Source organism: Oncorhynchus tshawytscha, linkage group LG09 (genome assembly GCF_018296145.1).
Source record: "Oncorhynchus tshawytscha isolate Ot180627B linkage group LG09, Otsh_v2.0, whole genome shotgun sequence".
NCBI lineage: Eukaryota > Metazoa > Chordata > Actinopteri > Salmoniformes > Salmonidae > Oncorhynchus > Oncorhynchus tshawytscha.
Window position 1 is genome coordinate 72669516 of NC_056437.1, and position 144179 is coordinate 72813694.

At 44.4% G+C, this 144179-nt stretch overlaps 6 protein-coding genes across 7 annotated transcripts in view; 1 reads left to right on the top strand and 5 right to left on the bottom strand.

Annotated features, from left to right (window-relative positions):
- Positions 1-9767: 9767 nt before the first annotated feature.
- On the bottom strand, positions 9768-12407 carry LOC112258631 (telethonin). Its single transcript, XM_024433143.2, has 2 exons — positions 11982-12407; positions 9768-11639 (listed from the first exon to the last, which is right to left on the bottom strand). The coding sequence occupies exons 1-2, from the start codon at positions 12128-12130 to the stop codon at positions 11249-11251; spliced, it is 540 nt and encodes a 179-aa protein (XP_024288911.1). The 5' UTR covers positions 12131-12407; the 3' UTR covers positions 9768-11248.
- Positions 12408-21022: 8615 nt separating this feature from the next.
- LOC112258627 (melanoregulin-like) lies at positions 21023-27067 on the bottom strand. The gene is made up of 6 exons (XM_024433137.2): positions 24556-27067; positions 24334-24430; positions 23524-23686; positions 22910-23000; positions 22625-22788; positions 21023-22391 (listed from the first exon to the last, which is right to left on the bottom strand). The coding sequence occupies exons 2-6, from the start codon at positions 24426-24428 to the stop codon at positions 22170-22172; spliced, it is 735 nt and encodes a 244-aa protein (XP_024288905.1). The 5' UTR covers positions 24429-24430; positions 24556-27067; the 3' UTR covers positions 21023-22169.
- Positions 27068-27216: 149 nt separating this feature from the next.
- On the bottom strand, positions 27217-40430 carry LOC112258614 (stAR-related lipid transfer protein 3). Of its 2 annotated transcripts, XM_024433111.2 has the most exons (14): positions 40287-40430; positions 37068-37312; positions 35445-35522; positions 35204-35281; positions 35026-35079; positions 34355-34472; positions 33794-33895; positions 33496-33644; positions 33116-33178; positions 32210-32305; positions 29132-29211; positions 28855-28959; positions 28585-28678; positions 27217-28476 (listed from the first exon to the last, which is right to left on the bottom strand). In XM_024433111.2, exons 2-14 carry the CDS (start codon positions 37284-37286, stop codon positions 28372-28374), a joined length of 1341 nt encoding a protein of 446 aa, XP_024288879.1. In that variant the 5' UTR covers positions 37287-37312; positions 40287-40430; the 3' UTR covers positions 27217-28371. The 2 variants fall into 2 exon arrangements, with proteins under 2 accessions (XP_024288879.1, XP_024288880.1); XM_024433112.2 differs by lacking the exon at positions 35026-35079.
- A 415-nt stretch (positions 40431-40845) lies between these two features.
- Positions 40846-76265, bottom strand: LOC112258630 (protein phosphatase 1 regulatory subunit 1B). The gene is made up of 7 exons (XM_024433142.2): positions 76121-76265; positions 75708-75887; positions 46203-46286; positions 46011-46086; positions 43928-44065; positions 42850-42962; positions 40846-41339 (listed from the first exon to the last, which is right to left on the bottom strand). The coding sequence occupies exons 2-7, from the start codon at positions 75819-75821 to the stop codon at positions 41253-41255; spliced, it is 612 nt and encodes a 203-aa protein (XP_024288910.2). The 5' UTR covers positions 75822-75887; positions 76121-76265; the 3' UTR covers positions 40846-41252.
- Positions 76266-88538: 12273 nt separating this feature from the next.
- On the top strand, positions 88539-95314 carry LOC112258619 (neurogenic differentiation factor 2-like). Its single transcript, XM_024433118.2, has 2 exons — positions 88539-88800; positions 90991-95314. The coding sequence occupies exon 2, from the start codon at positions 90998-91000 to the stop codon at positions 92075-92077; it is 1080 nt and encodes a 359-aa protein (XP_024288886.1). The 5' UTR covers positions 88539-88800; positions 90991-90997; the 3' UTR covers positions 92078-95314.
- Positions 95315-136519: 41205 nt separating this feature from the next.
- The window catches only part of LOC112258598 (cyclin-dependent kinase 12), a 16485-nt gene continuing 8825 nt past the window's right edge, over positions 136520-144179 (bottom strand). The window contains exons 7-14 of the mRNA XM_024433075.2: positions 143640-143696; positions 142961-143062; positions 142552-142629; positions 141668-141784; positions 141402-141533; positions 140921-141144; positions 140282-140725; positions 136520-138437 (exon numbers count right to left, since the gene is read on the bottom strand). Coding sequence (XP_024288843.2) covers positions 138133-138437; positions 140282-140725; positions 140921-141144; positions 141402-141533; positions 141668-141784; positions 142552-142629; positions 142961-143062; positions 143640-143696 — 1459 coding nt within the window. The 3' untranslated portion in view covers positions 136520-138132. The remainder of the gene's footprint in view (positions 138438-140281; positions 140726-140920; positions 141145-141401; positions 141534-141667; positions 141785-142551; positions 142630-142960; positions 143063-143639; positions 143697-144179) is intronic.

Genomic DNA, 144179 nt, shown 5'->3' on the forward strand with positions numbered 1-144179 from the left:
TTTGGCTATTCCCAGCCCCAGCTCCACCCTCCGTTTACCTCTGAGGTTCAGTCATTTGGCTATTCCCAGCCCCAACCCCACCCTCCACCCCTGAAGTACATTTACTGTTAGTCACATGTGCCAACTTATCATCCAGCCTGTCCGTGTGCAGCACACTCATCTTCCATTATTCATCTGAAAACATGTGTTTCAGTAGGTAGAGACATACTTAATCTGATATGACAATCTGGAAAATTAAACAGACCGAGGTCAGAGTGGCTCCTCACATTAGCTAATGCACCTAAAAGTTATTTTTGGAGTCTGTTTTGGGTCACACTGCTCCTAGTCAGTTTAGTGGTTGTGTTGAGGCTCCATAAGCAGTACGTCATCCAACCCATTGCAGTGGAGAGTGAGGATGAGCCCCAAATGGCACCCTATTCACTATATAGTGCACTACTAGGGAATATGGTGCTATTTGACACATGCTGTCTCCGAATAGGCTGTTTTTATCCTACCCTCCAGGCCAGCTGTCCCCAAGGGATTTTACAGCTCCCGAGTGGTGCAGCGCTCTAAGGCACAGCATCTCAGTGCTAGATGCGTCAAACCCTTGTTTGATCCCGGGCTGTGTCACAACCGACCATGATCAGAAGTCCCATAGGGCGGCGCACAATTGGCTCAGCGTCGTCCAGGTTAGGGGAGGGTTTGGCTGGGGTAGGCCGTGATTGTAAATAAGAATTTGTTCTTAACTGACTTGCCTAGTTAAATAAGGGTTACATACTGCAGGAGGAGGAGGATCCAGAGGTGTACCATTACCAGACTACCCCGGCCTACCTGGCCTACCCAACCTGGTTGCCTCCACCCCAGCCTCACCCTAGCCTGGTCTACCACAACACTGCTGAACCCCTAGAGCTAGCACCCTACCCACACAGAGACACCATCAGGTGAATCCCAACACAACTCCATTCATAACCCCTACTGTACCCACACTTACATAGACTGATGTTGTGAAACAATGTGGGCCAGAGATAACAATGATATGCATATGTGATGTCATCCAGGAGGGCGGTCCCACCTCCTCCCCCACCCAGTGCTACCAGGACTGTGGGGGCTGACGTCCCTCCAGCAACAGGTACACAACTGGAACACTCTGTACATCTCTGCTGTATGTCTGTATAACACATATCGCAGCACTAACGTTAACACATGGGTGTCCATAGCAGAACACCAGATAAAACAATGGGAGGGAGTTACCATAGAAATAGAATGACTCAATAATCTGTGGTACTTATACATACAGAACATTGTTCTGGGGGATGGAAAGTCTCAAAGCCCTTATTGGGCATGTAATGGGCCGCGTAACATTCTTCTAACATGTAGGATCTAACCATAGATGTCTTATTAAATTACTACTACTACTAATTCCTAATTCTATGGATCTAACATCCCATTAGCACCCTCCGTTAGATGATGTGAGAGTTCTGTGATGCTGGTTGGTGGAGGATCATAATGATGCTGATGAGGGTGCTGACAGTGCTGGTGATTGCGATACTGTGAGTTATAATGAGGCTGATAATACTAAACACTTGTGAAGAACGTGTTCATCAGATGCTTTCCATGTCTCTCTTCGTCTCATGAATGTGTAGATTACTATGAGGCTACGGAGAGAAGACAGTGACATCAAGAGCAGAAATCTACAGCATCCACTCATCATTAGCCTTATTATTATAAGATAGAGTCCTTCTAAACTCGTAGTAAACAGAAATACATTTCAGAGGCACGGCAGTTTTGTTCTTCATAGTAGATATTCATGATATCATGTTTGTGTATCTTGCAGAAGTCGTAGAATGCTCACTGCATTTCTGTTGTTTTTTACACCTTTTAACGTGGGTCTTTTTAGATTGTTGTTCCTTTACATGTTATTTCAAGTAAAGAAAAGGCCAAGATCATCGTTCAGCATTGTTCAATGTTTTTAAGCTCACTTCCAGACTCGTACTGTAGCTCTGTTGGTAGAGCATGGCACTTTTAACACTAGGGCTGTGGGTTTGGATCCTGACACCATCCATACATAAAGGGTATGACTGTAAGTCAGTTTGGATATATGTCTGCTAAATGGCATATTTTATCCAATATTATAGCAGTTTTGGGCCTTATTCCTACATCCATTACATAAAACACCCAGCAGGAGGCAGCATCATCTTTGTCATGACAAAGTCAGAGGGTGCTTTTCCATGAGCGTGTGAGTTGGTTCGCAGCAGGTTGGAATTTATTGTCATGAATCTTGACCTGGAGGCAGCGCTGCAGAGAGGTCACTAACTAACACAGCCACAAAGCCATAAAATCAGATTTGAACCCTAACCTTAACATTAACCACACTGCTGACCCTAATGCCTAACCCTAACCTTAAAATAAGACCAAAAAACAAATTTTTGTATTCACATGTTTATGATATTGCCAATTTTTACTTTGCAACTGGCTCATCTAGCGGAAATCGCTCAGTTTTGCCTCCAGGGCAAGATTAATGACAATAAATGTCAAGCCGCTCATTTATATCCATGTCTACTGGCATGTCTATCAGCATGTCACTTGTTGTTTCAGTGAGTATCTGACAAGTTCATATATACACTACATGACTAAAAGTATGTGGACATCTGCTCGTTGAACATCTCATTCCAAAATCATGAGCATTAATATGACGTTGGTCCCCCCTTTGCTTCTATATCAGCCTCCACTCTTCTGGGAAGGCTTTCTACTGGATGTTGGAACATTGCTGCAGGGACTTGCTTCCATTCAGCCACAAGAGCATTAGTGAGGTCGGACACTGATGTTGGGTGATTAGGCCTGTCTCGCAGTCAGCATTCCAATTCATTCCAAAGGTGTTCAGTGGGGTTGAGGTCAGGGCTCTGTGCATGCCAGTCAAATTCTTCCACACCGATCTCGACAAACCATTTCTGTACGGACCTCGCTTTGTGCACAGGGGCATTGTCATGCTGAAACAGGAATGGCGGCGAGCTTTACACCACTCCAGCAAACGCTTGGCATTGCGTATGGTGATCTTAGGCTTGTGTGCGGCTGCTCGGCCATGGAAACCCATTTCGTGAAGCTCTCAATGAACAGTTCTTCTGGTGCTGACGTTGCTTCCAGAGGCAGTTTGGAACTCTGTAGTGAGTGTTGCAACTGAGGACAGACAATTTCTACGCTCTGCACGCTTCAGTACCATGGCCTTGTCAGCTCTTAGCTCATTTGGCTATTCCCAGCCCCAGCTCCATCCTCCAGCCTCAGTGGTCCCGTTCTGTGACTGAGCTGTTGTTGCTCCTAGATATTTCCACTTCACAATACCAGCAATTACAAATGACCGGGGTAGCTCTAGCAGGGCTGAAATTTGCATACTGACTTGTTGGAAAGGTGGCATTCTACTGCCAATGTTTGTATATGGAGATTGCAATGGGTGTGGCTGAAATAGCAGAATCCACTAATTTGAAGGGGTGTCCACATACTTCTGTATATTTAGTGTATGTCAAAAATCTGTATATTTCTCTGCATATCCAAGCATACTCCTTGAGCTGTCTGTATCCTCCAGTCTAGTTGTTATTCTTTTTAAAGAAACTAAATATGGTTCTCTGCATCTCTACTAAAATCTGGAAAGGAATGTGACTTATTCAGCATATTTCGTTATTGCTTGCTTTTCTAAAGTTTACCAACCGGCATGCCAGCTGAGATAGTTAGACAAGCTAGCTACTCTAACTTGATAGCCTGAATTGCCTTTTTGGTAGTTAGGTTCTTAATCTCCCAACCTCATAACTATCTGGGCTAGCTAAAGCAAACTTCATAAAATTGCTAGGGGGCACAGAGAAACAACAGCAAAATCAACAACAAATTATACATTTTTTATTAAACAGGACAAATCTGAGAGGGCCCCTGTGCTTCCCCCAAAAATGTAACAAGAAAAAATTAGCAAGAGACTGAGTTTTGGGGCAGCAGATAGCCTAGTGGTTAGAGTGTTGGGCCAGTGACTGAAAGGTTGCTAGATCGAATCCCTGAGCTGACAAGGTAAAAATCTGTCATTTTGCCCCTGGACAAGGCAGTTAACCCACTAGGCCGTCATTGTAAATAAGAATTTGTTCTTAACCCGACTTGCCTAGTTAAATAAAAAATATTTCTCAGTGGAGAGAGCAAACAAAACAGAGCCCCTTTATCTCAAGTATGTGTAGCTCATCTATCTGATGCTGTTTCTTCAAAAAGAGTATGACATGGTTGTTGCCCGTAGCAAGGGAAGATAGAGAGCATTTTGCCTCCCTTGATATTTAAAAATAATAATAATAGCCAATCAGTGTTGCGCTAAACTGAGTGAGCTCAGCTGTCCTGATGCAACAGAGGCAACATTGATAACACATATTTGTAAACCGTTGTAGGAGGAATCATGGACCAGGAATTTTGGAACAGGGAGACATAAAGGTGAGTTTCTGAGGAGGAATGAAGGCTGAGAAAGAGGATGAAGAGGTTGAAGAGAATGAGGAAAGCAGATGTTGAATTTGAATCTGAGGAAGATGGCACTAAACATGGACATGGGGTTTTGAAGAAGCTTGGTGTCAAGTGCAAACAGAGTGAGCCGTGAGCCAGACCCGAGTTCTGGAGGTAAAATGGAAGTGAATGAGGGCGAGTTAAGTGAGGTGGAAGGTGTGGTGAAGAACCCGAGCCTGGCATCAATAGATAAAGAAGAATCTGGTCCAGTAGGAGTGACATTTTTGGAGAAAGTGGATCCTTGCCTTTTGGCGGTTCCATTTGTGGTTTCAGAGTGATTGAGTAAAGAGTTGGGTGCAGTTGAATCAGTGAAGGTAATATGTAGTGGACTTCTGATATTTGTTTGTGTTTCTTCTGACCAGAGGGAGCAGGCTCTCAGTGTCATGCAACTTGGGTAAAGATCCGTGCTGGGGATCGAAAGTGTCCGGTGCGATAGAGGCAGGTTGAAGTGGCCAGAATCAGAGTAGCGCAGAAGGTGTCGTATGCTGTGGCAGTGAAGAAAGTAGAGGAGGATGGGTCAAGGGTGAGGGAAGTAAATCACAGAAAATAGATGTTGTGGTGGCAGCTGCAGAGAAGTATTTGGGTATACGAGATCTGACGTCAGAGGAGTTACAGGGGGTGTTGAGTGGTGGTGTCCCGTCCTCCCAGGCTGTTGGTATGGTTCAGGAGCAGATCGGGTCAAAGAAGTGGAATGGGGCAGTGGGTTTTTAATGAGTGTAGGTTGCAGCTGCAGGGAAGTACGTGGGTGTATGAGATTTTACTGCAGAAGAGTTATAAGATGTTCTGAGGTTTTTAACTTGTATGAAATAGTGGTATATGTGTAGGGTTGGTTGGTTGAGCAAATTTTCTATTTTTTCCCCCTTCCTTTTTATTTTTGTATCACAAATGGAACGCGATTGACTACACAGTAAGTGGCGGCATGCACAAACAGAATGTGCAAATACCATGATACCAAAGAAGAAGAAAAAGATGGTTCTGACTCACCCCCAAAAAAGTGTCAAGGGAAGCCAGTTTGGATTTGGCTTCACACCAATCACATCACGTCAGAAACCAAACGTCATTAACAGAAAAAAACATGATTTGTTGCTTCTCTCTATGTCAATGTCCTCCGGTGTTTAGCTAGCTAGCTAAAATCAGCCTTTCCTAAATCAGCTATGGATGGAGATAGGAATTTGGACTTGTGGTTTTACTTAATTCTCCATACTGGCCAATGATTATAATGGCGATTCTGATCCAACCACAAATTCATACATTGTGCCCCTGGCCTGAGAGGATGGAAGTTCAACATTTAGCTAGATGTAGTATGCTAATGTTAACTAGATGGCCTGGCGCATCGTTGTCTATGAAAGGAAGTTAGGCGAGCAAGCAAGCATTTTAGACAGGTAGCCTATGACAATAAAAACTAAAAGTGTGTACTGTATGACAGTCAGACTATTTAGGCAACATGAAAGAGGAGGATGTCATTGGCGTTTCTCTACAAGTAGGGTCAGTCAATGTGTTTTTCTACTTGCATGCACACACAGAAATCAGTGCCATGGACAGCCACATCATATTTAGCTTACGTTGATTGAACTAAATCGTTTTTTTGGTATATTTTAGTTTTCACTATATTAGACTAAGCATAGGGGATTAGAGGATGAAGTTGAAATGGTGCTGCAATATTGGAGGCAGCTCCTGTTTTCTTTTCGACGTGTGGTATCTCCATTGTTCTAAATCAATAGCTGTTTAGTAGTCCGAAGATGTTGGAAAAACCGGGAGGACTAGAAAACAGCAACTATGGAAACTCAAAAATTGGGTGAAAAAAAAAACACTGGTAGGACATGACTGGACAAGACGAACTGGCAAAAGTCAAAAAGAAAACGCAGGTACACAGTAAATACACGGGAGATATTAGGGACAAATGGGGGTGGAGACAAGCACAAGACAGGTGAAATAGATCAGGGTGTGACATAAGTGCTTTTGAGAGCCTATTGATAGGCCAGAAGAGAATAGAACACATGTTTGGACAGGCGTTCACAGTGACTCTTCATTCTACCATACTTCACCACGGTATGACCTCCCATGACCCCCTGGGGGTTTAAATGTAATGTGATGAGTCCACAGGGGGGTTAGAAGGCAGGAGATCAAAAGCAAACGGACTCCATGAACCCTGAAGGTGATGAAAAATACAAGGAAATATGGGGTCGGTCTTGAAATGGCAGACGATACAGCACATACTGGTAATTCACAAAATAGATGGATGGATCAATTCAATCAAGTTAGAGTTACACAATATTGATATCTGTGCTAGAATGCATGTACACTTAGTGGATGGAGTAGGAGATATGAGATGAGAGCTATCTGATGGACTGAGACTTAGGGGAGTCTGTGTTGTGTTGAGATTTTCCACATGAACTTCACTCTCCGTGTCAACTGACATTCCTTGGCTACTGGAGGGGAGTTTCATGACTTGGCAGCGTCTATGGTGGATTCTGTCTCGGCCTGTTTGGGGTGTGGCTGTGGCAGATAGGGTTTAGGGGGGTGGTAGAGGGGGGTAATATTCTAGATATGGGGGAAAGGAAGCAGACCAGATGAACCAAAGCTCTGATTAAAAAGTGAGGGATTAAGAGCTCAGAGAAGAACAGGCAGATACGGCTGTCTCTCTGGCTCTGTCTCTCCAGTGATAGCAATGTTTACCCTGCTAATAATACCTAGACCCCTACACAGAGCCATACTAGACCCCATAACAGAGAGACAAGGGGTGGGCTGAAAAAAGGATAGAGAGAGGGACAGATGGAGAGAAATACCAAAAGAAAGGGAAGTGGGAGAAAATGAACAATCCCAGTTGGAGAAATTGTGAGTTGGAAGGAGAGTAAACATGAAGGGACAGGGGAGAGAAAGTAATAGAGTGGTCACAGTTTGTGGGTCGAGACTGTAACAGTATGTCCTGGGCAGAGAGCAGGTAGAGATATTAGCCTACTGGGGGAAACACAATAAAGAGAGATGACAGGGACAAATAAAAAACAGAAATACCTTCTTTACATAAGTATTCAGACCCTTTGCTATGAGACTTGAAATTGAGCTCAGGTGTATCCTGTTTCCATTGAGCATCCTTGAGATGTTTCTACAACTTGATTGGAGTCCACCTGTAGTATATTCCATTGATTGGACATGATTTGGAAAAGCACACACCTGTCTATTTAAGGTCACGAAGTTGACAGTGCATGTTAGAGCAAAAACCAAGCCATGAGGTCGAAGGAATTGTCCGTTAAGCTCCGAGACAGGATTATGTTGAGGCACTGATCTGGGGAATGTTACCAAAAAGTTTCTGCAGCATTAAAGGTCCTCAGGAAGACAGTGGCCTCCATCATTCTTAAATGGAAGAAGTTTAGAGCCACCAAGACTCTTCCTAGCTGGCCACCCGGCCAAACTGAGCAATCGGGGGAGAAGGGCCTTAGTCAAGGAGGTGACCAAGAACCCGATGGTCACTCTGACAGAGCTAGAGAGTTCCTCTGTGGAGATGGGAGAACCTTCTAGAAGGACAACCATCTCTGCAGCACTCCACCAATCAGGCCTTTATGGTAGAGTGGCCAGACGGAAGCCACTCCTCAGTAAAAGGCACATGACAGCCCGCTTGAAGTTTGCCAAAAGGTATCTAAAGGATTCTCAGACAATGAGAAACAAGATTCTCCGGTCTGATGAAACCAAAATTGAACTCTTTGGCCTGAATGCCAAGCGTCACGTCTGGAGGAAACCTGGCACCCTCCCTACGGTGAAGCATGGTGGTGGCAGCATCATGCTGTGAGGGTGTTTTTCAGCGGCAGGGACTGGGAGACTAGTCAGGATTGAGGGAAAGATAAACGGAGCAAAGTACAGAGAGATTCTTGAGGAAATCCTGCTCCAGAGCTCTCAGGACCTCAGACTGGGGTGAAGGTTCACCTTCCAACAGTACAACGACTCTAAGCACACAGCCAAGACAATGCAGGAATGACTTAGGGACAAGTCTCTGAATGCAGGTATGCTAAGCTTGTAACATCATACCCAAGAAGACTCAAGGCTGTAATCACTGCCAAAGAGGCTTCAACAAAGTACTGAATAGGGTCTTAATACTTATGTAATGTAAATGTAATATTTCTCAAATATTTCTAAAAACATGTTCTTGCTTTTCATTATGGGGTATTGTGTGTAGATTAATGAGGGGGGGAAACAATTTAATACATTTTATTATGAGGCTGTAACGTAACAAAAATGTGGAAAAAGTCAAGAGAAAGAGATGAGAGATGTCCAGCTCAGTCAGTCGACAAGTTTCCATCTTTACGGTAAGATGTTAGGCACCAATTGTATCACCCTGTTGCAGGGAAACTTTCAGGAAATGTAAAACTTGTAGTGAATTTGAAGTTTGAGAAATCTTCTGAAGTTTTTAATTTCCACTTTGAAATTTCAGACTTGATTTTCCCTGCGAAAAAATATAGAAGCCCCTACAAAAATGTCCATTAATTATAATCAACATAATAATTCACATTTCTTGTTTACTGCAGGACTATTTTCCTGCTGTAACAAACTTGCTAAAATGAAGATCTTACATCTGTACTCTCCTTAGTCCAGAGCTTGACCATATTTATTCTACCCCACTAATAAAGCTGTATGTTGAAGTGTCTAACCCAGTCCAGCTGTTGCTGCCTGAACTGAAGCCAGTAGGTGCAGGATCATAAGTCAGCCATGTTGTTTACATCTGATAGTCAGGCGTGGATTCATCTATCATCACCACTCCCCATTTACTCTCTCTCTCTGTGTGTGTGTGTGTGTGTGTGTGTGTGTGTGTGTGTGTGTGTGTGTGTGTGTGTGTGTGTGTGTGTGTGTGTGTGTGTGTGATGGTTGTACTCAACCGTTTTTTTATTAAGACAGGTCAACACACAGAAGGAAAGTGAAAAGCACTTCAGATTTTATTATACAAAAATAATTCTAATTCTTTTTAACACAACACATGAAAACAGATAGTGGCGAGGGGGATAAGTTGAGCCAAAGGGGTTAGCTGTTTCTTGGAAACCATACACAAAATGAATAATTTGACTAAATATTTAGGAAGAGGCCATCATTTCATGGAGTCTGTGAAAGATTGTTCTATACATAATGTGGGGTCTCTATAAGCTTCAACATGAGGTCCTAAACCTAGCATGAAAGTGCATCCTTGTAACTGTGTGGGCTGATATTGTCAAAATGTTTGCCTTGGGGTAAATTGAGCCAATGGCAAGTGTTAAAAGATGCTTAAAATTATTACAAGACAAAAAAAGTGATTGTGATGGTGTTGAATTGTATTTGGGAAACAGGTAGTGGTAATATTTCGTTCAGTACAGACATTTGTAGACGGCTTAACTTAACTTACCCGGCCCCCAGCTCAACTAAGTTGTGCCAAGAGACAAACTATGCTTTCAAAACTATAATGTTAACATGAATTCTGTTTATATCCAGGGATACACAACATCCTGAAATACATGTAGATATCTTTGTTAGAAAGAATATTATATTTCCCTTGACAGAGTGATGCTGAATGTAAGAAATGGCTCAACTTACCCCACTTTCCTCAACAACAGTAGAGACGCATCATTCTGTATGATCTGTTCACTAACTCTACCAGATACATCAGATGTCAACTTTAACACACAGCTAGGTGGGCCGATCAGCTCATACACGGTCAAATTACACTTTGTTAAAATATAGACAATAAGTCTTGATCATACAGGTAGTCAGTCTATATCAATGACTTGAGTCATGAATTGTCAGCTCACACACACCTCCCACTGGGCACACACTGGTTGAATCAACATTGTTTCCACATCATTTCAATGAAATGACATTGAACCGACGTGGAATAGATGTTGAATCGACGTCTGTGCCCAGGGGGCTCCTTTGTCTGGGTTCCCAGTGTGGGATCGTGTTGTACCGTTCTGTCCTCTCACCCAGGATTAGTGTGTGAAGGACTTCTGAAGGTCTGGAGGCTCACCAGCTCTCCATTCTTACAAAAGAAGAGGGATGGATGCCAGGGTATGTTGAGCCCACCCCTCCCTCCCTGCCCACTTTCTTGTTAATTTCCTCTCTACAGTTCCAATTATTTCCTGCTCTCTCCCACTCTGTCCCTTTTGAAGCGTCTTTGATATCTTCATATTTCCCTTCCTTCACCTCCCTCATCTGTGCGTGGTCATTCCACATGAACGCATCAATAAATACATCCTCATACACACTTTGGTTGAGCATATAAAACGTCCTGCTGTCTCAATACTGTGAGGTGTCATTGCCATAACATGACAAGTGGGGTAGAATGTACCACTGCATACAATGCGGTCAGAATGCCATACAATGCTGTGTGGCTTATCCACAGCTGGCTTTAGCCAGGCAGGGGGGCAGGGGCAGATCATTCAGTGTGTAGACGTGACAAGGACAGTCTGGTCTTTTCCAGTCAGCAGGGAGATTAGTTGATGGCACAGCTGAAAGAACAGAGCATTTGTCTGCCTTTCTGTCAACCAAAAGATGCCATCAGATCTCTAAGCGAATAATACCTTGTATAACAAACAGTACGACATTGGACATGCAATACCTACAGTAATGAAACAGGAAAGGTATGCACTGTGTGACGGCTCTACTAGGGAATAGGGATGGAATAAATGTCACTAGGAATAAATCTATATACATCCCTCCATGCTGTTATCTGATGGGCTGAGCCCCACAAGGAACCTTTCTCCCTAACATCCATTCTTCCTCTTCCTCTCCTCTTCCTTCACCCTCTCTGGACCTCCTGTGACACGGAGCGGCCCAGTGCTTTGGGCGCCTTGGCGAACTCCATCCTGAGTGGCTTGGCGGGGGGCAGGTCCTGTGTGATCTCGACCACGGCCCTCTTGCCAGGGCAGGCACCGTCGGGGATGGGGAAGGGACGGAGGTCCTCCTGGGTGTGTGGTGCTCCACGGCCCAGCCGGATGCCCAGCTGCGCAGGGGTGAAGATGGGCAAGGGCAGGGTGTTCCTCTTGGGCAGAAGCTGGTGCTCCCTCACACCCCTTTCCACGGTGCCCACTCTGTACACCCCCGAGGGACAGGCCTGGGCCAGAGAGCGAGCCTCCCACCGACGAGTGTAGGTCTCCCGACGAGAGTCATCGTTCATGTTCATTGTCTGCCTGTGGAGAGACGAGACCGACACAGTTAGGAATGAACAGTTGGACATTGCTCATTGATTTTCAAACTCTAATCTCTCTCAGTATCAAGCTGAGAATCCTACCAGCAAAATTAAAATCATTGCATTTTACAGTCAGCTGATAGATTAGCCTGACAGTTATTATAACTAAGATAAATGATACAGTAGTCTAGTCTTGAGTATGATGACTCACAAGGTAATATAGGAGGACGTCTAGCTTTATAGATATCGACGATTTAATAGAAGAAGAAATGACTTAATGTTGTTCAATATGTTACATCTACCAGAAGAAATGAATACAGTTTGTCCAAAGGCTGGGTCTCACCTGTCCATGGCCCGGGTCTTCATGTTAACACTGTTCCAGTCAGCTTTGTAGCTCTCCCTCTGAGCCTGGTTCTCCTCCCGTACGCTGCAGGCCAGCTCAGCCCCCACCACGGCCCCAGCACGCTTCTCAATAACGGTACACACCTGCATTATCACGGTTCCGTGTGGGTGAAGTTCTGTCCTTATCTCGGATTTATCACCTCCGTTAGTTTCTCAGACTCCTCTCTCTGTCTGTCTTGGTATCTCTGTGTTCGGTGTTCTTCTCTCTGGACTATCTGTCTGTCTGTAGTTGCTAGCCAAGGTAATCTGTGACGGTTCAGGCAGCTCTCTCCTCTCTCTTGCCTCTGTGGTGATGGTGATGGTCTGGTGGTCTCTGATGTTTGTGTCTGGGACCATGCCCGTCTATCTCCTTTATAGAAGCCCTGCTGCTATTTCTAAGCCATGTTGTCACTCCACAGCTAGTGTGTGCTGACACCTGACACCAAGAGCGGCCCGTCTCTGACTTTGTCCCGGGAGTTAGAACTGACTCACTCAGGGCAGCTGTTGAGAAAGAGAGAGGGAGGTGGCTGGGGGAGAGAGAAAGAGAGAGGGAGGTGGCTGGGGGAGAGAGAAAGAGAGTGCGGTAAAGAAATGGGAGTGGGTGGGTTACCGGTAATTGTACTCAGAATCCCCTGATACCCAAATTATACCCCCAATCCCCTCTATAATCACCTCGACCTAACATGTTAAATTGAGGGACATCTGGTTATCAAACGAAGTAGAACGATTCCCTCATAAGAGCACTATCAGACCCAGTGTTCAGAGACATGTAAACACACACGAGCACACGGGGGGGGACTTCTGAGAGCTGGCATCTGAATAGAGCTCAGGTCTTGATGTACATATAGCAACCAGTGGCAGAACAGTAATGTGGAAAGAGATCAGCTCATGCTAATAATGATGGGTGCTGAGGGGAAACTCTATTGCCCCAAGAGAGAATACTTAGATTGAGCATAGAAAACATGAAGAACTCTTTCCATGACACAGACTGACCAGGTGAATCCAGGTGAAAGCTATGATCCCTTATTGATGTCACCTGTTAAATCCACTTCAATCAGTGTAGATGAAGGGGGGACAGGTTAAAGAAGGATTTTTAAACCTTGAGACATTGACTGTGTATGTGCCAGTCGGAGGGTGAATGTAAGCACCTTTGAACGGGGTATGGTAGTAGGTGACAGGTGCACCGGTTTGTGTCAAGAACTGCGACACTGCTTAGCTTTTCAAGCTCAACAGTTTCCCGTGTGTATCAAGAATGGTCCACCACACAAATGACATCCAGCCAACGTGGCACAACTGTGGGAAGCATTAGAGCCAACATGGGCCAGCATCCCTGTGGAACTCTTTCGACACCTTGTGGAGTCCGTGCCCCGACGAATCGAGGCTGTTCTGAGGGCGAAAGGCAACTCAATAATATAAAAGTGTTCCTAATGTTTGGTATACTCAGTGGATATGTACATATACTGTACATAAACATACATACAGATTTTGAAACTGACAGTTATCTTGATATCTAGCAGTGTGAAACTGCTGACTTTAAGATTGTCTCTTTCAGGAACTCTGGAGTGCCCTGGCATGTACGGCCTGGCTATATTTGGGGTAACAGTTCCTTTTAGAGAGTCAAGATCAAAGGTGATGTTCTGTAGGCAGGTGGTCATTCTGTTTTGGATAAAGCAAAGCTATACGTGCCTCGGAACAGATACCAGGCCAAGGCATTGACCAAGTGACCAACTATTTTCTTGTATAAAATACGGTCAGTAAAACACAAGTCATTTTTCATTTGACTGGAATACAGTACCTTGTGAATCTGTTATCGGGCTTATTAGCTGTGTTGTAGCCGTGTTTTGTCTGTCAAGGACTGTGACTTCTAACTTTGATTTATTAGTTTGATGACAGACACCCACTCCAGCCAAGAGTCTCTCTCGGGTTACAGTCTTAACGTTTTTTTCTCTCTCTCTCACGCACACACACAAAACACACGTACGCACACAAAACACACACATACAAAATACACACGCACAAACACACGCACACATGTAATGTACCCTCGGTGTCACTACCAGCCACTCTGTCAATGACTAACTCTTCCGGATCAGTCACTGATGTCATCCAATATATAACACCTGCATAGCAAGAATACATTTAAAGTTACACATGTACCCGTTGCTTTCAAATGAATATTGAAACTGAATATTAATCTATTCTTCAATGAACAATATTTTGCAATGCTGCATAGTTATCGGATAATACAAACAATTATAAAGTATTAGATTCGTTCCTCTCGCTCAACTTTAGGTTATATGTTAGCTATGACTTAGTTTCAATTAATATTCTCATGTACTTCATTTAGTTTAACTGTCCTCTAATAAAACCTCATAAAAATGTCTCCTAAGTACAGTAATTCATCCTATTCTCACGTCTAAGACATGTACCGTAATGACACAACATATGTAAGATATCACATCGCAGACGCACGCTTGCACACACGGACGCACACACGCACGCACGCACGCACGCACACACACACACACACACACACTATGTGTTATGCAGCCATGGTAACCATAAAATATCACTTCAGTTCAGGATTCCAATTGCAGAAACCTAGTAAGTCTCGAGGCATACTTCTGCAGTGAGATCATTCTCCTTTTCAAAAAACAGAACTAAGTACATTTTGACATTTGATAAGTCAGTCTTTTTTTGACACTCATTCAACTCGCACATACAGTACATTAGTGACTGTCATATGAGTCAGTGTTACAGCTTTTTTATCGCTTTGGTGCTATGTTCACAAATACAGTGGGGTAAAAAAGTTTTTAGTCAGCCAACAATTGTGCAAGTTCTCCCAATTAAAAAGATGAGAGAGGCCTGTAATTTTCATCATAGGTACACTTCAACTATGACAGACAAAATGAGAAGAAAAAAAAATCAGGAAAATCACATTGTAGGATTTTTAACAAATTTATTTGCAAATGATGGTGGAAAATAAGTATTTGGTCAACAACAAAAGTTTATCTCAATACTTTGTTATATACCTTTTGTTGGCAATGACAGAGGTCAAACGTTTTCTGTAAGTCTTCACAAGGTTTTCACACACTGTTGCTGGTATTTTGGCCCATTCCTCATTGCAGATCTCCTCTAGAGCAGTGATGTTTTGGGGCTGTTGCTGGGCAACACGGACTTTCAACTCCCTCCAAAGATTTTCTAGGGGTTGAGATCTGGAGATTGGCTAGGCCACTCCAGGACCTTGAAATGCTTCTTACGAGGCCACTCCTTCGTTGCCCGGGCGGTGTGTTTGGGATCATTGTCATGCTGAAAGACCCAGCCATGTTTCATCTTCAATGCCCTTGCTGATGGAAGGAGGTTTTCACTCAAAATCTCACGATACATGGCCCCATTCATTCTTTCCTTTACATGGATCAGTTGTCCTGGTCCCTTTGCAGAAAAACAGCCCCAAATGTTTCCACCCCCATGCTTCACAGTAGGTATGGTGTTCTTTGGATGCAACTCAGCATGCTTTGTCCTCCAAACACGACGAGTTGAGTTTTTACCAAAAAGTTATATTTTGGTTTCATCTGACCATATGATATTCTCCCAATCTTTTTCTGGATCATCCAAATGCTCTCTAGCAAACTTCAGACGGGCCTGGACATTTACTGGCTTAAGCAGGGGGACATGTCTGGCACTGCAGGATTTGAGTCCCTGGCGGCATAGTGTGTAACTGATGGTAGGCTTTGTTACTTTGGTCCCAGCTCTCTGCAGGTCATTCACTAGGTCCCCCCGTGTGGTTCTGGGATTTTTGCTCACCGTTCTGGTGATCATTTTGACCCCACGACGTGAGATCTTGCGTGGAGCCCCAGATCGAAGGAGATTATCAGTGATCTTGTATGTCTTCCATTTCCTAATAATTGCTCCCATAGTTGATTTCTTCAAACCAAGCTGCTTACCTATTGCAGATTCAGTCTTCCCAGCCTGGTGTCCTTTGACAGTTTCTGGTGTCCTTTGACAGCTCTTTGGTCTTGGTCATAGTGGAGTTTGGAGTGTGACTGTTTGAGGTTGTGGACAGGTGTCTTTGATACTGATAACAAGTTCAAACAGGTGCCATTAATACAGGTAACGGGTGGAGGACAGAGGAGCCTCTTAAAGAAGAAGTTACAGGTCTGTGAGAGCCAGAAATCTTGCTTGTTTGTAGGTGACCAAATACTTATTTTCCACCATAATTTGCAAATATTTTTTTAATTTTTTTAATCTGGATTTTTTTTCTAATTTTGTCTGTCATAGTTGAAGTGTACCTATGATGAAAATTTCAGGCCTCTCTCATCTTTTTAAGTGGGAGAACTTGCACAATTGGTGGCTGACTAAATACTAAATACTTTTTTGCCCCACTGTATGTGGTGAATTTATAAAACTCTTCGTTCAAAACTAATGCGAGTAAAAAACAAGAAGGCCCGCACACTGTCGAAACAAAACGGTCTTCATCAGATCGAACAAGCAAACTGATTGTATATTATGTAACTTAATTGCAGCAGTAAATGTTTCCACTAGTGTACCTTTTCGCCCACTGTAATAGTAATTAGGCTCCTCTGGGGTTTGTGGTATAACATTTACACTCAACGTCAACAAAACTAAGGAGATGATTGTGGACTTCAGGAAACAGCAGAGGGAACACCCCCCTATCCACATCGATGGAACAGTAGTGGAGAGGGTAGCAAGTTTTAAGTTCCTCGGCATACACATCACAGACAAACTGAATTGGTCCACTCACACAGACAGCATCGTGAGGAAGACGCAGCAGCGCCTCTTCAACCTCAGGAGGCTGAAGAAATTCGGCTTGTCACCAAAAGCACTCACAAACTTCTACAGATGCACAATCGAGAGCATCCTGGCGGGCTGTATCACCGCCTGGTATGGCAACTGCACCGCCCTCAACCGTAAGGCTCTCCAGAGGGTAGTGAGGTCTGCACAACGCATCACCGGGGGCAAACTACCTGCCCTCCAGGACACCTACACCACCCGATGCTACAGGAAGGCCATAAAGATCATCAAGGACATCAACCACCCGAGCCACTGCCTGTTCACCCCGCTGTCATCCAGAAGGCGAGGTCAGTACAGGTGCATCAAAGCTGGGACCGAGAGACTGAAAAACAGCTTCTATCTCAAGGCCATCAGACTGTTAAACAGCCACCACTAACATTGAGTGGCTACAGCCAACACACTGTCAATGACACTGACTCTACTCCAGCCACTTTAATCATGGGAATTGATGGGAAATGATGTAAATATATCACTAGCCACTTTAAACAATGCTACCTTATATAATGTTACTTACCCTACATTGTTCATCTCATATGCATACGTTGATACTGTACTCTATATCATCGACTGCATCCTTATGTAATACATGTATCACTAGCCACTTTAACTATGCCACTTGGTTTACATACTTATCTCATATGTATATACTGTACTCGATATCATCTACTGTATCTTGCCTATGCTGCTCTGTACCATCACTCATTCATATATCCTTATGTACATATTCTTTATCCCCTTACACTGTGTATAAGACAGTAGTTTTTTTTTTTTGGAATTGTTAGTTAGATTACTTGCTTTTTATTACTGCATTGTCGGAACTAGAAGCACAAGCATTTCGCTACACTTGCATTAACATCTGCTAACCATGTGTATGTGACAAATAAAATTTGATTTGATTTTATATTGTAAATTAGTTGATAGACCAACTAATTCGTCTCCTCACTCCAGACAGTGCTTGCAAAATTATTGCTTGAGAAATAGCTTTTTCCTAAGAAGCTTTTCTTGTTTATTTTTTTTACCATTTTATTTGAAAACAATCACAGCAAGTTACTTAATTGTGACCCAGAAATGCTTAGATATTGAAATAAAAATGGCTGCATGGGTTCTTTAAGCACACAACAACAACAACACAAGTCACATGTCTGGCGGGGATGCAGCTGCCTGACAGTAGGTGTGATAGGGACCCGCATGGGTACTCAAAGTTGCTCTGTTCGTGGATTAATTGTGACGCCACTATTCTAATGAGGCCTTCGCTGTAGAAGTTCCCTAAGGGTGAGCAATGATAAGGTGATCATGCCAGGCTGATCATTCCGTCCCCCTCCACAGTGCCAGGGAATGCTCTCTCTGTTACATAACTATACAATCAGCCTCAGCTGCTGGGAAGTGACACTTAAATGAACTGAGATGGAGAGAGAGAGCGAGAGACAGAGAGAGAGAAAAAAATGTTAAAACCAAGATCAGACAGAGGGAGGGATAATGATTGTGCGTGTGTGCATGTTCATAATGCATCCATTATTTTTAGAGGGGGCACGAAGTATGTGATGGGGGTGGTTGGAGAATATTGCATTTTTCAAACACACAAAACAACTTTTAAATACAGTTGAAGTCAGAAGTTTACATGCACCTTGTGAAATGTCAGAATAATAGTAAAGAGAATGATTTATTTCAGCTTTTATTTCATCACATTCCCTGTGGGTCAGAAGTTTACATATATGCCATTAGTATTTGGTAGCATTGCCTATAAATTGTTCGCACAATAAGTTGGGTGAATTTTGGCCCATTGCTCCTGACAGAGCTGGTGCAACTGAGTCAGGTTCGTAGGCCTCCTTGCTCGCACAGACTTTTTCAGTTCTGCCCACAAATATTCTATAGGATTGAGGTCAGGGCTTGGTGATGGCCACTCCAATACCTTGACTTTATTGTCCTTAAGTCATTTTGCCACAACTTTGGAAGTATGCTTTGGGTCATTGTCCATTTGGAAGACTCATTTGCAACCAAGCTTTAGACTTCCCGACTGATGTCTTGAGATGTTGCTTCAATATATTCACATGATTTTCTTGCCTCATGATGCCATCTATTTTGTGAAGTTGCACCAGTCCCTGCTGCAGCAAAGCACCCCCACAACATGATGCTGCCACCACCTTGCTTCACGGTTGGGATGGTCTTCTTCGGCTTGCAAGCCTCCCCCTTTTTCCTCCAAACATAGCGATGGTCATTATGGCCAAACAGTTCTATTTTTGTTTCATCAGACCAGAGGACATTTCTCCAAAAAGTACGATCTTTCTCCCCATGTGCAGTTGCAAACCGTAGTCTGGCTTTTTTTTATGGCGGTTTTGGAGCAGTGGCTTCTTCCTTGCTGAGCGGCCTTTCAGGTTATTTCGATATAGGACTAGTTTTACTGTGGATATAGATACTTTTGTACCTGTTTCCACCAGCATCTTCACAAGGTCCTTTGCTGTTGTTCTGGGATTGATTTGCACTTTTCGCACCATAGTACATTCATCTCTAGGAGGCAGAACGCATCTCCTTCCTGAGCGGTATGACGGCTGCATGGTCCCATGGTGTTAATACTTGCGTACTATTGTTTGTACAGATGAACGTGGTACCTTCAGGTGTTTGGAAATTGGTCCCAAGGATGAACCAGACTTGTGGAGATCTACATGTTTTTTTTCTGAGGTCTTGGCTGATGTCTTTTGATTTTCCCATGATGTCAAGCAAAGAGGCACTGAATTTGAAGGTAGGCCTTGAAATACATCCACAGGTACACCTCCAATTGACTCAAATTATGTCAATTAGCCTATCAGAAGCTTCTCAAGCCATGACATCATTTTCTGGAATTTTCCTGTTTAAAGCTGTTTAAAGGCACAGTCAATTTAGTGTATGTGAACTACTGACCCACTGAAATTGTGATACAGTGAATTTTCAGTTAAATAATCTGTCAGTAAACAATTGTTGGAAAAATGACTTGTGTCATGCACAAAGTAGATGTCCTAACCAACTTGCCAAAACTATAGTTTGTTAACAAGAAATGTGTGGAGTGGTTGAAAAATGAGTTTTAATGACTCCAACCTAAGTGTATGTAAACTTCTGACTTCAACTGTATGTGTGTACCTCTTTACCTGTTCAATTGTCATTTAAATGAACGATGGACATTGATTCTTTAAGAATCTTTATGCCTTTGGAGTTAAGTACAACTGGCACACTGGTATATAGTGTCATAGCCAATAATTAAATACATTTTAGTCAATTGTGTATCTATTTATTGTCATTACATTTTTTTAAAGAACAATCTAAATGTCAGTCAATCTTTGCATATATAGCTCTGTCTATGAATTTCCAACTTCATACAATTGATAGGTGGCTACGGCTGTAGGATCTTAATTTGAACCAGTTTGCTACAGCAGGAATATATTCCTGAGCAACAGGAAATGTAAATTATGTGGATTGTAATTAATGGCCATTTTCGTTGGGCTTGAATATTTTTTCTTTAGGGCAAATCAAGTCTGAAATTTCAAAGTGAAGATTAAACTTTTTAAAACTGAAAACTTTGCATTTACTGCTGTGCAGGAAAATTATCAACAACAAAAGAGTTATCAAAATAAGTATTACAGAGAAACAGCAAAACATTAGTTTATTTTTTCATCAAGAAGGAATCAATAGGCTACACAGCTTAATCAAATGAATTGACAAACATACCTCCTGCCAATCACTGGCAGCTAAAATCCAGTGTCACTCTACACTTTCTCTCCTCCACTGACAATACTGCAACTATTAGACTAGAGTATCTAGCATCTTGTCTAGGCACCTCTTTGCACCTTGGAAGGAACCACTCACTAGGAGGGAGGGGGGGGTACACTTTGCCTTGTCCAGTCAGTGTGCCACCTCCACAAAGTATATATTTTTTATAATTATAAAACATGGGCTTCAAAATGAGGTTGAGTAATTAATTTAAGATCTGAAAAATGAAAAAACAGGACACATCTGAGGGAGCGTGTGGCTTTGTTCCCCCTATGGGCATGAATCCACCGTCTATGTTCTAAGAGACAGGCTGCTGCCGTGTTGAGAGATGTACCCTCACCAGTGTCATTCTCACGTAACATTACAGACAGCTGACCATCAAAACATCAACATCCTCATCCACACACCCCTGTGAACCCAGAGGGATGAGCACGCCCAGGACAGGCCAGGTCAGAGGCCATCTGTGTGGGGCGTGGCTCACAGCAGGCATGGCTGAGCCACAGTGTTGGAGCTGTGACCACACAATGCCGACATGTGACTGGGAGTTTAGAGCTCCCCGTGGACACATTAACCTTGCCAAACAAACAAACAAAACTTGGTCTGCAGTATCAGGTTGCGACTTTATTTTCCATATCAACTTTACAATAGAACATAAGACACATGCTGCATCCCCTTCAACTCACGGAAACATCCCAAACGCTCTCACAATCTTGACATGTACTTAAAGTGACCTCCGCTGTTCATACAGACCCACACACTCACTCAAAGTTGAGTCATTTTGTTACTAAACTCATCTCTGTAAACTTCATGAACTAAAACACACTAGTACCTCTTGATAAGCATGGTCCGTGAGGAAATTGACAACTCAAAAATGACAATTTGTTTACGACACATTTATTCCAAGGTAATCTCAACTACTGGTTTTAAAAGACTGTCTTGTGACTATATAAAACAAGTGCTGATAATCATGAGACAAAGTGCTGATGTGGAACAGGACAGCTGTGCCCTACGGGTTTCAGTGCTGTGTTTAACTGTGTCCACTGTGTTCCCTGGCGGAGACCAATAATGAACAGCCCAGGGAGTTGGGTAACTAACACGGTTTGGATGGATAAAAAAAAAATGGCAGGGTGATAACCTCCAAAACTCTCCCTGATATACCCGAGACCCAGCTAAGTATGCCTAAACAGAAAAATAAGAAAACCAGAATCAAATTGGATCACGGTTCTGATGAGGAGAAAGGAAAGCTGTATATTTTTGTTCAAACCTCGGGCTCTACTAAATTTGAATCGCGGAAGTGCAGCGTTACAGAGTGATTGAAATGTAAAGGCAATGTTCCCGTGTTAGCAGAGACTGCTTTCACAGTAAACACTGCATATGTCTGTTCAATCAAAAATGACCTTCACATTTCTATTGCACAATTTGTAACACTTCAGCAACACAGATTGAATAGAGCCCCTAGTGTTAGTGCAAATTGGGAGAGTATTTTCAAAAGAGTACATTCAGAATCAGACATCCTAGTACTGCATACTCCCAACTCTGCAACATAAACTAAGTTCTGCCCCCTGTCTACTGTTTGAGGTCATTGCAGCTCCTGTTCTGTCTAGAAGTTGTCCTCTCTTCCATTCCCATATTCCTCATCCAGCCTCTCGTCCTCATCATCGCTCCCTTCTCCGTTCATGGTGCGGTTCACTCTGGCCAGTAGCAACGGCAGGTTGACGGCTAATGGGTTGTCCTCATCTTCATCATCAGTATCACGCTTGGGGTAGAAGCGTCTAGCCTTCGCCAAGAAGTCCTCAGCAGCATCCAGGTATATGAGACGATCCTATAGGAAAAGGAAAGAGAAGGGGAAGAGAGAGGAAGATGGAGGGTGAAAAACAAAGGGTGAAGGAAAAAGAGAAAAGACCCAAAGAGGGAAGGAAGAAAGAGTAAACAGAGGAAGAGGGGAGACATAAGAGTCATCATCATCAAATAGGAAGTGATTTGGAGAAAGAAGTGAAGTGGAAGACATTATAACCATGAAACAAAATGAATGAATCTGTTAGATTCTGTTCTCACCAGGATGAAGAGGTATCTCTCAGGTGGGGCCTCCCGGGTGTTGAAGATAGATGTCTCAGAGTGGAGCGTGTGCAGTAGTGTGCGTGACGCCGAGGCGTTCTTCATACGGTCATACGACGCACTGGCAGACACCGTCAGCAGAGACTCCGCCTCCGCCATGAACCCTGAGCCAATGAAAGTTCACAGTTGCTGAGATGAGATTTCATTCATTTTGTCTTTCTCTCACTTACCCTTCCATTTGTTCTCCCTCATCCTCATTTTACCCTTCCATTTGTTCTCGCTCACCTAAATTCTCCAGGATCATCTTCCACTTGTCCCTGACCTCCCGACGCAGATCTCTCATACCCTCAATGTCCACACTCAGACGCCGGTGCGCCTACAGAGGGAAAGGGTGCAGGGTTACATACAAACAATATTAACCTAGTACACAACCATCACCACAAACACAGGTCAATCAACTAAGGTAAGCCTAACGTGAGATAGCAGCACACTCACCCAACAAACAGGAGACAACAGAGGACAGGCATGGTACCCAGTTGGATAATGTAGGTCTACATTATACTAGAGTGCATAAAATGCACCATCTACTGCCTGATGGAAGTAAAGTGTTGTATGCTGCCCTACAAAAACCTTGTAGACAGAGCAGACAATCTAGCATAACTTCACACTGCCTCTCTGTTCCCAAGATATCTCATTTTGTCCACCTCCCATTGGTCACAGACGTCAATTCAACGTCTATTCCATGTTGATTCAATGTAGTTTCATTGAAATTACATTGAAACAATGTTGATTGAACCAGTGTGTGCCTAGTGGGTTGTTCCCCCTCTTAGGAACCCATACTCTCTGTTGTCATACAGTAAGTGTCCCCTGTCCCCCTCCCTGGGTCCCCCCTCTGGTACCAGCGAGCCCCTGCGGGTCTGGTTCCTGTTCTGGATGAGGTTGTACAGGATCCGGTCATCGTCTCTCTCGGAGTGGCTCGGGTCGCCTGGCTCACTCCATAGGTTCTGTTCCTGTTCCCTTCGCTTCTTTGCCTCGCGGTCGAAGTACTCCAAAGTGTCAGGACTGAAACAAATGGACACACACACACACACACACACACACACACACACAGAGGCGCGTGGTCTATCAGGGGAACATCAGGATGACTGAAGCTGTTATCAATTCAATAGATATAGAGAGGATCTTTGTTTGTTGGTTGGTTCCACACCTGTGTATTACACTAGTGTGACTAAATCTGGGGGCTGTGGATGGAGAGCATGACATCTCTCTCAAATCTATGGACTGGTGTGGAGAGACATAAGGAGGGTGAGAAATCACATGAGGAATTGTGACTGTTTTTTTAAGCATCATATTGTGTGCCACGATATGTGTGTGTAAGTCACAGGAGGTTGGGTGTCCCCTTAATTGGGGAGTAAGGGCTCATGGTAATGGCAGGAGCAGAATAGGTGGAATGATATCAAATACATCAAAACACATGTTTGATGCCATTCCATTCACTCCGTTCCAGACATGACTATGAGCCGTCCTCCCCTCAGCAGCCTCCTGTGGTGGAAGTGTGTCAGGTTGTCATGGTGATGAGTGCGTATGTCATGGGCTGTCATGGCGATAAGTGTGAATGTCAGTGTGTCATGGCGAGAAGTGTGTAGGTCAGTGTGTCATAGGCTGTCATGGCGATAAGTGTGTATGTCACTGTGTCATGGATTGCATACCTGATTAAAGGCTCCTTCTCCTCCTCACTTTCACCATCGCTACAGCAGCAGCAGCAACAGAACCGAGCACAGAACCTCTTGAAGGCAGCCCCCATCTCTGATGGAGAGACAGAGAGGGAAGTAGAGCAGTCGGAGAAGATAGTGTGAGCAGTTTGAGGTCCAGATAAGGTCTAGTGTCCAGATATGTTTAACATCTTCAAAACAAGAGGTGGCATACGGTACCGTTTTCCAAGTCCTATCCAGGTACAGGACAGGTAAGAAGGGGTAAAAAAAGGTCCTCTCTACCGGTGTAGTTGGTCCAACACACTATATCCACCTTTCTGTCTCCCAGTTCCCTGTTGTGGCTGCTGAGGATAGGTGACCCAGTGGTGTAGAATGAGGGCTCGGACCTGGAACCTTGGTCACACCCTCCGAGTTTGACTCCAAAACAATATCCACAGGAGTAAAGAGAAAAAGTTTGTCAAGCACTCACAGAGCTGTTGGAACACCTACGATTCTCACTCTGTTGATACCCTGCCTCCACACTGACAAAATTAGTTTCAATAAAAATATCTCAGTCAGACAGAAACCATTCTAAAGAGAGTCAACAGTGAACAGGTCATTTTCAACTAGTTTCCAGACGCAAAAGTTACAGATCTATGGGCTCCAATCTCCATTCGACATCCACTCTGTATATACTGGTGTGGAATCCTCTTCTCATTCCAGGTCCTGATGTCTGAGGTACAGAAGAGGTAGCTAGCTAGAGTCTCCAAATCCTGGCCCAGAGACTTTCCTCCTGGATCAGAGAAGCTGGAAGAGAGGATGACCCGGGGAATGTCTCGCCACAAAGAGAATACTGAGTAGCCTCTCCCCTCTTACTCAGATCACAGATCCACACAAGACCCAACTCAGTCACAGCCCAGTCATGTGAGCTGAACGATCCTCTGCCCCCAGCAGCAATAGCAAGGCCCTAGCTCCTGTACCCCCACTCTTATCTCCTTTATTCATCCAATCATATACACTTAAAACCACACACTCCACAGATGAAAGAAGCCTAGGCTACATATTTCAAACAAAACAAGCTTTTGTTTAGGGAATGTACTTCTTCAAAATAAAATATTTGTTGTAAGATGTCATCGCCCCTAGGCCAACAATCTGGATGTATTCTACACATAGTGGAAATGGTAAAATAGCAAATAGATCAGAGAACCGTTTCATCAGTAAACAAGATATTCAGTGCCCCTATTATAAAAAGACTCTAGATTCTATCCATGCAGAATGGACCTCTTTTTATTCTAGAGCAAAGGTACGCATGGTTCACAAAATGATATCTACCACACTCCAAAAGGCAAAAAAGGACAATATAGCAGATTGAAGTGGAACTGTTAATGGACAGCTCCCATGACAGGGTGACTTTCATGTGAGGCCAACTTTAGTCAGTGTTATAATCATGATATAAAACACCTCAGCCTCAAGCATGAGCGCACAGAGAACCATACAAATTGTAGACATGGTGAGAAAGTGAGAGACTGAGAAATGGAGTGTGACCATGTTCATTAGGGAACGCAATAAGAAACTTTTTAAAACAATAAGTGTTTCTTATTGGACATCCAGGTCTGACTAGGCGTAACATAGTAAACGAAAATCCAGGATGTTCATATCAGTATGACATGTCACGTTTGGTAGGATTACTTAAACACCCAAGGTTACTTAAGCCAAAAATGAAAGTAGTGTGGTTGGTCGGCCATATAACGTGAACGTCTAGCAAACCAAAGGTTGCTGTGGACAAGTCCAGGCAGTCTCTCTATGTTCTAGTCCTCTTTGTTCAGTTTGGCACCTAATGGACAAAACCCTGTATTTTGCCTGCATCAACCCAATTAACAAACACACAGTGGTTTAAAATCAACTGCTTGTGACCCCAGACACCTTCCCTGTGAAGTCTTCCTTTTAAGTGGAGTCACTCATAACATCACAAGTGTACATTTTGTAAAATTGGGCCTTTCTATGTAGGCCTACAGGATAACCTACTCACCCAGGCATCTTGGACAGTTTGTGTTACAGGCTTGAGGGGGTTTACTGGAAAGGCTGAGAAATGGGAGTCAGGACGTTTCATCAATAACTAATTTCAACATTTTATTAGAGATTCGATGCGGCGTAATCTTCTGTTTAAAAAAAAGTGTGTCAGTATCCTGTTAAAATGTTTGAAAACGATCTTAAATTGACACATTTTTGTAAATTATCTGCAGTTCGTATGATTTCAAAACATTAGAACAATCACAGAAATGAAAACATACAAAACTGAAAAAGAAACGACCTTTAGCAAACAAGTGATATTGTATTAATAGACAAGTCCTAACAGTGAAAGAATAGTGTGGTCAACAGTGACACTATGCCCATTTCTGTCACAGTGACAAAAGGCACCAAACCAACCAACTGCTTTCTCAGCCCAATTATTAGTTAAGGGATTTACAGAACTGACTTAAGTGTGAAACTCCCACTCACACAGATGGCAAACTGTCCAAATTAACTTCAGACTTTCTTTTTCTTCTTCATGGAAATCGAAGACCTTATTTTCACTTTCAGACAGCCCGTAAAAAAAAATGTAACATTGTTTCTTTGTTCAACATGTTTTGTTTCTGTTCTGATACAATAATGATGTAGCTAAGCCTGTTAACTACGGCCCTAAAATAGAGTGGAGCCAAAAACAGAACAAGTTCCAATTATGACTTCTTCTTTTTTTTTTTTTTTACAGGAGTGCAATGCATGAGAGGGGAACATGAGTTCTCACACGTGTAATGTTCAATGACCTGACATACCAGACATTCAGCACTGCATCAACATGCACACAGCAGGCTGATGGCTGTGATATGCGAAGCAGCTTGCTTTGCCATCGAGGAGCTGGCATATTACATACAGACAGTAGAGAATCAGAACTCCAATTATAGTCAATTTCAATATTGCATCCACCACAATGATAAAATGTTTAACATAAATAATCACATATTTAAATTTACTGACACTTCTCTATCTATAGTATGTCTGCAGTAAAGGCTTATTTCAGAAGGCTGCGATATATTTACCAATAAAGTTACAACTTAGATCAACCATCATTAAGGGCAGATGGATTCCCTCTAGCTAAAAAGGCCACTAAAGGCTTGGCACAGACGAGTAGAGTATCTGAAACTCTTTATGAACCCATGAGCGACCGGTAAATCATCACAACCACCCATCTTGAGCTCCATTAAGTAGGTGGTCTCCTGTTGTTAGTAGATGAGTGGTGGTGGTGTCGCCCCCTACTGGCTAGAGGACCACAGCACTCCAACAGTCAGCTTCCAATGCAGTCAACGAGGACAAAAAGGGACACATTGTGGGTTCATCGTGATCCAACAGCTCAATTTTTGTTCATAATGTGGTCATGTGTAGCGGTTTCCCCGGTTACAAGAGAATGACAGTGAAGACAGTGTAAATAACAAGAAAAAAAGCAAAACAGACAGTCTATGGCTAAAATAAATGTGCGGCAGAATAAGGCTCAGAGTTAGCGGTCTGATGCAGCAAACCCACAGTCATTGCACCAGTTCTCTTCCAGTGAGAGAGGAAAAAAACCTATGCAGTCAAAAAGACGTCCACCTTCATCAAGTCTCGTCAAGCATCGTCCTAATCCGATCTCCATTGCACTTTCAATACTGTTAGACTTCTTGGCTGGAGGGAGATGCATCCAGCACTAGCGTCCCAGTGAGAGAAACAGCAGAAAAGTTACATAAAAATGTGTGTGACTATGTTTAAAAACAACATGGAGTCCATGGGAGGGGAGGAACATCTCCTCTGACAGCCCCAGACCTCCTCACATCTAAAAGACCGGTGAAAGTGCAGACACAGCAGTCTCCCATTCGCTATGCTGTTGACTTTCCTCTAATCTAAGTAAGTTTGATTTCCACCATAATCTCAGGTGCACTTCCAAATGTAGGTGTTCCTAAAAATCTGCAGTGACACCACCAAACCTGCGGTGGTGCTGTGGGTTGCAGGCATCAGCTTCCCTACAGGAAGAAAGTGAGAGGGCATCTAGCGAGTGGACCGTAGGTCAGCGATGCGCTGGCGGAGATGGGCCATAAACTCAAACATGGTGGCAGCCAGACTCTGGTGGATAAGGTAGCGGGGAAGTCGACCCTGAGACAAAACAAGATCAGACATGAAAGTTAAACTGCTTCTCCAGCCCACCGACAATACATCAAAGCAACAAGCACACACAAACCATCCTCAACAGGCTGTTCTTACCTTGAGGTCTGTGTTGAGCACCCAGATAAAGGTACAAACCGAGGGGTTACTGCTGGACTTCAGGACCACAAACCCTCCTGGACCATTCTCACCTCTAGGGAAGAGAAGAGAGAGGAGAGGGATGGATGGTAGGGAGGAGAGGAGAAGAGAGAGAGGGGGTAGGGATGGTAGTATCACATATCAGCTAATTAGCATGAATGGTTTGGTTGACTTGATCTGCTTTCAGTATTGTTCCCAGTGAAATGAGTCTGTCTAGAGGCAAGGCCAGACCTGACATAGCGACTGTGTGGAGGCTTGGCGCCATGGTCGGTTGCCATGCCAGAAGAGATGTAGCAGTCTCGCTTGCGTTCCACCCGCCTCACATTCACAAAGTCCCTAAGGGATACAAGGGCATGAACTACTTTTACATTCAAAACATGGACAAAACGAGGATTGGCACCCTATATAAAATGGCACCCTATAGAATGTACTACTTCTGACCCAAAGTGCACCACATAGGGAACAGGGTGACTCCATATTCGAGGTAGTCCATGTTGTGTTGAGTTACCTGGCAGACACTACCCCCCCTGCTGCTCCGGAAGAAATATCGTACGACACCAGGGTGTTGTCATCCACCCTCTGGAGGATCTAAAGGAACAAAGTGAAAGCAATGTCAGCCTTTTGCATCATTTCTTTTTTCTCTCTCACCTTTAATTATTTATTTAACCAGGTAGGCCAGTTGAGAACAAGTTCTCATTTACAACTGCGACCTGGCCAAGATAAAGCAAAGCAGTGTGACAAAAACAACAGTTACACATGGGATAAACAAAAGTAAAGTGAATAACACAATAGAAAAATCTGTATACAGTGTGTGCAAATGAAGTAAGGAGGTAAGGCAATAAATAGGCCATAGTGGCGAAGTAATTACAATTTAGAAATTTACACTGGAGTGATACATGTGCAGATGAGGATCTGCAAGTAGAAATACTGGTGTGCAAAAGAGCAGAAAAACAAATATGGGGATGAGGTAGGTAGTTGGTAGGATGGGCTATTTACAGATGGGCTGTGTACAGCTGCAGAGATCGGTAAGCACTGGAAATGGAAGGCAGCCAATGAGGTGTTGGCTTTGGGGATGACCAGTGAAATATACCAGCTGTAGCGCGTGCAACGGGTGGGTGTTGCTATGGTGACCAGTGAGCTGAGATAAGGCAGAGCTTTACCTAGCAAAGACTTACAGATGACTTGGAGCCAGTGGGTTTGGCATCGAATATGTAGCGAGGACCAGCCAACGAGAGCATACAGGTCACAGTGGTGGGTAGTATATGTGGCTTTGGTGACAAAACGGAGGGCACTGTGATAGACTGCATCCAATTTGCTGAGTAGAGTGTTGGAGGCTATTTTGTAAATGAAATCGACGAAGTCAAGGATTGGTAAAATAGTCCGTTTTACGAGGGTGTTTGGCAGCATGAGTGAAGGAGGCTTTGTTATGAAATAGGAAGCCGATTCTAGATTTCATTTTGGATTGGAGATGCTTAATATGAGTCTGGAAGGAGAGTTTACAGTCTAGCCAGACACCTAGGTATTTATAGTTGTTCACATATTCTAAGTCAGAACCGTCCAGAGTAGTGATGCTTGCCAGGCGAGCGGGCCGGAAGTGATCATTTCATTTTACTAGCATTTAAAAGCAGTTGGAGGCCACGGAAGGAGTGTTGTATGGCGTTGAAGCTCGTTTGGAGGTTTGTTAACACAGTGTCCAAAGAAGGGCCAGATGTATACAGAATGGTATCGTCAGCGTAGAAGTTGATCAAAGAATCACCCACAGCAAGAGCAACATCATTGATATGTACAGAGAAAAGTGTCAGCCCAAGAATTGAACCCTGTGGCACCCCAATAGAGACTGAGAGAGGTCCGGACAACAGGCCCTCCGAGTTGACACACTGAACTCTATCTGAGAAGAAGTTAGTGAACCAGGCGAGGCAGTCATTAAAGAAACCAAGGCTGTTGAGTCTGCCGATAAGAATACGGTGATTGACATAGTCGAAAGCCTTGGCCTGGTCGATGAAGACGGCAGCACAGTACTTACTGTCTTTTATCGATGGCGGTTATGATATCGTTTAGAACCTTGAGCGTGGCTGAGGTGCACCTGTGACTAGCTCGGAAACCAGATTGCACAGCGGAGAAGGTACGGTGGGATTCGAAATGGTCGGTGATCTGTTTGTTCACTTAGCTTTCGAAGACTTTAGCAGAGCTGTTGGTCGGGGTAGCCAGGTGGAAAGCATGGCCAGCTGTAGAGAAATGCTTATTGAAATTCTTGATTATCGTGGATTTATCAGTGGTGACAGTGTTTTCTAGTCTCTGGGAGGACGTACTCTTATTCTCCATGGACTTTACAGTGTGCAAACACTTTCGTAATTAGTGCTGCAGGATGCAAATTTCTGTTTGAAAAAGATAGCCTTAGCTTTCCTAACTGACTGTGTGTTTTGGTTCCCGACTTCCCTGAACAGTTGCATATCACGGGGACAATTCGAAGTTAGTGCAGTACGCCACAGGGTGTTTTTGTGCTGGTCAAGGGCAGTCAAGTCTGAAGTGAACCAAGGGCTATATCTGTTCTTAGCTCTACATTTTTTGAAAGGGGCATGCTTATTTAAGATGGTGAGGAGAGCACTTTTAAAGAACAATCAGGCATCCTCTACTGACAGGATGAGGTCAATATCCTTCCAGGATACCCAGGCTAGGTCGTTTAGGAAGGCCTGCTCACAGAAGTGTTTTAGGGAGCTTTTAACAGTGATGAGGGGTGGTCATTTGACCACGGACCCATAACGGATACAGGCAATGACAGCTGAAATCCTGGTTGAAAACAGCAGAGGTATATTTAGAGGGCAAGTTGGTCAGGATGATATCTATGAGGGTGCCCATGTTTACAGATTTGGGGTTGTACCTGGTAGGTTCCTTGATAATTTGTGTGAGATTGAGGGCATCTAGCTTAGATTGTAGGACGACCAGGGTGTTAAGCACATCCCAATTTAGGTCACCTAGCAGTACGAACTCTGACAATAGATGGGGGGGGCAATCAATTCACATATGGTGTCCAGGGCACAGCTGGGAGCTGAGGGGGGTCTATAACAAGTGGCAACAGTGAAGGACTTATTTCTGGAGAGATGGATCTTTAAAAGTAGAAGCTCGAACTGTTTGGACATAGACCTGGATAGTATGACAGAACTCTGCAGGCTCTCTCTACAGTAGATTACAATTCCGCCCCCTTTAGCAGTTCTGTCTTGATGGAAAATGTAATTGGGGATGGAAATTTCTGAATTTTTGTTGGCCTTCCTAAGCCAGGATTCAGACACGGCTAGGAAATCAGGGTTGCAGAGTGTGCTAAAGCAGTGAATAAAGCAAACTTAGGGAGGAGGCTTCTGATGTTAACATGCATGAAACCAAGGCTTTTACAGTTGCAGAAGTCAACAAATGAGAGCGCCTGGGGACACACAGGGCCTAGGTTAACCTCTACATCACCATCATACGGGCCACAACAACTTATCCAAATCATAACAAATTGGTTTTCACAGTAGGTCCACTGTACTAGGCTAAGCTTGTTTGTCTGATGACTGGTCATGAGAAAAAGAGGAGACAGGATAGTGCAGGTTACCTGGCAACCAGAAACAGTTTTGTTCCACTGGGCCATCTTCTCTGGCTGTAAGATCACCTCCTGGTACACCAGCTCTGCTGGACACTGCATGAAGGCCTGGGACAGACAACACATAGCTATAAATACAAAACCTATCAAACAGTCTAGTAAGACCTTGAATATACAATATACAGTGCCGTCGGAAAGTATTGAAACCCCTCAACTTTTTCCACATTTTGTTACATTACAGCCTTATTCGAAAATGGATTCAATCATTTATTCCCCTCATCATGCACTGTCAACTGTCAAAGTGTGTGCCTTTCCAAATCATGTCCAATCAATTGAATTGTAACCTTTATTTAACTAGGCAAGTCAGTTAAAGAACAAATTCTTATTTACAATGATGGCCTACACCGCCCAAACCTGGACGACGCTGGGGCAATTGTGCGCCGCCCTATGGGACTCCCAATCACGGCCGGTTGTGATAGAGCCTGGATTCGAACCAGAGTGCTGTAGTGACGTCTCTAGCACTGACATGCAGTGCCTTAGACCACTGCGCATCTAGAATTTACCATAGGTGGACTCCAAACAAGTTGTAGAAACATCAATGATGATCAATGGAAACTGGATGCACCGGAGCTCAACTTCAAGTCTCATATTTATGTTTATGTATTTCTTATATATTTAAAAAAAAATGTCGAACAACCTGTTTTCGCTTTGTCATTATGGGGTATTGTGTGTAGATTGCTGAGGAAAAATATGTATTTAATCCATTCTAGAATAAGGCTGTAACAAAATGTGGAAAAATTCAAGGGGTGTGAATACTTTCTGAAGACATATAGCCCAATGTGCCAAATACTTACACCAGACAAGCCACACGTTATGAAAGCAAAGGCCATACACAGAAATAAAGTGATGACCATGTACCTTGAGAATGAAGGTCTTTCCATGGAAGGGGATCTCCAGTGTGTACACAGAATCCCCCGCGTCCTGACAAAAGGAGAAACAACAACATATTAGTAACATCCAGTAAATCTGTCACTATTAAACCATCTTGTGTCCAACCCACAAACTAACAGCGTACAACAACAAGTAGCTAACTAGAAGCAACTGGCGCACAGGTGTCACTCATTCCATGGAGGGCCAGGTGTCTGCTCCTCCCTTGTAAAGGTCACTGATTAGTTAGGAACTCCCCTCACCTGATTGTCTAGGTCTTAACTGGATACAAATTGAAAGGAAATAACAGAAACCAGCAGACACTCAGCCCTTCATGGAATGAGTTTGACGCCTCTGAACTAGCCACTCACATTGTTCTTCTCAAACTTCCAGTTCTCCTCCTGGGCCAGGATCTGTTCCACCACGGCCATGGCCTCTTTACCCTGCCTCACCAGCTCCTTCTCCTGGGGGGAGACTGCCCTGCGACCCAGCCCCTCCTCATCCAGGTCCTCCTCAGACCCTGGCCAACATAATAAAACAACACACACACAGAGGTAGAATAGAGATTACAGTTAGGGAAGAGACAGCGTAAAGGTGAAACAAAGAGAAAGCGAGACATGGAAGATTGAGAAAGACATTGAGAATTATAAGGGAGATGTAGTGTGGTACCTGCGAGGGATTCAGGTGGAGAGTAGAACTGTCCTTCAGACACAGCGCGTGGGTAGATCATGGAAGCTCGCTCTGACGCTGCGTTCACCGCTGCTAGGTAGGCTGAGGGAGATAGAGACCATAAAGGGAGACGTAAAAGACTATATATCTTCCTCTCCTCTTTGTCCATTCCATTATCCAATGCATCATTCCTTCCCTACTTGGGTCTGTCTACTACAACCCACTTCCTCATTCTGAGGGGATTTCCTGAGGGCACAAACCTTCTTCAAATCAAATGTATTTATAAAGCCCTTCTTACATCAGCTGATATCTCAAAGTGCTGTACAGAAACCCAGCCCAAAACCCCAAACAGCAACCAATGCAGGTGTAGAATCACAATGGCTAGGAAAAACTCCCTAAAAAGGCCAAAACCTAGGAAGAAACCTAGGAGGAACCAGGCTATGAGGGGTGGCCAGTCCTCTTCTTTTGAATATTCATGTGCTTTCTGGCAAAATGACTGAACAAACATGTCCAGGAGTTTCCACTGACCCATTCAAATGTATCCATCACTCTGTGACTCACCTCTCTCATCACCAGCCTCTATGGAGAGCACCTTGAAGTCCAGGAACCATGTCTCCAGCCACGCCACCACAAAGGAGGTGATGGGTAACACATAGCCAAAGGCATTCTGGGATAGCAGCTGTATGAGGAATGACATGTCAGTCTGAGACAAGTGGTATATATAGCCTACATCCCAAATGGCACCCTAATCCCTATTTAGTTCACTACTTTTGACCAGGGTCCATAAGGATCTAGTCAAAAGTAGTGCACTATAGAGGAAAGGGTGGCATTTTGGACAGCCATATCCCATTTGAAGAAACACTACTACTTATGCCATTTCTGAGAAATTATGCTGTGCAGTATCTCAGTATCTTGACAACAGCAACATAATGTCTGCTTCCACCTCGTTATAAATAAATAGCGAAGAGATTGTAGGGGTGTGTGGCTTCAGGCTGTCGACACGGCGCGTAAACACAGAGGGCAGCAGAAAGGCTTAACTCAGATCAGAATAGATTTGAATGTATAATCCCCACCATGCTGAGTACACAGTAAAGGTCAACTGCAGACAAACTGACAATATATTAATGTTCTAATTGAATAGAGAAGTGAAAATGTGAAGTGGCTTTGAACACAAACAAGTGTGGAGCTCAGTCCAAACTGTTTCTGGTAAGAGGAGAGGGGGAGGCACTCACATTGGAGAGAATGACTTTGACTACAAGGAAGGAGCTGGTCACTAGAGTGGTGATCTATGAGAATGAAACACTGTTAAAAACAACAGCTGGTATTGGGTGCGAGCAGTCAGCCCAAAACATATGACCATCAGTCCATTTAGGTACCAGTCTGTCGGCCCGTCTCAAGGAGCGCTCTTACCGCAATGACCCACCAGTGCCTCAGACGCAGAGCAGCATAGCCCAACTGGAGACACAGGAAACGAAACAAGGCAAGGAGCTATGGTGGAGAAGAAGAAAAAAGACAAACCAGAAAACAGTAAAACTAAAAAGTTATTCCCGTATGTGATCGTGAGAGCTGGCCATGACGACAGTACGTTCAGTTCATTCAAACGTACGACTTTCTGACCCATTACAATTATAGCTTGATCGTTTACACTCACAAAGATGTCAAAGAAGGAGGACTGAAAGTTGTACTTGACAACCTCCAGCTCAAGGCTCTGCCAAATGGAGTTATCGATCTGCAGTGGGACAAAGCAAGAGTAGAACCATATGTAAAACATGCAGCCAGAGGCAAGCTCTTTCTATTGCATACATACATACCATCATCATTAGGGGATCGCTGACATAATGAGAGAAAGTAACTGACACACACGGAGAGAAAATGACCTAAATAAACTGTTAACAGCTCTGCTGGGCATCTGACTAACAATCTTGTTCACATTTTTAAGGAAGTGGTAAAGAGATAAGAGCAATACACTGAGTATATAAAACATTAAGAACACCTGCTCTTTCCATGACAGACCGACCAGGTGAAAGCTATGATCCCTTGTTGATGTCACTTTGTAAATCCAGGTTAAAGAAGGATTTTTAAGCATTGAGACATGGATTGTGTATGTATGCTTTTTAAAGGGTGAATGGGCAAGAAAAAAAGATTTAAGTGCCTTTGAACAGGGTATGGTAGTAGGTGCCAGGCGTACCGGTTTGTGTCAAGAACTGCAACACTAGGGGCCTCCCAGGTGGCGCAGTGGTTAAGGGCGCTGTACTGCAGCGCCAGCTGTGCCACCAGAGACTCTGGGTTGGCGCCCAGGCTCTGTCGTAACCGGCCGCGACCGGGAGGTCCATGGGGCGACGCACAATTGGCCTAGCGTCGTCCGGGTTAGGGAGGGTTTGGCCGGTAGGGATATCCTTGTCTCATCGCGCACCAGCGACTCCTGTGGCGGGCCGGGCGCAGTGCACGCTAACCAAGATTGCCAGGTGTACGGTGTTTCCTCCGACACATTGGTGCGGCTTGCTTCCGGGTTGGATGCGCGCTGTGTTAAGAAGCAGTGCGGCTTGGTTGAGTTGTGTATCGGAGGACGCATGACTTTCAACCTTCGTCTCTCCCGAGCCCGTACGGGAGTTGTAGCGATGAGACAAGATAGTAGCTACTAACAATTGGATACCACGAAATTGGGGAGAAAAAAGGGGGTAAAATTCAACAACAACAAAAAACACAAATAAATAACTGCAACACTGCTGTTTTTTTTTTTTACCCGTGTGTATCAAGAATGGTCCACTACCCAAAGGACATCCCGCCAACTTGACCGTGAACACGGGAAAGGGAAGGCCAGCATCCCTGTGGTCACTTTCGACACCTTGTAGTGGAAGGGGTTCTTAAGGTTTGGTATACTCAGTGTATACCCTGTGGTTCACACACACACAATATATACAATTGGCATAATATAGAACAGTGAAAATAAGTACGGAGAGTGATACTGAGAAAAAGTCAAAAACAAGGGGCAGAGAACAACATGTGAGACACATGAGAGAAAGCAACAATAAAACAGGCTCCCAAGTGGTGCAGCGGTCTAAGGCTCTGCATCTCAGTGTTAGAGGCATCACTACAGACCATGGTTCAATTCCAGGCTGTATCACAACCGGCCGTGATTGGGAGTCCCATAGGGCAGCGCACAATTGGCCCAGCGTTGTCCAGGTTGTTCTTAAATGACTTGCCTAGTTAAATAAAGGTTACACTAAATAAAAAAATAAGAGAGTAGAAATAGATTGACAACGAGTGAACTCACATTGAGCTCAATGATCCACAGCAGGGAGATGAAGAGGAGGTCAAAGGTGACAAAGAGGCAAAAGGTGCGACGGACGTCCGAGATGACCTTCTTCTCCCCAGGTGGCACCACCAGGTAGTGGGGGGAGGGGAGGGATACAGTGGTGGAGTAGGACGCATTCAGAGAGGCGATGGCAGGAAGGCTCCCCCCAAACTCCCCATAGTCCACTCCGCCCGGCATTCCTACTGAGAAAGGGGCCAATCCACCTGGGACAGAGAGAGGGGGAGTAATGGTGAGGTGTGGCCAGTGAGCTGATCTCTCAGAAGTGGATTAAGCCTAGTCCTGGACTAAAAAGCTAATTGAATGGAGTATCTGTGTCTGGGAAACTGGCCCAGTGTTTAGGGAAGAGGAAAATATTATCATGCACTACGTGGTCAAAAACCTGCTTGTTGAACATCTCATTCCAAAATCATGGGCATTAATATAGAGCTGGTCCCCCTTTTGCTGCTATAACAGGATATCTGGGAAGACTTTCCACCAGATGTTGGATCATTGCTGATGGGACATTCTTCCATTCAGCCACAAGAGCATCAGTGAGGTTGGGCGATTAGGCCTGGCTCGCAGTCGGCGTTACAATTCATCCCAAAGGTGTTTGATGGGGTTGTGGTCAGGGCTCTGTACAGGCCAGTCAAGTTCTTCCACACCGATCTCGACAAACCATTTCTGTATGGACCTCGCTTTGTGTACGAGGGCAATGTCATGCTGAAACAGGAAAGGGACTTCCCCAAACTGTTGCCACGTCATTGGGGCCTTGCACGAACCATAAAAAGCAGCCTCAGACCATTATTCCTCGTCCACCAAACTTTAGAGTTGGCACTATGCATCCTGGCATCTGCCAAAACCAGATTTGTCAGTCAGACTGCCAGATGGTGAAGCGTGATTCATCACTCCTTAGAACGTGTTTCCACTGCTCCAGAGTCCAGTTGCGAGCATAACACCATTCCAGACAACGCTTGGTATTGCACATGGTGATCTTAGGCTTGTATGCAGCTGCTCGGCCATGGAAACACATTTTATGAAGTTCCCGACAAACAGTTATTGTGCCAACCTTGCTTTCCAAAAGGCAGTTTGGAACTCGGTAGTGAGTGTTGCAACCAAGGACAGACGATTTTACGTACTTCAGCACTCGGCGGTCCCGTTCTGTGAGTTTGTGTGGCCCACCACTTCGCAGCTGAGCCGTTTTTGCTCCTAGACGTTTCCACTTCACACTACAGCACTTATAGCTGACCGAGGCAGCTCTAGGAGGGCAGAAATTTGACAAACTGACTTGTTGGAAAGGTGGTATCCTATGACAGTGTCACATTGAAAGTCACCGAGCTCTTCAATAAGGCTCTTCAATACTATTGTCAATGTTTGTCTACAGAGATTGTGTGGCTTTGTGCTACATTTTATACACCTGGTCAGCAACTGGTATGGCTGAAATAGCTGAATCACTCATTTGAAGGGATGTCCAGTGGACTCCAATCAAGTTGTAGAAACATGTCAAGGATGATCAATGGAAGCAAGATGCACATGAGCTCAATTTCGAGGCTCATAGCAAAGGGTCTGAATAATTATGAAAATAAAGTATTTCTACTTAAATACATTTGCAAAAAATTCTAAAAACCTGTTTTCGCTTTGTCATTATAGGGTATTGTGTGTAGATTGATGAAGGGAAAAAATGAATTTAATCCATTTTAGAATAAGGCTGTAACAAAATGTGGAAATAGTCAAGGGGTCTGAATACTTTCCAAATGCACAGTACTGTATTCTAGTCAAGGCCATCTTATTCAACTATTGCTGTGCATATATTATTGTATCTTAGGTTTTCTTCAAATATATTACATTTTCTATCCACATACTGCTTATACATCTCTCACACACACACTTATTTATACTCCAGACTCAGACATGGCTTGTTCTAATATATCTATATTTCTTAATTCCATTCTTTTACTCTTAGGTTAGCTTGTATTGTTAGATATTACAGCACTGTTGGAGCTAGGAACACACACATTTCGCTACACCCACAATAACATCTGCTAATTATGTGTATAGACGACCAGTAACATTATGATTTGGTCAGCATCAATGATGATATTCTATTCTAGACAGAAGATCATACCGAATTATTGCCCGATGATCTTCTGAATTTCCCAATACCCTGTTTGTAAGCTTTTAAATTGTATCAATCTGAACAGTTTTCTTTTCCAGTGATGAAGATATGGATGATGTCTCATAGTATGGTGGGGTATGCAAAAGTGGGTCAACTTTGAGCACCTTTATTTATCTCTTTGATGTTTTGGCATTCAGGTACAAAAAGTGCTGTCAAAAAGTGACTGAATTAAAATGTCAATACCGCCCAAGGAAAACGTAACACAGTGTTTTCAGTTTAAAAAAAGGCATACATGCACGGAAAGCGTAAAGATGATAGATTTTGTCATAAGACAAGAGTTGATATTCACTGTGATGGCCTGTCCCACCCTCTAATAAAGTAAACAAGTTACTTTGAACAATCGACTGTTAGAGATAACAATAAATGCTGTTGATTTATCTGATTCTGAGTAGGCCTATTTACACTATTGATTAACATGGAATTCATCAGTTGAAGACTAAACACAACACATTAGGCTAAATTACCCTCCTACAGACAAGCAACTTAACCCTGAGATCTGGCCTGTGTACCACCAGCCAAATTACATAAGTGACCAATTTGAATCAGTTATGCTCAGACAGTCATATCAAAACCAGTCGACATAAATCACTGCAATAGAAATGGTACTAAAACTGTACAATAACTAGGTAACGTTATATAGCTAACTAGCTACCGTAGATAGCTAGTTAGCTAACCAGCTAGCTGACAGCTAAACTGAAACTGGCTAGCTACAACTGGTTTAGCAATACATGCAGGTTCCGTTTACGTACACACATGTAGAATTAGTACATAATACTGGGGGTGATATTTAATTGATATAGGCTTGCATTACAAGTGGAGCAAACAACAGTGCTAACGCTGTCTTTAGCATTACCATTAGCTAGCTAACAACATAGCCACAGTATACACCCCGTTATACACCCCATGAATATATTACAATTAAACATAAATAAATAGGATACAACTTTCACATCTGAACAATGACCACACAAAATTGTTTTGAATTTTAAAAAAGGAACAACTGTAGTCCTGAGCCTTTAACTCACCTGATTTAGTACATCATCATCATCGACGTATCTTCCGGGAATACCTTCTACATGAAACGGGTCACTATCTCACTTCCGGTTTAGATTTGTGGTAATCTGGTTTTAATGTCTATGGTGGTACAATGTTAGCTATTTGTTTTTCATCTGACAGTAGCATTAGGCTACTTAAGCTACAAACGCAATATTAAAGGACCTACCATTATATTTATCTATTGTTGCAATAACTTATCAGTCCAATAGAAATTAATTAGCATACTTTCTAGGAAGCCTATTTTTAATTTGTCAGTTGACTTTGCCAGTTTTGTTTTCCATGAGGGTGTTTTCTGACATACTCCACTTGAAGAACATACCATCTGAGAAGCAACCATATAGACTTCCAAGTATCAGAATTCCTTCTGGAATGTGGGTCATGTTCATTCATTCCATCATAGGGTGTGAAATACTGACCATCTTGTGGCAATCATTTTGTGCGGTCATATATATTATTTTATAAAGTATATTTTCAAAGTTTTAGGATTTTAAGATTAGTTCCACACACCAGAACACACACACACAGTAATTTCAAATCAGAAAAAAATGTGTTTATTTAGATAGTGTTATTGTTGCTCACATTGAAATGTCTACATCTTTAACAAGTACAGAAAAAAAGAATGAAAACAAAAAGTGGAATAAAGAAGAATAGTGCGATTAGAGTTCATTCTTGCCATGGCACTCGTCTATTGACCATAGAGGATAGATAGACTTGGAGAAGGAAAGTATGGTCACTCCAGCCAGACAATGGAGGGAGTAGGTGCCATATGTCTCAACACTTTGTCCAACAAAAAGAGATTCAAAACAACTACTATATATTAACAGTTGGTACCGATTGAGACACTCAACTGTGACACTACAACAAAATGTATTCCGCTGACACAAGCAATCCTGCAGTTGGAGAACAGATGTGATGGAAATAAAGAAAACTGTTTATTAGGCTGACATTATCAATGAGTATATGATGATAATGACATTCTGAGGGTGAATATTTTTATATTCAAATGTGTCATTCCATTTCAGCTGGAAGAGAGAGAGAGAAAGAGAGTCACTATGTATTGTATTGTCTGTATTGTTTTTCATGAGAATATGAAAAACACAGTTTTCCAAGTCATGACTGAAAGGTTACTAAACATTGTGACAATTATTCAACAGAGAGAGACCATATACAGCTAAGTTGATTAATAGGTCTTTACACAGGAAATGATTTAAACAAACAAATAATAAGAATCTGATTCTGTATACAAAATTAATACATGTTTTTTTCTCACAAAAAAACTAAATTGGACTACTTTTACAAAAGCATGGCATCCTCACATACACCCCGAGTACATGATTGACACAAATAGCTTTGATGGGCACCAAAAATAACTTCAAATGCATCACAGATAAATGTTTCAAATGCATTACAAATCTAGATCATTTCAATTATATAGATGCATATTATCTGAAGGCCTATTCAGTGCACAGTTTATTGTATGTAAATTCATGTCGATATATACTCTCTGGTTATTCTACATCCCCTATCTTGCCACAAGATGGCAGCAGCTGCTCACTTCTTCCAAGAACAAGATCTCAATATGATTAGGCTGCAGAGATATCCAATCTAGGCCAGAGTGAAATTTGATACACATAATACAGGTCTTTGTGATTTAAAAGGAGCCTGTATTATCATATCTGCACAGTAATGGAGCAGCTTTAGAATATAGTCTGGACCGATAGTCAGAGACTAATGATATCTCCTCTGTGTGTGTGTGTGTGTGTGTGTGTGTGTGTGTGTGTGTGTGTGTGTGTGTGTGTGTGTGTGTGTGTGTGTGTGTGTGTGTGTGTGTGTTCTATACTGAAGCTGTTCATCAGCATTTGTCCGTTTACAGTTATTTTGAGTGTCTTGTGTAGTTATTATTTCTAGCCATTATTCCATTGCTCTGTAACATTAAAGAGCAAAGCTAGAAATTAAGAAGTGAATGAATGGTTCCCCTGACATGGAAGAGAAGACTAGCGTTGTAGTGAGGGACCTCAAGGTCACAGTTACCTTGGTGACCTTGCCCTATCCACTAGTCTCATTAGTTCTAAGGAGCCACTCCTCACCTCTTCACAAGGGCAATATCTATTACGCTCTCTCTCTCCCCCTCTCCCTCTCTCTCTCCCTCTCCCTCTTCCTCTCCCTCTCCCTCTCTCTCTCTCTCCCCCCTCTCCCTCTCCCTCTCCCTCTCCCTCTCCCTCTCCCTCTCCCTCTCCCCCTCTCCCTCTCCCTCTCCCTCTCCCTCTCCCCTCTCCCTCTCTCCCTCTCCCTCTCCCTCTCCCCTTCTAGAATAATGTACAGATTTTTTTGCTCACAGATTTGCTAACAGTACCTACATTCATTCATTTAATTTGAATATGCACCATTCAAACTTAGAAGCTCTCTTTCTCACTCACACGTTCACACATTAAACCACTCATTCATTCACTCAATCATTCACACATCTGCAACCATCCATCTCTCCCTTCATTTTTTTTTTGTTTAGTGTTAAAACTTTACACTTTTGCGCACTTTCTTTGCCTTCTCCTCTGTCTTTTCTTCTGTCTTTTCCTCTTCTTTCTCTTTCTCTTCCTCCTCCTCATCCGGCTTCTCTGATTGATCTGTGGTGCTGGTCGCTTGGGGGTCTAAGGAGACAAGAGGTGATGTCAAAGAACAGCAGCACACACTGGTCTCCTTCAAATCAAACCACTAACCTTTTACACAAGTAAGCTTGATGACTACTTAGATTTGTGGATTTTGATGTTTCAGAAAAGACATGCAGGGAAGGTAAACAAACAGCACTAGGGAAAAGAGGTTGATCAATTTATGGGACATCATAATAACTCTACTCCCAAACCAGTCTATGGTAATCTGGTTCTACCTGTCATTTAATGGTCAGACATGTGCCTCCTGTGAGTGTGTGTGTAGAAATACATGTGTGAGGAACATGGTATACAGGTCTGAATCATACCAGTACATATGAAAGATTCTTCTGCATAAATGTGCATGTGTATGCAGGCCTAATTAGGCAATTGCTCTCGTGAGGATAATCACACCCTACTTCAATGTATCTTTAAGAGTCCCTGTTTAGTGATGTGTGACACTACAGCCACTCTGCAGCCGTGTTTTGCTTTCAAACGACAGATTTACAGAAAAACGATGACAGTAATATCCAATGAAACAGCGTTTAACGATGCTACAGGAGAGATTTCACTCGGAAGCTCTGCCATCTGGGCTGGTAGCCCAGCATCAGTACTGATGCCAAAGAGAAAGCAGATAGACTGTTAGCCGTGGCTAAGCATCTCTGGCCCCCTGACTGGCACAGGGAGGTCTGCTGTGCTCTCTGATAGATTTGGTGGAGTGATGCTAATATGTGCTAATATAATACCACTGCTACTTGTCGCAGAGAAGAGTTTATCCTGCTGTTTTGAACATGGCATAGTGCAACATTCATCCCATTTGACTTAAAAGTGGGCACTGAATAACAATGGCTATACACACAGCTAAACATGTAAGCCAGTTACACCATTGGTCAAAGCATCAATGTGATTATATGAGTGAGTGTATATAGTGTGTTACTAGTTGACAGTGTATGAACTCCCTATCTCACCAGCAGCTTTGGTGGGGAATCTCTCCTCCCTCTCCTCATGACAGGGGTAGTCGTCGTACTCCTCCCCCTCAAAGGGGTCTTCCAAGGGGGGGTAGACACCCAGGTTCTGCATGTGTGCCTCAGCCATCTTCTGGACGGCTGGACGCACACATACACAGGATACACAGGAACACACACAGGGACAAAGGGAGAGAGGGATAGGTTGTTTGGGGTTTACCAGGCTTCAACACTGCAACGTTACCATGTGTCATATGGGCTTTCAGATGCATGCCAGACAGACAGATAAGCAGCCAGCCAATCACCCAGCAAGACAGACAGACATACAGACAAATTTAAAGGCAGAACAGCCAGCACTTTCATGTTTTGTAGTAATGGACTGGTATAATACATGTGTGTCCTATATATACACGTCTTTACTCTTTCCTGCATTTGTTTTTATCCTTTCATTTCTCCTTTCTGGTCCTCTGTTCTTTTGCTCTCTAAAAAATGTTGACTCATCCTGCTCTCTCTTAATCCCACTCTGTCTAAGTCACCTTGGGGTGTCTCTCTCTCTCTCAGCTAATGAAGAATCAAATACTGATACAGGAATACAGACTGGGTTATTATAATAACACTCTACACGCATATAGTAATCCCCCTTTAATTCTTTAATTAACATCTACTGACAAGCCTCCAAATATATTTTTTTCTGGTCTTACTAGCACATGGTCTATGTTTATGGCTCGGCGTGAAACAACAAGTATGAAGCAACATTTAGAACTCACTCGGTCTGTCTGTCTGTCTGTACCCCTCTGTCTGTCTGTCTGTCTGTCTGTCTGTCTGTCTGTCTGTCTGTCTGTCTGTCTGTCTGTCTGTCTGTCTGTCTGTCTGTCTGTCTGTCTGTCTGTCTGTCTGTCTGTCTGTCTGTACCCCTCTGTCTGTCTGTCTGTCTGTCTGTCTGTCTGTCTGTCTGTCTGTCTGTCTGTCTGTCTGTCTGTACCCCTCTGTCTGTCTGTCTGTCTGTCTGTCTGTCTGTCTGTCTGTCTGTCTGTCTGTACCCCTCTGTCTGTCTGTACCCCTCTGTCTGTCTGTCTGTCTGTCTGTCTGTCTGTCTGTCTGTCTGTCTGTCTGTCTGTCTGTCTGTCTGTCTGTCTGTCTGTCTGTCTGTCTGTCTGTACCCCTTTGTCTGTCTGTCTGTCTGTCTGTCTGTACCCCTTTGTCTGTCTGTCTGTCTGTCTGTCTGTCTGTCTGTCTGTCTGTCTGTCTGTCTGTCTGTCTGTCTGTCTGTCTGTCTGTCTGTCTGTCTGTCTGTCTGTCTGTCTGTCTGTCTGTCTGTCTGTTTGTCTGTCTGTACCCCTCTCTGTCTGTCTGTCTGTCTGTCTGTCTGTCTGTCTGTCTGTCTGTCTGTCTGTCTGTCTGTCTGTCTGTCTGTCTGTCTGTCTGTCTGTCTGTCTGTCTGTCTGTCTGTCTGTCTGTCTGTCTGTGTGTCTCTATCTGCAGCTGTATATGCTCCTTTGGTAATCCTGGACAATCCAGAGCTGCACAGACTCACACTCAGTGACTCACAGCTCTCTCTCTCTCTCTCTCTCTCTCTCTCTCTCTCTCTCTCTCTCTCTCTCTCTCTCTCTCTCTCTCTCTCTCTCTCTCTCTCTCTCTCTCTCTCTCTCTCTCTCTCTCTCTCTCTCTCTCTCTCTCTCTCTCTCTCTCTCTCTCTCTCTCTCTCTCATATATATATATATATATATATATATATATATATATATATATATATATATATATATATATATATATATATATATATATATATATATATGTATATATATGTGCATAGAAGCAAAACATGTGTATATAGTTCCATAGAAGAAATCCCTCTTGCACGTGTATACAGTATAGTACCTACTCTTATAAAGATACTCCAACTGATTGACATGACTTGTTTTAATTATTTTGTCACGTGTATCTTACCCCACTGCCCCCATTTCACAAAGAACATAATCAGGAGGCAACATAACAGTAAAGCAAGGTAAACACAGTATCAACACAGGGAGAATTCACCACACAGAGGACATGTATACACTACTTACTCAGTCAGTTATACGCTTACCTTTCAGGGATGGTGGCTGATACACATTTGGGTTGACTCGCTTGGGCTTGAGTATCCCATTCTCTCCTACAATCCACTGTGGAAGGAAGAACAAGTTGAATGTAGCCTACAGTTTTGAAATAACGCAACCATTCACATGACTATAGGGTGACATGCAGTTATCCTCTGAGGCACTAGGGGGCGCTCTGTTACCTGATGGGTGGACTGATCATCCTCAGGGGAACACTGGTCTGCCACTCTGAACAGTGTTGCAGGTGTAGGCCGCCGGCGCCGGATCTAGACACACACGAGAGAGAAGAAGAGAATCGGGTATTTCTTTTTTGGGGTGTAAGCCATCTCATCAGCGCTTGTAATGTGTCCAGTTCTCCTAATTTGACTCCAGGCAAGGAGTCAAGTCTGAGTACTGTTGGGGTAGGCCAGGGGTCAGAGTTTAGGGGTCAACAAGACATCATCAGAACAGAAGACATCCAATTATGTCACATAGATCCCTTTTCTGCAGTTGATTGACCAAAGCGTCCTCTAGTGGCCTCATGGGTGCAATGTTATTAGTATTTTTCATAATTTCATAAAAAACAGGGTTTTTTTCCACAAAAACTCCTGTGTTTCTATGTCAAATGGTTTTTGTTATATTTCAGTCTTCTGTGATGTTTGTAAAGTGTAATATTGGGATGCAAACTCACATTTCAACTATATATATATATATATATAGAAACTCTCTGTGTGACCCTGATTTAGCCCACTTAACAGAGCACCCCCCGGGAGAAATCAGTATCACTCTGAACTCTACTTTAGTCATTACATACATTTTACTTAGTACATGGTTGATATATACATGGTTGATATGGTACAAACATAGTTTGCCAATCAATATGCATGTGCCTGTGGCTATGAACAGTAGTTTGATGCAAAACTATATCACTCAAGCAAACAAGTCTGTGAGCATAAATTCACGCTTGCATATCTGCAAAAAAAATATGTAGAAATAAAAAATAAAACCTGCGACTAATTGATAAAACATGTTTCCAGTGAGGGCCCTATAGTAGGTATTACTGCCCTCCTCTCTCCCCCTCTTTGCCCACCTCTTGCCCCTCCTCTCTCCAGCCTCTCTAGACCAGTGGCAGGCAGACTGGAGCTCACTCCCCTCAGGCTTCCTGAGGCGGCAGGCAGCCTAGTGGTTAGAGTGTTGGGCCAGTAACCAAAAGGTTGCTGGATCGAATCTCTGAGCTGACAAGGTAAAACTCTGTTCTGCCCCTGAACAAGGTAGTTAAACCACTGTTCCCAGTGGGCTGTCATTGTAAATAAGAATTTGTTCTTAACTGACTTCCCTAAAATGACTATATGTACATTCTCTGTCCCAATGGGTAACCTGCTACCCACTCTAACTGGGTGCTCACAGTACGCTGCAGACGGCTCTCTCATTCTGTCAACACTGGCATTCTTAAGCTACAGTACAAGGTTCATTAATTTGACCATGGAAGGAATGCAGAGAGAGGGTCAAGGAGAACAGGGCCTTCTGTTCTGTAGTTTTAATTCCAGGTAGAACCCCACTGTGAAGGTTTGGCAACAACACTCACAGTGCATTGACTCGCGAACACAGTCTCCCACAGTCTAAATAGATCAAGCAGAAAACAGTTTGCAAACTAGCTGTGGTAAGTTGTTTTGGATACATGCATTCAGGTCAGATGAATAGTGCACTACTATAAGGATGGAAGCCTGGAAAGTCAAACAGAGAAGTTCATGACAAGTCTCCTCACTGGGCACACAATTGGGTAATATTTAGTACGTTGATTAATGAGATTCCAACCTATTTTCACCCACTCAAAAAGACAGCCAAAGGTTTGTTGAATTCCCAATGTGTTATCAATATTATTTTTAAACATCTAAAACAGAGGTTCTTTTTTTTTTTACATAATGTTTTGGGGGGGAATATTACTAACAACAGATTAAATTACTTTTGGCCAAGGATCTGTGGAATACGTTAAACATATGTAAAACAACACAATGTAAAATTATGAATCAATCCAGTCAAATCAAATCAAATGTTATTTGTCACGTGCTTCCCCCCCCAAATTGTTTTTATTTGCACTGTAATTTAAAACTGCAATGTTGTATCTCTGTGTTGAATTGCAGGATATTAGCTTTAGAGCTGCAACAGTAAAAAAAAACATCTTTCCCATGACAACATGTGTAGAATGACAGGAAATTAGATTGAAAACTGCTGAACATTTGAAATGTTCTTTCCCTGGGCCCGGGACGTGGTTCATCCAGCCATGTACTGCAGACGTCATAGTAAAACCTTTTGTAGGCTGTTGTTAACGCATTCCAGTTGTGTTCTGATTACGAACGAGTCTCTGATGAATTTGCTAACACAAAAGGGGTCCCCAGCCCCAAAAGGTACAACCAAATTCCAATGAAAAGATCAATGCCTGATATTTGGTTTAGTTGTCACTTATATTTGTGATCACTGCGCTTTCAACCATTTAAAAGCACATTCAAATTCAAATGGGAATACAATGTTAGATGTTTTGTTTATTTCTACAACAAATGAATGTGTTATCACTGTGTTTGATCTAACAACATGACCAAATGACCTGGATTGCAGTTAGTTGAGAGGACATGGTGCAAGGGATCAATGCTGTTTGAGAGTCTATGCAGATTATTATAGCAGTTGTGAAGATTTCCACAGACCTGCAAACCTGAACATACACGCTTTCTATGAATACATAAGAAGACATTTATTGTTACAGTAACCTCAAAATGTGGCCACTCATTTTAAGGTTGAAGAAATATTGTCACATTAGTTGGTAAGATAACCTTCACATTAGGCTATTTGCTGTCTTACAAAAGTAATGTTGAATCGTGTTTGGTAGACAATGCAACCAAATATCAACTTTTTAAGGAGATGTATCTTCTGTATGGATAGCCCCATCGGTGCCACTGAGCCTGGCTTTAATTCCAGCTTGTCTACAAATGAATTAACAATTGATATGTTGGATTCCCATTTTCATTTCAACCAAAAATCAAAATACAGTTTGATTTGACTTCATCTTTATTCTTTAACTTTTATTTTTGGTTGAATGGAGAAGTGAATCTAACATATTTATTACTAGCACATTGGTAATAGACAGTGACAAATATTAAAGCTAAGCAGTGTTGGGCTTGGTTAAAACTCTGGATGGGAGAACTACGAGAAAGCTGTAGATCAAATCAAATCCAATGTTATTGGTCACATGCAGATGTTATTGCGAATGTAGAAAAATGCTTGTGTTTCTAGCTCCAACGGTGCAGTAATATCTAACAATTTCACAACAATACACACCAATCTGAAGTAATTATGGAATTAATGGAATTAAGAATATATAAATATTTGGACGAGCAACGTCAGAGCGGCATAGACTAAGATACAGTAGAAAAGTATAGAATACAGTATATACATATTAGATGAGTATGCATAATAATGCATAATATGTAAACATTATTTAAGTGACTAGTGTTGGTTAGTGTTGGTTAAAGTGGCCAGTGATTTCAAGTCCATGAACATAGGACAGCAGCCTCTAAGGTGCTCTCCAGTAGGAGGTGCTGCCCGGACTACTGCTTTCTATCTTATAGTGGATATTACGTCAAAGATGACGTTGTTTCAAAGGTGTAAATTAAACATATTTTATACAAGGTTTGTCTATGTTGAATATTGGTTACCATGACCACATAATTCTGTGGTTGAAATTTCACCTTCAAAACAACAGTTTACACTGACAACCTTTTTCAAATCCAATGTATTTTCCACATAGACAACATATCACAATACAGAAATCGAAAATCATAGACAAACTAACATAGACAACCCACCCAACTCACGCCCTGACCATACTAAAACAAAAGACAAAACAAAGGAACTAAGGTCAGAACGTGACAGAAACCATGTTGATTTAACCCGTTTGTAACCAGCGGGTTCTCTCTAGACCCGCCAACCTTGGCCTGAACCTTTGCTCCTCTCTGTTTATGGTGCCACACAACATCAGTAGCACTTCTCTATTTTCCATGAAGTTGCTCTCTGGATGTGTTCGTGTTCGAGCCTGTGGATCTCATTCCTCTGGTTAACCAGGGCAGACAGGGTCTTCATCCCAAATGGCACCCTATTCCCTACATACAGTAGAGCACTACGTTTGACCAGAGCCCCATGTGCCCCGGTCAAAACTCTGGTCAAAAGTAGCACACTATAGAGGGAATAGGGTTCCATTTGGTAAACATCCTGGGTCTGGGAGCTGTGCGTTGAAGCAAGCAGGTCACTGTTGCCAAAGCACAGGCTTGGTGGGCCACACAACACATCATAATCTCCTCATGAAGGTTCTGTATATGTATCCTCACTTCCCCTCTATCCCTCACTCTCACTCTCTCTCATCCCCCACTTCCAATTCCACCTCATCCTCTCCTCCCTTTATCCTGTTCACCCCACATATCATTCTTCATTCCTTGACAGTGACATGACATTATCCTCAACCCCACTCGTCTGTTTCTTTACAACCTTCTCTCTCAACCTCCCCCTCTCTCTCCTATCGTTTTCCTCTTTGTCTCTCTCCCCTTTCCCCACATCACCGGGCTGTGCGCACCGGGTTCTGTAATCTCATTATGGCACTCAGCTTGAATGCCGTCTCTCCACTCCCTCAGTGGGAGACATCCCAGCAGGGCCCCCTCATTGTGTGACCCCCTACGTCTCCATCTCTCTCCACTGACATGGTGAGAGGCCCTGGTTGTTGCTGTGGCTGCTGCTGCTGCTGGTCAGCCTGGCTCATACCTGATATCTCTGCTGGGTAAAACCAACCCCCTTGCCTGCCCGCCTGCCTGAGGTAGTGGTGGAAGAGTGGGTAAGACAGAGCACAGCAGACCAGATGCTAACCAGGCCCATGTCCCAGCTACTATACTGGGATGCTTCGTGGTCTCATACATAGTACCAATCTAGGTATGTAGAGGACTCTGGTGTGACTCTCATAGTACAAATCCAGGTATCTTCCTAGGGCTCTGGTGTGACTCTCATAGTACCAATCCAGGTATCTTCCTAGGGCTCTGGTGTGACTCTCATAGTACCAATCCAGGTATATTCCTAGGGCTCTGGTGTGACTCTCATAGTACCAATTCAGGTATCTTCCTAGGGCTCTGGTGTGAGCTCTGAGATGTCGCTGTTCTTTAGAGGAAGACAGAGGAGAGAGAAAAGAACAGTGATGTAGACAGAGCAAGATAAATTAAAATAACAAATGTCAAGGGAGCCCAAAAAGGTAGAGAAGTCAAGCGGAGAGAGAGAGAGAGAGAGAGAGAGAGAGAGAGAGAGAGAGAGAGAGAGAGAGAGAGAGAGAGAGAGAGAGAGAGAGAGAGAGAGAGAACGAGAGAGAGAACGAGAGAGAGAGAGAGAGAGAGAGAGAGAGAGAGAGAGAGAGAGAGGGAGAGAGAGAGAGAGAGAGGGAGAGAGAGAGAGAGAGAGAGAGAGGAGAGAGAGAGAGAGAGAGAGAGAGAGAGAGAGAGAGAGAGAGAGAGAGAGAGAGAGAGAGAGAGAGAGAGAGAGGAGAGAGAGAGAGAGAGAGAGAGAGGATGAGAGAGAGAATGAGAGAGAGAGAGAGAGAGAGAGAGAGAGAGAGAGAGAGAACGAGAGAGAGAATGAGAAGAGAGAGAGAGAGAGAGAGAGAGAGAATGAGAGAGAATGAGAGAGGGAGAGAGAGAGAGAGAGAATGAGAGAGAGGAGAGAGAAGAGAGAGAGAGAGAGAGAGAGAGAGAGAGAGAGAGAGAGAGAGAGAGAGAGAGAGAGAGGAGAGAGAGAGGAGAGAGAGAGAGAGAGAGAGAGAGAGAGAGAGAATGAGAGAGGGAGGAGAGAGAGAGAGAGAGAGAGAGAGAGAATGAGAGAGAGAGAGAGAGAGAGAGAACAAGAGAGAGAGAGAGAGAGAATGAGAGAGGGAGAGAGAGAGAGAGAGAGAGAGAGAGAGAGAGAGAGAGAGAGAGAGAGAGAGAGAGAGGGAGAGAGAGAGAGAGAGAGAGAGAGAGAGAGAGAACGAGAGAGACAGGGGGATAAGAGCAAGCATATGTGTTTTTGCCCTAGAGCTGAAAGGGTGTTGCTGGATAATTGAGGTCATTATGGTATAATAAAAGGATTTATACAGTATATGTGTGTATGTGTGTGTGTGTGTGTGTGTGTGTGTGTGTGTGTGTGTGTGTGTGTGTGTGTGTGTGTGTGTGTGTGTGTGTGTGTGTGTGTGTGTGGACCCTCAGAGTGTGTGTGAGAGTGACTCAGCTCTTACTGACATAACAACTGGCCTTCCCGTGTTAATGAAGAGACGGTGACGTTTAACCCTAAACCTCTTTACCGTCACTACTACCTGTAGACTACTAGAACTGCTAGAGTGATTAATACTAGGGCTGCTAGAGTGATTAATGACTTCCTGTAATGGACCAATGAATGGCGTCAAGTTGCTTCCAGGAAAAGGTCACCATCGATTATAGAGAAGGTGAGTATATACAGCTATAAACGCATAGAGGGGTCAGGGTGAGTAACAGCTATTGTGACAGGCATCAATGCACAGTGATTATGCACACATGCCATTTCCAAAGAATAATATGCACCGTGTTTACGGGTCAACACACAGACACACAGCTGGCATTTCTCGTACACACACACATCCGGCTGGGTGACGGTGGCAGCAGGGCGGATGACGGTGGGAAAGGCCAGATGACATAACACACAGCCACTTGTAATTTTCCAGTCTTTCAATCACCCCACCCCATAAGATCATCTGTGACCTTCACACTTATGCTTTTATACTGGGGCACAGCATGTGAGATTACTCCTGTTATACTTTACACCCCCACCCCTCTCCCCCCTCTCCAACTCTCCTCAGTTGCAGCCATTGTTCAGTATCCTTAAGTATCAGTCCCACTGTTTCTGGCCTCTCAGCAGCTATGCAGAGCAGGAATGCATCCCAAATGGCACCCTTTTCCATATTTAGTGCACCAGAGTGGGCCCTGGTCAAAGGTAGTCCACTATTTTGGAATAGGGTGCCATTTGGTACACAGACATGGGCTGATGATGAGCTGTCACAGGGCCACTCATGGGCTCCACAGGTGGGGCTACAGCCGGTATGTGTCCCCACGGGACTCTCTGTCCCCCACAGAGCCTACAAGCACAGGGGGAATATTACAGCTCTTAAGCTTCAAGAGAGCCAGGCCGTCATTATCAATAAGGTGCTTGACTGACTCACCTGGTTAAACTAAGGTTAAATGAAAAGGAGACCTTATTTTAACAGAAGGTGGGTCAGATACATGCTGATCTAGGGTAGGTGTGTGTGTGTGTGTGTGTGTGTGTGTGTGTGTGTGTGTGTGTGTGTGTGTGTGTGTGTGTGTGTGTGTGTGTGTGTGTGTGTGTGTGTGTGTGTGTGTGTGTGTGTGTGTGTGTGTAGTGGAGGCTGCTGAGGGGAGGACGGCTCATAATAATAGCTGGAGTGGAGTCAATGGAATGGTATCAACCAAGTCAAACATATGGTTTCCATGTGATTGATACCACTCCATTGACTCCATTCTAGCCATTATTATAAGCCACCCTCCCCTCAGCAGCAGTGTATGTGTGTGTGTGTGTGTGTGTGTGTGTGTGTGTGTGTGTGTAGAGCTGTAGTGATGGTGAACGGAAAAAAAGCGTTTTGAACCTACTTAGATTTATGCGACTTTCACACCTCCCCCTTGGATGTGTCACATCTGCTCCTGCTACTCCCTCTGGTGTTCATCCGGTGTCTTCTTGACCTGCAGTTACTCCCCCTGTACACTCTCTCTCTCCCTCTGTGTGATTATGTGGTTGAAGACAGGTGGGCTAGAGTCAGAGCAGATCCCTACCAGCTGTAACTCGTTCCATAATCAAGACCTCTACAAATACTGTCCTGCCACTTCCACTCTGCCAGATCGTAAACTCTGCTCAGTCAGTTCATGATTCTAGCCAGTTATTATTACTCAATATCCTGTTACTCTGCTGTGTCTGTTTCCCTGCCTGACACCGTTTATCCTCTCATTGCAGTTACTGCTCTGGCTTCTGTTACACATCTCACCACCCAACTACCTTGCTCTGGATTTTACTCACTATCACTACCTTGGATTCCCTTCAGGACCTGTTTACCCTGTTCTACTCAGCCAACTCTAACCTCAGTCTCCACATCTGGTTTTTCTGCAACTCATCTGAGCTAACCCGGATCTGCACTCCATATCTCTCTGTGCAACAATAAATATTTTGGTTAATTCATCCCTGTTTCCTCATCTGGGTCTGCTCTTGGGTTCCCCTGTGTCGCTCTGCTTAACAGTATGATCTGGCCAAGAGATGAACCCAGCAGACTCCACTACTATTTCTTGATGGTCAAGGCACCCTTCTGAGCAACATGACCAAGCCCTGAAAACCCTGCTGGAGAACATCAAGGAGTTTTCACAGAGCCTGTCTGACCTACAGGTCCGAACCTCCGCCCAGAGCTCACAAACAGTGTCAAGTCCCTCTTTTCCGTCCTGGGAGGCTTTTTTTCTGACTCATGACTGATGGTAATCTTGGCGCTTGCAGAGCATTTCTTGTGCAACGTTCACTAGTATTTGAGCAACAGCCCTACTCTTATGCTAGTGAACGAGCAAAGATGTATTTTTTAAATTGGCTGCCTTTGGGGAGCAGCATTTTCCTGGGCCACTGTGGTGTGGGAGAGACAGTCACTTATCTGCTTCTGATACAGTGGATTCACAGATGAGATGAGGAAGGTCTGTGGAAAGGATGCTGCTAAACAACTTCTGTCCCTTTGTCAAGGCTCCCAGAGTGTGGCTGAAATTACATGCGAGTTCCGCAAACTCGCTGCAGAGAGCGGCTGGAATGACGAGGCCCTTCAGGGAGCATTCCGGAACGAACTCACTGAGACCCTCAAGGATGAGTTAGTGTCCAGAGAGGAGCCTGATGGACTTGACAAACTCATTTCTCTCACTATCTGTATTGACAACCATCTCCATGAGCGTTGGAGGGAGAGGGGAGGTAGAGTTGCATGTCCCATAACATCTGCTTCAGTGCCTTGCTCACTTTCTCCAACTGCATCACATCTCCAGGCATGTTCTAATCCTGAACCCATGCAGCTCGGCCGGACCCATCAATCTCCAGACGATAGGCAGTGGCGTATCAGTACTAGGAGCTGTCTATATTGTGGCCAGGTTGGTCACCGGGTCTCCACTTGTTCCCTGTGTCCAGCAAAAGAGGGGGATCAGCAGTAGTGGGGGATATACTATTGAGCCAAATCGCCTGCCCATTTCCCAGACACCTGCTTGAGGCCAATGTTGTGTGGCAGAGCCAGGCTTTTCCTCTGCCTGCTTTCATCGATTCTGGTGCCTACGAGCGCTTTCTGGACCGAGGGGTCGTAAATCAGTTGGGTCTGGACACTGTTTCGCTCACTTCACCTCTGGATGCCAATGCTCTCAATGGCAAGCTACTGTTCCTGTTATCCTGCGTCTCTCTGGAAATCACCAGGAAAAGATCAGTTATCACATAATCGAATGTTCTCACTCACCTCTGGGCCATCCATGGTTAAAGCTACACAACCCACAGATTGACTGGTCCACCGGAAGGCTAACTACTTGGCATACATTTTGTCATTCTAATTGTCTACATTCTGCCCTTCCTCCTGCCTTGTCTGCAACCCAGTCCATTCCAGAACCCCCAGACCTGTCTTCTGTTCCTCCAGAATATCACGGTCTAGCTCCTGTATTCAGTAAGCACCATCTCTGCCGCCTCATCGGCCATACGACTGTGCTATCGAGCTTAAGCCTGGAGCTCCCCTCCCTAGTAGCAGGTTGTATAACCTCTCTCGCCCTGAGCAAGAAGCCATGGAAGAATACATCCAGGACTCACTGGCTGTCGGACATATCCGGCCTTCCTCTCCAGTGGGTGCTGTGTTTTTTTTCGTCAAGAAAAAGGATAGATCACTGAGGCCATGCATAGACTTCCATGGGTTGAACAGTATCACTGTCAAGAACAAGTATCCCTTGCCACTCATCAGTGCTGCTTTTGCCACCTCCATGGGGCCACAGTGTTTACTAAACTTGACCTCCGGAATGCCTACCACCTTGTCCGCATCAGTGAAGGGGATAAGTGGAAACCGGCGTTCAACACACCACTTGGACATTTTGAGTATTTGGTCATGCCTTTTGGTCTCACTAACGCCCTTGCTCTTTTTCAGAGCTTATTAATGATGTCCTGAAAGATGTCATTGGGTGTTTTGTTTTTGTCTTTGTGGATGACATTCTTATTCTTTCGAAGGACCTTTTGAGGCTCACAAGCAACACGTTCTCCAAAGGATGTTGGAGAATAAGCTGTTAAGGTCGGAGAAATGTGAGTTTCATGTTTCCTCTGTCCTTCTTGGGTTACATTATTGCTCAAGGACAGCTATGAATGGACCCTGCCAAGGTTAGGGCAGTCACAGAGTGGCCTGTACCTGGTAATCTGAAGCAGTTAGAGCGTTTCCTGGGGTTTGACAATTTTTATAGACTATTCATCCGTGACTACAGGAATTTGGCAGCTCCTCTCACCACTGACCTCCGTTCCACTGGTCCCCTGAGGCAGAGGCAGCGTTCTTGGAACTCAAGCACCGCTTCACTTCTGCTCCAATCCTTACCCAGAACTCCAGTTCGTCAGAAGCTCCCTCCTTGTGCCTTCTTGTCCCGCAAGCTCTCACCTGCAGAGAAATTGACATGGGTAACCGGGAACTCCTGGTTGTTAAGCTGGCTCTTGAGGAGTGGCGTCACTGGTTAGAGGGTTCGGTCATTCCCTTCATTGTGTGGACGGATCACAAAAATCTAGTCTGCATCCAGACCGCCAATCGTCTGAACTCTCGGCAGGCCAGGTGGGCATTGTTTGTTTTTTTGAAGATTCAACTTCACACTCACTTATCGCCCCGGATCTAAGAATACCAAGCCTGATGCCCTCTCCCGTCAGTTCACCGCAGAAAACACAAGTTCCGAGCTAGAAACATTATGGCATCGTTGCGGCTGTCTCCTGGGAGATTGAGTCCCCTGTTCGTCAGGCTCAGCTGAACCAGCCTGATCCTAGAAACGGTCCTTGTAAGGCTCTGTTTGTGCCAGATTCAGTTCGTTCTGATCTTCAATGGGCACATTCTACTCACCTCACCTGTAACCCTGGCATGAACCGGACTGTTGCCTTCCTGCGTCAGCGATTTTGGTGGCCCACCATGGAGAGATACTTGGGAATTCATCTCAGCGTGCTTGGAACAAAACCTCCACCAAACCTCCACCTGGTCTGCTTCATCCTCTTCCCATACCCAGTCGCCCCTGGTCACATACAGCTTTGGACTTAGTCACTGGCCTTCCCCCATCGAATGGTAACTCAGTCATCCTAACTATTATTGACTTTTTCTCAAAGCGGCTCACTTCATTCCCCTCTCCAAGCTTCCTTCATCCCGGGAGACTGTGGACCTGTTGGTATCCCATGTTTTGCAGCTGCATGACATCCCTAGTGACATTGTTTCTGACAGAGGATCCCAGTTTACATCCCAGGTATGGAGAGCCTTCTGCACAGCTCTGGGTATTAAGGTCAGCCTTTCGCCTGGATATCACCCCCAGACCAACAGCCAGACCGAGCGTGCCAACCAGGAGTTGGAAACTGAAACATGCTGTGTGAATTCGGCTAACGCTTCCTCCTGGAGTGCCCAGCTACCCTGGGTGGAATATGCCCACAACACCCTCATCAACGCCTCATCAGGTATGTCTACCTTTAAGTGTGGCTCTGAGTTACCAACCTCTCTTGTTCACTGCCCAAGAGGTCGAAGTAGCAGTGCCCTCAGTCCAGGACCACATGCGCTTTTGTCGCACTTGGAGGAGGGCCCAGGCTGACCTTTGTGCCTCCACCAGGACCCAATCTCAAGCTAACCGTCGACATGCTTCAGCCCCAGTCTACACTCCAGGTCAAAAGGTATGGCTTTCATCTAAGTACTTGCCCCTGAAAGTGGTTTCCAAAAAACTAGCTCCCCGATTCATTGGCCCCTTTAAGATTGATTGTGTCATAAACCCCTCGGCTGTTCATCTGAAACTCCCAGACTCTCTCAAAATTCATCCCACCTTCCATGTATCCTTAATTAAACCAGTCGGATCCTGTCCACTCCTGCAGCTGCTCCTCCCCCCCCTCGGCTCATCAACGACCATCCTGCCTATACTATTCGGCGGCTTTTGGATGTGAGCCGTTGGGGCTGCAGTTGGCAGCATCTGGTGGACTGGGAGGGATACGGGCCTGAGGAGCCCTGCTGGGTGCCCCGTCGTCACATTCTGGATCCCTCCCTCTTCCAGGATTTTCATACCTCACACCAAGACAAGCCGGGCTGTGCACCAGGTGTCGTCCGTGGAGGGGGGTACTGTCACATCTGCTCCTGCTACGCCCTCTGGTGTTCATCCGGTGTCTTCTTGACCTGCAGCTACTCCCCCTGTTCTCTCTCGCCCTCTTTGTGTGGTTGGAGACAGGTGTGCTGGAGTCAGAGCAGATCCCTACCAGCTGCAACTCGTTCCATAATCAAGACCTCTACAAATACTCAGTCCTGCCACTCCCACTCTGCTCAGTCAGTTCATGATTCTAGCCATTTATTATTACTCAAGATTCTGTTACTCTGCTGTGCCTGTTCCTGACACCATTTATCCTCTCATTGCAATTACTGCACTCCATATCTCTCTGTGTAACAAATATTTTGGTTCATGCATCCCTATTTCCTCATCTGGGTCTGCTCTTGGATTTCCCTGTGTCACTCCGCTTAACAGGATGTTTCTATTCCGTTCTCCTAAAAAAACGTTGGCACTAATGGGCTGTGTGAGTCGACTCAGTGATGGTATTTTAATCAGTAGCATCGAGGTATGGAAGATTATACTGAGCTGGTAGGACCAAGTCAAACCTGCACTGGGCACAACAACCCTTCTCTGCTCCTCACTCCTGCATTCAATGTGTGACAATGACTCAGGTAGGATTCATATGCCATGGTTGACGTGTGTGTGTGTGTGTGTGTGTGTGTGTGTGTGTGTGTGTGTGTGTGTGTGTGTGTGTGTGTGTGTGTGTGTGTGTGTGTGTGTGTGCATGATTTTGTGCTTGTGTGTGTGTGTGTCAATGCATTGAAAAGTTTGGACACCTACTCATTCAAAGGTTTCTTTATTTTTACTATTTTCTACATTGTAGAATAATAGTGAAGACATCTAAACTATGAAATAACACATAGAATGTAGTAGTAACCAAACAATGTTAAAGAATGCCAGTAGTCTGGGTAGCCATTTGATTAGATGTTCAGTAGTCTCATGGCTTGGGGTTAGAAGCTGTTTAGAAGCCTCTTGGACCTAGACTTGGCACTCCAGTACCACTTGCCGTGCAGTAGCAAAGGGGACAGTCTATGACTAGGGTGGCTGGAGCCTGACAATTTTTAGGACTTTCCTCTGACACCGCCTGGTATAGAGGTCCTGGATAGCAGGAAGCATCGCCCCAGTGATGTACTGAGCCAAATGCACTACCCTCTGTAGTGTCTTGCGGTCGGAGGCCGAGCAGTTGCCATACCAGTCAACGGTGCAGTTGCCATGCTCTCAACGGTGCAGCTGTAGAACCTTTTGAGGATCTGAAGACCCATGATAAATCTTTTGTCTCCTGAGGGGGAATAGGTTTTGTTGTGCCCTCTTCACGACTGTCTTGGTGTGCATTTTTGGACAAATAATGTCCCCAAAGTAAACGGGCTATTTTGTCAGGACAAGGTGCTAGAATATGCATATAATTGACAGCTTAGGATATAAAACTCTAAAGTTTCCAAAACTGTAAAAATATTGTCTGTGAGTATAACAGAACTGATATTGCAGGCGAAAGCCTGAGAAAAATCCAATCAGGAAGGGACTCTTATTTAGAAAGCTCTGCGTTCCTATGCGTCCCTATTGAGCAGTGAATGGGATATCAACCAGATTCCTTTTTCTATGGCTTCCCTAATGTGTCTAGTCTCACAATACATAGATTCAGGCTTTTATTTTGAAAAATGAGCCTGAACGACAACATTGTGTCAGTGGTCAGCTGGAGACTCTGTGTTTTGTGCGTAATAGACAAATGCGGCCATTGTTTCTCTCTTTCCCACCTGTCCCGGTTGATATATTATCGAATAGATATTTGAAAAACACCTTGAGGATTGATTATACAAAAAAAACGTTTGCCATGTTTCTGTCAATATTATGGATCTAATTTGGAATATTTTTCGCCGTTGTCGTGACCGCAGTTTCCGGTGGATTTCTCAACCAAACGTGAAGTACAAACGGAGGTATTTCGGCTATAAAAATAATCTTTATGGGACAAAATGAACATTTGCTGTCTAACTGGGAGTCTCGTGAGTGAAAACGTCCGAAGCTCATCAAAGGTAAACGATTTCATTTGATTGCTTTTCTGATTTTCGTGACCAAGCTGCCTGCTGCTAGCTAGGCATAATGCTATGCTATCGATAAACTTACACAAATGCTTGTCTTGCTTTGGCTGTAAAGCATAATTTCAAAATCTGAGATGACAGGGTGATTAACAAAAGGCTAAGCTGTGTTTCAATATATTTCACTTGTGATTTCATGAATATTTTCTAGTAATATTTTTTGTCCATTGCGTTATGCTAATTAGTGTCAGTTGATGACAATTCTTCCGGATCCGGAGGGAGTTCCAAGAGGTTAACAAGAATGGAGCTTAGTGCGACTATCATTTGTTTTTCAACAGGACAATGACCCAACACACATTCAGGCTGTGTAAGGGCTATTTGACCAAGAAGGACAGTGATGGAGTGCTGCACCAGATGACCTGGCCTCCACAATCACCCGACCTCAACCAAATTGAGATGGTTCGGGGATGAGTTGGATCACAGAGTGAAGGAAAAGCAGCCAACAAGTGCTCAGCATATGTGGGACCTCCTTCAAGACAGTTGGAAAAGCATTCCAGGTGAAGCTGGTTGAGAGAATGCCAAATGTGCAAATCTGTCATCAAGGCAAAGGGTGGCTACTTTGAAGAATCTGTTTTACACTTTTCTGGTTACTACATGATTCCATATCTGGTATTTCATAGTTTCTTCACTATTATTCTGCAATGTAGAAAATAGTAAAAATAAATAAAAACCTTTGAATGAGTAGGTGTGTCCAAACTTTTGACTGGTCGTGTGTGTGTGTGTGTGTGTGTGTGTGTGTGTGTGTGTGTGTGTGTGTGTGTGTGTGTGTATAGAAAAAGAGAGAGTGTGAGGGTTAGCACCCCTTGCATTTCTGAGTGTGGTGCAGATCTGGCTGATGTGGGTTTGCTCTCCAGAGGCGGTCCTCGTAGATAGGCCAGCCTATTAAAAGACAGCAGTAGAACAGCCTAAACTAGATCTGAGGACCCCCAGTGGACCCTGCATAGGCGAGAGAGAGGCTCTCTCTAGCTAATGCTGCTAAAACTAAGCAGAGCTCTACTACATCATACCAGCCAACCATCTCTAAAGGGAGACACTATATCCACCCAGCACCTGTAATGCCAACACAACACAATGAGAGACACCCACCCATGTTATACTCCCCTGTCAACCCTAGGGGGCTGTCCTCCAGGTGTATGGTAGGTACTACTTCATTACATTAGCCCATCTCATTAGCCCAGTGTGTGGCAGATCCCAGATATAGAGGTGGACACAGCACTTTGGTCCCATAAAACGGCATTCCATCCTTGTCTCTCTCACTGTAATGATTGGGCCATAATTCAACTCAAACGCACATAGATTTACAAGTGATTGATATACTATACAATTAGGATGCCCGGCCTCACACAGACACGCATGGGCTACACTGACCGGGAATAGTGTTTGCATATGTGCATGGCAACTTTTATGCAATTAAAAGTATACTTACGTGTGCAACCAGGCACGCACTCACAACTGAGGAGTGACTAACCAGCCATCCAACCTAACACTGTCAAACACAACTCATTCAAATCTCTCTCTCCCACAAGCAGGTCAATATCCCATCTGCTACTATTTTCTCTCTCTCTAATCCACACTTCCATCTCTGTCCCCCTCTCTCTCTTTAACCCCTTCATCTCTGCTCATCTCTGATTAAGAGCACATAGCTGCAAAGCCTCATTCACCCTCTGCTATCACAGCTCTGTGTCTGCCTGGACTCTAAGGCAGCAGGACTCACTCTATTCAATTCTTCAGTGGTATCACCCTTCCTCTCCGTGTCAGGCCCTGGAAGAGCCCAGACAAATGAAATGGTTGGACCTTTAGGTCACGCTAAGTGCTAAAGGAAATGACACAATAAAGTGACATGTAATCCTTCCCTTTGTGCACTGCGATTATTTTTCTATTAAGAGGCATTAGCAACGCGGCAACACTTCTGTCAAGAACAAAACCATCAAAGGTTTAAATCAAAAGCCTGGTGGTGCTGACGTGGTTTGGAAACTCAGCACAGACCGAAAAGTCATGAAATTCTTTTGGTGACAGATAACAAAATATAACAGAGAAATAAAGAACATCTCTCTCCCTACTTGAACAGAATGCTGCTGGTATTATGAGCTTATGAACTAAAAAGAACTGAAACACAAAAAGACATTGATGATCATCGTGTTTGAAGGAAGAGACGTACAGCACATGCGGGCTGCATGTGGATAGAAGATTGTTTACACAAAGTTCCAACCTGCAAACTGAAATAGGGGGTCAAAGCATCCCTATAGCCAGAGCGGCACGTCTTGCTCTTCATTGTAGTCAGAGAGCTAATATTAATACTATGCATGCCAATCTCTCTTGGCTAAGAGTTGAGGAAAGACTGCCTCACTTCTTGTTTTCATAAGAAACATTAATGTGTTGGAAATTCCAAATGTTTTGCATAGTCGACATACACACAGCACTGACACACACACTTTGTAAGGATCGACACAGGAGATGAGAAGCAGGTACAGCGAGCAAAGGTTTATTAGCTGACAGACATGAAATGGAACAGGAACAGCATCTGGACAGGAACACAAAACAACAATTAATGCGGACACAGGGAACACCACCGAGGAACAGACAGATATACATGGGGTAATCAACAATGTGATGGAGCCCAGGCGAGTCCAATGAGTGCTGCTGCGCGTAATGATGGTGACAGGTGCGTGTAAAGAAGGGTAGCCTGGCACCCTCGAGCGCCAGAGAGAGGGAGCGGGAGCAGGCGTGACACACTTACCCCACCAGACATGCCACCAGGGGTCTTTTCACAGTTCCCGGGTCCAGAACTAATTCAAGGAAATGTACAGTATTATTCAGAGCCAATAGTGCATGGAACTCCCATCTTAAATAGTGCAAGTGAACAGCAAACCTGGTTTCAAGAAACAAATAAAGCAACACCTCACGGCACAACGCCTCTCCCCCATGTGACCGACCTGTGTATGTACTGACATGTATGTCAGTGGAGGCTGCTGAGGGGAGGACGGCTCATAATAATGGCTGGAATGGAGTCAATGGAATGGTATCAACCACATGGAAACCACATCTTTGATGTGTTTCATGTTTTTAAATGTATATAAATTGTAAAGTATTTTATCTGTAATGTATTTTTCGTTATGTGTCGGACCCCAGTAAGACTAGCTGTCGCCATTGATGTCGGCTAATGGGGATCCTAATAAATTAAACAAAACATACTGTCTCCATGTACCTCTTCTTAAACCTTAACACACCTACCTATAGGAACCTCAGCCCTTTTCTCTCTAGCTCCTCTAACATCTAAGAATCATATACAGTACAGTAGCTACACAGCTCTATTTTATTTGTAATTTTTCATTTAACCTGTAGTTAACTAGGCAAGTCAGTTAAGAACAAATTCTTATTGACAATGACGGCCTACCCGGGCGACGCTCTGCCAATTGTGCGCTGCCCTATGGGACTCCCAATCACGGACGGATGTGATACAGCCTGGATTCAAACCAGCGACTGTAGTGACGCATCTTGCACTGAGATGCAGTGCCTTAGACAGCTGCGCCACTCGGGAGCTCTATCATGTCACACCTCTGTCAGATCCACTCACACTCGTCACAGTGTTACAGTAGAATATATGATGATATCAGGCACCATTCACTGGGATTCGATGAGTAACCAGCAAACAGAAGAGAAGAGACAGAAGAGACAGGAAGTAATTATAGCTACTGGCAGTATGATGTCACACCTACCCCAGTAACCATCATCACCCAACTGCCCACCCCACTACCCATCCTCACTGACCTACCCACTGCACTACCCCACTGCTCAGTTAATTAGCCATCGGTCAACAGTCAGTCGAATACAAACACAGGACTGTTCCACTGTTTTACCTTCGTCCTTTCTTATACATACACTAAGGGGTCGATTCCATCCTCATCGTGGAAGATCCGCAGTATAGTGCGGTTGAAATGGAAGGGTTATTTCCGATTGAGCTGACATATGCATCGGGAACATTGCCTTTAAATTCCAATCGCGCTATACCTTGGATCAATCAATCAATCAAATGTATTTATAAAGCCCTTTTCACATCAGCCGATGTCACAAAGTACTATACAGAAACCCAGCATAAAACAACAAACAGTAAGCAATGCAGATGTAGAAGCACGGTGGCTAGGAAAAACTCTAGAAAGGCAGGAACCTTGGAAGAAACCTAGAGAGGAACCAGGCTCTGAGGGGTGGCCAGTCCTCTTCTGGCTGTGCCTGGTTGAGAATATAACAGTACATGGCCAAGATGTTCAAACGTTCATAGATAACCAGCAGGGTCCAAAATATTATTAGAATGATCACAGTGGTTGTAGAGGGTGCATGAGTAAACGTCCGTTGGCTTTTCATAGCCGAGCATTCAGAGTTAGAGACAGCAAGTGCGGTAGAGAGAGAGAGTCGAAAACAGCAGGTCCGGGACAAGGCCATGCCTCGAACAAAAGAGATCTCAGAGACCTAAGATGAAGAATTGTTGACTTGCATTAAGCTGGAAATGGTTACAAAAGTACCTCTAAAAGCCTTAATGTTCATCAGTCCACGGTAAGACAAATTGTCTATAAATGGAGAAAGTTCAGCACTGTCGCTACTCTCCCTAGTAGTGGCCATCCTGCAAAGATGACTGCTGGAGCTCAGCGCAGAATGCTCAATGAGGTTAAAAAGAATCCTAGAGTGTTAGCTAAAGACTTACAGAAATCTCTGGAAGATGCTAACATCTCTGTTTACGAGTCTACAATACGTAAAACACTAAACAAGAATGGTGTTCATGGGAGGACACCACGGAAGAAGCCACTGCTGTCCAAAGTAAACATTGCTGCACGTCTGAAGTTTGCAAAAGTGGATTTTCCACAGAGCTACTGGCAAAATATTCTGTGGACAGATGAAAATACAGTTGAGCTGTTTGGAAGGAACACACAACAGTATGTGTGGAGAAAAAAAGGCACAGCACACCTAGATCAAAACCTCATCCCCACTGTAAAGTATGGTGGAGGGAGCATCATTGTTTGTGGCTGCTTTGCTGCCTCAGGGCCTGGATAGCTTCCTATCATCGATGGAAAAATGAATTCCCAAGTTTATCAAGACATTTTGCAGGAGAATGTTATGCTATCTGTCCGCCAATTGAAGCTCAACAGAAGTTGGGTGATGCCACAGGACAACGACCCAAAACACAGAAGTAAATCAACAACAGAATTGCTTTAACAGAAGAAAATACACCTTCTGGAGTGGCCCAGTCAGTCCTGACCTCAACCCGATTGAGAAGCTGTGGCATGACTGCAAGAGAGCAGTTCACATCACATCCCAAGAATATTGCTGAACTGAAACAGTTTTGTAAAGAGGGATGGTCCAAAATTCCTCCTGACCGTTGTGCAGGTCTGATCCGCAACTGCAGAAAACTTTTGGTTGAGGTTATTGCTGCCAAAAGAGGGTCAATCAGTTATTACATCTAAGGGTTCACATACTTTTTCCACCCTGCACTGTGAGTGTTTACACGGTGTGTTCAATGAAGACATGAAAACGTATAATTGCTTATGTGTTATTTGTTTAAGCAGACTGTGTTTCGTCTATTGTTCTGACCTAGATGAAGATCAGATCAAATTGTATGACCAATTTTTACAGAAATCCAGGTATTTCCAAAGGGTTCACATACTTTTTCTTGCTACTGTAAACCCAGACCCATGTAGGCAGTTATTGGTCCTGGTTCTGACCCAACCCTCTGATCCACTCCTGGTAGGATCAGCTAGCATGACAGATCCAGAACCCCCACCACTGTTGTTTGCAACAGATCTGTAAGATCATAATCCTTCTTCTCTCTCTCCCCTCAACGGAAATGGTACTGCTGTTATAGTCACAGCAGCAGGGTGCACTGCTGAGAGCCTGTAGCTCACAGGCTGACTGGCTGGCTGGCTGACTGACTGGAGTGGATGGGTAGTACAAGAGTGCACAAGACAGCCTACTAGGTAGATGTGCATGTTTAGAATAGGGCCTGAGATTATGTAAATTAATGCATTTTACTGAAATTATATTCAGAGGCATTGGGTCATCATTTCACAGGATATCATGTTAATTCCTATGGAGTTGACATTTAGATAGGCCGTGCTAGGTGTGATTTATGGAGAGCGCTGTTGCAGTGTTGTATATGTGTGTACCCAAATCCAACAGGCAACAGGGAACTTGTTTATCATAACACTGGGTTGGGTGGTGGCATTTTAACAGCACACACACACACACACACACACACACAGACATGTTACATCATAATAAGCCCTCATGCTCTTGAAGTGCTCTCTGGTTGATCTTTTGATGACTGCGTACAGTGTCATCACACCACAAATCACTCTGCCTACTTTCAATATTTGTGCTTTACCTGTTTATACAACACCTGCAGACTCACAGAGGACAGGCACACACACACACACACATAAGTATGAGTGCATACAGTCACACAAAAGGAATAGGTCTTCTATACTACACAAGAGAGAAACATTCATATTGACTACAGTTAAATAATGAGAGAGAGTAGCCACATGGAAAACATTGATCATAGGAAGCATGTAAAGGACAACAGAATGTCAATCAGCCTGAGTTTATTAATAGTCTATCAATGAGTTTCAATTAAAAAGAGGAGCAGTAGTAGTATGGGATTCAATTTCCTAATAGAATAAGATTGTATCTAGATATGCAAATGTACAACCTCACAGCCAGGGTTGGGGAGTAACTGATAACATGTAATCTGATTACAAACAAAATTATATTTTCAGTTACGTTGCCAGCAAAAAAGATTGTAATCAGATTACAGATACTTTTTGAAAAAAATAGAGGATTACTTCTAAATTCTGAAAGGATGTTAGTGAAAAAATCCATTATGACACCTTTCTGTTTTCTCAATGACATTCAATTCAGCACTGAAAAATGGCACAAGTTTGTTCCACCTGAGCGAGCGTGACCACAAGTCAGAGACCCCTATGATGACACACCAAAATAATGTGTTTGGTGGATCCTTTTTGTCTTCTTCAAATGCCTCTTAAAGGGAAAGTAATCTCAAAGTAATCTTAAAGTAATCAGATTACGTTACTGAGTTTGGGTATTCCAAAAGTAATGTTACCGATTACAATTTTGGACAGGTAACTAGTAACTGTAATGTATTACATTTAGAAAGTAACCTGCCCAACCCTGCTCACAGCAGTGTGCACCCAAAACCCCATACAAGCTTGCACAAATACCTGCGCACACGTGCTGGACAGTAAACACACGCATGCTGAGGAACACTTGACAGTTGTAACAACAGACACAACCACAATACAACCAAATTACCTGGTCACTGTGGAGGGGAGTCGCATAGCCACTCCCTCCTAATCTATTTAAAGGACAACTGCACTTTGATTTGGCCTCACTTTAGATTTGGTTCATTAAGAAATGCTAGGTGCCATGACTGAATTGTCTTGTGTGTGTGTTCGCAGGTTGGAAGAGTTAGACAAATAATTTAGTCAATTAGCTTCAGTCGGCTGGTGTGCAATCGTGGCAAAATTGGTTTGACTTTGGATAGCCTATCTCCGGGGCTAGTTAGGGACCGTCAATTGTCACGCCCTGGTCTAAGTATTTTGTGTTTTTCTTCATGTATTGGGTCAGGCCAGGGTGTGGCATGGGGTTTTTGTATTGTGGTGTGTTTTGTCTTGGGGTTCTGGTGTGTTTGTATTGGGATTGTAGCTAGGGGGTTGTCTAGCAAAGTCTATGGCTGTCTGGAGTGGTTCTCAATCAGAGGCAGGTGTTTATCGTTGTCTCTGATTGGGAACCATATTTAGGCAGCCATATTCTTTGAGTTTGTCGTGGGTGATTGTCCTTGGTGTCCTATGTGTACGCTCTGTTAGTTTGCACCAGTTAGGCTGTTTCGGTTTCGTTTATTGGTTTTTTGTAAGTTTGTGTTTCTTTGTTGTATTAAACATGGATCGCAATCGACACGCTGCAGTTTGGTCCGACTCTCCTTCATCACTATATGAAAACCGTTACAGAATCACCCACCACCAACGGACCAAGCAGCGTGTCAACAGGCAGGAGCAGCAGGAGAGGCAACAGGTGCAGCAGGAGAGGAGGCAACAGGAGCAGCCCAAAGAGGAGTACAGTATGGACTATACTTCTTGGGAGGAGATAGACAGGTGGGCGGTCGACCCAGGGAGAGTGCCGGAGCCCGCCTGGGATTCGATGGAGCAGTGCGCGGAAGGTTATCAGAGAATGAGGTTGGCGAAACCAAGCACGGCGGCGCGGACGGAAGCCCGAGAGTCAGCCCCAAAAATTTCTTGGGTGGGGGGCTCACAGGGAGTATGGCTAGACCTGTGCAAACTTCCTGTGGTTACCGGGGGGCTAGAGAGACCGGGCAGGCACCGTGTTATGCAGTGGTGCGCACGGTGTCCCCAGTGCGGGTGCATAGCCCGGTGCGGTATATTCCAGCTCCTCATATCGGCCGGGCTAGAGTGGGCATCGAGCCAGGTAAGGTTGGGCAGGCTCGGTGCTCAAGAGCTCCAGTGCGCCTGCACGGTCCGGTCTATCCAGTACCACCTCCACACCCCAGCCCTCCGGTAGCAGCTCCCCGCACCAGGCTTCCTGTGCGTGTCCTCGGTCCAGTACCACCAGTACCAGCACCACGCATCAGGCCTACAGTGCGCCTCTCCTCTCCTGCACTGCCGGAGTCTCCCGCCTATCTAGCGCTGTTAGAGCTTTCCTCATCTCCAGCGCTGCCGGAGTCTCCCGCCTGTTCAGCGCAGCCAGAGCCTTCCTCCGACACAGCGCTGCAGGAGTCTCCCGCCTGTTCAGCGCAGCCAGAGCTGCCAGTCTGCATGAAGCAGCCAGAGCTGTCAGTCTGCATGAAGCAGCCAGTCTACATGGAGCAGCCAGAGCTGTCAGTCTGCATGGAGCAGCCAGAGCTGCCAGTCTGCATGAAGCAGCCAGTCTACATGGAGCAGCCAGAGCTGTCAGTCTGCATAGAGCAGCCAGTCTGCATGGAGCTGCCAGTCTGCAAGGAGCTGCCAGTCTGCAAGGAGCTGCCAGTCTGCAAGGAGCTGCCAGTCTGCACGGAGCTGTCAGTCTGCAAGGAGCTGCCAGTCTGCAAGGAGCTGCCAGTCAGCACGGAGCCGCCAGAGCGGTCAGTCTGTAAGAAGCCGCCAGAGCTGTCAGCCTATATGGAGCAGCTAGTGCCGCCAGTCTGCCCAGCACCGCCAGTCTGCCTAGCGTCGCCAGTCTGCCCAGCGCCGCCAGGCTGCCCAGCGCCGCCAGGCTGCCCAGCGCCGCCAGATCTGCCAGTCAGCCAGACTCTTCCAGATCCGCCAGTCAGCCAGACCCTTCCAGATCTGCTAGTCAACCAGACTCTTCCAGATCTGCCAGTCAACCAGACTCTTCCAGATCTGCCAGTCAACCAGACTCTTCCAGATCTGCTAGTCAACCAGACTCTTCCAGATCTGCCAGTCAACCAGACTCTTCCAGATCTGCTAGTCAGCCACTCTTCCAGATCTGCCAGTCAACCAGACTCTTCCAGATCTGCCAGTCAACCAGACTCTTCCAGATCTGCCAGTCAACCAGACTCTTCCAGATCTGCCAGTCAACCAGACTCTTCCAGATCTGCCAGTCAACCAGACTCTTCCAGATCTGCCAGTCAACCAGACTCTTCCAGATCTGCCAGTCAACCAGACTCTTCCAGATCTGCCAGTCAGCCAGATCTGCCAGTCGGCCAGGATCTGCCAGTCGGCCAGGATCTGCCAGCCGGCCAGGATCTGCCAGATCCGCCAGTCAGCCAGGATCTGCCAGTCAGCCAGGATCTGCTGAAACCACCAGCCAGCCAGGATCTGGTAGATCTACCTACCTGCCTGAGCTTTCTCTCACTCCCGAGCTTTCTCTCACTCCCGAGCTTTCTCTCACTCCCGAGCTTTCTCTCACTCCCGAGCTTTCTCTCACTCCCGAGCTTTCTCTCACTCCCGAGCTGTCCTTCAGTCCCGATCTGCTCCTCAGTCCAGTGGGTTTCTGGGTGAGGACTACTAGGCCATGGTCGGCGGCGAGGGTGGACTATCCAGGGACGCGAGGAGAGGGGACTAAGACATTAACTGAGTGGGTTCCACGTCCCGCGCCGGAGCCGCCACCATGGACAGACGCCCACCCGGACCCTCCCTATTGTTTTGAGGTGCGTTCGGGAGTCCGCACCTTAGCGGGGGGGTTCTGTCACGCCCTGGTCTAAGTATTTTGTGTTTTTCTTCATGTATTGGGTCAGGCCAGGGTGTGGCATGGGGTTTTTGTATTGTGGTGTGTTTTGTCTTGGGGTTCTGGTGTGTTTGTATTGGGATTGTAGCTAGGGGGGTTGTCTAGCAAAGTCTATGGCTGTCTGGAGTGGTTCTCAATCAGAGGCAGGTGTTTATCGTTGTCTCTGATTGGGAACCATATTTAGGCAGCCATATTCTTTGAGTTTGTCGTGGGTGATTGTCCTTAGTGTCCTATGTGTACGCTCTGTTAGTTTGCACCAGTTAGGCTGTTTAGGTTTCGTTTATTGTTTTTTTGTAAGTTTGTGTTTCTTTGTTGTATTAAACATGGATCGCAATCGACACGCTGCAGTTTGGTCCGACTCTCCTTCATCACTATATGAAAACCGTTACATCGATAAATTACACAATGAAAATGACACATTTTTATGTCGCAAACCTTGCAGTTTTGTCATGAAATGCTATCCAAATTTGTATAAGAATTTCTACAATTTATAGTTCGTTTGAGGTTTTAAGTCATTGAAATTTTGAGCTATTGGAATTTAATATATTGTCGCATGTACATTGTGTAATTTACCAATGGTCCATATCCAGCCCCATAGTGATATCCAAAGTCAACCCAAATTTACCACTATCGTGTCACCTAAAGCTACACTCTGAATTGATGATTACTTGTGTGCTGCCAGCTGTGGGCAGGATTGAAACAAACCCAACCTTCATGTACGTTACGATGCAGTCAAGACCACAAGTCTCACAAAACTCCATTTTGGACGAGACTGACTTCATGACCAAAATGATCCGATTTACACTTTGTAGCGTGGCCAATTTTGACAGTAGAATAACGGTTTCTGACTCATATCTCATATCTAAATGAGAAGTTGTTTTTTAGGGGCCAGTTGCTCTTTAAGGTAGACATATGGACACACACTTCAAATTAACACAACAAAACAAAATGGTGTAAGTAAAAAAATAAATAAAGGCCTTATTGGTATGGGCATGATTAAGCCATTGTTTCCTATATTTTGGTTGTTGTTACTGTGGGACCATAGTATATAATTAAGAACAGCTGTTACTTTGTAAGGTATCACACAATTGGCCATCCATAGTGCTTTGATTACACCAGCCCAATCAATTCCACTGATGCTGTTATTGGTAACAAGACACTCCTCAACAAGAGCTCTGGTGATGATGTCACAGAGGGGGGAGCACCGCCTTTGGTTGTGAATGAGGTATAACTAATCTAACACCTTAATGAGCATAACATATTTCACTACTATTTTAATTGACTGGAATAGTCATCGTTAGAAACATCCCATTGGCAGATAAACTGCATCAACGAATCACCTCTGGATTAGAACCCACTCCGGTGACATGACGCACACATGCAGCCTAAATGACCATGATGTCTTACCAACTCAGAATGCTCTGTACTCTGGGCCCTCCACTGAGAAGCTCTGGTTAGGAGTGCATATTGACAGTCCATCAGATCCAGTGTTACCACACAAACACTCACTGAACCAAAGGTTGCTGTGTGATCCCCAGCCAGAGGAAGGGCACGTAACTCAGGAGAGTGAGATGGGGTGAGGGTTTTCACCCTTCCACCCCAACAGAGGCTCTCTATCCCATCTGATGGATTCATTTCGATTGGACCTAAAATAGGTGACCGGGCGGTTGTTGCTCTTTGGTGTACTTTGATACCCTTGGTCCCCTGAGTTTATCTATCAATCCATAGGATCAGAGGTGGATTGACATTGGGATTAGTATGGAGAGGGCTCGTGTTGTGTGTTTAGTCCATAGACGGATGGGGCGGGCCGACTCACTGTGAGTGAATCAACTGGAGCCTCAGTCTGAACAATGACCCTAATCTGTGTCCATTATGAACATTCCCCCACACCAGTCCCTCCCAGAGCATTACATGGGGGAATACGGAGGTTAAACACACGCTGCCATGTGCTGTTGATCCAGTACTGTAGGCCACCACAATGACTTTTGTGACACAGGAGTTGCATTACATTTTTCCCTATTAAAATCGTATATTTCATTTGGGAAAATCTTAGAGCATGGATGAACACATCTAATGTTGAAACGACTGTCAATAAACACAAATCTTATCTGCATGAAGTTTCCCTAAAACAGATGTTGAGTGGTCATAGCCTACACGTGTACCAAGCCAGTGGACGTGCTGGGGTCTTGTCTAGTTGGTCTGAGTGTTAAGTGTGAATGAGGCCATGGGGTAGAGCGACCAGACGTCCCCGATTTTAGTGAGCTGTCCCCAACCAGAGCTGTCCCCAGAAATGTCCCCGATTGGCCCTTAGAAAGAAAAAAGCAACTCTGGAGTTAAATTGAGTCTGATATTTCAATAATCCAACGCTGTATCCAATCAGATTTGCATGTAAAAATGTTTGTCCCTGTACCAAACTTGTTTGCTCCCGTGGCTTCGCCATAGCCCTTTTATGAGAATGTTCAGCCAAACATTTGATCAGTGATACATTTTAACCACTGAACCAAACTTGAAAACTACTAGATATTCTAGGATGGGTAATCCATCTCTGTGTTAAAATTACTACAAGTATTTGAAAGGACTATAGTGAAAATGTATTAAATATAGTTCCATGACATTGTTTTTATCATTTTTTTTTTCACACCGCTAGCTACAACAGAATATGTACCCGGTTTTCATATCCAAAATTTGGTCATCTCACCGTGGGGCATGTTTCTGTGCTCTTTCTCTCTCTCTCGCTCTCTCTCTCTGTGTCTGAGTCAGGTCCAGGGCACACTAGGTGTCAGCTATGGGAGCCACTCTCACATTAAAACCCCCCAGGGCAGAAATCAGGATCCTGGACCCACTCCTACATTTACACATGTGCAAGCTAGCGCCTATGCAAACGACCCAACCACACAGAGACATTCCTCCATTAAAACAGTGACCTTTCAGAGGTGATCTGTGAGGGAGGCTGTGGAAAGTCGCTGTGCGGTCGGTCGTCATGGAAACAACCCTGCGGTAGTATGCAACCGGTCAGTGTGACCGTGCTGCTTGTTAAATCATGTTAGCTGTGCTTCAGGGTAAATGACTCCTATGGGCCTCTGCTAGTTTAGTATACTAACTGTACTGCAGTCTAGGTAGTTAGAGTTGAAAGCTGTCATTAAAACATAATTGAAGTGATTTGTGTATCAAACCCCTTTAGCAAACACTGGCCTTGAGTGTGTTTGTATACATGCGTGGATGTGTTTAATGCTGTGGGATAATGAGGGTCTCATTAACTGCCCACCCCATTGTCCCTGGGGCCCCAAAACTAACCACTGCTAGATTGTATCTTCAGTAAGACACACACACGCACACACAGCTGTGAAACATCCTCCACTCTCCCCAAACTCCCTTTTGTCGTTCCTGTGACAGTATGTTTGTGTGGTATAGTAACTACACACACCTCTACGCTCGCCCACAAACACACAAGTTAGCTCGTACACATGGGTATTTACATTAAATCACACACACACACACACACACACACACACACACACACACACACACACACACACACACACACACACACACACACACACACACACAAACAAACACAACTCACAGACAGCAGTCCCTGCATGGAGCCCCTCCCAGAGTAGAGTACAGTCAGCACCATTTAACCTGCACCTCTCTTTAGATGTGAATGTTACTGTGGACTTCACTGCAAACTATCTGAACCAGATGACCCCAGCCTCTGCTCTCCGGATGGGGGCACCCGCCAGACACGAAGAGGGTGTGGGGTCAAGCCAGCCAGCTGCCCCCACAGGAGGCTCTGGCCAAAGGCAAAGGCCAGGGTCAGCCTGCCTGCAGCTGCAGGCTGAGAGAAATAATCTATCATAACATCTGATGTAAGTGGAGATTGAGCAACAGTTCCTCTGAAGAAAAAGTCATAAAAATGTTGACTAACAGACTAGAGGGTTTTAACACTTCTCTAAGAGAGAGAGAGGGTTTCAGAGCTGAAGCAGAGAAGGCAGTTGGACAGAAAGAGGAGAGGGTCATGGGTTCACATCCCAAGATGTTTGAGTGCTGCAGTCGTGCCCTTGTGTCAGAGACTGTACAGTGTAAGTGATTCAATCAGGCTAAAGCATGGAGACGGTGCCCTGACAAACTATTAGCTGATGTGAGATAGAGCTCTGTAACAGGGACAGCAGCTCAGGGAGCTGACACCAGACAGGTGAAAGTGAGAGAAAACAGGTCGTGCCTTTTTCTCTGCACTCCTTCATCGTATAGCGTTCTTGTCTTCCTCTCACTCTCTCTCACTCTCACTCTCTGCATCTTTTGAGGCTGATCCACTGGCCTGGATCTCACACAGCACCAACCAACTCCTACTTTGACCCACTTTCTCCTGGACTAAAATGTAACACACCGTCGACAGGCTGCAGGGCCAAGGAGAAGAACCAGAATTGTCCCGTTCCATCTTTTATGACGACAGGCAAACGGCAGAAAAGAACCAGGGAAACAGACTCTACAAACTGAGCAGTTGAATAGAAGAAGTGAAGTGAGAAGGACTAGCAGTCCAAAAGAAAAATCTGTCAGACCAAGACAAATATTAGTCACTTGTATAATCATTAACTATAGTTCTGTGACTACAACGATATCACAAACCATGGTTGACTTTTATACGGTTTAACTGGCCAGAGTGATAACATTCAGCGACAACGGGACACGTAGTTAAATCGCCCGAAGAAAAAAGTATGAGAAACAGCCGAGAAGGAGACATGACAACACTTTATTCTCAACTATGTGGCAGAAGAAGACAGAGAGGATCAGGCCACAGATCAAGATACAAAAAAAAAGAGAAGTCACAACGCAGTTAAGACTGACGGTCCAATATGGCACGGAACACGATGAACACACACACTCACACGCGTAGGTTAACTGAGGACAAGCTAAACACATACTGACTGTACACACACAGACACTGTTCTACCCAGGTCAAACCAATTCTCTCACTTACCATCTCTACTTGCCGGGGGTCCAGTTGGGTGGGTGCCGAGGACTGCACAGCAAAGTGGATCTTCCTGCTCTCCTTGCACTCGTCCCCAACCTCATCCGACGCAGAGGGATCCATGGCTGTGTCTGTGTCCCAGGGGGGTCTCTCTCTCACCGGGCACCAAGCTCTGCTCCACTAGGCTCCCTGGAGGAAGGTCCCAACACAACACACTGTACAGCAGTCCTGCTTCTGCTGGGTCTACCTCTCACTCTCTCTATATATACACACACACCTCTCTCCCACTGTCTCCCTTCAAAAGCTCTCTTTGTTTATCTTTGTCGCTCTCTTCTTTCACTCACGGTCAGCTATTTCTCCTATCCTTTATCTCCCCTGTTCCCTCCCTTCTTCCTCTCTGCCTGTTTCTGTCTGACACTTACTCTTGTTTGACGTTCTAGGTGGTGTGTGTTCATCTCTCTCTCTCCTCCCTCTCTTTCCCTCGCTCACAACCTGTGCAACAAGAGTAATTGAGACACGTCCTTACAGCTGGCAGAGAGAGAGAGAGAGAGAGAGAGAGAGAGAGAGGGTGGGACAGAGGCAGGGAGGGGGCAGAGGAAGCTAGAGTGAGGGAGGGAAGAGAGAGGGGGAGGGATGGACCGGAGGGAGGGGAGTTGTGTTTTTGCATATATTTAAGCTGACGTTGATTTGTAATCAGAAAAAAAAAGATAATCTCATCCCATCAGCTGAGCCTCTTTTGGCCTCTGTTTGTGAATGAGAGATTTGTGCTCTCAGAGGGAGAGAGGGGGAGGAGAAAGAGAGAGAGCAGGGGGGGAGCAAACAGGGAGAAATAGAGACACAACGGGATATAGAGAGTGTAAAGGAAGAAAGAAAGGATGAAAAAGAGAGGTGACCGAGCAAAACAAGGAATAAATAACAACAGATGCAGAGGAATCAGCATCAGGCATGGAGGCAGAGAGGCATGTGCTATGATTGGCTGGCTAATTGAGTGAACAGTGGTGCTGTGAATATCTGATGGTGACTCGTGGCATGCTGGGTAATAATCTAATGAATTTCCATAAAGAACAAAGATCTTAGGATGCAGGAAGAAGGTTAACAGTCTCATTCCTGTTCTGTTCCACAGAGAGCTGCGAATCAGGCGGCGAGATGGTTCAACAGCGAAGGTGCATAACGATGGGAGGAATTCCGATGTTACGTCATTGTTTTTACCACTGGTCCACAGAGTTCACCGTGCCGGTAAATTGTTTTTTCAAATTGCCACTGTCTTGGAGCTAGATTTGGGATCATGTATATACTACGCAAAAGCCGGTGTACAATAACAAAAAAAGAGTAACGGAGAGCAATGTACAACACGGCGAACTGAGCAAACAAGGCATTCGTGGTAAGTACATGGGGGCTGCCATCTTTATGCACCTTTGCCACCAAAACAACATCTCGGACACATCAGCATGCAGCACGGGGAGAACACACGACTTAGAAACAGAACAAACAGTGGAAATATGAACCGCAGAGCAACATGCCTTTACTGTATATACGCTACTGTACATATTCCATTCATTACACAAGACAGAGCGTAAAGTTCTGGTGGTTACAGGCAAGTCTAGAGTTAGAGTGGTGAGTGGGCTGGAACATAATGTTCATTAGAGGACTTCGTGTCTGGGGAAGCAGGAACAACAAGACGAGGCTGAAGCTTGGTGAAAGGTTGCAGTCACAGCATGGCAACAAAACCAGCTGTTCCAATGCCCAAGAGGAGAAAGGGAAATAGACACACACATAGAGAGAGATATAAAGAGAGAGAGAGAGAGAGAGAGAGAGAGAGAGAGAGAGAGAGAGAGAGAGAGAGAGAGAAAGAAGAGAAAGAAAGAGAGAGAGAGAGAAAGAGAGAGAGAGAGAGAGAGAGAGAGCGAGAGAGAGAGGAAAACACGATAAAGGAGGGAGAGGGGGAAGTCCCAGTCAGGCCCAGGGTTATTTGTAGGACCATGCTGCAATTTCACTCGCAAGGCAGGAGGGGTTTTGGAAAGTGGAGAGTCAAGCTGGGTGGATTTGGCCCCTGGTCAGGGAAGGACTTTGGTTGTATTGGGTTGGGAGTGGGAGTGGGATGAGGGAGACAGCACGGCGGTTGGTGGAGGAGGAGTGCAACTAGGTGACAGGGGGGGCCAGTCAGAGGAGGAACGCTGCCAGCCGTGTTATTCACTTTGCCTTGCTTACATGTGGGAGGACAGATTGGGAGTTCATCAGTGGGCTTTAGAGCAGCGATTCTCAACTGGTGGGTCAAGGGAGGTTTTGAACAGGTCACAGATGTCTGAGTAAAATATAAATATATATACTGTACATATACTGAACAAAAATATAAAAACGCAACATGCAATAATTTCAACGATTTTAACTGCATTACAGTTCATATAAGGAAATCAGTCAATTGATATAAATAAATCCTAATCTATGGATTTCACATGACTGGGAATACAGATATGCATCTGTTGGTCACAGATACCGTCAAAGAAAGGTAGGGGCGTGGATCAGAAACCGGTCAGTATGTGGTGTGACCACCATTTGCCTCATGCAGCTCGATACATCTCCTTTGCATAGAGTTTATCAGGCTGTTGATTGTGGACTGTGGAAGGTTGTCCCACTTCTCGTCGATGGCTGACGTCTAGTAGTTGCTGCCTCTTGGATCCCCCTACGGGCCTTGGCCCAGGGGCTTCAGCCCCGGTAAGCCCCTGCATTACTCCTGCCCTGAGTTTGTTAACGTTCTTCATTAAGAAAATCAGAAAACTTGTATTATTGGCCATGAACGAGGTGGGAATGTTGTTCCCATGTCATATAATTGCTACATTTACTGTCAATATGGCATTACAAATAGTTTTCCAGACTGTATTTTGGCGATTATTTTTCATGATGCGAATACTGGGTCCAGCTGAGACAACCTGGTTCAATTTGGGTCCCGAGGCGAAAAATGTTGAGAAGCATGGCTTTAGAGGGTTTGGCTTCATCGCCTTCTCTGCACACATCTACCTCCTCTGTTAGCATGTAAGAGTGAAAGAGCCTGCGGCCATTCAGCTTTGATCTGGGCAGAATTAGAGAATACAAAAAAACAGAAATCCGCCATAAAACTCCTGGAATTGACCCTGGTAGCTGTAGGGCACACACATAAACACACACATAAACACACACAGAGAGAGAAGACTGCATCTCCTATGACAGACTGGACATGTATGTAACTCTAACCTCTCCTAAAATGGGGCATCTCTGTCCATGTGACAGCCAATAGGGCAGGGGTTGACAGGGCTTCTCCCCAGAGTTATTACAGCCCCTCCAGAGGCAAGTTCAGCCATGCTCAGCTCAGCTCTGCTCTGGCTCAATGAGCTCAGACTAAGAAGAGTGGAGGTTTGAGAGCTGGTCCCATATAATGATGTAATAGTCAACTATAGAACCTCTGTGTCTGGTCCTGTTAACAGAGATGATCATACGATGTAAAGAAACGTAGATACCTGTGTACATGGAGGTGGCAAGGCTATGGAAAGGTAATGGACCATTGAAACTATAATCCACAGCCCTACTCAGTCTGGTCCAAATCCTGCCCCACCCTAATTCCTCATGAGCGCCAGCCAAGTGTTCTGTTGGTAATAAGCTGAAGCACCTGGGGTTTGGACGTCAACAGCAAAGTAAAAATGTGAAATCATTCATTTCTAAGGATCACAGAGAGGCTTTGTCCCAGGACGGCAGGTGTTCTCATAATTCATAACAGGTCACACAGAAAGAGAGTGTTTATCAGTCCTCACTTAAACTCATCCCTCTGCTCTCCACCTACATTACCTACATCGCTGACGCATCACAGCTGGCAAATACTAACCACGTGTTCACATCATACAATGATTCTGGTCATGTGGTCGTTATAGGGTTTGGGTAGGTAGCACTGGACAGGTGAGGCAGCTAGTTCAAATCCACCTGTGTATCTCCTGCCTTGCTCCTGGACTGAGGATGAGACAGACCATTGTTTAGGCACTATCTACTGGCCTGTCTGTCAGTACTGGGATGGCAGTGTGGAAACCAGATGAATATGCATACGGTCATGCGTGCAAGTAGAAACACACACACACACCATAATGGTATGTGATATGGTGACAATTGAGTACAAGCACCACTATGAGATCACAGACAGACAGACGGACGGATGGACGGATGGAGAAGGGGAGAGCTAGAGAGAGGGAGTGAGAGAGAAGGGGAGAGCTAGAGAGAGGGAGTGAGAGAGAAGGGGAGAGCTAGAGAGAGGGAGTGAGAGAGAAGGGGAGAGCTAGAGAGAGGGAGTGAGAGAGAAGGGGAGAGCTAGAGAGAGGGAGTGAGAGAGAAGGGGAGAGCTAGAGAGAGGGAGTGAGAGAGAAGGGGAGAGCTAGAGAGAGGGAGAGAGAGAGAAGGGAGAGCTAGAGAGAGGGAGAGAGAGAGAAGGGGAGAGCTAGAGAGAGGGAGTGAGAGGGGAGAGCTAGAGAAGGAGAGAGACAAAGAAGGGGAGAGAGAAAGAAGGGGAGAGGAAGAGTGTGAGAGGGAGAGAGAGAACTAGAGAGGCGGAGAGAGAGAGCGAGAGAGAGTGAGACAGGGAGAGAGAGAGAGCGAGAGAGAGTGAGACAGGGAGAGAGGGAGAGAGAGAGTGAGACAGGGAGAGAGAGAGAGCGAGACAGGGAGAGAGGAGAGAGAGAGCGAGACGGGAGACAGGGAGAGAGAGAGAGAGAGAGAGAGAGAGAGAGAGAGAGACAGAGAGAGAGAGAGAGAGAGAGAGAGACAGGAGAGAGACAGGGAGAGAGAGCAAGAGAGAGAGCGAGAGAGAGAGACAGGGAGAGAGAGAGAGCAATAGAGAGTGAGACAGGGAGAGATAGAGAAGGAGTGAGAGAGAAAGATCTCAGATCTCAGGGAATTAGACCAAAGTTCTCAATTGGTACAAAATATATAGAGTACTGCACACACTACAACAACTTAGGTTTAAAAAATAAGCTCAACTGGACACCTTAATGAGGCAGTGAATGAACTGAGAGAGAAAGCAATTCAAATTGAAATACCTATTAAAATTTGGCTAAAACTAATTGACTGTGTCATTGAACCAATTGCACTTTATGGCAGTGAGATGTGGCTTCCACTTGCAAAACAAGATTTCACCAAATGGAACAAACACCCCATTTAAACCCTGCATGCAGAGCTCTGTAAGATTATCCTACATGTCCAGAGGAAAACTACAAACAATGCATGCAGGGCAGAATTAGGCCAATATCCACTAATAATAAAAACTCAAAAAAGAGCAATTAAGTTTTGGAAACCTCTAAAATACAGTGACCCCCTCTCATATCATTACCAAGCCCTGCAATACCAAGAGCTGAGCAAAGAAAAGAGTCCCCTCATCCAGCTGGTCCTGGGGCTGAGTTCACAAACCTGTTCTAACGCACTGAAGCCTCAGGACCAGAACATCAAATCAATCAGAATAAAACAAATTACAACACAATCAAAACAAAACTACATTGCTTATTGGGAAACACAAACACAAGCACAAAGCAAAATGCAGTGCTATCTGGCCCTAAATCGACAATACACCGTGGCTAACTATTTGACCATGGTTACTGATCAAAACCTTAGAAAAGGTACAGGCTCAGTGAGCACAGCCTTGCCATTGAGAAGGGTAGACACAGGAAAAACTGGCTCCATGTAGAGGAAAGGCTGTGCAACCACTGCACAACAGCAGAACCTGAGACAGCTGCATTTCCTGACAAAATGTCCCAAATATAGAAATATAAAACTACTAGAGTGTAATTTCCCCAAATTTGAAACACATATTTCAAGGTTCCAAAGACCTCTCTGATGAGAGTAGGCTACCCATCCTGTTGGGGGAGGACACAGAGAGCTGTGGGTTGGCAGCACACTAGATTGCTGCCTGCCATAAGATGAGGGACAGTGTCTGACAGACAAATCAACCTGCACATGTCCTCTACTGTATGCTTATTGTTATTTTGGTTATTTATGGTTATTTTGACCCTTGGTTAATGTTGTTACTGTTGTCCCATTGACACCTTTGATTCGTATTATTTTCATATTGTAAATATCCAAAGTAAGCTTTGGTTATATGTACATTGTTAGGTCATGCCAATAAAACAAATTGAATCTTTTTAAATTGAGAGAGAGAGCATGAGAAAGAGAAAGCGAGAGAGAGATAAAGCGAGAGTGAGAGAGAGAGACAAACCCGATTTTGATAAACTCCCAAATATACATCACACCAGCAAGATTTGTGACCTGTTGCCACAAGGGCAACCAGTGAAGAACAAACACCTTTGTAAATACAACCCATATTTATGTTTATTTATTTTCCCTTTTGTACTTTAACCATTTCCTCATCGTTACAACACTGTATATATACATAATATGACATTTGTAATGTCTTTATTCTTTTGGAACGTCTGTGAGTGTAATGTTTACTGTTCTTTTTTTCACTTTTGTATATTATCTACCTCACTTGTTTTGGCAATGTTAACATGTTTCCCATGCCAATAAAGCCCCTTGAATTGAATTGAATTGAATTGAGAGAGAGAGAGAAAGTGAGAGAGACAGAGATAGCTAGAGAAATTGAGACAGGGAGAGCGAGAGAGAGACAGAGTGAGAGAGCGAGAGAGAGCAAGACAGAGCGGGAGACAGAGCGAGAGAGAGACAAGAGAGAGCGAGAGAGACAGAGAGTGCGAGAGGGAGACAGAGAGAGAGACAGAGAGAGCGAGAGAGAGACAGAGAGCGAGAGAGAGACAGAGCGAGAGAGACAGAGCGAGAGAGAGACAGAGTGAGAGACAGAGAGGCAGAGCGAGAGACAGAGAGAGAGAGAGAGAGAGAGAGGTAGAGCGAGAGGGAGAGAGAGAGAGGCAGAGCGAGAGGGAGAGAGAGAGGCAGAGCGAGAGGGAGAGAGAGAGAGGCAGAGCGAGAGGGAGAGAGAGAGAGGCAGAGCGAGAGGGAGAGAGAGAGAAAGAGATTATTGTACCATAAGGACTATTATGATGACAAAGCCAGACACTGAACATACTGAGAAAGTGAGCGCTCTGGCTCTGGCCTGGACCAATATCCATCTGGAATGTGTTAGGACAACAGGCACAACCGAATGATGGGATAATCCCTGGGAGACGGAGAAAGAGGGAGAGCGAGAGGAACAGAATAGGGAAAAAGGGAGAATCACAAAGCACATGTTGACATGGACCAGGTCCACTGTGAGAGGTGGATTACAGACGAGGCAGGGGGAAGAAGTGATGAAAAGATCCACGGCAGGAACACTTTGTGTCCAAAGTCCACCATCTACTGGTACAAAAGGAGATGCAGCAATGAAACAAACAGAAACCATGCCAGGATGCAGTGTCACTTAATATCCTACAGATGTCGCTTTTGCCTCATATTTGATCATTTGAATAAACCCCCGACACTGACATCTAGACATGGTACTGTAGCAGGCGGTGGACATTATGACAGAGGAGAGGAGGTGGCTGTGACTAAGGCAGTGATTTATTTAGCGCTCTCTCTCTCTCTCTCTCGCTCTCTCCCTCTTTCTGTTCCTCTTTCTCTCCTTCTCACTTTCTCTCTCTCTCCTCTTTTTCTCTCTCTTTCTCCCTCCCTCCCTCCCTCTACACCCCCAAGCCCCTCACACATATCATCAATAATCTATGGGCCCTTGTTTCCACTGCCACAATTAATCCTCTATCGTTACTATAATTAAAAGGCAGAAATCCCATAAGATGGTTCAGCTTGGCCGGGCATGGTCTGGCACAGGAACTGATGAAGAATCCCTGAGCCACGCACACCCTGTAGCCACACACCCAGACAGTCAGTCAGTCAGTCAGGCCGTCAGACAGACAGACAGACAGACAGACAGACAGACAGACAGACAGACAGACAGACAGACAGACAGACAGACAGACAGACAGACAGACAGACAGACAGACAGACAGACAGACAGACAGACAGACAGACAGACAGACAGACAGACAGACAGACAGACAGACAGACAGACAGACAGACAGACAGACAGACAGACAGACAGACAGACAGACAGACAGACAGACAGACAGACAGACAGACAGACAGACACGTAAGCAAAGCACAACGTAATGTGAGTACCTTTCACCACCTCCATACAGACACACATGGACCCACACATAGACAAATGTGGCTGGTATCCACGGCAGCCAGAGCCAGGCAGCACAGAGAGAGAGAGGTGGAGCTGTCTGATGCTGCAATTAGGACCACACTGTCTTGGTGAGCGGTGAGCGCACAGGGATGAATATTTCAAACTGGAGATCTCTATGGGCACCTATGATGTGTCCTGGCAGACCTACAAACACACAAACACAGACAGAGCTGCCAGGGCTGCCAGGTTTGTTGTATGCCTCTCAACTAGGCTACATTACCATTAGCGTCAAAACTGATACATGAGCTGAACCACAAACTCTGTATTCATAAACTCGCTCTTTTCCTTTCACTTCCTCAGTCTTTTAATGATTTTTAGGAAGCTCCAGTGCACACACACTCTTATGGGCACACAGAAACACACACACGCGCGCACATACACACAGATGAGCAGTAGCAGCACTCCCCCTGGTGTGTGTTCATTGTGGATGCTGGCTGCACACAGACCTCCTCCTGCCCCTTCATCCTCAGCCCCATCTCCACTTGATTTATCGCTCTCTAATACCACTGCACTAATTAGTCAAGTAATTAATTAATAGGCATTTGCATTTGTGCATATGCAATTAGGAGGCTGGAGAGAGGAGAGTGCAGATGGGGTCTGGGAGTCTGGCGGGGGAGGGTGTGTGTGTGTGTGTGTGTGTGTGTGTGTGTGTGTGTGTGTGTGTGTGTGTGTGTGTGTGTGTGTGTGTGTGTGTGAGTGAGTGAGTGAGTGAGTGAGTGAGTGAGTGAGTGAGTGAGTGAGTGAGTGAGTGAGTGAGTGAGTGAGTGAGTGAGTGAGTGAGTGAGTGAGTGAGTGAGTGAGTGAGTGAGTGAGTGAGTGAGTGCATGGAAGTTGCAGTGTAGGAGTTGCATCACAGACAGAAAAGTGAAATACGTGTAATGCACGTACAATGCAGCCAATGAGAGTCACAGTGTTGAAGTACATGTGAGTGTTGCACCTAAAGGACTACAACTAAAGGACTACAACTAAAGGACCACACCTTTATAGAGCAAACACCCATTGAAGTGTCTCTAAATTATAGTATATATTGGGTGGTCGTCAACAGACAATGATAACACCCAGGTGGTTCATAAGCTCGCACCACTGCATTTAACCATGGAAAGGTGACTGGGAATATGGCAGAATACAAACAGTGTAGTTATTCCCTCTGTAAGGCAATCAAACAAGGGAAATGTCAGTGCAGAGACAAAGTGGAGTTGCAATTCAACGGCTCAGACACGAGACATATGTGGCAGGGTCTACAGTCAATCACGGACTACAAAAGGAAAACCAACCACGTCGTGGACACCGACGTCTTGCTTCCAGACAAACTAAACACCTTCTTTGCCCCGCTTTGAGGACACTGACACGGCCCGCTACCAAGGACTGTGGGCTCTCCTTCTCCTTGGCCAACGTGAGTAAAACATTTAAACGTGTTAACCCTCCAAGGCAGCCGGCCCAGGCGGAATCCCTAGCCGCGTTCACAGAGCATGCGCAGATCAGCTGGCTGGTGTGTTTACGCACATATTCAATCTCTCCCTATCCCAGTCTGCTGTCCCCCAGTTCAAGATGGCCACCATTGTTCCTGTACCCAGGAAGGCAAAGGTAACTGGACTAAAGGACTATCGCCCTGTAGTACTCACTTCTATCATCATGAAGTGCTTTGAGATACAAGTCAAGGATCATATCACCTCCACCCTACCTGTCACCCTAGACCAACATCAATTTTCTTACCGCCCCAATAGGTCCACAGACAATGCAATCGCCATCACACTGCACACTGCCCTATCCTATCTGGACAAGAGGAATACCTATGTAAGAATGCTGTTCATAGCTCAGCATTCAACACCAGAGTACCCTCCAAGCTCATCATTAAGCTTGAGGCCCTGGGTCTCAACCACGCCCTCTGCAATTGGGCCCTGGACTTTCTAATGGGCCACCCCCAGGTGGTGAAGGTAGGAAACAACATCTCCACTTCGCTGATCCACAACACTGTGGCCCCACAAGGGTGTGTGCTCAGCCCCCTCCTGTACTCCCTGTTCACCCATGGCTGCGTGGCCATGCACGCCTCCAACTCAATCATCAAGTTTGTAGACAACACAACAGTAATAGGCTTGATCACCAACAACGACGAGACAGCCTACAGGGAGGAGGTGGTGTCAGGAAAACAATCTCTCACTCAACATCAACAAAGCAAAAGGAGAAGATCGTGGACTTCAGGAAACAGCAGAGGGAGCACCCCCCTATCCTCATCGATGAGACAGCAGTGGAGAAGGTGGAAACTTTTAAGTTCCTCAGAGTACACATCATGGACAAACTGACATGGTCCACCTACACAGACAGTGTGGTGAATAAGGCGCAACAGTGCCTCTTCAACCTCAAGAGGCTGAAGAAATTTGGCTTGTCACCTAAAACCCTCACAAACTTTTACAGATGCACAATTAAGAGCATCCTGTCGGGCTGTATCACTGCCTGATACGGCAACAGCACCACCCACAACCACAAGGCTCTCTCCAGAGGGTGGTGTGGTCTGCATAACGCATCACCGGGGACAAACTACCTGCCCCCCAGGACACCTATGCACCCGATGTTACAGGAAGGCCAAAAAGACCATCAAGGATGACAACCATCCGAGCCACTGCCTGTTCACCCCGCTACCATCCAGAAGGCGAGGTCAGTACAGGTGCATCAAAACTGGGACAGAGAGACTGAAAAAAAGCTAATATCTCAAGACCATCAGACTGTTAAACAGCCATCACTAACACAGAGAGGCTGCTGCCTACACACAGACTTGAAATCATTGGCCACTTTAATAAATCGATCACTAGTCACTTTAATAATGCCACTTTAATAATATTTACATATCTTGCATTACTCATCTCATATGTATATACTGTATTTTATACCATCTATTGCATGTTGCTCTGTCATTGCTCATCCAAATATTTATATGTATATATTCTTATTCCGTTCCTTTACTTAGATTTGTGTGCATTAGGTAGTTGTTGTGGAATTGTTAGATTACATTTTAGATATTGCTGCACTGTCGGAACTACAAGCACAAGCATTTCACTACACCCGCAATAACATCTGCTAACCATGTGTATGTTACCAATAAAATTCGATTTGATTTGATCTGACAAAATCCATACACACGAACACATTATTTTGCATAAACTCTTCCCAGTATTCTAATACCAGTTTACAGCCGCCATGTTTGTTGTCTCCTTTAGCCTGTCATTGGCTAAAACGATGCTGTTGACATTTGCCATTTCTTTTGGCAAGGTGATTTGAAGGACGATTGGGACTTGTTGAAATGCACGGGTAAGGCAAGCGTCCTCCATTCCCGCCTCACTAGTGCTGCTGAGGTAGGGCACCGATTTGGCTGGCAGCAGGGCGTGATGACGTGATGCCTTCCATCCCCCACCTTTGGAGTGGTGCCAGGATGCCATCCTCTCTCTCAGCCCGTCAGGGACTGGATGGGACACATTATCGAACGTGCAGAATCATGACCTCCGTAGCCACAGCTGTTGCCACACTACTGCTGACCCCACAGGTGACCCTCCCCTGGTGGGTGTCTAACTGGGATCTCTGGGGAGTTGGAGGAGAACCTGGTCCAAGGACATGAACCCATGGTGCTATTTTCTTGCTTCAAAATGTCCCTTTTCCCACCTCTCAATGGTGTGTTATTGCTGTGCCAATGGACAGACACATGCATGCCAACTTGGACCTGATGGTCACAGAGCTCGTTTTCCAGATTAAATTCACTAATGCCTGCCTAATGGTGAGATATTGGAGTTGGAACTTGGAATAGAGATAACTCAGAGATACCAATGACACAAGAAGTGGGGAAGAGAAAAGCAGGAATTCGCTGGCTTGCACCTCTCTTATTTATAACGCCATTGATTTGGTTAGTGTGCCAACGCTCCTCCCACTCTGGGCAACCGCACAGATGCCAGCTCCAACCAACCCCTGGCCCCCTGGCCCCCTCCCTCACCGATCCCCGCCCTTATCCTGTCCCTGGTGGGGTCGCACACCTGGGCCCCATCGTTGTTGCTGTGCAGGAGGACTGGAGCTCGCTCGCCCCCCAGGCCACCCTCAGCGTCTCACTCTGAAAACACCAGCGCTCAAACAACCTCGTCATCCCTTTCTCCACTTGCTCACGTCTAATCTCCGATCTCGTCTCACGAGCACCTATAAATAACAAACAATCAATAGGGTCTCAATAGCCTATATTTATCTGGCTGTCTGTCTTTATTGAAGATGAGTGTCATTGATCATTCTGCCCGTAGAGTCTGCGCGCAATGCTATTTGTTTGGATTATCCCCCCTGAATAGATCACTATAATGCCATTCAATTAGGTAAATAAATAGATGAACAATATCGCCTTCTGTTCCTAGGTCTGCAAATGCACCCCAACCCCCTCTCCTTCTCCTTGAGCACCGTTGTTTTATGCATGCTATCGTTTAACTTAACCCTTAGGTTAAATGTACAAAAATAAAAAATAAAGGCAAATACACTAATAATATCCGTTGTCTACAACAAACATTTTTGTTCGCCCACTTTTCTGTTTCCTCTCTTTCACTCGTATTGCCTCCGTCTCAGTTTCTCTCTTTTTCTGGCTGTGTGAGCGCGAGCGCAGTGACAGATGGCGGGGCCCTCTTCCCTCGGGAAGACAATCTCTCCGAATGCGGGCGCATGTCAATCACCGGCTCTCATGTGATGGTTCTTGCCAGTGACGTGCCAACCATATGGCCTGGCATCATAGCTGGTATGTAACCCTGCCTGGTAGCGATGCCACAGTCTCAGAGCGCGCGCGCGGATAGCACACTGAAAGCACCCTGCCGCACCTATAGGAGCGTTTGCTCGCGGTCCCAGAAGATGGTCTGAACTCACGCGCTTTCCACCCCTTCAAGAGCTCCCGCTGAGGTAAGTTGGAGTGTAAACAAATCGACGAGTGACCTTCCCAATATGGAAAGTAATTAATTTAATAAATAGAGATTAATAATGCAAGGTTAATTCGTGACCGTTTTTTTGGTGGATGTTTGTGCCTCCTGTAAACGTCTGTTTTGAGTTCACTCAGCTATATGCCATTTTTGAACATTTGGATTATGGTGTAGCTCTGGTTCTTCGTTTGGCACGATGTTATGCTCCATTTGTCCTTCAACTTTTAACAGCGCGGACCTCCATTCTGTGTGTTAATTATAGGCTAGGAGTGCAATATAGTATTCCATGCTTATTTTGTTCAGAAAACAGCAATACACAAAGACAAGCTCTAGTTTACCGTCTATCTCTGCGGACAATCGAAAAAATTGCAACAATCTTCCTCCTGAATGTAATTCATTTCTATAGTCAGATAGTATAAGGCATTAATTTGATTAGTGAAACATACTAAATAAAACCTGTTTCCATGGAGAGGTGAAGAGAAAGAGAGATACATAGGGAGAGAGAGGGGAGGCAGAATTATTCTTCACCGTCAGCTAATTATTTCTGCGTCTCGTGGCTTAGAGAGAAGATTTATCGATGATTTTATCCGAGTGTTCATCTTGGAGAAAAGGAAAGGGTGGGTGGGGCGTTATTGAAAGTGAATGTACAGTAGGCTAATACGGACATTATTTATTTGTGTAGTTTTATCATCCATAATTATTCTATCAACAGCACAACCTTTTACATTCCAAATACATCGATATCTTCCCTAAATCACGCAAGCACAGGCCATGCAAGAGGAGATTATTGTTGCAACTTAAAGAAAATACAAATCTGTTTTCTGAAATGCATTTTTGATATATATTTAACGACTGCTAAAAGGATACAAGCAATTTCCATCTGTAATTGCAAACCTTTCCAACTAAAAGTGGTTTGGAATCGCTCAGTCGTGCATACTGAATTATGTGTGAAATATTTTTCTGGTAAGGTTGTCTACATGGTCTGTTAATTAAACGTTTTTTTTTGTTGTTTTTTTTAAATGAGCAAATCTCCTGAGCCTGAAATTTCCAAACGAGATTTTGCCTCTGGCACACCCTCTAGATAATTAGCACCGTATTCCTCCTGGTTGACTTTGGGTCCACACAACATCACGTAGCCCAACCACAGTTCTCCAGCCTACCAGAGATACAAGAGATTTACAGTGATTTAGGGTGACAATTATGTTACTGGTTTGAGATGGTTTAAACTGTCCATCTATCATATCTTCGCACTGGCTATTTACATTCAAAATAATAATTGATAATTGGTGATAATTGATGCCATTTTCAAAAAGGCCTGGCTCAATCAACTTCGCATTTTTGGATTATAATATTTGGATGATATTCTAATTGGCGTTTGGGTAAGATATTTACACATTAAATCGTTATTGAGTGTCATAATAACAATGTACATTATTATTCATATTATTATTATTATAATTATTTATTGGCAATCAAAATGGATCTTTGTGGATAATATTAACCCATGTTATCCTATAGGGCTCTCTGGTAGGATATAAGGTTGAGCGTGATAAGACAACAGCGGCTCTGCAGGTGTGGTAGAAGTCATCTCAATGTCACATTTGACAAAAAAATACGATAGCCTATTAATTCAAATAATTTCCGATATCCACACACAATATTTTGTTATCTTCTGACACGATGATCAACACCGAGGTAGAGACACTGTACATATCCTCTTGCAATGCTTTTTGTGGAGGTGGGTAGAGCGGTGGAATAGTGCTGGAATGTAGCCAGAAGTATGTGGGCGTCGGGGGGGAGTGAAAGTAGGGGCACGTTGCTTCACAGCGCGCCACACGGGTCTGTAATGTGGCCTCTGCTGTTGAGACCCGCTGCGCGAGGGCAAGGGGAGCACATGGACGACAGCAGGGAATTAAATAGGGGACCGGTTGGGCGATAGACCCGGGTGTTCACTGAAATGTTTCCGATGGCATGCTGTTTTAGTTCCTCCCAACACGTATCATTTCAGTCTTATTAGGCTATTCATGTCCTCTGCCTTTATCACGAAGAGATATTAATCCACATTTTAGTATTATCCCATTGTTGTTGAATGCATTTCATTACATTCTTCTTTTTACCGTTAGCCCTTTTCTGATTTGAAATGTCCTCACACAACGTCCTTTATTTCTTTCAGTGCCGCAATGTTGACTAGGCTGTTCAGTGACCCGTCGCTGCTTCCCGACATGCATAAGTATTCGGCCTGGGCAGAGGACAGCGAGAGCGAGGACTCGAAGACCAAGGAGGATGAAGATCACTGCCGCGTGGGCGATGACGACATGGATGTCCCGGACCTGAGAAGCAGCCGGGCACATTCTGAGATCGGCGGTGAAGACGAGGACGAGGACGAGGCGGATGAGGACGAAGGAGAGGACGGTGCAGAGGGGGACGGGCCCAAAAAACGGGGCCCTAAGAAGCGTAAAATGACACCTGCCCGTATAGAGCGCTCCAAGTTGCGTCGTCAGAAGGCAAACTCACGGGAGAGGACGCGCATGCACGATCTGAACTCTGCGCTCGATAATCTGCGCAAAGTCGTGCCCTGTTACTCCAAAACGCAAAAGCTCTCCAAAATCGAGACTCTCCGTTTGGCCAAGAACTATATCTGGGCCCTCTCTGAGATCCTGCGCTCCGGGAAGAAGCCTGATATTGTGTCCTACGTGCAGACGCTGTGTAAAGGATTGTCCCAACCCACGACCAACCTGGTTGCGGGTTGTCTGCAGCTCAACTCCCGAAACTTCCTAACGGAGCAGTGTCCGGAGGGGGGACGCTATCCCAGCTCCAACTCCTTCTCCATGCATCCTTACCCCTACCAGTGCTCCCGCCTCTCCAGCCCTCAGTATCAGTCTGGTTCCAACTCGCATCCCTTACGGACACAAGGGTACTGCTCAGCCTACGATTCACTGTACGGTGGCAGTGGATCTCCAGAATACAACAGCCCAGAGTATGAGGGGCCCATCTCCCCTCCCGTGTGCATCAATGGCAACTTTTCTCTGAAGCACCAGGGCACTACGTCCCCCGAGGTAGCCGAGAAAGGCTACCATTACTCTATGCATTACTCCGGCCTGGCCGGCTCTCGCCCCACTGCTGGCAACATATACGGTTCTTCAGGTGTGCGGAGCAGCATCCACTCTGAAAACGTATCGCCTTACCACGACATGCACCTGCACCACGAAAGGGCCCCCGTCCCCGTATACGATGAACTCAATGCGTTTTTCCACAACTGAAACGGCAGTAATATTGCCATGCGTGGGAGTCTTCTTGCAATCAACAATCAATTAGTTGCCCACCTTTGGCAAGGAGCGTGCACGGTCACCCCCCAGCCCCTACCCTAATACTTAGTCTTAAAGGACTATGACACCAGACACTGATCATTGCGGAAACAGCGTTTTATTTATTGTTTTTCTATGTCCTTTTATATAATTGTATTTATTTGGTTTCTATTCTGTGACGATGGGATGCTGTGAAAATGTTGCATTTGAAATGGAATGTGTACAGATTTTGACGGTGATTGACGTATGGGTTATTATTGAAATTGCTAGAAGAACAGAGTTCAAATGCAACCGCATAGTCACGTTTATAACATTGTAACAACCGATGATGCCGTAACTAATTTGGAAATAATAGCCTAATATGAAAATAGAGGATTCAATTAAGAAGCAAGCAGTGCACTTAAAAGCAAGCATGTCACAGAGATAGGAAGATATATATTTTTTAAATGTCGGCAATTGGCAACAGCTATGTCAGAACATTAAACACGTTTCACATCTATGCAAGAAATAGCCTACGCCAAACGAGTATACAAGGACCAACTATAGGCTATATCTAAAATAGTGTACATTAAATCATTCATTTAAATCTTCTCAACAATATACTTTCATTGCTTCTCAGCCCCTATTCTGACTTACCATAACACACACGGTGGGGAATTGCTTGACGTCTATTTGTGTTATTGAGGGACATGGATTCAAGTCACCATAATGACACAGAGAATACAATTGTCGATCCCTAGAATAACACCAATGGGTAAGGAAAAGCAAAGGAAAAGCAAACACTACTTGGCAGAGTAGGCCTATAAGGCTAAAGCCAACATTTTAAATGAACGATTCTAAAGAAGCAGATATGGGCTCGTGCTACCGGTTCCGGCTGGTCAAGTCCTTCTAATGTAAACGATTCGATGGTGTTTACGTTCATTAGATGAGGCTACCTTTAATGGATTTGCAAGTTTGCACTAGATTTTAGATTGCATTAAAATGCAATCGAAAATGGTTTAATGTAAGCCAATAGCCTTTGCCTTTATACATCTACTGGCCTTTATACATCTACAATCCTGTCAGTGACTGGACGGAAAATGGGACAGGCCGAAATTAAAATATGCTAAACACAATATTTCATGTCATGCCACAGGAACAAATATGGCAAGTCAAGTAACTTTCTAAATCAATCGAGCACATTGACTTGTTGAATAGGACTATTTCTAAAAGTGTAAGGGCCAGGATTTAGCACTCAATTTCGAAATAGTCGAAGTTATATCAGAAGGTCGATATATTGCACTGAAATAACATGATTATTACTATTATTGTTATTATTATTTACAAACAGTTTTATTTAATGCTTAATTTTGCGTATAATAACTAATCAATGCAAATATTTCCACTAAGGGTCCCCAGAGTCGTCAACATGTGTTGCATTTTTCATTGAAAGTGAAAGTTGAAACTTTGTATTTAAACAATGTGTGTGTGGTCAAATAAAATGATAATACATGAACTTGCATCATTTCATTTTAAACCTATATCCAAGTTCTGTAAACGTTATCTTTTCTCGTTGAATTTGACCCATTACATAGTGTAAAACAAGTATATTCTGACTAGCAGGTTAAATTATCAGCATAATAATCAACTACGTAAGGACTGTATTATATTCTTCCTATGATTATTCTCATCATTGGAAATGCTCTATGAAAAGATGACGCAGTGTGGCCTGGAAAAGAATGGGTTTACTATTTAACATCCCCATATCGTTCATGCTTTCGGTAAGTGCGTTGACCGATTACAAGAAGTAGCATCACTGACATGTGACTCTAACAGGTTCGGCCGGATATATCCAATGGTTTAATATGGCAGACATATCAATAAGTTGCTATAAATCCCATTCTTCAATTAAGCACACAAAAAGAGATGCAGAATGAGTTCGAAACCATTTTTGAAAGACTTCCACTGTGGGAGATGCTAGCATTCCTAATGATTAGGCATGGAGGAAAGAACGGGCATTATAGGATCTAATCAACAGGCCAACACCATCTTTCCAGAACACAACGAACATATTACAAAGACAAATGTGTCAACAAAGAAGCCCTGCAATGGACTCTAATGAGTTGAACAGCAGGATCTGGACAGATTGGGAAACGGCCCCCGGTTCTGCAGGCGAGCCAAAATCCCTAACAGTTACCAAAGGGCCTGTCTGAAGCTTTCGGGGATATCTAGGATGGTCAAATGATATGGGAACCGTTATAAGCCTAACAAATTCCTTTAAAGGGAGGGACTGCTATGACAACTAACTTCTAGATCAGGGGTGTGCAACTTTGATGTGGGTGAGGTCACAAAACATAGGAACTCATCATGAGGGGCCGCACACCCACATCCATACCCAGATGCAGTCAGAGCCGGTTCAAGTCTTTTGGGGGCCCTCCCCACCTTGCGAGCAATACATTTTAGCACCCGACTTTACAGCGAAGAGAAAAACTTTACGTTTTACAGTTCATTTCCTGAAATTTTACACATTTTGCCAGGGGGGGTAGAGCAAATGTTGCCATTTCAAAGCAAGTTTGCGGCAATTCTACATATTTTCCAAGACAAATCTTTGCAGTTATGCAGTCTGATGATCAATGGTGCCCATCCCGGCTCTAGATCATGCGTTTGTGTGTTTTTCGGGCTTCTTTTGCGTTTGTGCATACAAGCAGCAGCCTGCTCCCTTTGAGCGCATGCCAGAATATTCTTGGCATCAAAGGTAAACTTGACTCAAACGGACACAAGAGTCACAATGCACGGGATAGAGGCAAATGGGCGGTGTATATGTATATGATATTATTTTTGAAAGGCGGAAGAAATACAGGAGACTAAAGCCCTATTCATTGACATTAAATTATCGCAAATTGTGGCCCCAAAAAAAGCACGAAACACACGGGATTCCAAACTAGTAAAGGATACAATTTGTAATCAAAACACGGCATTGGAAAGAGGCTGAAATACTTCGGGTAGCCGAGGACCTTAATACAGCCCATGTACTCCATGTTGGAATGTTTTGGGAACATGCAAAAGAAAGTAATGTATTTGCCACAGCGCATTCATTCAACCCCACCTTTATTTATCCACACATTTCTCCATCATAACATCCATAACTTTCACACACCGAAAGAGAAAGAGAGAGAGAGATAGAGAGGGACTTTTGTGAGTGCAATGTTTACTGTTCATTTGATATTGTTAATTTCACTTTTGTTTATTATCTATTTCACTTGCTTTGACAATGTTAACATATGTTTGCCATGCCAATAAAGCCCGTTGAATTGAGAGAGAACTCTGCAAAAATATCCTCCACGTACAACGTAAAACATCAAATAATGCATGCAGAGTAGAATTAGTAGAATTAGTAATTATCAAAATCCAGAAAAGAGCCTTTAAATTCTACAACCACGTAAAAGGAAGTGATTCCCAAACCTTCCAGAACAAAGCCATCACCTACAGAGAGATGAACCTGGAGAAGAGGCCCCTAAGCAAGCTGGTCCTGGGGCTCTGTTCACAAACACAAACAGACCCCACAGAGCCCCAGGACAGCAACACAATTAGACCCAACCAAATCACGAGGAAACAAAAATATAATTATGACACTTTGGAAAGAATTAACACAAAAAACTGAGTAAACTAGACTGACCCAAACTTAAGAAAAGCTTTGACTATGTAAAGACTATTGAAAAAGGCTGCTGTAGGCATCCCTGGCTCTCAAGAGAAGACAGGCTATGTGCACACTGACCACAAAATAAGGTGTGAACTGAGCTGCTCTTCCTAACCTCCTGCCAAATGTATGGCCATATTAGAGACACATATATCGCTCAGATTACACAGACCCACAAAGAATTAGAAAACATGCCCAATTTTGATGAACTCCCATATATACAGGGTGAAATACCACATTGTGCCATCACGGCAGCAACATTTGACCTGTTGTCACGAGAAAATGGCAACCAGTCTTAAGAACAAACACCATTGTAAATACCACCCATATTTATGTTTATATATTTTCCCTTTTGTAATAACTATTTGCCGATAATGTGACATTTGAAATGTGTTTTTTTATTTTTGAACTTTTGTGAGTGTAATGTTTACTGTTAATTTGTATTGTTTATTTCACTTTTGTTTATTATTTATTTCACTTGCTTTGGCAATGTTAACATATGTTTCCCATGCCAATAAATCCCTTAAATTGAAACTGTATTCCATTGATGCAAAACTTTTTTCGTCGATTTTGGTTTGTCAGAAAATACAGTAGACTTATTGTTTCAACTGAAATTATTTGTTTTTAATGAATCTTTACACTAACCTTATTTGATTTTACACCTTAAAAAATGTATATGGTGCATTCTTATGAGCTACATTTTGGGATTTTGAGTAAAATGCACTGAATGAACGTGTCTTTGAATGTGCAAACATGCTATTCAAAATTGACTATCAACTAGTTGAATGGCCTCCCGCACTGTCTAATGCTTTTGGTATTGATGACTGCACTCAAATATTTATACGTTTCAGTTTTTAGCATAAGCACATTAACAACAGTAAAACATTCATATTCCTAAATATATATATTAATTCACACGTCTCCATCACTAGATAATAGCCAACTATCTCTCAAAATTTAATGGAGCATATAAGACATCGACTAAATTCACGGAGGGGATTACTTCCTGACTATCAACTATAATTAAAAACACATTGACATGTGCTGTAAAGTAAATATCGAAATGAGAAAATAAAATGTAATTTAAGAGACAACAGGCCTAGTCCCAAATACGATCATTGTCAGGCAGCTCGGGCGGTCTAATATTGTCGTTGCAACTCTTGAACTCTTCATGACGCTTATTCAATGCCATGATAACCTGAAGAAAAGAAAAAAAGAATGACATTCATTTGTATTATTTTTGAACACACACGTGTGATTTTGAGGCAAGCCTTCTAGACGCACAATGCAAGGGGCAGCAGTTGCCCTCGCGCGTCCCTTGTGCATGAAACGATGCCACCCGGCTTGGTTTGGAGCGCTGCCCCGGGTCCCATATGTTCCTCAAAATGTCCAGGGTGCGATTAGCTGAGAACACTCCTGCTCACAGAAGAAAGGGAGCTGGACTTGGGCCGTGGAGTGATGATGACCGGCAGCAATGTAGGCCAGCACAGCCAACAGTATAAATTGAGAACAGCCTTGTTAAAAATATAATAAATAAAACAACATATAGAGGACAAAATTCATTTTGTAGCCCCAGTTTTATCGTTATCCATTTGCAATAGAGGATAGACTAAAACTGGTGTGGCATTTGGACAGCAATCTAATTTGAAAGTTTAGCTACATTTTACACAAATAGACTAAATACAAATATAAAAACGAACATAACTACATATCGGATATTAGCCTATAAAAATACACAACTTTACTTAATCCCAAAAGCAGGCAATTTTGCACGCAGGAGATCTTCAGGTGCATGAAATGGGAATTAGTCTGATGTAGCCTAGGCTCAATCCAGTGCATTTATCTCAGTAATACTTGAGTTTGCTTATACAGTATATGTGTCTAAAATCATCTAGGCTATTTTTTAGGCTAGTCTATTCCTTTCTCTCGTTTCAAACCAAACACTGAGCACAATTCACTCGCGCGTTTCATTCTGCGATGACAGTGCGCGAGAGGACGGGAAATAAACCAAAGTCTAGGCTTCCTGGTCATTGATGCATTCCCTTACACGTGACTGTGATGTGACTAAATTGTGCCTTCACTCACTTTAGGATAATACAATTACCGGAACGATTTTGGCTATCTTGACAAACTGAATAAAACAGTTGTGTGCAGAAAGTTGAGTACTGCATAATGTATTGCATAAAAAAGGTTAAATAGCATATGATAATGCTATAGGCGTAGTCTATTCTTTAAAATGTGTTTTTAGGCAAATCAGCAAAAACCAAAGTGTGCTGGTGCGTTTATTGAGTCAGTGCAGGCGGTGGAGCAGGCTCGAGCCAGTTGGAGAGGGCATCTATCAAAATATTCCCCCGTCCGGCGTGAGGTGCGCGCTTTCCAGAGGCGGAAGTTGGCAGCCATGCAGAGCTGCGTGTGCCAAGTTCCTTAATGTTCCCCGGCACCAGCACGAGCTCTGGAGAGGACACCCGCGCGCCTCGCCGCTGCCTTGTGCCAGTTTGCCGGCCAAAGTGGCGCTGCTGGGAGGAGTCTGTATTTCTTTCCTAATTTCACGGCATCTGTTCATTATCCAGCACGTTTAAAAAGAAAGTTCTTATTCTGAGTTCAAAACACACACACACACACCGAGTAAGTGCTGAATAAATTCTCTGGTGAAAATGTCTTCATGCTGTTTTTTGATCAATAGACATAGCAGGAATTTACATTTTGGGATTGTTAACGAATGTGTTAACTGGCTAAAACTTTGCATTACAATCATTCCCTTATTTCTGCCCCAACCACGACTGATGCCGACACCCTGTACAGAGTGGCAGTAGGCTACTCTTCTGCACAATGGAGAGAGCTCCCGATCTGGGCGAGTGCCTAGGCTATCCACGAGCTCGCACAGGTGATAGGATGGTTCCCACTCGTCAATTCATATTCTTTCTAAACATTGATTTATTTTAAAAATATGTATGAAAATATTTTAGGCCAACGTAAACTGTGGTCTTACAGTAACTCCTGGTTGGTGTTTATTGTTGACCACCAGCAGCACAATCCTCAGCTCTGGGAGATTGAGGGAGTCACTGCAACAGAAATGGAATAGAGATCGTATTGAAGGCTACGAACTTCACAAACCGAACACACAGTATTCACGTGCCCTCTGCAAAGTGAGTGAATACATCTCGCTGTTTAAATTATCGTGTGTGCCCACTCTTTTCTCGCTAAACTTGGTGGAATATATCAAAGAAAAGTGTTTGTCCGACATAACAGGCAATATAGTGCGATTATCAAAATGTCACAAGTATCCTTAACTGGTGTGAATTCCAATTAACAAGTCTAAATATTAGAAAAGCTAATTAAACAGGAAACATTTAAGAACCTATTGGCCTACGTATAATACTGTGTATCAATAAAATACAAATACATAATTGTTTTATGTCATTATCATAAAAGCTACAGGAGAGGGCTTTTTTTTAGAAGAGACCATGATGCTGAAGGTAAGTAAAGGAAATCAACATCAGGTCATATCTAGTGCCATTGGAAACACACACACACACACACACACACACACACACACACACACACACACACACACACACACACACACACACACACACACACACACACACACACACACACACACACACACACACACACACACACACACACACACACACACACACACACACACACACACAGAGAGAGAGAGAGAGAGAGAGAGAGAGAAAGCTTACTTTAAATATCTTGCCTCTCACATAGTGAATACAAGCATGAACACAATCCGACACAGCAAGCCCCATGCATGCACTGCTCAGCCCCAGTGCCAGACTGTACGCCAGACAAGGAGGCAAGGCTGTCACTGGCAGGCGATTCAGTGGAAATTCCACAACATCTGTTTGTTATCGCACAATAGGGCACGGCGGTGGGGCACGGGGCGACAGGGGCAGACGAGGCAGAAGCTAAATGGAGAATCTGCTACTGTTGGACTGAATGCCAGTGGAGGAACGAGGGGGACAACAGGAAGGGTAGCATGGTGGGTGACAGACAAGGGTGGAGATTAGGAGGGGTGCCAGGTAGGTTTGGAACCTTAGGGGGGTTGCCACATAGGTTTAGAGGTTTTGGGGACAATGCAGGCAGGGGTGGAGATTGGGAAGACACCAGGGAGGGTGAGGCCTATAGGGGACAATGGCTTGGTAACTACAGTTTATTGTTTACTCTCTGCAGATGGATGCTTCCATCTGACAACTGTCAGTCATCTCTGTCGAGGGCAGTGTAGCTATGTTCTGGCTGGTCACTAGTGAGACCCTCCCTGGGATGGGCGTGGTTGAACCATGTTTAGGAGGTTAAGTAGGAGTGTGCATGGGGACACTGTTGGATCAGAGGGGGTAGCTGTGGGTTGTTGCTGGTCTGCACAGATGGCATGTGTTATAGGATTGTGTGTGAGTGTGCTCTTGCGTGCTTGTGTGTGTGTGTGTGTGTGATAGGGTTGGATGATGCCACAGTCACATGGGTAGCATTAATTGGCCTCCATATTGACCAGTTTGCAGTACTGGGGGGGCGGGCAGTCTCCCAGCTGGACCTGTCAGACAGCATCCCATCCACCTCACTGATCACCCCCCTGACGACCTCTCCACCATCTTCCTTTTCTCTTTTTCTCCATCCCTCCTGTCCTCCAGCACCTCTCCTTTCATCTCCTGTCTTCTCCTCCTCTCTTCTCCTCCCTTTCCTTTCCTCTCCTACCCTTCACCACCTGTCCTTTCCACTCCTCTCCTCCGCTCTACCATCTCAACTCTCCTCCTAGTCCTCTACCACCTCTTCACTCCTTAGTGTTCAGTTACATGTAGGTCACTAACAATAATATAAAAAACGTGTAATTAATGTTCCATGTATTACTGGACTAATACCGACGTCTCAGCTCTCTGAATACAGACAGATCGTGAAGGTTTGCTATGAGCAGTCTGAAGGCTCATCCCCAGCTAGAGGAAGCCATGCCCAGCCTTGGCAGCCGGGAGTCTCCAGGTACGTTGCAAGTCTCTCCATCGTCTCTCCTTCACTCTTATCAGCCAGGAAACATGGAGAGTTGGCACACACACCCTGGGAAAAGGGTGGGAACAACATGGGGTCGGGAAACACACACACAACCCTTCCCCTCGGCACAGACATGGGAGCCGATGCTGTCGCTAGGGATTCTGGGATGGCTGGCTGGCTTTGGGAGAGAGATGGGAGGACTACAGGAAAACAGTGCAGATGCAATAACTTAACAACAGGCCCACATGCTGTGTTACCTTCTGAGAGAGAGAAAGCGAGCGAGAGAGAGAGAGAGAGAAGAGGGGAGACATAGCTGGCAGACTGATACGAAGTCTTGTGCCAAGTAAAGTGCACATGGGAATAGGTGTGTGTGTGCTCTACATATGCATGTCAATGTATGTGTGTGCGTACGTGTGTGTGTGTGTTTCAGAGAGCGTTCATGTGAATATGGCCACCGAGTTGCGCTGTGTGTGTGAGAGTGTGTGATTGCACTAGTGCATCTGTATGTATGCTGTGTGTGCATGTGCAGGAAGGAAGGGGGGAGGAAGAGGGAGAGGATGGGGTGAGTGCACGTTTAAATTCTGTGACATCTGTTCATTACAAGTAGAGTGTGTTTATTTTTATACAGCGAGCCACAAGCAGAGAGCTCAATTGGCACCTCTGGTTAATGTAGCAGCCTGCCTCTACTGCACAGCAAATTAAATATTTAGGGGCAGACAGAAAGAATGAAGATAGAGGCAAGGACGAAGGGAAAGAACGAGAGAAATGATAAGATAATGTGACAAAAATGCACACACACAAACAGGGATAAGCATTGCATCGCGCACTCAAAGTCCCTGTTCTAATTGAATTAAGCAAGGAACAGAGTCTGACGAATCCAGAACTCACCCTAACACACTCCCATATGAGCAGTATGATGTGATGTGTCAGGACATACATTACAGTTTGTGGTGAAAACAGGCCAGGGTGAACTAAAACAGGACAAAGGACGGAAAAGACTAAACTATAGCTTGTGTTCTTGATTTGATTTCATATGATCATTCACATTCACACTCATTTACATGTGACTGATGCTCAACAGAGACAGACACTACAATGAACTGGGCCTCTACTACCTGCTTCTTCCAGCTACAGGCCTTTCCTATAGGTGGATAGGAGCTGTTTGAATTGATGTCCCCTCTGCAGACTGGGGGACTGGAGAGAGGCCTGCTTGGCATGACTGAGGCTGATGCAAGCACCAACCACACCAGACAAACAATGTGGGACATTGTGGGGAGTTGGGACATTTCTCCCTAGATTGGTCCAGAACACACCCACTGACGGTGTGTGTGTGTGTGTGCCTGTGTATGTGTACGTGCATGTACTCACGTGTATGTGTGTGTGTAATGATGGGGTACATCAATGGGGATCTCTCCCTCCACTCAGGCTCCATCTACTCTAAGGAGCCTCTGGCCCCCCCTGTCCAGTCCTACTCTCCTCCCCCCATGGGATGGCCTGCTCTGGAATGCCGCTCAAGGGGAAGAATCTCGCTGCAGGCACTCAATATGTTGCATGTGTCTGAGAGAAGGAGGAACAGAGAGAGAGAGACAACATGAGAGAGGAGGATGAAGAAGAAGAGGGGTTATGATACAGGTAGTACCCTTAAAAGGACAATAATTAGGGTTGGGACAATACCAGTATCGCGATACTGGTTAGTATTGTGGCAAGGAAACAAAACAGGAAGCAGATTTAACTTCTTTAGGAAAACAGCCATAAAGTTGGAAACAAACATGTTGTCATCCAGAGTCACATGTAGCAGCAGCATATGTGATTAGTTAAACGGGTTAGTGCAAAAAGGGTCAATGCAGACAGTTATATAGTTAACCAAATAGCTACAGTTGAAGTCAGAAGTATACATACATCCTAGCCACATACATTTAAAGTCAGTCTTTCACAATTCCTGACACTTAATCCTAGTAAAACATTCCTGTCTCAGGTCAGTTAGGATCACCACTTTATTTTACGAATGTGAAATGTCAGAATAATAGTAGAGATAATTATTTCTTTCAGCTTATTTCTTTCATCACATTCCCAGTGGGTTAGAAGTTAACATACAATCAATTAGTATTTAGTAGCATTGCATGAACATTGTTTAACTTGGGTCAAATGTTTTGGGTAGCCTTCCACAAGCTTCCCACAATAAGTTGGGTGAATTTTGGCCCATTCCTACTGAATGAGCTGGTGTAACTGAGTCAGGTTTGTAGGCCTCCTTGCCCGCACACGCTTTTTTCAGTTCTGCCCACACATTTGCTGTAGGATTGAGGTCAGGGCTTTGATATGGCCACTCCACTACCTTGACTTTGTTGTCCGCCATTTTGCCACAACTTTGGAAGCATGCTTGGGGTCATTGTCCATTTGGAAGAGCCATTTGCGACCATGCTTTAAACTTCCTGACTGATGTCTTGAGATGTTGCTTCAATATATCCACATAATTTTCCTACCTCACGATGTCATCTATTTTGTGAAGTGCACCAGTCCCTCCTGCAGCAAAGCACCCCCACAGTATGATGTTGCCACCCCTGTGCTTCACGGTTGGGATGGTGTTCTTCGGCTTGCAAGCCTCCCCCTTTTTCCTTCAAACATAACAATGGTCATTATGGCCAAACAATTCTATTTTTGTTTCATCAGACCAGGACATTTCTCCAAAAAGTACAATCTTTGTCACCATGTGCAGTTGTAAACCGTAGTCTGGATTTTTTATGGCGGTTTTGGAGCAGTGGCTTCTTCCTTGCTGAGCGGCCTTTCAGGTTATGTTGATATAGGACTCGGTTTACTGTGGATATAGATACTTTTGTACCTGTTTCCTCCAGCATCTTCACAAGGTCCTTTGCTGTTGTTCTGGGATTGAGTTGCACTTTTCGCACCAAAGTACATTTATCTCTAGGATACAGAACGCGTCTCCTTCCTGAGCGGTATGACGGCTGCGTGGTCCCATGGTGTTTATACTTGCGTACTATTGTTTGTACAGATGAATGTGGTACCTTCAGGCATTTGGAAATTTCTCCCAAGGATGAACCAGGCTTGTGGAGGTCTACATTTTGATTTTCCCATGATGTCAAGCAAAGTGGCACTGAGTTTGAAGGTATGCCTTGAAATACATCCACAGGTACACCTCCAATTGAGTCAAATGATGTCAATTAGCCTATCAGAAGCTTTTAAAGCCATTACATTTTCTGGAATTTTCCAAGCTGTTTAAAGACAGTCAAATTAGTGCATGTAAACTTCTGACCCACTGCAATTGTGATACAGTGAACTATAAGTGAAATAATCTGTCTGTAAACATATGTTGGAAAAATGACTTGTGTCATGCACAAAGTAGATGTCCTAACCGACTTGCATAAACTATAGTTCATTAACAAGAAATTTGTGGAGTGGTTGAAAAACAAGTTTTAATGACTCCAACCTAAGTGTATGTAAACTTCCGACTTCAACTGTAACTGGACTAACAATTAAGCAGTCTTATGGCTTGGGGACAGAAGCTGTTCAGGGTCCTTTTAGTTCCAGACTTGGTGCATCGGTACCACTTGCTGTGCGGTTGAAGCGAGAACAGCCTATGACTTGGGTGGCTAAAGTATTTTACCATTTTAAGGTCCTCCTCTGACACCACCTTGTATAGAGGTCCTGGATGGCAGGGAGGCGTTGTCGTGCCTTCTTCACAACTGTGTTGGTGTCTGTGGACCATGAAAATCCCTTAGTGATGTTGACACCGAGGAACTTGAAGCTCTCGACCCGTTTCACTTCAACCCCGCCGATGTGGAATGGGGCGTGTTCGGCCCTCCATTTGCTGTAGTCCACGATCAGCTAATTTGTCTTGCTGACATTGAGGGAGAAGTTGTTGTCCTGGCATCACACTGCCAGGCCACTGACCACCTTCCTATAGGCTGTCTAATCGTCACTGGTAATCAGGCTAACCACGTGGTGTCGTCAGCAAACTTAACAATGGTGTTGGAGTCGTGCGTGGCCACACGTAGGTGAACAGGGAGTACAGGAGGGTACTAAGCACGTACCATTGAGGGCTCCCCGTATTGAGGGTCTGTGTGGCGGATGTGTTGTTGCCTTCCCTCACCACCTGGGGGCTGACTGTCAAGAAGTCCAGGATCCAGTTGCAGGCAGAGGTGTTCAGCCCCAGAGCTTAGTGATGAGCTTGGAGTGCATTATGCTTTTGAATGGTGAGCTGAACAGCATTCTCACATTCAGTGCATTCGGGAAGTATTCAGACCCCTTGACATGTTCTACATTTTGCTACGTTACAGCCTTATTCTAAAATGGATTACACCCCCCCTTATCAATCTACACACAATACCCCATAATGACAAAGCAAAAACAGGTTGAGAAATGTTTGCAAATTTATTTAAAAAATAAAAAAATACAGCATTTACATAAGCTTTCAGACCCTTTACTTAGTACTTTGTTGAAGCACCTTTGGCAGCAATTACAGCCTCGAGTCTTCTTGGGTATGACGCTACAAGCTTAGCATATCTGTATTTGGGTAGTTTCTCCCATTCTTCTCCTCAGATCCTCACAAGCTTTGTGAGGTCTGATGGGGAGCGTCGCTGCACAGCTATTTTCAGGTCTGTTTGATTGGGTTCAAGTCCGGGCTCTGGCTGTGCCACTCAAGGACAATCAGATACTTGCCCCGAAGCATCTCCTGCATTGTCTTGGTTGTGTGCTTAGGGTCGTTGTCCTGTTGGAAGGTGAACCTTCACCCCAGTCTGAGGTCCTGAGCGTTCTGTAACCAGTTTTCAATAAGGATCTCTCTGTACTTTGCTCCATTCATCTTTCCCTCGATCCTGACTAGTCTCCCTGTCCCTGCCACTGATAAACATCCCCACAGCATGATGCCACCAACCACCATGCTTCACTGTAGGAATTGTGCTAGGTTTCCTCCAGACGTGACGCTTGGCATTCAGGCCAAAGAGTTAAATCTTGGTTTCATCAGACCAGATAATCTTGTTTCTTTTGGCCTGAGAGTCCTTTAGATGCCTTTTGGCAAACTCCAAGCTGGCTGTCATATGCCTTTTACTGAGGAGTGGCTTCCATCGGGCCACTCTACCATACAGGCCTGATTGGTGGAATGCTGCAGAGATGGTTGTCCTTCTGGAAGGTTCTCCCATCTCCACAGAGGAACTCTCTAGCTCTGTCAGCGTGATCATCAGGTTCTTGGTCACCTCCCTGACCAAGGCTCTTCTCCTCCTGATTGCTCAGTTTGGCCGGGCAGCCAGCTCTAGGAAGAGTCTTGCTGTTTTCAAACTTTTTCATTTAAGAATAATGTAGGCCACTGTCTTCTTGGGGACCTTCAATGCTGTAGACATTTTTGGGTACCCTTCCCCAGATCTGTGTCCCGACACAATCTTGTCTCGGAGCTCTACGGACTATTCCTTCGAACTCATGGCTTGGTTTTTGCTCTGACATGCACTGTCAACTGTGGGACCTTATATGGACAGGTGTGTGCCTTTCCAAATCATGTCCAAACAATTGAATTTACTACAGGTGGACTCCAATCAAGTTGTAGAAACATCAAGGATGAGCAATGGAAACAGGAGGCAGCTCAATTTCGTGTCTCATAGAAAAGGGTCTGCATAATGTATTTTTAATACATTTGCAAACATTTCTAAAACCTGTTTTTACTTTGATTATGGGTTATTGTGTGTTGAATGATGAGTTTGTATTTATTTAATCCATTTTAGAATAAGGCTGTAACGTAACAAAATGTGGAAAAGGGGAAGGGGTCTGAATACTTTCCAAATGCAGTGTAAGTGTTCATCTTGTCCAGGTGGGAGAGGGCATTGTGGAGTGCAATAGAGATTGCATCATCTTTGGATCTGTTGGGGCGGTATGCGAATTCTAGTGAGTCCAGGGTGTCTGGGATGATGGTGTTGATGTGAGCCCTGACCAGTCTTTCAAAGCATTTCATAGCTACAGATATGCGTGCTACGGGGTAATAGTCATTTAGACAGGTTACCTTGACATTGTTGGGCACAGGGACTGTGGTGGTTTGCTGGAAACATGTAGGTATTACAGAATGGTTCAGTGAGAGGTTGAAAATGTCAGTGAAGACACTTGCCAGCTGGTCAGCACATTCTCTGAGTGCATGTCCTGAAAATCCGCCTGGCCTTGTAAATGTTAACCTTTTTTAAGGTCTTACTCACATCGGCTATGAAGAGCGAGATCACACAGTCGTCCGGAACAGCTGGTGTTCTCATGCATGGTTCAGTGTTGCTTGCCTTGAAGCGATTATAGAAGGCATTTAGCTTGTCTGGCAGGCTCGCATCACTGGGCAGCTCGCAGCTGGGTTTCCCTTTGTAATCCGTGATAGTTTGCAAGATCTGCCACAGTGTCGGAGTCAGAGGTTGTAGTGGGATTTCTTATAAGCGTCTGGATTAGTGTCCTGCTCCTTGAAAGCGGCAGCTCTAGTCTCCAGCAGGTTTTTAAAGTACCAAAGGGTTTGGTCTGCTTCATGTTTTTATTTTTGCCATGGAAAAAATTATGCGATACTAGTATCGTCACAGCCCTAAATATAATATACATATATACTGTATATATTCCTTACCTGATCACATTACTAGATTAAAGGATTAAATGGGTTAGATTAAAAGGGTTAAGACTTCAGTGGCAAGCTCCAAGAATCCAAGGACCATCGTTCCATGTTAATGCACCTAATGTGTGTTGGGGTAATATTAAAGAAGACATTAGCATCCATCATTCACACAAGCAAGGCACCACTTAATTCCTGCTCCCTCTTGCACTCTTCTCACATCACCCACACACCTCCCACTTTCTCTCTGTAAATCAAAACAGGGCACAACTCACAACCTGGAACTTCCCTCCCCACTCTCTCCGTTAACTTTTCTCCCGTCATTGTGTCTCTACTGCCAGCCAGGACAGGAAATAGAAATGGGTTGAGAGAATGACGGGGTGTCAATCCTCGTCGCCACATCTCCCTGCAGCCCTTCTCTTCTTCAGAAGGCCAGATTAAGAGATTAGAGAGCAAGGCGAAGCGGTAAAGCTGGCTAATTCTCACCCAGACACAGAGCTAAACTAGCTAAACTACCCCGAGCCCCATGGACCCTCTCTGCAGAGCGACATCTGTGATGGGATAGAGCATGTTCCCTTTACTCTCCAGGGTAGCAGGGAACCAACAGCCTTCATCCTCAATGCATTACTATCATGGGAACTTTGGTGCCTTATTGTCAGGTTCTCTCCATTGCGTTCTCTTGCTCTTTCAGACTGGTCCTGGTTTCTTTGACCCAAGTCAGCACCATGGGCTGAAGAATTGTATTGTCCTACAGAACATTCATGTCGGAGGGATATTTGCACATACATTCAGGTTATGTGAGTGAGTGCATTTCAAGTTGTGATTCAATGTGATTTGGCCCTATGTCAGTTGAGTAGGCATACACATTGATGATGACCAAACAACCAAAACATTTCTATTTTTGCTCCTTTCCTCAATGAATAAACCAGCATAAAATAACTTTGAAGATTTTTTTTTATGCAGACCCTAATGAATCAGTTGAGTATGTGAGCTCAAAATAAAGTAAATATTGCTATAATGTTGGTATAGTATTGAATTGTCCTAATGGAGACATGCATATCAATTATGTGAGGAAGTACAGAGATGAATTTTGGCCGTTTGGGAAAGTAGAAAACAAAAGAAAACAATGAGCTACCGGCATCGTCATGGGAAATAGGATTCCCCAATAGCACATAGTAACGCACAGATATTTATCTGAACTTTTTACAATTCAGAGACCAAAAGCTTGCCACCGCCATCCATCTCAGTAAGGGAAAGGGAAACGAGAGAAAAAGAGGGAAGGGGAAAGAAAGGGAGGAAAATAACAGTGGAATAGAGAAGGCGTGATCTGGGTGCCTGCTCTCCAGTCGGCAGAGGACAATGCAAAGCTGGAAGAGTGGGAGTATGGTGCCAGGGGGGAATGGAGTGCCACATGGTGCCCCCACGAGCAGGGCCAGTCTGGAGGGGGATGAGCGGTGTGTGTGTGTGTGCACACTTGTGTTTATGAGAGACGGACAGTGTACATCTGTGTGCTTTCTGTGTTAGGTATGTATGATAATGTTGTGCATGTATGTATGTGTGAGACGTGGGGTGGGGAGAGATGGTGGAGAGGGAGGGAGAGTCCCAGTTGCAGTTTGCATCTTAAATTCCTCAACATCTGTTCTGCTGAGCTAGGAAGTAGGAGCTGGTTATTTAAGTGTGTGTGTGTGTGTGTGTGTTCTGCGTCCTGCTACCGGACCTTTAATGAGAGGTAGACAGAGACTCATTTTCAACAATAACACCAGGTAACCTGCAGTGCTCTCAGACACACCAAGAGAATACAAACATTCAACACCACGTCACTGAGTCCACAACCCCCTTGACAGACAGACAGACAGACAGACAGACAGACAGACAGACAGACAGACAGACAGACAGACAGACAGACAGACAGACCAGAAACTGGAGTTATTTTCTATGTATTGACTGATTATCTCATTTCTGTGCCTAAATCAACTGTTTAACACATAAGTGCGGTAGTGTGTAAGCCTATTTGTGTGTGTCTGTGTGTGAGCTAGAGTGGGTGAGAGACGCAACGATAGATGTGTGTGTACGTGTGTTCACATCTGTATGTGAAATTACGGGCAAAGTTTTAACCATGAAATATTCAGCTGCTTTGTGTGCTGTCTCCTGAGTGACTGTGACAGGGAGAGTTCCTGCCATGTTCACACACAAATGCATGCACACACGCACGCACGCACGCACACACACACACACACACACACAGTAACCCAGTGCCAACTCTGGGCAAATCTTATGCCACCTCAACACCAGACCTCTGCCAAACAGACCCAGTGTCAAATCCATACCCTCCGCATGCCAACCCTATGCCACACACACGCCAACCTCGTGCCCCCTTAATGGCAGTCCTATATCAATCCTATGCCAGAGCACCCACCATCACCCCTCCTCTCTCCCAATCTGGTATGTGCGTATGTAAATCACTTGTTCTGTGGGGGTTTAAGACACCTGACTATCTGTACAGAGCTGAGAAGGTCAAAAGTCACTAGTGAGCTTGGATTCCAGGCAGATCAGATCTGTCGTTCTGTTCTCCTTCAGTGGAGGCAATTAGCCCTGAAACCTCCACTGAAGCTCTAGTAAATCCCTCATTTCAGGGTTCAGCTTCCTGCTGCTGTCACCCGCTTCCCGCTCAATCTCTGTCTGTCTGTCACTCCATCTCCCACCAATCCTCTCGCCCCTCTCTCTCTCGGTCTCTCTTTCCCACTCTCCTGATGCCTGCTGGCACTTTGGAAGCAGTGCCCCTCCAATCCCTGTGCCCCCTTCCCCCTCCTCTGGATGCCAGCCGACGGCCCTCACAGTGTGGCATGCCATCTGCTGCCCCCCCCGCAGACAGCTACCCACAATTCCCCTCTGCCTTAGCCCCGCGCTACAGCAGAACAGGAGGCTTTCGCACAGATCACTTCACCCCTGATGCCCCCGCCAGAAATGAGGGGTGCTGGGGGGGCACGCACGCACAAAATTCTCAAGCTTACACTCTCTCTTTCTTACACAGTCTCTCACGCGCGCAAACACACATGCACACACTTTTATATTGTACCCCATACATATTAAAACAGTGAAACAGGCCGCATACATGACTCCATTTTGCAAAGCTGCATGAAGCATGCACACACATGCTGCATTTGGGTTGTCCATGAGAAGGAGTTGAGTGTGATTTGTGATGGGGATTTTGATTGTGATCTGGATCTTTCTGTTATTTAGATTCGGTAGGGCCGAGAGAGAGAGAGAGAGAAAGAGAGAGAGGGAGGCTGGTCTTCCATCCATCTTGTGTGGGTAAGGAGCCTCACGGATGGCACTCTATCCATCAGTGATCGCAACATTAACTCTCTGGATCAGAACCAACATCCCCACATTCTCTACGTCTTTACACCCTTCTCTCTCTCTCCTCTTCTCTTCTCGCTTTTCTTTTTGTCACCCCTTTTATGAATTGATCCTCTTTACTCTTTTTTTCCCTCACTCATCTTCTGCCTATATGTCCCCTCTTCTTCTCCCTCCCTGCATCTCCTCCTCTGCTCTCATCTCCTCCCTGCTTCTCTCCTCTCTTTGTCTCTCCCAGTTGATGTTAATAATTTAACTCCTGAGCTGCTGCAGATCTGGCTCCTCTCCAGGCCTCTGATTGTAGATGTGTGTATGTATGAGTGTGTGGCCGGGCATGTGTGTGGGATGTGGAAAAGAGAGAGAGACATGGTGTGGGGAATGAGAGAGGCAGAGAGAGAGAGAGAGAGAGAGGCAGAGAGAGAGAGAGAGGCAGAGAGAGAGATTAGGGTATGTTAGGTTGTGTGCGTGTGTGCATGGGGCCAGGGGTTTACAGTGGCTTGCGAAAGTATTCACCCCCCTTGGCATTTTTCTGGCTTCATTGCCTTACAACCTGGAATTCAAATAGATTTTGGGGGGGGTTTGTATCATTTGATTTATACAACATGCCTACCACTTTGAAAATGCAAAATATTTTTTATTGTGAAACAAACAAGAAATAAGACAAAAGAACAGAAAACTTGAGCGTGCATAACTATTCACCCTCCCCCCCACAAAGTTAATACTTTGTAGAGCCACCATTCCTCAAGGCAAAACTGCTCCAGCTGCTTCAAGTTGGATGGGTTCCGCTGGTATACAGCGATCTTTAAGTCATACCACAGATTCTCAATTGGATTGATGTCTGGGCTTTGACAAGAACATTCCAAGACATTTAAATGTTTCCCCTTAAACCACCAGAGTGGTGCTTTAGCAGTATGCTTAGGGTCATTGTCCTGCTGGAAGGTGAACCTTCGTACCAGTCTTAAATCTTTGGAAGACTGAAACAGGTTTTCCCTCAAGAATTCCCCTATATTTAGCGGAATCCATCATTCTGACCAGTTCCCCAGTCCCTGACGATGAAAAACATCCCCGCAGCATGATGCTGCCACCACCATGCTTCACTGTGGGGATGTGGTTCTCGGGCTGATGAGAAGTGTTGGGTTTGCACCAGACATAGCATTTACCTTGATGGCCAAAAAGCTACATTTTAGTCTCATCTGACCGGAGTACCTTCTTCCATATGTTTGGGGAGTCTCCCACATGCCTGTTTTCTTTAAGCAATGGCTTTTTTTCTGGCCACTCTTCTGTAAAGCCCAGCTCTGTGGAGTGAAAGGCTTAAAGTGGTCCTTTGGACAGATACTCCAATCTCCTGTAAAGCTTTGCAGCTCCTTCAGGGTTATCTTTGGTCTCTTTGTTGCCTCTCTGATTAATGCGCTCCTTGCCTAGACCGTGAGTTTGGTGGGCGGCCCTCTCTTGGCAGGTTTGTTGTGGTGTCATATTCTTTCCATTTGTTAATAATGGATTTAAATGGTGCTCCGTGGGATGTTCAAAATTTCAGATATTTTTTTATAACCCAACCCTGATCTGTACTTCTCCACAACTTTGTCCCTGACCTGTTTGGAGAGCTCCTTGGTCTTAATGCTGCCGCTTGCTTGGTGGTGCCCCTTGCTTAGTGGTGTTGCAGACTCTGGGGCCTTTCAGAACAGGTGTATATATAGGTATATATATATATATATATATATATATATATATATATATATATATATATATATATATATATATATATATATATATATATATATATATATATATAATATATACTGAGATCATGTGACAGATCATGTGACACTTAAAGTCCACCTGTGGGCAATCTAACTAATGTGACTTCTGAAGGTAATTGGTTGCAACATTTAGTGGCTTCATAGCAAAGGGGTGAATACATACAGTTGAAGTCGGAAATTTACATTAGGTTGAAGTCATTAAAACTAGTTTTTCAACCACTTGACAGATTTCTTGTGAAAACTATAGTTTTGGCAAGTCAGTTAGGACATCTACTTTGTACATGACATAAGTAATTTTTCCAACAATTGTTTACAGTTAGATTATTTCACTTACAATTCACTGTATCACAATTCCAATGGGTCAGAAGTTTACATACACTAAGTTGACTGTGCCTTTAAACAGCTTGGAAAATTCCAGAAAATTATGTCATGGCTTTAGAAGCTTCTGATGGGCTAATTGACATCATTTGAGTCAATTGGAGGTGTACCTATGGATGTATTTCAAGGCCTAACTTCAAACTCAGTGCCTCTTTGCTTGACATTGTGGGGAAAATCAAAAGAAATCAGCCAAGACCTCAGAAAGAAAATTGTAGACCTCCACAAGTCTGGTTCACCCTTGGGAGCAATTTCCGAAACGCCTGAAGGTACCATGTTCATCTGTACAAACAATAGTACGCAAGTATAAATACTATGGGACCACGCAGCCGTCATACCGCTCAGGAAGGAGACGTTCTGTATCCTAGAGATCAATGTTATTTGGTGCGAAAAGTGCAACTCAATCCCAGATCAACAGCAAATGACCTTATGTAGATGCTTGTGGAAACAGGTAAAAAAGTATCTATATTCACAGTAAAACGAGTCCTATATCGACATAACCTGAAAGGCCGCTCAGCAAGGAAGAAGCCACTGCTCCAAAACCGCCCTAAAAAAAAGTCAGACTACGGTTTGCAACTGCACATGGGGACAAAGATCATACTTTTTGGAGAAATGTCCTCTGGTCTCATGAAACAAAAATATAACTGTTTGGCCATAATGACCATCATTATGTTTGGAGGAAAAAGAGGGAGGCTTGCAAGCCAAAGAACACCATCCCAACCGTGAAGCACGGGAGTGGCAGCATCATGTTGTGGGGGTGATTTGCTGCAGTAGGGACTGGTGCACTTCACAAAATAGATGGCATCATGAGGGGAAATTATGGTGGAAATATTGAAGCAACATCTCAAGACATCAGCCAGGAAGTTAAAGCTTGGTTGCAAATGGGTCTTCCAAATGGACAATGACTCCAAGCATACTTCCAAAGTTGTGGCAAAATGGCTTATGTCCATTACATGAAATCCAAATAAAAATACATTTAAATTACAGGTTGTAATGCAACATAATAGGAAAAACGCCAAGGGGGATGAATACTTTTGCAAGGCACTGTTCCTCCTTACAGTTCCACCTGGTCACTTTGAGGCGCCTCTCTCGGTCACTGCATCTCTACGTTCTGTCATTGGCATTCCTGCATGCTTCCTCTGATTGGACACGGACAAGGGCTTCCACAAGAGCAAATGGGCAGCAAGGCACGAGGAGGGATGATGCCAATATCAAATGAATTTCTAAAGCCCTGAGACTGCCCCATAGAGCGGTACAAAACCATAGCTAATTTCACATTGCATTATGGCCTGATCTGCATAGTTAAACGACATGTGCAAGGTCACGCACTACACTACCATGTTTAAATTTAACCAGGCCCTTTCACACATACTGTACATAAAACAAAAACTAACCAATGGGTTCACACACAACAAATCTGCACTGTCATTAATGTAAGAGCTGGAGGGAGGTCAGTGTACCAACAGACGGTGTATGTGTGTGTTTTCGCACGTTTGTGCATACCGGCATGGTGTGTGTACGTCCATGCACATGCGCTAGCTTCTAACTGCTAATATGTGTGTGCACCCATACGTGTATGAGTAGAGTGTGTGCATGCAAATGGGAGTGGAACACACACACACACACACACATACATATACACACTCTGTTGTGTTGACAGGTGGCTCCAGTAAAGAGGTGGTCCCTGAGCTGGGCTCTGCCTGTCTCTGGCTGAGAGAGAGAGAGGAATAAAAAGCTCCCAGCAGCTGTCGCCCTAATTCCTCTAACACGCTGCTTGTGCTCTGATTATAAAACAGATCTGGCCCCTCATTTACTCCTGACACCAGCTAATGCTCTATATCTCAATCACTCCGGCCCTGCTAGCCACTGCCCTGCCAGGACACACGCACTTACATGTTTATAGTATCAGCACATCGCACAAACCCAAATTACAGAACCATATACATCATGTGAAGGAAAGGAATCATCCTCAGACATCGACAGACTGATACAGATTTTGATAGACACAAAGAACACATCAATGCCTGCACGCGCACACACACACCTCCATAGAGTTCAGCCATATTAGAGTGATGACTCGGAGTGTTGGCTGAGCCACACCTCCTGGAGTTGAGCCCATTCATCTACCCATAAGGCAACAGGGCAGGCTAGCATATGTACAGATGACCCCACTGGTGATCCACAGTCAGACTGCAATTGGCGAGACTGTGATTGGCTTAAAGGGAAATTTCACCGCTGCTCTATTTCACTATATATGCCCATTAATATGTTACTAACATATCATATGTGTCATAAAATGTAGAATTTCCTCACAACATGCAAATACGAGCGTTTCTTCTTTTCACCAGCAGAAACGGGACAGCTTACATTTCCTAGTTATAAGCATACCACAATATCCAGAATTCATAGCGATTTCAGGACATACCGCCCCATAGATGTGTATCCAGTAGAAAATGTCTGTGTTTGTAGCCAGCACTGTCAGCCAGAGGATTTCAAAACAGATGGGGCTGTCTCAACTGATGTCGTTGAATGTTGAAAGGTGATGCTATTCCATAGACTTTCCCCTTCACTTCAAAGAGGAAGGCATCAGAGCAGCAGAAAATAAGTCAAGCTGAGGTAACGTAGCTAACTTTACGTTAGCTAGCGAGCTGGCAAACTACATTTGTTTGGCTGAACCAAAATCTAGCTAGCTAGCGTTCATAATATGCTGGCTAGACATTCCAAAGCATTTCAATGTAATTAGTCAGCTGCTATATGGCAATGTGAATTGTAACTTTGCAAGCTAACGTTAGCTTTGTTAGGTTATGTTAGCTAACAGTTAGAAAAATAGCTCACTACCTACCGCAGAGGTCAATGTGACTATATGTTCTATTTAGTGTCCTATCAAATCAACATCAAGCTCAGCACCAGTAATTAGCGTAAGACGCTTTCTAAAAATCGGACTAAAATCTACTAAATCTTTCCATGTCTCCATGATGAGAAAATCAATATACTTGAGCTAGGAATAAACATGGTCAGTGTTGTTTTCTCTGTTGCAAGGCTTGAAGTCTCAATTGGAGAAAAGGAGGTATTAGTGAGGAGGGGATGGTGTTGGTGCCTGACGGGTGTCTGTTGGGGATGGTGTTGGTGCCTGACGGGTGTCTGTTGGGGATGGAGTTGGTGCCTGACAGGTGTCTGTTGGGGATGGTGTTGGTGCCTGTTGGGGATGGGTATTGCGTGTGAAGGTTAGAATGAATGATCTATTGATATGAGGTGTGTGGGTGGATATAGTACCTTGTTTGAGTGTGTATTGATGGGGACAAAGTAGTCAAATCACTGACTACTAATCCTGCTGTTGATGTTGATGATGATCTTGACCCCAGCTTTAGTAGTACAGAGTTTGTAGACCCATTAGATGAAAGCTTTCAGCCTGGAATAAGCTCCACATCATCTGACTTTTAAACAAGCCGGGAAAGGGCTTGTTCGACTGAAATGTGTCTTCTGCATTTAACCCAGCTCTGAATCAGAGGTGCGGGGGGCTGCCGTAATCGACATCCACGTCTTCGGCGCCCGGGGAACAATGGGTTAACTGCCTAGCTCAGGGGCAGAAGGACAGTTTTTTTTTTTTTACCTTGTCAGCTCAGGGATTAGATCCAGCAACCTTTCGGTTACTGGCCCAACACTCTAACCACTAGGCTACCTGCACAGCCAACAGTAATTATGAAAGCACAATACCCTCTTGATAAAAAATAAAAAAATCCCCAACACACTAAACTGTCAACAAGACAAGAGCTTCTCAAACTTTTCCCACTCTTGCAGTCAGTTCTTTGGCATAGGGGAGAGAGGCTGTTAATACACTATTCTAGCCTTTTCACTGTATAGGTGGCAGTGCTTGTCTACTCCACAGCACAACTGTAGGTGCTCATACACAACAATACACGACTATACTGTCTACAAGGCAAACCCCCCCTCAAACTTTTCCCAAATAAAAAAAACAAATACCAGCCTACTGTACCCTTTTTTTGTTTAAAGATCATCATCATCATCAAGAACATGGTTGATTGTGTTTTACACATCCTCGTGATCAGTCTTCATGTTTTACACATCCTCGTGATCAGTCTTCATGTTTTACACATCCTCGTGATGAGTCTTCATGTTTTACACATCCTCGTGATCAGTCTTCATGTTTTACACATCCTCGTGATCAGTCTTCATGTTTTACACATCCTCGTGATCAGTCTTCATGTTTTACACATCCTCGTGATCAGTCTTCATGTTTTACACATCCTCGTGATCAGTCTTCATGTTTTATACATCCTCGTGTTCAGTCTTCATGTTTTATACATCCTCGTGATCAGTCTTCATGTTTTACACATCCTCGTGATCAGTCTTCATGTTTTACACATCCTCGTGATCAGTCTTCATGTTTTACACATCCTCGTGATCAGTCTTCATGTTTTACACATCCTCGTGATGAGTCTTCATGTTTTACACATCCTCGTGATCAGTCTTCATGTTTTACACATCCTCGTGATCAGTCTTCATGTTTTACACATCCTCGTGATCAGTCTTCATGTTTTACACATCCTCGTGATCAGTCTTCATGTTTTACACATCCTCGTGATGAGTCTTCATGTTTTACACATCCTCGTGATCAGTCTTCATGTTTTACACATCCTCGTGTTCAGTCTTCATGTTTTACACATCCTCGTGTTCAGTCTTCATGTCTTTCCAAGAGACTTGCAGTAGAACAAATCTTCTGCAAGAGGTCCAAGCAGTGGGTGGGGAAGAAAGTGTAGGAGAGGCTTGTACACCTGGCTATAGAGTTCAGAAAGGACCAGACGGTTGTCTACAAGGAGCCTGAATCACAGCTCCCCAAACTCAACATCTCTGCCAACATCGGCACAGTGCCAAAGCCTGCTAAACCAGCTGCCATTACCCAACACAAGAAGAGGTTCACCAGCTGAAGAACATTCTGGAACCTGCCTGGAACCAACACAACATCCATATTCAGTTGGACTGATGTTGTAGTATAATTATGAATGCCTATTATGCTCACCACTGCATTGTGGTATAGATATTGCTAGGTGTTGTACATATGTATAGAATAGTGTTTTATATAATATTTTTTACAAGTGTACTGACAAGTGACTAAATGGTTCCAGCTGCATGAGAAACCAATAAAGTGTTGACCTCAACTTCTGGATCAATTCATTGTGATATTCATGAAATGTACACTCTTAGAAAAAATGGTCTCTTCAGCTGTTTTTTATATTTGACCTTTATTTAACTAGGCAAGTCAGTTAAGAACAAACTGTGGGTTAACTGCCTTGTTCAGGGGCAGTACGACAGATTTTTACCTTGTCAGCTCAGGGATTTGATCTTGCAACCTTCCGGTTACTAGTCCAACGCTCTAACCACTAGGCTACCTGCCCCCATTTCCATTCAGAAACCTTTTGGGTTCCATGTACAACTGGAGACCGAGGTGAGTTTACACAGCAGTATGCAGCAACAGTTATGGCAATGTATGACATACAATGTCCTCCGTATGTATTGAGAGTGAAGCATTTTTTCTTCATTTGGCTCTATACTCAAAGTTTGGGTTGGAAATCAACCAATGGCTGAGCAGCTTTAATTTGAGGGTATTTTCATCCATATTAGGTGAAGCGTTTAGATATTACAACACCTTTTGTATATTATACCCCTATTTTAGGGGACAAAAATTATTTGGACAAATTCACTTGTGTGTTAAAGTAATAAAGTTAAGTATTTAGTACCATATTCATAGCACGCAATGCCTAGATTAAACTTGTGACTGTTTGTTTTGGTTGTGTTTCAGATTATTTTGTGCCCAATAGAAATGAATGGTAAATAATGTATTGTCATTTTGAGACACTGATTGTGAATAGAATATGTTTCTAAACACTTCTACATTAATGTGGATGCTACCGTGATTACTGATATTCCTGAATGAATCTTGAATAATGATAAGTGAGAAAGTTAGATGCACAAATATCATAGCCTTAAGACATGCTAACCTCTAACCATTAAAATAACAGGAGAGGTTAGCATTTTGGTATTTGTGCATCTGTAACTTTCTCACGCATTAATATTCACGATTCATTCAGGATTATCAGTAATAATGGTAGCATCCACATTCATATAGAAACGTTAAGAAACATATTCTATTCTTAATTATAATAAAAGAGACTCCAAAATGAAACAATACATTATTTACCATTCATTTCTATTGGACACAGTTGGCAGGCAGTGGGGGGAGGGAAGAAGGTCAGGTGCTGTGATGCGGCTAGCCCAGTAGGGGGCAGAGGTGTGAAGGCTGGGAGTAGTTGGAAGTCAAATCAGACCTCACCATGTCACACTGCACACAATGTGTCACCACCCTCTGACAAAGAGTGGGAGAGAGGGATGGTAAAAGAAAGGATAGACTGCAAGTGTGTTTGTGTGTACTTGGCCTTCTCAGTGCTGATGTGTTGGTGTATGAATTGATGAAAGTATTCAAACGTTTGTTTGTAAATGAGTACAATTATGTGTTGGTGTGACTGTGTGCATTGTGTGTGTTAGATTGTTTGTATGTTCGACACAGCACATCTCTGGGTCTCTTTGTGTGTGTGTGTGTGTGTGTGTCTGATATCCTATTTTATTTCCTCTTTCTTCTCTCTCTATCCCCTGAATTTGTCTCCTGGGACTCACTTGGCATCACTCCTCACTTTTTATTCTCGCTCCGCAAACTGCTGCTGTCTGAGCACAAGCTGGCACACCACACACACACACTCCCTGGCACACACTAAAACACAGACACTTACTTAAGATCCCACCCATACACGTACAGATCTATACACACACACACACACACACTCCCTGGCACACACTAAAACACAGACACTTACTTAAGATCCCACCCATACACATACAGATCTATACACACACACACTCTCTCTCCCTGGCACACTAAAAACACAGACACTTACTTAAGATCCCACCCATACAAGTACAGATCTACACACACACACACTTTCAATTTTAAACCACACACACTCATTCTTTCAAGCTCACAGATAAAGAACAAGCTGTATCTTGACATGCAATCTCCCAATACAAACACCATCAAATACAAGTTCCATCAAAGACATTAACAGAAATACACAGACATCTATGCAAGCCCATGATGCGTGTACAGACTGAGGTAATACACACAAACAGTTCATCAGTGGCAACATCACATACAGAATCAGTGCCACTCAGAATACCAATGGAGACAGATAGAACGTAAGCACACACACACACACACACATATCCTGTAAAAAGGAGAAGGTTCCACACGTTCACAAGCACAAAAAAAAACTGTCACAAGTGCTCACACAGTCAGCCACACAAACACACTCCCACAAACACGGACTGACAGGCAGACGAGAGAAACTTCAAAAAGCAACAAATAAATAAATAAAAGACAAGTATGTTAGAGATGAATTAATAACATGGAGAGAGAGATGCAAACAGGAAACAAGAGCAAGAGAGAGAGGGAGTGAGAGTGAAGACCGAGACAGCTGGGGAGGGTAGACCCCCATCTCACTTTCCTATTGAGCCTAATACCAATACTCACAGCTGTTGAAACTTAATAGACAGCAGGAACTACATTATTCACTGCATACACAACTAGCAGAAGCTCTAGTTAAACTGAACGTTTGAATGTGGGGTTGTGAGTACTGTAGGTACTGACTACATGTACCTGTGTGTATAGTATATGAAAGTGTACGTAAGTTTGAGCGACAGTATGAGTGTTCATGAGTGCGTCCTATTTCACCCGTTTTTTGAATTTCCTTCCCTCTCTCTTTTTTGGGGACGGGAGAGAGTAGTGTGATCGCAGTATGCAAATAAAATGGTTATTACCGCATTGCTCATCAAGCAGCGCAGAGCAGACATTAATAGGCTGATGAATATGCATGTGAATTTGTTAATTAAGTTAATTATTCTGCTGAAAATGCATTCGTCTTCCAAGGACATCTTCCCCAGGATTCCAACCACCTCTTCTCATTAGTCATGTGATATTTTACACTGGGCCTGGCTGGCGCCGGGACAAGTTGGGTCTGGGGTCGGGGGTCAGGGTGCAGCACACACTACATATATATAGCATGAGGCTTAAGTCTACTTAATAACAGTGACGACATTGTCAGAAAGGAGAATAATGACCTCAGATAATTTGTTATGTATTCAAAACTATGCTTTTCACATTCGGTCATGAGAGAGAGTTGAACTTGACCGATATATTTGATCAAAACATACACCTGCCTTTTGTGATCAGGTTTTCCCCTCCATCTCTATTTCTCCTCCTCCTTCCATCTCTCCTGTCCATCTCTCCTCTTTTCCAGTCTGGTAATTCCCTTTCTCTCCTGGTTTTCCTCTAATTGCTTATTAAAACCCTCTTAAATGAACTTTTTGTGCCAACTTTCCAACACATTAATTAATTGTTGTAGCCAATTAAGTGTCGCTGTGCAAATGAGCTTCAGCACAAATGGTCCTGCAGGGTTACCCCCCCCAACAGTCTGCCATCCCAGCAGCCCCTGCTCCCTTAAAGAGGCAGACCTGAGTGAGAAATAGAAAGTGGCAGAGCGATGGGTGACAATGGTCACTTTAATCCACCGGAAATGTGGGATTATGCAGTGACTTTACTTGGTCGATGGAGCTTTTTCTATTGACTCACCCCAGTCTTAACCCACCACCCCCCTCAAACACTGTGAACACTGATCTGTTTCTCTCATCTCTGTCTAGTGGTTCGACTAGCGATTCTGTTACTGTCTTTCTGTGGCTGTTACTCATTATTGATGAAACGGCGAACAAGAAACTGTGGCACCATTTTGGCTGTGAACTATAAACTGAGGAGGATTAGTATTTGGTGTTTAAAACAGCAATAAAGCACTCTGCTGCAGCAGTAAAACATATATCACTAGAGGAATAAAGTCAACGGGTTTTTCAAAGAGCCCATCAATAAATATGTAGCCATAACTGGAACGACTGACACACAATTTGGTTGCAAAGATGGTGAGAAGAGACAGCGAATTAAACATTGTGCTACATTTTCACCACGTGGCCGGAGTTGAATTCATAATTCAAACATTTTCCAACGTTTATAATTGTGTCTTAGCCATGAGCGCCCTTAGCGGCGTTGGCAGAAAGCAGATGTTTCTGGTTACAGTATTTTTGGATACAGTATTTTTCAACCTAACTTCCGTTTCCCCAGGAAAAAAGGAAGTAAGGACTCCGCAACGCTATAGGTTAAGCCATGAGAGGAGTGGTTCGTTGTAAGTGTTCAGCCATTAATAAACAAAATGTTGCAATTTTGCTGTTCATGCAACTCTATATGGGCTTTGAATGTGACACGTGCTCAGCAGCGATGCCTGTTCCCTTCTCTGTGTTCCAGTGGTGTGTGTGTATCTGTGCGTGCGTATATATAACTATGTCTTAGCTCTGGGGCCGCAGGAGTCTGTCTCCGCTCCCTGAATCTACACAGCCTTGGATCAAAGAGCCTCAGTCATCAAACTGAACATCAAACTCTAGCAGGGCGCAGGAGGAAACTGTGGCCCAGACACAAGCAAACACTCAGGAGGAACAACAAGCATAAGCAACAACAAAAAAACACACACACACACACAAACACCATATTCCAGACGAACATATAAAAGTATCTTGGTAAAAATGAATTGTGGTAGAATTAAGCAATAAGGCCGGGGGGTATATGGCCAATATACCACGGCTAAGGGCTGTTCTTATGCACAATGCAACGCGGAGTGCCTGGATACAGCCTTTAGCCGTGGTATATTGACCATTTACCACAAACCTCAGAGGTGCCTTATTGCTATTATAAACTGGTTACCAACATAATTAGAGCAGTAAAAATACATGTTTTGTCATACCTGGGATATATGGTCAGATATACCACAGCTGTCAGCCAATCAGCATTCAGGGCTCGAACCACCCAGTTTATAATATTTCTTATTCCCCCAGAACCATATAAAAAAGAAGCATGTGGAACAAGCTGTGGGATGAAACCGATGACAACAGTCAAAATGGAGGGTCTTAGCACAGACATAGTCCATGGGTTGTCTGGATGGGCCATACTGAGTATGAGAATCAAAATGGCAGGGTGCCACTTATGGGCATTCCCTGATTGATGGTAAAACCTTGTCTACCCCCGCTCCTCAATGTATTCCTCTTGTCTCTAAGACTTGGCACTGGCATGTCCAGTACTTCTCCTGTGGCAGCTCCCCGCGGGCACATTCACTATCATATAAAGCCCCTATAGGACAGACACACACACACACACACACACACACACACAAGCATGGGAACGCACAAACAGACATATATATGCGCACGCACACACACACACACACAACCCTCTCAGTCACACACTCTGCATTTGGGGCAGGTGAGCCCCCCACCATCACCACTCATAAAGGATCACTCACCCAGAGGGCTCAGCTGGGCCTGTGTCTGGCTGGTGGGGCAGGGGGTAAGCGTGTCTGTACGTGTGCCAAATGTAGAACTAGTCTGTGGGCAAAATAGGGCGAGAGGAGAACTCAACACCAACACACACAGCCTCCCATTAGACTGTTCAGCCCCACCTCTACATTTGCCCCATTCTTTACTTCCTCCTGTTCATTAGGCTACATGGGCTAGAATGATGTCCAGCAAAAACAAATTGGGGTTATTTAAGTTATTAGTTTAGTCCTTTTTTAAAATTAAACAAACACATTGTAAAGCCATAAAAAACATTGAGCATGACATCCAGACATACCCTCCAGGATAACACGCATTCACAATCTAATACTACTTCAGCATCGCATAAGATACAATACAACATGGGTTCACAAGCACAGTATTAACATTCAACCTGGACTATCACCTCCCAGTCCCAGAAACGACATGACCAAGAAAGTGTGTCCGGATTCTCTTAACGTTTTCATTTCTACCAGTGATTCGCGTAAGCATTTGTTCATAAGATGCCACTTCCAGCATTGATTCTATCCACTGTTTCATAGTAGGAGTGGCATGGCTGTTCCAAAGTAGAAGGATCAATCTAGAAGATGTAATGATACCAACAGTGATCAGTGAAAATTCCTTATTTGATACATTAGGTAATTATGTTGTCACCTAAGAGACATATTATCGGTGAAACCGGGATCGTTGATTCTGACCATTCTCCCAAATGTTTCAGAATATCCTTCCAGAAACGTAAGCTATGCATTCCTATATAGCCTGTAAGGATGTCCCTGTGTCAAATTTACATTTCCAGCACAGATTATTGTCGACAAAACCCATTTTATGAAGCCTTGTTGGAGTCCAATATAACCTACTGTATGTAGTATCTTGTATTGAGTGACCTTCCCCCTGGCTTCCCTTGTGTTCCTCCCTGAGTTAGACAAACTCTTTAACCAGGTATCATCCACAATTTCACATGATGTCCAGCTACTTTTGAATTGCAACCAAATGTTTAAGCCATGGAGTTAAGAAAATTACAGACAATCTATTACAGTTTCAGCCTTGGGTCCTCCTCTCATGACTGAGCATCCATAGCATGCTGTAGGTATTAATTGCGTACATGATGTACCATCTGCATTTACGTTGGGAGTCTATGAGATACAGTTTTGGCCTACCCAAATGACGCACCAGTCAATTGCTTATGTAATGTGCTCTTGACGATTCAAGTGTTGTCTTTGTCACGGTAAATAACACGGTTTCTCACGCTTCCCGCCTCATCAAAATGTGCTATTGGCTGTGCTGCCCATAAAGTGCTGGACAGGACAACGATATTTTTAGAAGACAAATAGTATGTGGTTACAACCGAATAAACCGTGTTACCGTCTGGATAAAATATAGGTAGGTCTAGGCTGGATTACGTTTTAAGGTTTTTGCGCACCATTTTTTATTGCTACCGAAATGGGTTTGGTGTCTCAGAATTGTCCAACGACTCTTTTCATGTGAATGCCCCCAGTGCCCCCACAGGAGGCATATGCGGAGCCGGCGTCTTCAACACAGTCCTTGCAACCTAATGTGCCAGTGCCACCCAGAAGACTAAACCCCATCCCTGTCCCTCAGGGTCCAAACATTGCCCTCCCTAGACTACGGAGGTCCCAACGGGTTGTCAACCTAAATTCGGAAGAGCGCGCAGGGTCAGTTTCTTATTCCCCTAGGACAAAGACGGGCAGCACCCTCCGTTGGACTGGTGTTAGTGAACGAGACCAGGCCTACTGAGAAGACACCCCGGAATAAGCGAAGGAGACGGAACAGGACCAGGGTGTGTCCTCCGCTCTCATATGTAAGCAAAACTGTTTAAATGGATCTTCTCTTTTCTCAGTAGGCTAACATATTTAATTTGGCTACTTCAATATTTGAACTATATGAGCCTAATATTCAGATATCGATACTTTTGTTGAATGTGTCGTGGATTTGTCTAACCCCTTGCTATCTCTTCCACAGGGTATACCTACAGCACATTCAAGGCAAGGCAAGGACAGAGAGAGTCCAGCTCACCTGCCGCTCCACTGTCACAGTCAGTGGACACGAATGGACATCAACCTACTACTATGAGTAACGGCCCAGCTCCAGGCTAACACTGAGCTGCAGCTAGCCAGGCATATCCAACACCTTATTCTGTCAGTGGACAACAGAACAACACCTTGAGCGAACTCCCAGTAATCAGAACTGAAATAGAGGATATATCTCAATTTAAAGCAATGTACAGTTGAAGTTGGAAGTTTACATACACTTTAGCCAAATACATTTAAACTCCGTTTTTCACCATTCTTGACATTTAATCCGAGTAAAAATTCCCTGTTTTATTTAGGTCAGTTAGGATCACCACTTTATTTTAAGAATGTGAAATGTCAGAATAATAGTTGAGAGAATAATTTATTTAAGCTTTTATTTATTTAATCACATTCCCAGTGGGTCAGAAGTTTACATACACTCAATTAGTATTTGGTAGCATTGCCTTCAGATTGTTTAACTTGGGTCAAACGTTTTGGGTAGCCTTCCACAAGCCTCCCACAATAAATTGTGTGAATTTTGGCCCATTCCTCCTGACAGAGCTGGTGTAACTTAGTGCTCACACACACTTTTTCAGTTCTGCCCACAAATTGTCTATAGGATTTAGGTCAGGGCTTTGTGATGGCCACTCCAATACCTTGACTTTGTTGTCCTTAAGCCATTTTGCCACAACTTTGGAAGGATGCTTGGGGTCATTGTCCATTTGGAAGACCCATATGCGACCAAGCTCTAAATTCCTGACTGATGTCTTAAGATGTTGCTTCAATATATCCACATAATTTTCCTACCAATGATATCATCAATTTTGTGAAGTGCACCAGTCCCTCCTGCAACAAATCAACCCCACAACATGATGCTGCCACTCCCGTGCTTCACGGTTGGGATGGTGTTCTTTGGCTTGCAAGCCTCCCCCTTTTTCCTTCAAACATAACGATGGTCATTATGGTCAAACAGTTCTATTTTTGTTTCATCAGACCAGAGGACATTTCTCCAAAAAGTACGATCTTTGTCCCTATGTGTAGTTACAAACCGTAGTCTTGGGTTTTTATGGCGGTTTTGGAGCAGTGGCTTCTTCCTTGCTGAGCGGCCTTTCAGGTCATGTCAATATAGGACTCTGTTTACTGTGGATATAGATACTTTTGTACCGGTTTCCTCCAGCATCTTCACAAGGTCCTTTGCTGTTGTTCCGGGATTGATTTACACTTTTCGCACCAAAGTACGTTAATCTCTAGGAGACAGAACGCATCTCCTTCCTGAGCGGTATGACGGCTGCGTGGTCCCATAGTGTTTATACTTGCATACTATTGTTTGTACAGATGAACACGGTACCTCCAGGCGTTTGGAAGGACAAACCAGACTTGTGGAGGCCTAAAAAAAAAATCTGAGATCTTGGCTGATTTCTTTTGAATTTCCCATGATGTCAAGCAAAGAGGCACTGAGTTTGAAGGTAGTTCTTGAAATACATCCACAGGTACAATTGACTCAAATGATGCCAATTAGGCTATCAGAAGCTTCTAAAGCCACATCATTTTCTGGAATTTTCCAAGCTGTTTAAAAGCACAGTCAACTTAGTGTATGTAAACTTCTAACCCACTGGAATTGTGATACAGTGAATTATAAGTGAAATAATCTGTCTGTAAACAATTGTTGGGAAAATGACTTGTGTCATGCATAAAGTAGATGTCCTAACCAACTTGCCAAAACTATAATTTGTTACCAAGAAATTTGTGGAGTGGTTGAAAAACAAGTTTTAATGACTCCAACCTAAGTGTATGTAAACTTCCGACTTCAACTGTAAATGTTTGCTTGTTAGCAATACAGTACTGTAAACTACATGATTAATCATATCAAGTATTCCATGAAATCTGATTGTGTGTTTTAATGCAGTTTTTTTATTTCACCTTTATTTAACCAGGTAGGCTAGTTGAGAACAAGTTCTCATTTGCAACTGCAACCTGGCCAAGAAAGCAAAGCAGAGTTACACATGGAATAAACAAACATACAGTAAATAATACAATAGAAAAAGTATATTTAGTGTGTGCAAATGAGGTAGGATAAGGGTGGTAAGGCAATAAATAGGCCATAGTGGCAAAATAATTACAATATAGCAATAAACACTGGAGTGACAGATGTGCAGAAGATGAGTGTGCAATTAGAGATGAGGTGCAAAGGAGCAAAATAAAATAAATAACAGTATGGGGATGAGGTAGTTGGATGGGCTATTTACAGATGGACTATGTACAGGTGCAGTGATCTGTGAGCTGGTGAGGGAGATGTGAGTCTCCAGCTTCAGTGATTTTTGCAGTTTGTTTCAGTCATTGGCATTGGCAAAACTGGAAGGAAGGAAAGGCGGCCGAAGGAGGAATTGGCTTTGGGGGTGACCAAAGTGGGTGCTGCTACATCATTGATGTATACAGAGAAAAGAGTTGAATGAATTGTGTGTGTGTGTGATGTAAATCATTTTCTGGGGTAAAACTCTGTACCTAATATGGTATGACATGATTAATCTGTTGTATAAAAGGTGACAGCTTGTCACACTCTTAGCATTCTCTTAACCAGCTTCACCTGGAATGCTTTTCCAACAGTCTTGAAGGAGTTCCCACATATGCTGAGCACTTGTTGGCTGCTTTTCCTTCACTCTGCCATCCAACTCATCCCAAACCATCTCAATTGTGTTGAGGTCGGGTGATTGTGGAGGCCAGGTCATCTGATGCAGCACTCCATCACTCTCCTTGGTCAAATAGCCCTTACACAGCCTGGAGGTGTGTTGGGTCATTGTACTTTTGAGAAACAAATGATAGTCCCACTAAGTGCAAAACAGATGGACCGCAGATTGAAGGGAATGCAGCCAACAGGTGCACAGCATATGTGGGAACTCCTTCAAGACGGTTGGAAATCTATTCCAGGTGAAGCTGGTTGAGAGAATGCCAAGAGTGCGCAAAGATGTCATCAAGGCAAAGGGTGGCTACTTTGAATAATTTTCTAACACTTTTTTGGTTACTACATGATTCCATATGTGTTATTTCATAGTTTCGATGTCTTCACTATTATCCTACAATGTAGAAAATAGTAAAAACAAATTAAAAACCCTTGAATGAGTAGGCGTGTCCAAACTTTTGACTGGTGCTGTGTATCTTAAAGAAGGACTTGGGGAGTTCCTAAACACAGCCACTGTAGTCTGCTGAGGGGAGGACGGCTCATAATAGATGTCTGAAACCGAGTGAATAGAATCATCACATGGAAACCATGTGTTTGATGACATTCTGCTCCAGCCATTACCATGAGCCCGTTCTCCCCAATTAAGGTGCCACCAACCTCCTGTGACACACAGAGAAAGCAACATGATTGGACAGTAAAACTCACAGGGCTGAACTTGCATCATGCAGGTTTGCATCACGTAGTCCTGCCCTATGCAACTGTAGATCTAATAAAACAATTACAGTCTTGTCAGCTATTGCGTTTATTGATTAATTCCAGTTAATAATTTGGGATTGAAAAAGTCTAGCCTAGTCTGCCAAATTGGAATATACCCTGAACAAAAATATAAACGCAACATGTAAAGTGTTTGTCCTATGTTTCATGGGAAACTGCAATAAAAAAATCCCAGACATTTTTAATTTGCACAAAAAGCTTATTTCTCAAAAATGTGATGCACAAATTTGTTTACATCCATGTTAGTGAGCATTTCTCCTTTGCCAAGATAATCCTTCCACCTGACAGGTGTGGCATATAAGAAGCTGATTAAACAGCATGATCATTACACAGGTGCACCTTGTGCTGGGGACAGTAAAAGGCCACTTGAGAATGTGCACACAACAAAATGCCACAGATGTCTCAAGTTGAAGGGGCGTGCAATTGGCATGCTTACTGCATGAATGTCCACCCGAGCTATTGACAGAGAACTGAATGTTCATTTCTCTACTGCAAGCTGCTTCCAACATAATTTTAGAGAATTTGTCAGTGCATCCAACCACTCACTCTGATTGGCTGGGCCTGGTTGCCAAGTGGTTGGGTTTATGCCCTCCAAGACCCACCCATGGCTGCACCCCTGCCCAGCCATATGAATTTCTCGAGATTGACTCATTTCCTTATATGAACTGTAACTCAGTAATATCTTTGAAATGATTACTTAAAAAAAAAAATCTGTATAAACCAAATTTGATCCCATTCACATTCTCACCAACAAATGGGCTATAAATGCACAACTTTACCGCTTCGTTTACCTTGGCCAGAGGGACAGCTGCTGTTTGTAGCTTACAGTTGATCAGACTGAAAGATTGTCTCGTTTCCATCCAATAAAGCATGTCAGATCACTAATGCTGCTACATTTATGTATGAGTTTTTGCTCATCGCGCTTTCTAAATAAATACCGGAAGAAAGGAGAGATTTGTGCCTGGTCCGCGCGAAACTGCAATTTCCGTGACGGATTGATCAAGACACGCACAGAGCCTGCAGCAGCACTCGATGTTTAGTACTGAAGTTGTGCATGAGTTGTCAAATCGATAAAAAAATAAATTAAAAAAAAGGTTATATTTGCCCCTCTTTTAAAAAATGTGCGGCAATACATTTTATTAAACTAAATCAATAATAGCGCCACACCTGATTGAGAAGTCCTGTGGTAAAGTATGCCTTTTCACACGTTTTCCAGCGTCCCTGTGTGTATGTGTATGCATAGCCACACGTTTTCCAGCGGCCCTGTGTGTATGTGTGAGAGAAAGATGATTCAATGTGCCACCTAGTGGCCATTCTGAATTCTAACAAGCAAAATACACTGAGCATACAAAACATTAACATCAAATCAAAGTTTCTTTGTCACGTGCGCCGAATACAACAGGTGTAGAAAAATGCTTACTTACAGGCCCTAACCAACAGTGTAATTTTTAAGTAAAAAATAGGTATGAGGTGAAGAATAGTTAAGGGGGAAAAAAACAATAAAAACTGAATAGTAACAGTAGCGAGGCTACATACAGACACCGGTTTGTCAGGCTGTTTGAGGTAGTATGTACATGTAGGTATGGTTAAAGTGACTATGCATATATGATGAACAGAGAGTAGCAGTAGCGTAAAAGAGCGGTTGGCGGGTGGTGGGACACAATGCAGATATTCCGGGTAGCCAATGTCCGGGGGCACCGGTTAGTCGACCAATTGAGGTAGTATGTACAACAATGTATTGTTAAAGTGACTATGCATATATGGTAAACAGAGAGTAGCAGCAGTGTAAAGGGGGGGGGGACGACGACACCCAATGCAAATAGTCCGGTAACCATTTGATTATCTGTTCAGGAGTCTTATGGCTTGGTGGTAAAAGCTGTTGAAAAGCCTTTTGGTCCTAGACTTGGGGCTTCGGTACAGCTTGCCATGCGGTAGTAGAGAGAACGGTCTATGACTGGGGTGCGTGGGGTCTTTGTCAATGTTTAGGGCCTTCCTCTGACACCGCCTGGTGTAGAGGTCCTGGATGGCAGGCAGCTTAGCCCCAGTGATGTACTGGGCCGTACACAGTACCCTCGGTAGTGCCTTGCGGTCGGAGGTTGAGCAGTTGCCGTACCATGCAGTGATGCAACCAGTCAGGATGCTCTCGATGTTGCAGCTGTAGAACCTTTTGAGGATCTGAGGACCCATGCCACATCTTTTTAGTTTCCTGAGGGGGAATAGGCTTTGTCGTGCCCTCTTCACGACTGTCTTGGTGTGTTTGGACCAGTCTAGTTTGTTGGTGATGTGGACACCAAGGAACTTGAAGCTCTCAACCTGCTCCACACCAAGGAACTTGAAGCTCTCAACCTGCTCCACACCAAGGAACTTGAAGCTCTCAACCTGCTCCACACCAAGGAACTTGAAGCTCTCAACCTGCTCCACACCAAGGAACTTGAAGCTCTCAACCTGCTCCACACCAAGGAACTTGAAGCTCTCAACCTGCTCCACTACAACCTGCTCTTTCCATGTTATAGACTGAACAGGTGAATCCAGATAAAACCTATGATACATTTTTGATGTCTGTTGTTAAATCCACTTAAATCAGTATAGATGAAGGGGAGACAGGTTAAAGGATTTTTAAGCCTTGAGACAAATGAGACATGGATTGTGTATGTGTGCCATTCAGAGGGTGAATGGGCAAAACAAAAGATTTAAGTGCCTTTAACAGGGTATGGTAGTATGTGCCAGGCGCATTGGTTTGTTTCAAGAACTGCAACCCTACTGGGTTTTTCACACTCAAGAGTTTCCCATATGCATCAAGAATGGTCTACCACCCAAAATACATCTACACAACTGTGGGAAGCATGAGAGTCAACATGGGACAGCATCCCTGTGGAATGCTTTCGACACCTTGTAGAGTCCATGCCATGACTAATTGAGGCTGTTCTGAGGGCAAAAAGGCTACAACTCAATATTGGGAAGGTGTTCCTAATCAAATCAAATCAAATTTATTTATATAGCCCTTCTTACATCAGCTGATATCTCAAAGTGCTGTACAGAAACCCAGCCTAAAACCCCAAACAGCAAATAATGCAGGTGTAGAAGCACAGTGGCTAGGAAAAACTCCCTAGAAAGGCCAAAACCTAGGAAGAAACCTAGAGAGGAACCAGGCTATGAGTGGTGGCCAGTCCTCTTCTGGCTATGCCGGGTGGAGATTATAACAGAACATGACCAATATGTTCAAATGTTCATAAATGACCAGAATGGTCAAATAATAAAAATCACAGTAGTTGTTGAGGGCGCAACAAGTCAGCACCTCAGGGGTAAATGTCAGTTGGCTTTTCATAGCCGATCATTAAGAGTATCTCTACCGCTACTGCTGTCTCTAGAGAGTTGAAAACAAGGTCTGGGACAGGTAGCAAGTCCGGTGAACAGGTCAGGGTTCCATAGCCGCAGGCAGAACAGTTGAAACTGGAGCAGCAGCATGGCCAGGTGGACTGGGGACAGCAAGGAGTCATCATGCCAGGTAGTCCTGAGGCACGGTCCTAGGGCTCAGGTCCTCCGAGAGAGAGAGAAAAATAGAGAATTAGAGAGAGCATACTTAAATTCACACAGGACACCGGATAAGACAGGAGAAGTACTCCAGATATAACAGACTGACCCTAGCCCCCTGACACATAAACTACTTCAGCATAAATATTGGAGGCTGAGACAGGAGGGGTCAAGAGACACTGTGGCCCCATCCGATGATACCCCCGGACAGGGCCAAACAGGCAGGATATAACCCCACCCACTTTGCCAAAGCACAGCCCCCACACCACTAGAGGGATATCTTCTACCACCAACTTACCTGAGATAAGGCCGAGTATAGCCCACAAAGATCTCCGCCACGGCACAACCCAAGAGGGTGTGCCAACCCAGACAGGAAGACCACGTCAGTGACTCAACCCACTCAAGTGACGCACTCCTCCTAGGGACGGCATGGAAGAGCACCAGTAAGCCAGTGATGCAGAGAATCCCAGTGGAGAGAGGGGAACCGGCCAGGCAGAGACAGCAAAGGCGGTTCGTTGTTCCAGAGCCTTTCCGTTCACCTTCACACTCCTGGGCCAGACTACACTCAATCATATGACCCACTAAAGAGATGAGTCTTCAGTAAAGACTTAAAGGTTGAGACTGAGTCTGCGTCTCTCACATGGGTAGGCAGACCATTCCATAAAAATGGAGCTCTATAGGAGAAAGCCCTGCCTCCAGCTGTTTGCCTAGAAATTCTAGGGACAATTAGGAGGCCTGCGTCTTGTGACCGTAGCGTACGTGTAGGTATGTACGGCAGGACCAAATCGGAAAGATAGGTAGGAGCAAGCCCATGTAATTCTTTGTAGATTAGCAGTAAAACCTTGAAATCAGCCCTTGCCTTAACAGTAAGCCAGTGTAGGGAGGCTAGCACTGGAGTAATATGATCAATTTTTTTGGTTCTAGTCAGGATTCTAGCAGCTGTATTTAGCAATAACTGAAGTTTATTTAGTGCTTTATCCGGGTAGCCGGAAAGTAAAGCATTGCAGTAGACTAACCTAGAAGTAACAAAATCATGGATTAATTTTTCTGCATAATTTTCAGACAGAAAGTTTCTGTTTTTTGCAATGTCTCGTAGATGGGAAAAAGCTGTCCTTGAAACAGTCTTGATATGTTCGTCAAAAGAGAGATCAGGGTCCAGAGTAACACAGAGGTCCTTCACAGTTTTATTTGAGACAACTACAACCATCAATATTAATTGCCAAATTCAACAAAAGATCTCTTTCTTTCTTGGGACCTAGAACAAGCATCTCTGTTTTGTCCGAGTTTAAAAGTAGAAAGTTTGCAGCCATCCACTTCCTTATGTCTGAAACACAGGCTTCTAGCGAGGGCAATTTTGGGGCTTCACCATGTTTCATTGAAATGTACAGCTGTGTGTCATCCGCATAGCAGTGAAAGTTAACATTATGTTTTTGAATGACATCCCCAAGAGGAAAAATATATAGTGAAAACAATAGTGGTCCTAAAACGGAACATTGAGGAACACCGAACACCGAAAACCAGGCCAGAACTTGTCCGTGTAGACCAATTTGGGTTTCCAATCTCTCCAAAATAATGTGGTGATCGATGGTATCAAAAGCAGCACTAAGGTCTAGGAGCACGAGGACAGATGCAGAGCCTCGGTCTGACGCCATTAAAAGGTCATTTACCACCTTCACAAGTGCAGTCTCAGTGCTATGATGGGGTCCAAAACCAGACTGAAGCATTTCGTATACATTGTTTGTCTTCAGGAAGGCAGTGAGTTGCTGCGCAACAGCTTTTTCTAAAATTTTAGAGAGGAATCGTAGATTTGATATAGGCCCATAGTTTTTTATTTTTTCTGGGTCAAGGTTTGGCTTTTTCAAGAGAGGCTTTGTTACTGCCACTTTTAGCGAGTTTGGTACACATCCGGTGGATAGAGAGCCATTTATTATGTTCAACATAAGAGGGCCAATTACAGGAAACAGCTCTTTCAGTAGTTTAGTTGGAATAAGGTCCAGTATGCAGCTTGAAGGTTTAGAGACCATGATTATTTTCACCATTGTGTCAAGAGATATAGTACTGAAACACTTGTGTCTCTCTTGATCCTAGGTCCTGGCAGAGTTGTGCAGACTCAGGACAACTGAGTTTTGGAGGAATACGCAGATTTAAAGAGGAGTCCATAATTTGCTTTCTAATGATCATGATCTTTTCCTCAAAGAAGTTCATGAATTTATTACTGCTGAAGTGAAAGCCATCCTCTCTTGGGGAATGCTGCTTTTTAGTTAGCTTTGCGACAGTATCAAAAATACATTTTGGATTGTTCTTATTTTCCTCAATTAAGTTGGAAAAATCGGATGACCGAGCAGCAGTGAGGGCTCTTCGATACTGGACGGTACGGTCTTTCCAAGCTGGTCAGAAGACTTCCAGTTTGGTGTGGCGCCATTTCTGTTCCAATTTTCTGGAAGCTTGCTTCAGAGCTCGGGTATTTTCTGTATACCAGGGAGCAAGTTTCTTATGACAATTTCTTTTGTTTTTAGGGGTGCAACTGCATCTAGGGTATTGCACAAGGTTAAATTGAGTTCCTCAGTTAGGTGGTTAACTGATTTTTGTCCTCTGACGTCCTTGGGTAGGCAGAGGGAGTCTGGAACGGCATCAAGGAATCTTTGGGTTGTCTGAGAATTTATAGCACGACTTTTGATGCTCCTTGGTTGGGGTCTGAGCAGACTATTTGTTGCGATTGCAAATGTAATAAAATGGTGGTCCGAAAATGATTAAGATCCACAACATTTATTCCATGGGACAAAACTAGGTCCAGAGTATGACTGGGACAGTGAGTAGGTCCAGAGACATGTTGGATAAAACCCACTGAATCGATGATGGCTCCAAAAGCCTTTTGGAGTGGGTCTGTGGACTTTTCCATGTGAATATTAAAATGACCAAAAATTTGAATATTATCTGCTATGACTACAAGGTCCGATAGGAATTCAGGGAACTCAGTGAGGAACGCTGTATATGGCCCAGGAGGCCTGTAAACAGTAGCTATAAAAAGTGATGGAGTAGGCTGCATAGATTTCATGACTAGAAGCTCAAAAGATGAATTTTTTTTTTTTTTGTAAATTGAAATTTGCTATCGTAAATGTTAGCAACACCTCCACCTTTGCGGGATGCACAGGGGATATGGTCACTAGTGTAACCAGGAGGTGAGGCCTCATTTAACACAGTAAATTCATCAGGCTTAAGCCATGTTTCAGTCAGGCCTATCACATCAAGATTATGATCAGTGATTAGTTCATTGACTTTGAACTGCCTTTGAAGTGAGGGATCTAACATTAAGTAGCCCTATTTTGAGATGTGAAATATCACAATCTCCTTCAATAATGGCAGGAATGGAGGTCTTTATTCTAATGAGAATGCTAAGGCGAACCCCCCCCATGTTTAGTTTTGCCCAATCTAGGTCGAGGCACAGACACAGTCTCAATGGGGATAGCTGAGCTGACTACAGACTGTGCTAGTGGCAGACTCCACTAAGCTGGCAGGCTGGCTAACAGCCTGCTGCCTGGCCTGCACCCTATTTCATTGTGGAGCTAGAGGAGTTAGAGCCCTGTCTATGTTGGTAGATAAGATGAGAGCACCCCTCCAGCTAGGATGGAGTCTGTCACTCCTCAACAGGCCAGGCTTGGTTCTGTTTGTGGGTGAGTCCCAGAAAGAGGGCCAATTATCTACAAATTCTATATTTTGGGAGGGGCAGAAAACAGTTTTCAACCAGCGATTGAGTTGTGAGACTCTGCTGTAGAGCTCATCACTCCCCCTAACTGGGAGGGGGCCAGAGATAATTACTCGATGCCGACATCTTTCTAGCTGATTTACACGCTGAAGCTATGTTGCGCTTGGTGACCTCTGACTGTTTCATCCTAACATCGTTGGTGCCGACGTAGTTAACAATATCTCTATACCTGCCAGTTTTAGCCAGCCCCATCTTCAAATTAGCCTTAACGTCGGTAGCCTTGCCCCCTGGTAAACAGTGGATGATTTCTGGATGATTCGTTTTAAGTCTAATACTGCGGGTAATGGAGTAGCCAATGACTAGGGTTTTCAATTTGTCAGAGCTGATGTTTGGTATACTCCGTGTACATGACAAGAGAATAAAGCACATCACTTTTTAAAACTTTCTGGTCACATGATTTCCTTTAATAAATTGAACCGAGAAAACACATATTACAAAATATCATCTCTTACAGTCACATGAAACCCAAAGTCAGATCTCTTCTCAATTTCTCCCTTCCCAAAACAAAACAAAGGAAACAAAACCATGGACCATCTTTTTAACATGTAACTTTGTCTTTAAAGTAGAAAATAATCACACAAAAACATATTTGCTGCACAGAGTTAGGCAGGGAGGCAAAAGATAACAAGGCTATCAGAGATCGTCAGGGAAAGCTTTGGAGAGGTGTGTGTGTGTGTGTGTGTGTAGGTCTATAGGTGTCCAGTTGCTACGGGGTTGGGCGACCGGCTTGCTAGCTGTGGCCAGAGGGTCAATGAAAGACTAGTGAGTATAGTAGAGCAGTTAATGACACAGTGTCAGAGTTTGTGTTTTCTGTCAGTGTGTAGCAGAGGGAGTACTAGGGTTAGAGAGGCACATGTACCTGTTTACTAGAGAGAGAACGTTTGAGAATGAACACATTCATTTCTACATGGGAAAGCTAACTGAGGCTGACAGACATGGATTGAGCGAGAGAGACAAGAAGGGGAGATAGGACTGAGATCCGAATACCTTATTTTACAGTACCTTTGGCCAAGGACACACAAGGTATGCTAATGAATTTTGAGCCATGCCTTCTCTTGTTAATGTGCCTTCCAGAACATGAGAAACAACCCAACACTTCCCTGCGGGCAAAGATCATTCAGGGGTTGCTAAGGTCACAAAGGAGGCACAAGGTTGAAAGTCAGGAGCCAGCTAAGCGAGATGAGACTGAGTAGTTAACCAACTATCAGTCCCAGTGTTTTCCATCTGTACCCCCCAGTTAACCACCTCTACATTTCAGACTTGTTCTTTGTTCCACCGGGTGTCATACGTAGCAGACACCAACCCCCACCCATTCAACTGCAGATGAAGAGGAGTTAGGACACCAGACTCCAAAACCCACTGATAGCCTCATCGTTAGAGCGCACTGCAGTAGACATAACAATCATTTGAGTTGCAAATTAAACAAAAGGAAATCACAGCTGATCACATTCCATGTGTGGAACTCATTAGGATCCAACTTCTTCAACAAGTCATGTGGTCCAGGAGGGGCAGTGTTAGTGATTGAAGGGTGTGGAAGTTTGTCCCACCTCCAGGTCTAGCACCTCACCACGGCCCAACCCCAGACTGTCTGTCTAGAGTGGGGCTAAGTTTGTCCTTTAGCCAAACCGACACCGTCCATCTTCACAATAACATCCTGACCCAAAGACCTGCTCTTTCCTCCAGACTAACAATCTCGCAGCCATCTACCTTACATCTTCCAATATACACAACCTGCTCAGGTGAGCTGCTCTTCTGTTCCCACCTAGAGAGACTGGTCTATAGTATCATCATTATCAGTACTGTAGGTGTCCCTGGCTCCTGTTCCTGTAGGTCGGCCCACTGTACCCCAGGTCTCTAAACAGGCCCACCCAGGATCAGCGAGCGGTCCTGTGGGCAAAGCGGAGGTCCTGGTCCTTGGGGAACTGTGCTGGGATAGCAGAGGCAGCAGATTCCATGCTAATAGGAGGCTCTCTGGCAGGAGATGGTTTAGGGGAGTCAGTCGTCCAGGCAGGGGGTGGCTGTCCCCGGACAGGGGTGCCCACGGCGGGGGGAGTGGTCCCTGCTGCGCTGGGGGGCCCCAGCCTCTGGGTCCTGCTGGGAAATGAGCTGCAGCAGGGCAGCTGCCACCGCAGGACTGATGTCCTGACCGGGCCCGGGCTGGGGTTCAGAGCTGGGCTGCTGCTGGCCAGGGGGGAGGAGGGCTGAGGGTGGAGGGCCAGGCGGAGAGGGGGGACGTCGCTCAGAGGATGGAGGGACCTGATTTGTTCCGATCTGCTGCTTCCGCTTGGTGACTGCACAGTCTGAGGGAAGTCAGAGAAAAGACAGTCAATCAGATATTTACAAGAAACACAAAGCAGTTAGTGAGATTTCACCTGGACATTTGTGCCATCTACACTACAGACACATTTTTATTAAATTCCCTTTAGTGAAACATCCCAGAGAACCAGGTAAGTGTTTGTGAGTGGGGGTCTAGACAACGTACAGCTGTATTTCCCACCTTGGCCAGCAGAGGGAGATCATGTACCATTCCTACCGGGATGCTCACCATCCACTCAACAAAGTAGTTTCAGTTGGACAAATATTTTCAATATGCTACTGTTTTAATTGGACGAGTTGTCATGGGTTGATACTGCTACTAAATACCACAATTGTGATTATGATAAATGTTCATTCTCTAAATTAGTCTGGAGGTGTGCCACCTACGTTATTTCTCCCATCTTGGTTCCTGGTGACTGGTATGTTAGAAAATCCTTAAGTAAGTAACATTTTTGAATGTTGACAGACAAGTTGTAATGTTGAGAGACGATGGAATATCAAAAGACCTCATGGCGGCCTAAATAATCAACATAACATTTACTCACACACACGTATGTGAACAACAAAAGAAAGACGCAGGACATGGGGGGTGTTCATAACAATAATAATCGATTGGACGTATATAGCGCTTTTCGAGACACCCAAAGCGCTTTACATAGTAGAGGGGGATTCTCACCTTAGAGTTTGTTCAGCCCTGACAGACACTCAAGTTATATTTCAACAACAATACGAGCATGGTTGTTATGGATAGGGAGGGGTCAAACCTGAAGTTTGGGGGGGTGCATAAAGCTGAGACAGAGCGAGATGCCTTCTCAGTCTGCTGTCATGGCTACCGGGCAACACTGCTGCTACAGTTGTTTCCTAGGCAACAGGGTTGTTGCTTTAAGTGAACACAGTAGGGTGACTACGGATAGTCTACAGAGAACGCTTTACTAGCGTTGGATGATTTCCGAGGTCTAATGTAAAGGACAACATACAAAAATAAAATGTAAAATGTGTGATTTAAATCAAAGTTAAATGAAAGACATGCAGGTGAAGTCTAAGGTTCAAAACATTTATTTTTGCTTGATAATTTATTAGACTTTCTTCATAAAAATGTTGACATTACAGACTGGTTTTAAATCAATATATTTTTATGGAAGGAAGAACAATCCAAGAAACCTGCTTTAACAAATGGAGAAATGAGAGAGAAAGAGGGAATGGGAAAAGAAAACAGGGTGACAGAGGCAGGAGTGAAAGGGAAGAGTGCAGTGTGAACCATTGTCTTTCTAACGCTGTAAAACTACAAACCTTCTCTTAGTTTACATTCACACCAATGACAAAAGTCCTTGTGCCCAAATCCCAGTCCATGTGACCTGGGCCGTCCGAAGCCACTCCCTGGTCAGACATCTTCAGGACTTGCCAACTTCATGTATGGTATGTTTCCACCTATGTGTGACTGAGTGGGTGAAAGTAGCCTTTGAAGTGGGAGACGGGTGAGACAGACAAAAGGTGGGTAGGGGTGTGTAACTGTTGTTGAGAAGAGGTGGGTCTAGACAACATAAAACTCATCTTCCTCAAAATATATTTAAAGTAACCGTGGAATCTTTCTTCCAATTTGCCATTTAGTTAAGATCTTTCATCTCATCAGCTCGTTTATAAAGGAATTTACAACTGCTTTATGGTAAGCAGAAAAATAATTGATGACAAGATCCGCACCATGACAGGGAAGCTATGACGGGGCGTCACCCTCCGCCCAGTCTCCTCCCCCTCGTCCACCAGTCCCCTGTGAGATCCCCCTGACCCAGTGCTCTCTGCCCCTCCCCCTAGAGACTGAACCCAGACTTGCCCTTGCGATCAGCAGTGGAGGCAGACGAACCGCGAGTCACAGCCTCCTCTGATTGGACGCCATTGCTCTCATCGCCTTGCTCAGCCCCCCCGGCCTGCGGCTTAATGAGCTGGCCCAATAGGAGGGCCAGGAGGTTGGTCTGGTCGTCCTGGCTGAGGGGCGGCTCGCTGTGGTGCGGGGAGGGCTCCTGAGGCTCTGGGGGAGGTTCGGGGGGCTGGGACCTAGCCGGACCCTGATCCTCTGAGGCCCCCCGGTGATGGGAGGCCTCGGTCAGGGCAGACAGGGACTGGCTAAGGGTCTCTAGCTGCTGCTGGCTCTCTGGGTTGGAGGAGACGTTGAGGAGCTGGGCCATCTGAGGCAGGCTGAGGTCTGTCTGTCTCTGCAACAGGTTCAACAGTACAGCCAGCTCTGTCTGGTTCAGCTGCTCCGCCGCAGCACCCAGGCCTGATGGGAGAGAGATAATGGTCACACATACTGTAGACAGCAGCCTGCTGAGAGTGTATGGAGACAACATGTGTTCACATTATAGACTTACAACAACCCTCAGCTGCCTGTGCAGCCACTATCTAACCAAGGAGACATTTGGATAAGGGTATGTTCTTCAATAGTAGCGAACTGTGACTACTGTGTCGGCCTGACCTGCTAGCTCATTGGCTGAGATGGCTGAGGAGGGTGGTCTTCCGGGCGGAGGGGGCGGGGCTCCAGCTGGGCTGGCTTGGGGCCGGCTGTTCTCTCCACTGGAAGCCCCTGAGGGGTCCTTACGGGGCACTTTGGGCACAGGCACATCCTCGGGCTGCCCGCTCTGACGCTGGCGCCTCCGTTTCTTACTCCACAGCTCGTGGCAGTCCTGCCAGTGAGGGAGACTAGAGAGAGAGAGAGAGAGAGAGAGAGAGAGAGAGAGAGAGAGAGAGAGACAGAAGCAAAAAAGGGGTGATGAAAGCATGAGGGAGAGAAACAGAAAGAGAGGCAAAGTTAGGTGTATGGGAAAGAAATCGAGAGGGGTGTTGGTGTCACAGAAAGAAAGCAATAGGGGTGTTGGGAGTATGGTGGTGGATAGTTTGAGGTTGTTCTCTAGATGTAATGGGCCCAAGAAAGGAAAGTGCAAAGACGAGGTCCTCACTTGGGCGGGGACATCTTGCTGGGCTCCACGTTACACAGGAAGTCACTATTGAGGGCCTGTTCGGCCGTGCAGCGCCGCGCAGGGTCAAGGGTCAGCATGCGATCCAGCAGGTCCAGGGCCTGAGCAGGCAGACTGACAAGAGAGAGAGACAAATTTGAGAGCGCGAGTCAAACAAACAGCATCGACAACTGATGTACTGCCACAACAATCAGATTGATGAAAGGACAAGAAAATCCCATGGTGTGTATGTATGTCATGTTGCGTACAAGGCAAACTCCTCGCGTAGCCTTCGGCGGTACTGTTTCTTGGGCTTCATGGTGTTGAAGTAGGGCAGCTTGATGACGTCAGGCCAGGCAGCGGGACAGGGGCTCCCACACAGACGACTGAGACAGAGAGGGAGAGAGTTAGAGCTGTGGTAAACATGGGCCCTATCCCAGATGGCACCCCATTCCCTATATAGTGCAATGCTTTTGACCAAGGCCCTTAGAGCTCTGGTCAAAAGTAGTGCAATATATAGCAGGGGTATTGAACTCCTATTTGAGAAGGTCCAGTCACACAAATAAACAAGGCGGCAAAGGTCCGGATGGGAAGTCATTTATCACCGTAGTAACAACCCCCAACCTCGCAACCCATACGACCCAAAATGATTCACTCCCCTCTTGTATGAGAGAACATACTTTTAATAAGCTAATTGCCTGCAAGTCTACACATATTGCCTTTTCTGTTTTGTTCAAATGATACCCGAGTGACTCAACAAAATCTAAAATGGGGGACCAATGTGGGTTGAGACCCCTGGGCACATCATTTGGCCATGATAACTACAAGATTTAGGTAGCTGGTCAACTTACCTATCTAGCGGACATCAACTGGACATTTCTGACAAGTTAAAAACAGCTCTTTAAGATCTGTCAGTGAATGACATAAGAGGGAACCTGCCCATGCACTTCCAAATGTAGAAATGGCACTCAAACGCAGTAGGTTGAAAGCCCTAGTTCCAAAAACAAGAAAGTCAGGACCCGCGGTCCGTATTGACCCCATTCTGGGTCTGGACTGCGGTCTGCCTGCTATATAAGAAATAGGTTGCCATGTCAGACAGGATTGTAATGTGGAGATGCATTCTTCCAGGCAGCAGGGGGCAATAGCAGCATACCTGATCAACTCTAACTGCAGCAGCTCCTGATTGGCCTGGAAGATGGGCTTCTTGGTGAACAATTCTCCCAGAATACACCTGTGCACAAACAGTCAATGGACAATGTTGGAAAAGCATTCACAAATCTTGAGTTAGGATTTGTTAATAGTGATAATTATCTGTCAATCATCAGGTTTAGAGCTCTGACTACGTCAGTCAAAATGATATAGCAGTTTTATGGTCACACCATTTGGAAAAATAAGGTAAGTACAATCTGTTCTCCTACGTAGAGCTTGTTCGATTGGAGAATATATGTGTGAATGAAATGTTTGTGCACCAATAAACCTGCACAGGGAATGAGTGTTCTTGGGCATGTACAGAATCCGTGTGTGGGTGAGTGTGTGTGTAGGCAAGGTGAGTGTGTACTAACCCGCAGCTCCAGACGTCGATGGCCGGAGAGTACCTCTCCTCTCCCAGGAGGAGCTCAGGGGGGCGGTACCATAGCGTGATTACTTTATTAGTGTAGGGTCGACTGGAGGGAGCAGGGAAGGGGACATTCAGATATAACACACAGATACAGTACCTTCACTATGCTCTCCAGTGCCCAAACACCCATAATTCATCTCTCAACAATGGGCTGATGGAGGCAGAACCTCTTTATACAGGACACAGCACCACCTAGTGGGGAATCACTGGAATAGATAGATGTTTTCATTCAGACCACAATGGCAACAGAGGCCTTTTCTCAATTGGATTTGCTCAACTCCCACATCCTCTCTCGCCTTCTTTTGAAAAAGGTAATCGAGGAGAGGCGAGGGAACGTGGATGTAAATGTGCTTGTATGAAATGAGACTCCTCCACTCGCGGATCATCGGGCAAATTAGGTTTACAGGGGTGGATCCCAAATGAGTAACGTGATAAAAATAGATAAAACGATAAGCAGCATATTGTTTGTGTGCATGCTTTTCTCCTCCAACAAAACAAAAGCGGATTCAAAAGGGGGGGGTGGCAGATATCAAAACTCTTCCGTGAAGGACTCTGGTAGGATACACATGACAATGATGATGATGATGTCATCGTTGCTCCAAAGCAAGAAATCCAAGTCTCACCTTTCCTCTGAGTTGTAGAGGCGGGCCAAACCAAAGTCAGCCAGTTTGATCTGACCACTGCACAAGGAGAGAGATAAAGCAGTTAGAGACAGAGAATCAAACTCTATAACAAGACAACGTATTACATTCTACAGCTGTTACCTTACACAACCCTACCTACAGAAGTGAATAATTCAATCACAACAGCGAGGCAGAGGAAAGGGCATTTGAATTCCCATGGTAGAACGTTGCACATTGAAAACAGGACCAATCAAAAGGGAAATCCCAATCCTACTATAGCTACAACAATCATTTCAAACAACTCCCTGTGCTCACTACTCAAACCACACAAACTACTACCGTTGCTATTACCATAACATTCTAGGTTAGTGTGTCAATTGTTTATAGCAGGGACCGACAAAGCTATGCTTTTCCCTCCTCGGGGAACTGCTTACATTAAAGGTAGACTCAGCGAGATGACGTAGATGCACAAAGTACACAGCAGTAGTGGGTCAATTTCCACGACAACTAAGAGCGTTGAAGCGCGAGGCTCAACTCGGC

Coding starts and splice junctions, on each gene's coding strand:
- LOC112258614 (XM_024433111.2), bottom strand. CDS start 37,286: ATGCCGGGCGGAGTGGACTATGGGGAGTTTGGGGGGAGCCTTCCTGCC. Junction 33,645..33,793: donor TCCACCTGAATCCCTCGCAG/GTACCACACTAC, acceptor TATGTTGGCCAG/GGTCTGAGGAGGACCTGGAT. Junction 33,179..33,495: donor GGAAGTTTGAGAAGAACAAT/GTGAGTGGCTAG, acceptor TCCTTTTGTCAG/GACGCGGGGGATTCTGTGTA.
- LOC112258631 (XM_024433143.2), bottom strand. CDS start 12,130: ATGCAGGTGTGTACCGTTATTGAGAAGCGTGCTGGGGCCGTGGTGGGG. Junction 11,640..11,981: donor AAGACCCGGGCCATGGACAG/GTGAGACCCAGC, acceptor GTCTCTCCACAG/GCAGACAATGAACATGAACG.
- LOC112258619 (XM_024433118.2), top strand. CDS start 90,998: ATGTTGACTAGGCTGTTCAGTGACCCGTCGCTGCTTCCCGACATGCAT.
- LOC112258630 (XM_024433142.2), bottom strand. CDS start 75,821: ATGGATCCCTCTGCGTCGGATGAGGTTGGGGACGAGTGCAAGGAGAGC. Junction 44,066..46,010: donor TCAGCCACCATCCCTGAAAG/GTAAGCGTATAA, acceptor GTGTGCGTCCAG/CCGTCCAGAAGATGGCTGAG. Junction 42,963..43,927: donor ATTCCCCACCAAAGCTGCTG/GTGAGATAGGGA, acceptor TTGTCTCCTTAG/ACCCCCAAGCGACCAGCACC.
- LOC112258627 (XM_024433137.2), bottom strand. CDS start 24,428: ATGGGGGCTGCCTTCAAGAGGTTCTGTGCTCGGTTCTGTTGCTGCTGC. Junction 23,001..23,523: donor AGACCCGCAGGGGCTCGCTG/GTACCAGAGGGG, acceptor TTCCCTCTGTAG/GCGCACCGGCGTCTGAGTGT. Junction 22,789..22,909: donor GATGATCCTGGAGAATTTAG/GTGAGCGAGAAC, acceptor TCATTGGCTCAG/GGTTCATGGCGGAGGCGGAG.